The sequence below is a fragment of the Cucurbita pepo genome, chromosome 6, assembly GCF_057944985.1.
Source record: "Cucurbita pepo subsp. pepo isolate OVF chromosome 6, ASM5794498v1, whole genome shotgun sequence".
In the NCBI taxonomy this organism is placed as follows: Eukaryota; Viridiplantae; Streptophyta; class Magnoliopsida; order Cucurbitales; family Cucurbitaceae; genus Cucurbita; species Cucurbita pepo.
In genome coordinates, this window is record NC_141803.1 from 14,278,524 (window position 1) to 14,400,872 (window position 122,349).

General features: G+C 36.6%; 3 protein-coding genes, 1 long non-coding RNA gene, 6 other non-coding genes and 1 pseudogene across 14 annotated transcripts; 3 read left to right on the plus strand and 8 right to left on the minus strand.

Moving 5' to 3' along the window:
• Nucleotides 1–14,312: 14,312 nt before the first annotated feature.
• Nucleotides 14,313–15,108, minus strand: LOC111797574 (ethylene-responsive transcription factor ERF022 pseudogene; annotated as a pseudogene).
• An 11,351-nt stretch (nucleotides 15,109–26,459) lies between these two features.
• LOC111797080 (RNA-binding (RRM/RBD/RNP motifs) family protein) lies at nucleotides 26,460–31,992 on the minus strand. 5 transcript variants are annotated; one of them, XM_023679976.2, is made up of 6 exons: nucleotides 31,570–31,992; nucleotides 31,353–31,485; nucleotides 30,662–30,797; nucleotides 30,353–30,389; nucleotides 28,322–28,628; nucleotides 26,460–27,641 (listed from the first exon to the last, which is right to left on the minus strand). In XM_023679976.2, the coding sequence occupies exons 1-6, from the start codon at nucleotides 31,750–31,752 to the stop codon at nucleotides 27,601–27,603; spliced, it is 837 nt and encodes a 278-aa protein (XP_023535744.2). In that variant the 5' UTR covers nucleotides 31,753–31,992; the 3' UTR covers nucleotides 26,460–27,600. The 5 variants fall into 5 exon arrangements, with proteins under 5 accessions (XP_023535744.2, XP_086981083.1, XP_086981084.1 ...); XM_087124957.1 differs by having other exon boundaries at nucleotides 30,662–30,794; nucleotides 31,570–31,990; XM_087124958.1 differs by having other exon boundaries at nucleotides 26,460–27,661; nucleotides 31,570–31,990.
• A 9,187-nt stretch (nucleotides 31,993–41,179) lies between these two features.
• On the plus strand, nucleotides 41,180–41,261 carry TRNAS-GCU (transfer RNA serine (anticodon GCU)). The gene has a single exon. It is a non-coding gene; the product is annotated as a tRNA-Ser (tRNA).
• Nucleotides 41,262–50,633: 9,372 nt separating this feature from the next.
• Nucleotides 50,634–51,182, minus strand: LOC147792411 (uncharacterized). Its single transcript, XM_087124478.1, has one exon. It carries the CDS (start codon nucleotides 51,180–51,182, stop codon nucleotides 50,634–50,636), a length of 549 nt encoding a protein of 182 aa, XP_086980604.1.
• LOC147792412 (small nucleolar RNA Z247) lies at nucleotides 50,665–50,804 on the minus strand. The gene has a single exon (XR_015421564.1). It is a non-coding gene; the product is annotated as a small nucleolar RNA Z247 (small nucleolar RNA).
• Nucleotides 51,183–56,527: 5,345 nt separating the features above from the next.
• LOC111797792 (small nucleolar RNA Z247) lies at nucleotides 56,528–56,666 on the minus strand. Its single transcript, XR_002815617.2, has one exon. It is a non-coding gene; the product is annotated as a small nucleolar RNA Z247 (small nucleolar RNA).
• A 15,629-nt stretch (nucleotides 56,667–72,295) lies between these two features.
• LOC147792413 (uncharacterized) lies at nucleotides 72,296–72,652 on the minus strand. The gene has a single exon (XM_087124479.1). The coding sequence runs from the start codon at nucleotides 72,650–72,652 to the stop codon at nucleotides 72,296–72,298; it is 357 nt and encodes a 118-aa protein (XP_086980605.1).
• LOC111797785 (small nucleolar RNA Z247) lies at nucleotides 72,303–72,442 on the minus strand. Its single transcript, XR_002815610.2, has one exon. It is a non-coding gene; the product is annotated as a small nucleolar RNA Z247 (small nucleolar RNA).
• A 4,211-nt stretch (nucleotides 72,653–76,863) lies between the features above and the next one.
• LOC147792414 (uncharacterized) lies at nucleotides 76,864–78,773 on the plus strand. Its single transcript, XR_015421343.1, has 2 exons — nucleotides 76,864–77,254; nucleotides 77,372–78,773. It is a non-coding gene; the product is annotated as an uncharacterized LOC147792414 (long non-coding RNA).
• Nucleotides 78,774–84,735: 5,962 nt separating this feature from the next.
• On the plus strand, nucleotides 84,736–84,817 carry TRNAS-GCU (transfer RNA serine (anticodon GCU)). Its single transcript has one exon. It is a non-coding gene; the product is annotated as a tRNA-Ser (tRNA).
• A 6,237-nt stretch (nucleotides 84,818–91,054) lies between these two features.
• Nucleotides 91,055–91,193, minus strand: LOC111797791 (small nucleolar RNA Z247). The gene has a single exon (XR_002815616.2). It is a non-coding gene; the product is annotated as a small nucleolar RNA Z247 (small nucleolar RNA).
• Between the last annotated feature and the right edge of the window lie 31,156 nt (nucleotides 91,194–122,349).

Sequence of the window (122,349 nt, forward strand, 5' to 3'; positions counted from 1 at the left end):
CAATGGCAAACTCACTCTCTCTAATTTCTTTAATCTATTCTTCTTTGTTCGCCTTTTCTCAATCCTTGCCTCTGTTCACCAGTGGAAGATGGATTATAGACACTCGAACAAGAGATTGTATGAAGTTGAGTTCTGTCAATTTGGTATCGCATGCACAGTCCATGGTTGTTCAAGGACTGGACAAGCGTCCATTGAAAGAGTTGGCATCTGAGATCACTAGTCGCCAATTCAATTGTGTTCGATTAACTTGGTATGTTCGTATGTTTACTCGTTACGCATATGAGACTATTGGTGATGTTTTAGATGGTCTAGATATTGCCGATGAAAAGCACAACTCTAAGATATTGAAAGTGACTGCTACTAAGGCGTTCCAAACTGTTATTAATGGTTGTGGCGCCGAAGGGGTCATGGTTATTTTAGATAACCATATTAGTCAGCCGAGGTGGTGCTGCTCTCTCGATGATGGGAATGGTTTCTTTAGAGATCGCAATTTCAACCCTAGTGAATGGCTTCAAGGCTTGTCATTTGTTGCTGTGCAGTTCACTTGTAACCCACATGTGAGTTTTATGCATTTTTAATGGGTGTATTTTCACGATATTTATATCATATTCTAATTTCTCTTTTTCCTTTGTAAAGATGATAGGAATGAGTCTAAGAAACGAGCTTTGAGGGCCATTTACAAACAATGATGCTTGGTGTTATTACATGAGAAAAGGAAGCCTACTGATCCACAGAACAAGCCCAAATCTTCTTGTAATCATTTCTGGATTAAACTACGACAACGATTTAAGACACATAAAGAAAAGGCCACTAGGCTATACCTTACAGAACAAAGTAGCGTTGGAGGCACATCTCGACTCGTTTAGTGGGGATAACGAAAGAAAATTTGTGAAGAAGCCATTAAACATAATATGAAACGAAATTATGGAGAAGTTTGAACCGGAAGCTGGTTTCATGGTGGACATGGAGAATCCATATCCTTTGTTCCTTAGTGAATTTGAGTATGATCAATCGGGGGCAACGAGGCTGAGAATCGGTTCATGAGCTGCTTTTTGGCTCGAATTGCCGGGAAGGATATTGATTGGGGCTTGTGGGCGTTCCTAGGAAGTTATATGTACAGACGGTGTCATGAAGATCCCGATAAAAGTTTTGGTGTTATGGATCACTATTGGACTAAAGATAGTACCCCCAACACTTAAACAAGTGCTTCCACTTATCAAGAGGGTGAATCAAGGTTAATTTGTTGCTTCTCAATCTAACCCTGCATTATAACAAATCAAACCTTTATATATTTCTTTAGTTAGAATTTGAAACTAAATCTCTTTTCTTGCGGATCCAAATTCTGAAGCACCAACATCATACATAATGCTACATCCCGTATCAGGGAAATGTGTCAAATCCAAGGACAAAGGAGGAGTTGAACTCGGCGATTGTGCCACTCCGAACCAATGGAACCATAGTGGAGATGGAAGTCCGATGAAGTTGTCAAACGGGCAGGGTGGCTTCGAAAGCAATTGGACGGTGGCTTCGAAAGCAAATCTCTCCAATTGGCCAACAAAATTGGCGAAGACAATTTTTGCTTGGAGAAGGAATCTGATACTATAGTTGTTGTGAAGAAATGCATTTGCTTTAAAGACGAGGGAAGTTGCATGGATGATCCTCAAGCCCAATGGTTCAAACTTGTTCCAACAAATGTTGCTTAGTTTATTAATTAGTTTAAAATAGGAATTTAGAATTTGGTCCAATATACTAGTAGTTGTTGGAATTTGAATTTAGGGTTGGCATGAAAGTTTTGAAAATGTCGGAGTCATATTAGGGTTGTCGATTTTATGCTTAAATTTGTAGTTAAATGGTCAATAATTTTTTTCTATTATTTATTATATGTCCAATCTTTTATACGATATTATTGTTGGTATTATTTTTCATATATGTTTGTACGATAAATAAAATCGGTTATAATTAAGCACGAGCATGAATAGAATTAGAGATAAAATAGGGGCCAATTCAAAGTCGGGCATGTCATATATTTATTCTTCCCAGCACATAAGAAACTCACAATGTGTTGGTTTCCACGAGTTCAAACCATTGACTTTGGGTGTCTTGGAGGCAATTTGGAGCACCATCAGTGCAAATACACGAGTTTGTCATAATTTTTGAAGAATTAGAGCTTTCAACCTGCAAGCAAAGACTCTTCCCATCTTGAGTTATGGTGGCCAAATGAAGCTTAGTGTTTGAAATGACTCTCCAAGAACTCTGAGGGCCGAAGCAATCTGTTGAGAGAGATGGCATAAGGCCTTCTCCGCTTGTTTTTAAGCATAAACCAGTGCTTGACATCCTAATTGGAGTGCTATCATTGTCATGAGTCCATCGACTAGAGATGGAGCAATTACCCATGAAAATATCTTTGTTGTCATTTGAGACTTGGATGCATTGGCCACTTTGTGGATGATATATAACATACAGAACGATGCATTAGAATTTGGATATGTGCACCGTAAAGAAATGTCTTATACACTTGTTATAGATCCATATATTCAAAATCGTTAATATATTTATACTTACCTTGCAACATAGTCTGCAATAGTTGAAACTTCTGGACAAAGTTAGGATTTTTAATTTGAGTCCAATTGGAGTCGAGAACTCCAAAAGTTTCTGCCGGCCCTGCTTGACCTTCCCTATAATAGTAGCTACCTTGCCAAGTCCATAATGCCCAATCTAAATCTTCTTGTGCAAGATGAGCTGTGAAGCAAATCATGAACCGATTTTCTGCATCGTTAACCTCTCTCTCTCTCATACCCATATTCGCTGACAAACAAAGGAAATGGGTTTGGTCCTTCCCAAGGAAATGAGTTTGGTCCTTCCTAACAAATTCAGCATGGTCTACAAAGTCATTGAAAATATTTGCACAAATATTATTTAGTGGTTGGTTTATAAATTTACTCTCTCGATTTCCACTAATCGAAAACAAGTGCACTTCAAAAACTTGTTGTCTAAGGTGCTTACATCAAAGGGCTTCTCTTTTAAGGATCAAAGGTCATTATCAAAATTTAGGCCCGAAAATTCAAATTTCTGATCTCTTAGTGAATGGAACATATGTTTTATTTAAGTTGAGTTATGTTTGTATCAACAAAAATTAAAATAATATTAGTTCATTCCATAATCGATTTTCTATTATAGATAGGAGAAATTTCATCAATACATTTAATTAGTAGGGTTTTTGGGCGAATTTGGGTATAGAGAACTCTCCGGTTACCTGCTTCAATGATGAATTTATAACAAAAATGAACTAACCAAGATTACAATGAGCCAACGGCAAGATGCATGTGTCTTGAAGTGAGAGTTCAATGAGCTGATGGCAAGATGCATGCGTCTTGTAGTGAGTCCAATTCCTCTCTATCAACTATCAATGAGTCTTGGATTATTTTTTGGGTATCCAATTTTTATTATTTATCTTGAATTCAATATTGTTCTCATTTTGATGGTTTTTATTTCAAATTCGGTTTATGTTTTCAAATAAGTGTATTATGTCTAAGATTATAGATCAGGTGTAACAGATCTAAAGTTATGGATCAGACAGGTGTAACAGATCTAAATTATTGACCACAAATATGTAAGCCGGTTAAAAAGATATTTGAATTTTTTAAAGAAATTTAAATTTAAAGTTAGAAAGATAATAAAAAAAATAATAAATTAATTAAAAATGTGAAATTAAAAAGTGATAAAGGGATGAAATCCTTGCGATAAACTCTTAAAACAAAACCATATAATATCATTTGGGGAAAAAGAGAGTCATATAATATCATTTGGGGAAAAAGAGAGTTTTCATTGCATAATACATAATACAGTGAAACATACCAAACAAAAACAATAATACATAAATTATTTATTAAAAAATAAACCACCAATATCCCTCCCCGGACCATAATATTTTAATTATTTAATAATCTAAACCATAAATTCAAATTTTTAATTCAAAATTCGTTTAATTAATAAAAATACCTTCTTTCAAAATTACTTTTTAACTTTTTTATTCTAAAATTTTTTTAATAGTATTTTAAAAATATCTTTTAATTAAAAAAAATGTTATTAATACCCTTCAGTTTTTTTTTTAAAAAATACACCTAATGGTATAAAAAAAAATTCCATAAAAAAAAAAACTCATTGTAAGAGTATGTTGGAACTTTTTCGGATATTATTAAAAAACTATAGAAGTACTTAGAATTTAAAATTTAAGAGTTTCGACTAATTTACTTTATAATCGTGCATTAATAAACTTAAAATACAAAATATTTTATAAATTGAATTTGGAAAATTTTTAATTTTTAATTTCAATAACAAATTAAATTTTTTTAAAAAATAGTGAAAATTAAAAAGATTCCTCACATCAATCCACATTTATTTAAAGACCTTTTTTTTTTATGAATTAAATGAGCTTTTTTATTTTTTTTATTATTTTTTTTGTAAATTAAAATGGAATCTTTTTCTTTAATTTTTAACGATTCAGATTCTCTGCCATACACACATCAGTTTTTATTTTTCCGAAAAAATAAAAAATTAATACAAATATTTTTTTAAAATAAAAATTTAATGTAACATTTATTTTTTTTAAAAAAAAAAAAAACTAATATTACATCATATGTGACGGGGGAGTTTTGTATTTATCTTTTAGAACAATTAGAGCTGCTTTACCGATTTAACTAATGTCTATTTTTTGGAAATACAATGAATCAGAAAATATGACAGAGTTATTAACCACAATAATATATTTTAGGAGTGTAGGTTTAGATACTACCTCAAAATTTGGAAATACACGGTTTAGAAATAGGAGTGTAGGTAGAGCCATTTTGTTGTGCTAGATACACTTTACAAATTTGGCTTCAACCTACGAACTTTTACTTTCAATAAACATTCATCTCTTTAATAGACACGGTAACAACCTAAGCCTACTGCTTGTAAACGTAAGTTCATCGTGAGGTTGATAGCAATACGTAACAGGCTAAAGCGAACAATATCTGCTAGTGGTGGGTTTGGGTTGTTACAGACATTTTCTTATTAGATTCTACTATTTTCAAACTGTTATATATGTATGCATATAAGTGTTTTCTGTTATATATATTGAATTATCGTGATATTGTGCATACTTTAAAAATTATAATTTTTTAATGTTCCACCCTTTTGAGTTCATAGAAACTTAAGACAATTACCTATTTGTGTGCATGAGATTTATAATAATTACCTATTTATATGTATAAGGGTTATATTTGACGGTATATATTTTGACCTTCGGGTCAATTACCAATCAGTGTGCTTGAAAATTGTACCCACCTCTATGTGATATAGCCTTGTAACAAACATATATCCATGTTCATGATTGTACCATTGTGTTGTGTTTTGATAAAAACTGTTCTTCTGTGTTCTTTTGTGTTCATAGGAGTTGACTACTTTTTTTTTTTTTAACAATTTTGGGTCTCTTGATTTTGCAATATTTTTTCTATGTCTAACCTCAAATACAAGAAATCAATATTATTAATTTAAGTAAAAAAAAAAAAAATTATTCAATAAAAAAAAGTATTTGTGTAATTAAATAAATAAAAGTGGATTTTTTTATTTATTTCTCTTTACTTATCAAAAAAAGATAACGAAATAATTGACACGTTGAAATGAAAGTCGACATTGGATGAGCGAGACTATTCATTGTTAACGATAAAACCGTTTCGTTAACAAAAAAGTCGTTATCAGTTTCAAACAACGACAGTGACGCAGTGTCAATAATTCACATCAGTATATTATCAATCACGTCATTTCACCATCGAGTGAACCAATAATTTGTTGATGATTATTGAGAGGAATAGTCTCAAGTTGACTAATTAAGAGATTGTGTTGAGAGAGAAGTGGGAGTAGCAGTCGCAAGGGAGGCGCATAGGGAAGACGAAGAAGAAGAAAGGATGAAGTGTCAAACATGCAGAACGGAAGGGCCCAGGGGAAAAGTGAAAGGACGAGAGGGAAAAGCGCATGGAGTAAAGAGAGAGAGAATGGGAGAGTCAAAGATGTTAGTAACTAAGGGTATACATGGTCCGGATTGGGCCCGGTTAGGAGATTTTTTTGACCCAATCCAAAAGTTTGGGTTGGTTAGATGGGTAACCCAACCTGACCCAAAAATTTTCACAACCTAATTCTCTTTTTGGGTTGGGTCGGGTTGGGTTCTTTGGTTGCTAATTTTTTTTTAAGTTTTTTTAAATTTTTTTATTTATTCACCATTCATAATTATTCAATATAATCTTAGATAAAAAATATTAAAAGTTCACAACAAACCCAAATCAATTTATAATTATTAAAAAAAACAAATTCATTCATCGATAACAATAAAAGAGAGTAACATCTCAACATTATTTAACAAAAATTAGTTAATCTAATTAAAATACAAGGATAGATTATGAAATTAAAAAATGATGGAAAGAAATAGTTTAAATAAACAATACATAACAAAAAAAAATGTAAAGATAAATTATAAAATTAAAAAACAATATAAATGATTAATTTAAAGAAACTATATATACAATAAAAATACCTTCAAAATCATATTAAATAACCTATCATAAATCATATTTTTAAATTAAAATAAAACTTAAAAGTGTGATGTGTTAGTTTATTTCTATTATAAACAACGATGTATTTAAAATAGTGTTTATTCCTATTATAAACAATGTATTTAAAATAGTATAGAATGAATAAATATATATTATCATATTAAATAACCTATGATAATCAATGTTACTTATAATCTATTCTAAATTATGTTTTTAAATTAAAATAAAACTTAAAAAGTGTGATTTTTTAGTTTATTTCTATTATAAATAATGTATTTAAAAATGGTATAAAAGGAATAAATAGACATTTGTTAATTAAATATTGAGGTGAGGTAATTTTTTTTGTTAATTTATTTACCTTATAAATGATGTGGGCAAAAATAATAGAAAATATTGAGGTTATTAAGGTGAGGTAATTTTCCTATTATAAATAATGTATTTAAAAATGGTATAAAAGGAATTAATAGTTATTTAAAAATGGTATAAAAGGAATAAATGAATATTTGTTAATTAAACAAAATGAAATATTGAAGTGAGGCAATTTTAGATAATTTTTTTTTTGTTAATTTATTTACCTACCAAGTGGGCAAAAAATAATAGAAGTAAATTTTTTTGTTAATTTATTTACATTACAAATATGGGCAAAAAATAATAGAGGTAATTTTTTTTTGTTAATTTATTTACACTACAACTAATGTGGGTAAAAATAATAGAAGTATTTTTTTTTAATTTATTTACACTACAAATAATGTGGGCAAAAATAATAGAGGTAATTTTTTTTTGTTAATTTATTTACCCTATAAATAATGTAAAAATAATAAATAATAGGAAATATTGAGGTTATTGGGGGTGAGGTAAAGAATAAATAGATATGTGTTAATTTAACAAAATGAAATATTGAGGTGGGGTAATTTTAGGTTTTTTTTTTTTTTTTTTGTTTATTTACCCTACTAATAATGTGGGCAAAAATAAATAATAGAGGTAATAAATAGATATTTGTTAATTAAAGAAATAGTGAGGTGAGATAATTTAGGTAATTTTTTTTTTTTTGTTTATTTACACCATAAATAACATGGACAAAAATAAATAATAGAGATAATAAATAAGGTGAGATAATTTTAGGTAATTTTTTTTGTTTATTTACCTATAAATAATGTGGGCAAAAAAATAAATAATAGAGGTAATAAATAAATATTTGTCAATTAAATAAAATGAAATAAATAAATATTTGTAAATTAAACAAAATGAAATAAGATAATTTTAGGTAATTTTTTTTTTATTTATTTATACCATAAATAACATGGGCAAAAATAAATAATAGAGGTAATAAATAAGGTGAGATAATTTTAGGTAATTTTTTTTTGTTTATTTACCCATAAATAATGTGGGCAAAAAAATAAATAATAGAGGTAATAAATAAATATTTGTCAATTAAACAAAATGAAATAAATAAATATTTGTAAATTAAACAAAATGAAATAAGATAATTTTAGGTAATTTTTTTTTATTTATTTACCCATAAATAATGTGGGCAAAAATAAATAATAGATATTTTTTGTTTATTTATACCATAAATAATGTGGGCCAAAAATAAATAATAGAGGTAATAAATAAATATTTGTCAATTAAACAAAATGAAATAAATAAAAATTTGTTAACTAAACAAAATGAAATAAATAAATATTTGTTAATTAAACCAAATGAGATAAGGTAATTTTAATAAATAAATATTTGTTAATTTTAGGTTTTTTTGTTTTGTTTGTTTACCTATTTACCCTACTAATAATAGAGGTAATTTTTTAATTTATTTACCTTATAAATATTGAGGTGATTTTTTATATTTAGAATAGAATTCGGCTTGTGTCGAAACGAGCATAAAATATTTTAAAAAACCCAAATTGTTACTCTGATAAACCTTAATATGCAACAAAGTTCTCAATGTTATTTATAAGTTTATTTGGTTTCGGTCTAACCCAAGTTTTTTATCCTATGAATCGAAAACCGAATTGAGACACTCCGGGTCAAGAAAAAACAACCCAACCCAACTTCTATAATTCGGGTTGGGTTGGTCCAGGTTTTCGAGTTGTCGGGTTAGATGCACACCCCTATTAGTAACGCCTTCCTTTGCACACTGCCACAAAAAACACCATCTTCCTCAACCTTGGCCATCTTCTCTCTTCTTTTTCTTTGTCCCCATTAGACTTTTTTTTCAAAGTAAAAAAAAAAAATTATATTTATTATATTCATTTCACTTCATCTCTCATACTTTTTTTTTCTCTCTACAACCGTCTCCAAGTTCAAATTTAATTCTAAAAAATTTTTTAAATTAATAATTAATTAGATTAATCTAAAAAGATTGTATAACAATTAAAGGATAAAAAAAACTAACAGCTCAAGCTCACTCCAAACATATAATCATCTTTGTATTTTTTTTCTAGGGTTTCTCTGTAAAGTTTTGAAACGTACACACCTTCTATAAAAAAAACATTTTGTTTTCTTCTATAACTGATGTAGGTCTTACACTCATATAGGATGGAGAAGAGAAAATTTTGATATATATATATATATATATATATATATATATATATATATATATATATATATATAAAATAAAATTAATATTTTGAAGTTTTCCCTCACGTTTATCTCTATAGTTACTGTTTCCTCTTTTTTTGAAATTTTGTATGCGTGATTCCTCATTTTCTATTATGATTTTATAATTATTATTCTTTAAAAAAAAATATAATCTTTTAATTGGTATGATCCGGATATAATTTACTTAATTTTTTGTATTAAAATTATAGTTTTGGATTCGAAACAAGTTTCGAGACAAAACGACAAAAGACACTTTTCACTAATAAAGAAGAAAAACAAACATTAAATAAGTTTTGAGTAATAACAGAGAAACGGACACGTGACCGTATGATCAAAAACTCGAACCTTTGACGATTTAAGCTATAAAGTTATAGATAACGTAATCACTTTTCGTTATAAAAATAAAAATAACAAATAATATATTATTAATGAATTTAACACTAATCACTTAATTTACTAAATTTCCAAAATTCAAAAATCATGAATTTAAATATTATTTATTTGCTCAAAAGCCTAAAAGTATAAAGTATTATACCACGTATTAATTTTTTTAAAAAAAACCAAATTATATTCAGTAATTTTTCTTTTTCTTTTTTATTAAAAAAAATATATTTTTTTTAAATACATAATAAAAGAATTAGGGAATTTCAAAATTCAGTGCTATTTTTCTTTCATTTTTTCTTCTCTTTCTCTCTCTGGCTCTCTGAGCATTCAAAAAAAAAAAAAGTCAGCACATCAAGTTATTGAATATTTTAAATAAATTCGGAAATTCAAAACTCCCTAAAATTCTTAATAATAAACTAAAATCTTCCACGCCATTAGTTACAAATGCTTTTTTTTGACAAGCATTTGCCCCGGTAGGTAAGAACACATTCCAACCAATTTCCCAAAAATATAAATTTTGATAAAATTCGATCTAGTAACTAATCCCAACATTGACGTATCCAACAAACTCATATAAGGAAAAAATCTCAAATATCCTTGATAGTGAGACATATAATTGTCACTATAAATAAGAACCATGATTCCAACCGTCGTGATTAATATTCACATAATACAAGTGGATCGGTCAAGTAGCAACTCTTAAGAAAAAGCATTATTGATAGTCTAAGACCATACTATTGATAGATATAACTAATATTCATTTGATCAATAGATAGATAAACTGAAAAAATCATAACTATACTTAACAATAAAATACTCGGAAAAGACCACATACGTCGAAGGTTTTTGGTTGCGGTCAGAAAAAGTAGAAGTCTCACTCCTATTAAGATAGGAATTGGAAGTGAGATGAAAAAATTTAATATCTCTGATTCACCTGCTCTTATCTTTTTTCAAAAGGATCAATTAATAAAAAAATTTAATATCCAAAACTGTAATCGAAATTTCTTTTTCTAGTCTTAATTTAAATGAAAAGAATGAAATTATTTCATGTTTAAATTATAACATTTTCAAGTTATAAAATTTATTTATACTTTACTTGTTTTCTTTTATACTTGGTCTTGAAGTAGAAAACGTTTCATCGGTTCCTGTATAGCTTCTTTCAAAAGGGCTTCCACTTCAGGGGTGAATGTCTTGGTGGAAGATATTATTTTTTGAAACTGAGGTTTATTCGTTTTTATGTAAGTACGTAACTCAACGAAAAAGTTTCTTACTTGTTCAATTTCTAATGAATCAAGATAACCATTCGTTTCAGTATAAATAGTCATTATCTGTTCTTCTACTGTGAGAGGGGTTGATTGGGATTGCTTAAGCAACTCACGTAATCGTTGACCTCTTGCCAATTGATTTTGAGTAGATTTATCGAGATTAGAAACGAATTGCGCAAAGGCTTCTAATATGCTCCTAGGAAACACAAAGAACATTAAATCACTGTAATCATGGATATCAAGCAAAGTACATTAGGCCACATCATGCGAGAGTCTAACAGAGAATTTAAATCAATAAGAGTTGAAGTTGGTGTAGCAAAAGCCCTAAAACATACAATATAGCTAAACCATTTAAATATTCAAATTCCTAGGCCGAGCTACCCATTTTCATGCTCAAATTGGTCATAAAACATGCTAACAGTTCCAAGCACGTCATTCGATGTTTATTTACTGCTCTACACATGACCCATACGAGCAAATATGAACCCACCAGTAGGTTCGCACACATCTTGGGCCCATTTTCTGTTCGGGCTAGCATTTTTTTGATGCTACTACCAGACACCCAATAGGAATAGTGACCGTCGTAGCATTATGATAAACATAATGATAATTTTTATTTTTGTAATATACGTGTCCGTATCCATCCCAAAAGGGTTATTTCCCCGATGCATGTATCATACAAGGATGCATGAGGTCCCAACATTTTTTTTTTTTAACTATGTAAAACAACCCCTCCCATTTTCCTATAACATATCATTTTATAACATAGCCTTTAAAACATATCTATTGTGTGTCATTCATGCCATACATCGCATTATGTCATATCATGCACATAACATGTCTTTCAACATATCATATCATATCATGTACGTATCATTTCATCATTCATATCATAACATGTATCATACTAATCTTAAGTATAAAATAATATAAACTTAATCCTTAATAATTTAAACTTGACTCCATGCTGGCACAGAGCAAAAATGTATTCTTGGACAAAATGCTAGCATAGAGCAAAAATGTATTCTTGAATTGGCTTTGAACCATTCAAATGGGCGGATGAAATGAAGCAAGAGGCCAACTCCCTTGAGTTTGCAGCTTGTGGTAGAGAACGACAAACTTGAGGCTAGAAGAACAGAAGATTGGCATAGTTGCAAACACTCTTGAATTAGATAGCTTTCCCTTCTTTTTCATCTCCTTTATATACTACATGAGGTTCAACGTTAGTGATTACCCAACTTACAAAGTTCGCTTGCCCATAGTTTCACGATAATTGATAATTGATAATTGATAATTCTTGCCCATAGTTTCACGATAATTGATAATTGACTTTGATAAATTTGGCTTCTACACAATGATATACCACCATAAATTCGGAGGAAAGTAAATTAGTGGAAGAAAATTTGTTGGAAGAAAAAAAAATCTTGGGCATTTCATTGTAATTGTCTAGATTCAACTAACAAAAACGTGAAAAAAAAAATATTAAATAAAGAAAACCAAGTATTTTATCTAACACTAGAGATAGTCCTCTATTGAACATTACACTCGATTCACAATGTCGTGGGGGTCGTGCTCGCCCGAAAATAACAACCAACCTTTCATCTTCCCCCTCATTCTCTCTCTGTTACTCACATTATTTCTCTTACATGTGCGTTTCTGAAGGGTGGTTGAAGGTTGTTCGGTGTATCGTGAATGTCGAGGGAGCGTGGTAGGTTGAAGGTACAACACCAGAATTCTCGCACCTTTTCTGGCGACTGAGTTTTTCTTCGTAACTCTTACATTAAGGAAGTGGAAGAGATGGGGGAAGTGGAGGACATGAAAAAAAAATGGAGAAAGGAAATAGGGGAAAAGAAAAGAAATGATATAAATATATATACTTTTGACTATAACATTTGGTGTCAGCTTAGATCTAGCCCCTTGTATAATATAGGTGACACAAGGGAGGAAATTAAAATACTAATATAGGTGGCATACCATAAGCTCATAACTCTCATCATGATTGGTGAAATACCTCACCTCAATTTGTGGGATGCCCAACCATGATTAGTTGTGGGATGCCTCACCCTGGTTAGTCTGACGAGACGTCTCACTTTGATTGGTGGGATGCTACATATGATTTTGCAACCTAATTCGATAGCTACATGATTTCATATTGATTATGTGACCTAAATCAGTCTAGATAGGAATGTATATCTAATTCATGAATTCATAACTATGTATTATGTGTGGAAATGAACCTGAGCTTTCATTTAGAACTCATGCTCGGTAAACCAATCTTGTACGGAGTGAGGGATCACATGGATACATAGTGTCACAATCGCACTTTTGATGGCAGCGGACTTGTGATTGTGCGGCACTCACTTCCCAGCAACAAGTGAAATAAGCCAATTCGTTCTTGCGTCCCCTACGGCCAAATGACGTATGCTTGAGCCTTTGGTCCCGGTTTAAGAAGAAAGTTTTAGAAAATGGGGGTAGAGAGTTTTGAAAGCAAGATTTGAAAGATTGAAATTGGTGTTATATGTGATGCAAGCAAAAAAGCAACAACAATGGCTTACAACATATAACTATCGGGTAGAGAGAAGTTGACAACTAGTCATATCCTCCTATAGTATATTTTGAGGCATTTCATGTCTGGCAGACCTAGACATGATTTTTTCGAAACGTCATACTCCCTAGAAATACAAAAAAAAAAACATTACAACATGGAAAGACATAAAGGGTTTGGCTTGGCATGGACATGCGGCCACGAACAACACACCCTGAACGAGTATGATCGTGACACATAGCACGCAAGATGAGTTGACAACTTGGCTTAGAAAGAATAAACATTTTTATCATCCAATTTTTTTTTTAAAATAAACATTTCTTATTTATTAAATTTCAATTTAGTCTGAAAATTATTAATTTTATCAATGTGCTTTTGTAAAATTTTATTTTATTTAAAAATCAAATTTATTAAAAAACAAAAAAACTATTCCAAACCCGAGAAAAGTAATAACCAAAACTTGCCCCAACTCAATACTTAGAATTAAATTTAATCATTCGAATACAGTTGAGACACCAATATTAGTATCCATAACACATTTTTATCGTCAACTTAAGTATAGTTCAAGTAATAATATTAGTATTTATAACACATTTTTACCGTCCACTAGAACATAACTCAACTAGTAACTTATTTGATGAGCATAAAGGATAGAACCTCCAAATTAAATAAAAAATATTATTTTATTATAATTAACTTACCATCTATGTAAAAGTTGAATTAATCAAATTATCTATTCCATTAAAATTATGCAACAAACAACCATCTATGATAAGCCAATAAAAAGGAGAGTTAGTATTGTAATTCAATAAACTTGATTTATACGTGACTTAGTCTCTTCCCGTTTTATTAATGCTAGATGTACGGTTTTATTCACAATAGAAATTTAAAAAACTTCAAGTAATTTGATACAAAAAGAAACTCTTGCTCGAAAAATATTATGTTATTCATTCTGTTTCTTTCTATTGGTAATTCGTTTCGGTACAATAAGGGTTAACCATTTATTCCCTTTCTATGAATGACCACATTCATCCCAAAACGAATACAATTGATATAGCATTATCAAATGACTCAAATTACATGGCTAACTTAACCCACGAAATTTGTCGTTAGAAATTTAGAAATAGCCTGGTAATAACAAATTGTCTTCTTCGTCTGAGGCTGGTCCAAACCCAAGCCAAGCCAACCTCAATGGACTCAACAATGGCGCTTCCTTCATCTCCTCAAACATGGTCCGACTCAATCCGTTGCTCGCCCTTCGCTCTCCAAGCTCCATCTCTCTCATTTGCGCTGCTGCCTTTGCCGCTGCCGATTGAATATGTTCTCTCGAGCATGACTCCGGTTGTGGGAGCGAGCCAACAGAGTCAGGGAAGTTGAGCAAGGCAGAGGTGCCTCTCAAAAATACAGCTGCCGAGTCGTAGGCTCGTGCGGCCATCTCTGGGGAGGCGAATGATCCAAGCCACACTCGTGTCTTCTTCCCTGGTAACCGTATCTCAGATACATAGCGACCCCAACTCCGCTTTCGAACCCCTCGAAAGGGACTCGAAACCGAAACGTTAGATCCAAGTCGACGTTCGATAAGTTGTGGTTGAGTTTTAGTCATTGAGAGAAGAAAATGAAGAAGAAGCAAAAGGCAGGAGTAGTTGCATTGTAAGTTTAATATATTGAGAGTGATAACTTGAAGTGAGTGAGAATATAAATGGTGAGTATTGGAATGGAAATAAGTGGCCATTTTTTTGTTTTTATTTTTGCTTTTATGTTTTGACATTTTTTTTTTTTTTTTTTTTTTTTTGGTTATTTAATTTTTAGACTATATTTGGTAACTTAGATAATGAGAAAACGCTTTTAATAAATATAAAACTTTTTATGAGTTGTAGCCAAAATAAGGATTATATCAACACAGTTATCAACACGGTTACCTATTGACTTTCGTCTCATTCTTCCTTCTAGAGAGCTCAAGCAATTATATATTACGTAAGAGCTAAGTTTTACTATATAAATTCTTAAATTCATTTCAAAATCAAATTTAACTAATTTGATCGGAAGTTTATAGTCAATTGGATTTAAAAACCCTATTGAATCTTTGGAGATATACAAACGCTTAGATCACATATGCTAAAATAAAAAATTCAAGATGATTTTTTCTCGAATGATTGTAACTTTTGGGAATTTGACCTGACAACTTTATTGAAGAATTCAAAATTTGGATTCAGTACCTCATGACCCCACATCCTTTCTGACATGGTCAAGTTACCTATTCCTCACTTCTTAAGAGTGAAGATGTCACGACCCAATTTTCACGAGCCATCACCTAAGGTTGACTCGATGGTGTAAAAAGACAGACAAACTTTTCGCGAAATAAAACAAATAAAGTTCGTACATAAGTAGCTAAAATACAAAATAAGGAATGAACACAAAATATTTAAAACAAAAAAGGGATGAGGATGATGGGTGGGCTCGTCTATGGCACCTGTAATGATCCTAAATTTCTACATACTCAGAGTCGCTACTAACGTCTCATGCTCATCTCTTATGTGGAAAAATAATTCTTAAAAAAAAACTTCATCCATAGTATAAATGTCGAAAACATTTAAAACAACCTCTTCTCTGGAAAACATAGTCATAGTCTTACGTTTTTAAATATGAAATACTGAAATTTAGAGAACATAAAAACAAATGAAAAATAATTTAAAACGATGAAATGGAAAGCAACCTATTCTAACCTAAGACTAGGAATTTAAATATGAGTTTACCATATGCACGTGTCACAGTCTCTGCTCAAGATGCTGCCGTCCTCCGTACAGGTGCCCCTTGCCTTTACCTGAAAAATGATGTGGCACACGACCTAGTATTTCGAAGAATACTCCGTAAGTGGCCCCACTATAGGGGTCATGCAAATGCAAACACATGCAATCACGCCCTTGGGACCTAACTCTATTCTAGGGGTGGCCTCCAGTCTCGGACAAATTGGATATGTAGTACTTCCCTACACACGACTCACACATGTGAGTGTGAATCCCTAGGGGGCTCGCACACCCCTTGGACCCTCTTTGGTCAAGCTAATCTGTAGTGACGTCTGAAGGTCAGCAGAACCCCTTGGTGTCATGCTCCTCATGAACACCCTCATCATCATACTATGCACGTCTGCACTCATCGTCTCTAGAGAAGTATCCGTATGCTTATGAACATACAATATGCATGAGGTCCCTCTAAATTCTATCTTATCATCTCTTCTGACACAACCCTCTAGTTTCATCTCTTTGTTACACTAAGTAACACATGCTTGTTGGATATTTATATTAATATCATTTTCATGCTTCTAGGGTTGTGTCCTATGTCGGTCTATCGACATTATGCAATATGGCACTCATCATCATATAGCATGCTAAATATGGAAAACATCAACACATTAAGATAAATATCATGCAATCATCATACTCATCATATCGCCATAAAATGTATCAAGCATATCAAGTATGTCATATATCAAACTATATATTACACACATTATCAAGCATCATAACTCATACATCATCGTATACTAGTCTACGGCATCATACGATACAACTCATACATCATCATAACTCATACATCATAAATTATAACTCACACAATTTCTAGCTTATTCTATAATAAGGCCATTTACTTGGTTAACCTTAGCCAAAGTTCTATCTAGCTCCAAATTTGGTTGCTTTCATCCTTCGAATTCGTTCTCACTTATATCGAATCTTCACCTATTTTAAATATAAACTTAATTGATTCAATAAAAAAATGAATTTTTGGTTTTCATTGTTTCTATATTGTGTTCGGTAATAAAACTTAGATTAAAAAAATAAATGCATATTATTTCATGCTTTTCTTCCTCACTTGTCCTTTTTTCAAGTACTTTTCCGTCATCTTCAATCCATTCTCATTTTCCTTTCTTTCTTAAAAATAGTTATGCAATTTACAGAACACCTTACCTTAAGTTATTGTTATTTGATTTATAACTAAAATCTAAATAAGGTAACAAAATCAGATAAAAGAAAAAGGAAAGATTAAAGAATGGGAGAGGTATTTGAGGGAAGGAGCGGAGAGATTAAAGGAGAGTGGTCGGTTATTTTTTTCTCTTTATTTTATTTTATTATTATTTTTTTCTTTTTTACCGTTGTTACACCACTTGGAGTCTACTCTCAGCCTCAATCACCTCCTTGTTCAACTATAAAAAAATATTGAAAAGATGGATCGAGTATAAAGATTGAGTAAGTAGCCTACTTGTAGGTTCTTAATCATGTTCTTTTAGGTATGCTAGTGTACCACACTTATTCCTTGTTGTGTCCTTATCCTTCTCAAGTGGCACCTAACAGACTTAATTGTCTCGTCATTCTTAAGCTTGGGTTCCTTAGGGTACGGTTGTCTAGTAAACATGCTTGGGTATAGTAAACATGCTTTGACTTGATTCATGTCTTGAGGTAACACATTGACTACTTGAACATTAAAGGTTACCTAATACTTGATCGATCTTTAGGGTAGCACATTGATAACTTGAAAATCAAGCTACTTGAAACTTATTTCTTCTTTTGGACAGCATTTTGATCTCGGGTTATCTTAAAATTTATCTTGATGTAGCATCTTGGTTACTAAGAAAACCAAGATCTTGTTGGAGTTTATCTTATCTTCCGGTAACCACCTTATTACTTGAAAATTAAGGGTTATCCTAAAACCTGTCATGAGGTAACATCCTGGTTACTTGAAAATCAAGTGCTAACCATGAGCTCATCTTAGGTTAGGGTAATCTTGTGGTTGCTTGAAAACCAAGGGTTATCTTAAAACTTATCACAACGTATCATCCTAATTGTTACAAAAAAAAAAAAAATGAGGGATGAACCTAGAGTTCCTAAAAAAACTTAGGGTAACTTCCTGGTTGTTTGAAAGTCAAGGACTAACCCTACTACCTATAGCATACTCCAAATCTTGCCTGAACATATTTTTATCCAATTGGACACGCTTTAGAACTTGTTAGCCTTCTTTGTCTTCTATGAAAATGCTTCTTGGAGGTGCAAAAACTGAATAAGATAGGTTTCTCTTGACGAATTTGTGTGTGGGCTCGAATTAAATTTTCGATCTTCAACCTCCTTTCTTTAATGGCGACCAAATTAGGAAACTGTGTTTGACTCACCTTCAGTACTCTAACTCCTTCACCAAACTTGTGGATAATCTTATCTAAAAGGAGTAGAAGCAAGTTTGAAGTGTAGTGATGGATTATGGCTCTCAAATTTGGAAGAAAATCCTGAGTAGGAAATCCAAAATCTCAGAGGCTATAACCTATAATTAAAGCCTCAACTTAACTCGATTCTTAAAATGAAAGTTCCTACTTCAGACTGTATAGATGGAGTCTAAACCTTCATCCAAAATTATCATAAATTTGAGGTTGATTTTTATGGAGTTACGGCTGGAAATATCTCCAATCGGCAGGCAACCGACCTTCATTTTGAATATTGGGCGTTGAGTTCGATGAGTTGTGTCTTCTCTGGAACATACTCAGATTTGACAAGATCCAACGGGAAAAAATGAAGATACTACGAATTTTATATGGGACACTCGCCGATGCGTATCTAAGTTTCTAATTCGTGGTATTTTCGTAATTTCTTTGAAGTTCAAGGGTATTTTAGTAATTTTACATTTTAAAATATTTTATTGTTATTATTATTATTATTTTTTAATTCTAACCATTTTCTAACCATTCTAAAAATTCTTTACCTTTATTAGTCATTTTTTCTGTTGAGCATTTTTAAATTCCTTCGAAAGAACTAAAATACTAAAATTTCTTTTAGTCTCCATTCATTCATGTATCCTTAATTTACTCGGGTATCACATTGTTTGAGATTCGAATCACTCTACAAACAAGATAGATTATACCAAGTTATTCTAAGCATGTAACCTAATCTACATAGGCCGAAAGAAAACACAAATATTTTTTTTACAAACATACATAACTTTAATATAGCCTCAAAATGAAATTTTTGACCTTCTCGAGATATTTCAAAATATATTTTTTTTACAAACATACATAACTTTAATATAGCCTCAAAATGAAATTTTTGACCTTCTCGAGATATTTCAAAATTTGTAACCTTCTTCGTGATAATAATTAATTCTAATATAAATATAACCTAAAATATAAAAAAATTCTTATGATTATCCAATTAAAAAAAACGAATTATATCGTTTTTAGTGATTTCAATTTCCTAGTCAAATTGTTATAACTGTTAGACGAACACGACTCTCCACAATGGTATGATATTGTCCACTTTGAGCATAAGCTCTCATGGCTTTGCTTTGGGCTTCCCCAAAAGGCCTCATACCAATGGAGTTAGTATTCCTCACTTATAAACCCATGATCATTCCCTAAATTAGTCGATGTGGGACTTCCATCATCCAACACCTCCCCTCGAACAAAGTGCGCCTCCCCTTAATCGAGGCTCGACTCCTTTGGAGTCTTAGTCATTTTTGACTGCCTTCGAGGAGGGGCTTGGCTCCTTTTCTTTAGGAGTTCTTTGTTCGATATTTGAGGATTTGAGGATTTATCAATCTATTGGCACGACTAAGTTTAGGGCATGGCTCTGATACCATGTTAGACGAACACGACTCTCCACAATGGTATGATATTGTCCACTTTGAGCATAAGCTCTCATGGCTTTGCTTTGGGCTTCCCCAAAAGGCCTCATACCAATGGAGTTAGTATTCCTCACTTATAAACCCATGATCATTCCCTAAATTAGTCGATGTGGGACTTCCATCATCCAACAATAACAAGAATCTCAATAATTTGTTGTCATTTATGCCCTCAACATCTTTCCTTATAGACCTACTCATAGTTAGCATGTATCTCTCCGAGTCATACTTAATGTATCACATATGTCACCTCCATCCCAATTCTATATTTTTTATCAGCGAACCGGAAATAGTGCATAGATACTCTGAAATGCTGTGGTGCGAGGACGAGACCAGGTGACATACTTTGTAGTGCATAGATACTCTGAAAAGGTTTTGTTGTTATTATTATTATTATTATTATTATTTTATGTTTTTGGTTCACCTTCCGATATTTTATAACTTGAAAGACATATTTTTATTTAATGATTGGCGGAAGGTGAAGAAAATTTGTAACCTCGATGATAAAGGAGCCTACGACTCTAGATTTCTACTAACTTAAAGTCGCTACCGTCATCATAATGTACTCTCTTTGAAAACTTCATTATAAAATACTATGTTGTGTCATAAAGTCTAATAAATGAAATATCATTATCCTATGCTTGTGCCATGGTTTTTACTTGCAATGCGCCTTCATCCGTACAAAGGTGTCTGGTCTTTACCTGAAATAGAAATAACACGGATTGAGTATTTAAAGAAATAGTCAGTAAGTAACCCCACTATTTGGGTAGAATGCAAAAAACATGCAATTCGTGATTAGGGACCTATTGTTAAAACCATCATAGAGGTGACCTCTAGTCCGGACAAAATTGGATATGTAGTACTTTCCTACACACAATTCACTTGTGCAAGTGTGAGTCCCCATGCGGTTCGCACTCCCTTGGACCCACTATAGCCGGACGTTCGGAGGTTAGGAAACCTCTGGGTGTCATGCAAGGCATGATCATCATCATTATTATCATAGTGTATGTGTCCGTACTCATCATTATAAACTGGAAAGTAACCCACTATATATGGATACACAAAATCATCCTTATGACACAACTCTATACATTATTCACGCATTACACTAAGTAACATGCGTGCGTTGGCCTTCATAAGTTCATCGTCATTAACATCATTTAGGGTTGTGCCTTAGAAACCTCATCGTCATAATGTATTGGGACATTTAATACATGCACATGATCTTAATATGGAATAACGTCATATTAAGTCATTTCATCATCATGTTATCATGCATCATCATTATGTCATCATCTCATATCATATACATAGTCATATTATCATACAACATCATATAACATCATCATATAACATAATCACATTATCACATAACATAAACCATAAATGATACGTGCAAGGGCCACTGGGCACGTGTTATCGTACGTAAGATATTTTCACGTATTTTTTAGCGACTAATTTTTTTTAACCATTACATAAGCCCAGGTAAAAGACGGATGTAACGTAATAGTTGTCAAGTACTACTGATTCTCACTAAAGGCGTGACAATCTAGGAATATGAGATAAATTTTGTTTGAAATCTAAATTCCATAGTTTTATGTTTAGTAAATTTAACTTATTTTCTAGATATGCAATAATATAAAGAAAAAAAAATCTTCAACCTATCCAAATAGGTTAATCTTATAACGACCCTATTTTTTTATTAAAATTTTAACGATCAGTTTTAAAAAAATTGACGAAATTCAAGGAGGACGCGAGAATTCTCCACACAACCCTGAATCTCCATGACGCTCCCACCCCCTTTAGCCAACCCTCCACACGACCCTGAGTACCTGCAACAAAGAAACAAAAAGGAAAAAATCGAGAGGGAAAGAGAAAGGATTCAAAGTTTTTCGGCAAACTCAGTTTGACGAGGAAACGAGTGAGGATAACTTAAGGGATGGCGTACGAGAGGGAGAACACGACGGTGACACCAGATACATCACGTTTAGCTCGTAGTTCTCATCGTCGGACTTATTCGCTGCACAATAGTCGTGGGTTTCGAAATCAAATCGGGGGTGACGGATTTGCATCACAGATGAAGCCACGACCTTGAAATACCCTAAGGACGAATAAACCAACTAAGACGAAGAGGGAGGTGTCAGTTTTGATTGGAAAATGACGTCAAAGACAGACTAGTTAGGATCCTAACTCGAGAAGTGAAGGTTCTTCGCTCATAATAAATAGCTTTTATCAAAGTATTGTGGTAAAATCACCAAATAGGAGAAGGCACTTAGGAACACGAGGATGAAATGAGAGAGAAATACCCTAACAATTGTTCCAAGGTCAAATTACTTTTGACCACAAAAGTTCTTATTAGTGGGTATATGTAACGATAGTCATTAAAAAAAACAATCAGCTTCGGGGTCCGAGCCAAAATCCAAGCCTCAACTTCAGTAAGCATCCGACCCAAAAACTGTAGCCTTGGACCAAAATTGGCAGGTTTGGAAATGCACCCAATAGCCATAGCCCAAACAAAATTCTAGAAGCCAACAACCCAGCCCACTTCCTCAGCCCGTCACAGTACCATTTTGGGCCAAGGTTCACGGCCCAGATCAACAGAAGCACAGCCCACGAGTATCAAGGGCCCAACAGAAGCACAGCCACATCTCCTCCCCCACGTGTGGTGTGCGTGCCAATCGATCCGTAGCCGCAGCTCGTCTTCGGCTTACGTTCAAGGTGTGTTTTTTCTAGCTCAGGAGCTCCGACTGCTATCTAAATTAATTTTTCAATGCATTCAAATTTGGTGTAGTCATCTCATATAGGTTGATTAGGGCTTCAAAGAACAGACATTTCCTCCATACCCAGGGTGGGTCCATGAGCAACTAAAGTATCACTCAAAACTTCGAGACACCCCAAATGCTCATATAGTAGTAGAGACTAGGCCTAAACTTTCTAGAATTCGGAGTAAAGCAGGTAAATACCTACTAGTTTAAGGATGCAATGAGAGCTTGCAAGTAGGTTGCTTACTAAGTATTTTTATACTCTCCTCTTTCTTCTTTCTTTTGAGGTGTTCACAAACTATCGGTTGAGGTGGAGGATCATTCGAGACCCTAGAGTGACAAAGGGGGTCGTTTCAAAGTGTCAGTCCATCTTTGTATTCAAGTCTTTTGTATTACGTCTTGTAATTGTTTCCCCAACTCATTTCTTCGTTTACAATATTTTTTCTTCGGTTCTATTTACCCTTTTTTTTTTCTTAGGGCTTTTAATTTTGGTTTCTTCGTACAAGAACAACATATTAAAATTTCAAATGTGATACATTATATAGGATCGGTGTTTTCTTAACATGATTAGAAGAGGATTTAGTCTCTTATATGCATGTTCGAAAAACATGTGCATACGCTACCGATAATTTTATCCCTTGTTGCAATCAAGGATTTAGTTGCAAGCCTAGAAAACTAGTTTAATTACGATGAAACTCGTACAATACTTCAAACCTTTGGATAAGGAATTCATTATTGGTATTACCCATTACAAGATTGAGATCTCATTCCATCTCATCTAAGAGGGGATTGGTGGCTTATCGTCATATATCAATCCTTAATTTAGAGACATGTCGTTATGATCCCATATTTTTGTTATTAAGAATATCCTCTAAATGGTTCCTAATTCATGGTTCGAACATAAAAATAGTTTTATTGGTGTTTTACGTATTCATTATTCAAAACTCTAAAATTATATTGGTCTTTTCTAATATCGTTATTAGTAAAAATTGGCGGAATATATAAAATTAGGATTCAAATCTACGATTAAAAATATCATATAAAACAAACGTTAGATTATAGAAATACGAAATATCATACATTTCCATTTGATAATTAGATAACATGTCACTTTCGAAGCCTTTCAAAATCGACTCTTTTTCCTATATACTCAACCCTAGAACGAAAATCGTTTTCGCAATTATAATGAATTGATCTTGAAGCAATCATAGTGAATCATTATAAGGCATGGAAATGAGATAATGAAAATAAATGAAGTTGATAATAGCAAACTTTATTTACCTTCAATCAAACAATCTATCATCCTCCACAAATAGTCTAAATATTCTCTCCCAAAACCACAAATTTAAACATAATCTTACAAACTCTTACTCTTTCACTGCTATTATGATATAAACCAAAAAACATCAATCATACAATATACTTCAATGAAGATGTGAAGAAAATATTGTTGAAATTATTAAAAGATATTTCAATTTATGTCACGTTGAAAAAGAATGAAGTTTCATTGTTATAAATTTTGGGTGGATTACCATTTAGAATAATTTAGAGTTACTGTATTTCATTAATGTATTTTAAGACTTTTTATAACATATGAATGTTACTAACTCTTGAAATGTGTCGTGTACAGTTAAGAGTTTCATTTTGAGGTTATATAAAGGCATGTATGTTATATTTGTAAGAAGACTTGAAAAATATAGTAAAATGAGCATTTGTCCTCTCTTTCAGCCCATGACTAAGTTTCTTTGCAATTTTATGTAGTTTAGGTTGCATGTAGAATCATTCAAGCTCGACATGATCCATCTTGGTTGTGGAGTGATTCGAATCTCAAACAACTGTTCTTGCCTTCAGATATTTGATCAACAAGAATCATTCTAGCTACACATGATCAATCTTGCTTGTGGAGTGATTCGAATCTCAAACAAGTGTTCTTGCTTTCAGATATTTGATCAACAAGGTAATCTGAATCTTACTCTCCTTGGAGTGATTTCTTTATCATTTGGCATCAGAGCTCATTGGGTTGATTCCATATCATTTGGAACTATATTACAAAACCCACCCAAAAGAAAAATATCACCTCGTTGATTTCACTTTATGTTAAAATATTAGAGTCGGAGATGTTGGTTTTGAACCTTGATCGACCCACATCAAAATGAATAACCGAAGTAGAAAAAAAACTAACTTGAGAGGAGTCGAGAACATATTTGTAGTAAAGAACTTTAAGCACTAAATTTTTTAATTTCTTTTACGTGTATCTGATGAAAGAATCACTAATAAATTTTCTAAATTTGGTCGAGTATAAGTCAAGTTTAATGATTCACGGGTAGAACCACGGGAAACGGACAAGTGATAGTCAAATAATTAATGTTCTTAGAGGTCTGTCTAGAAGAAGAGGGTTACCTTTTTCACTTTTTATCTTTAAGGTGGGCCTCTAACTCTCAAAGTCAAAAAGGTCACAAATCACAACTGGTTGGATGTGTTTTTGGAACAATACGTGCTTCTAAAACAAAGAATCATATAATTTAATGGTTGTGTTTCATTTTCATTCCCTTCCCCATCAATAGAGCAAGACTCTAAGGGTCCAATTCAAGGACCCATGAAGGAACGGCTTGAACTAATTACAAGCAGGGTCAAATGTTCTGGCTAATTACTTCTCGAACAAAGTGCACCATAGAGCCTTTCCTGAGGTCTATGGAGCTCTCGAACAACCTCCCCCTTAATCGAGGCTTGACTCTTTCTTTAGAGCTCTCAAACGAAGTACACCATTTGTTCTGACACTTAAGTCACTTTTGACTACATTTTCGAGGCTCATAACTTCTTTGTTCGACATTTGAGAATTCTTGACATGGCTAAGTTAAGAGCATGACTCTAATACCATGTTAGAAACAACGACCCTCCACAATGGTATGATATTGTTCACTTTGAGGATAAGCTCTCATGACTTTACTTTTGGTTTCCTCAAAAGACCTCATACTAATGGAGATAGTCTTCTTTACTTATAAATCTATGATCAACCCCTGAATTAGCCGATATGGGACTCCTCCCCAACAATCCTCAACAATCCTCCTCTCGAACAAAGTACACCATAGACCCTCTCCTGAGGCCTATGGAGCTCTCGAATAGCCTCCCCCTTAATTGAGACTCAACTCCTTCTCTGGAGCCCTCGAACAAAAGTATATCCTTTGTTCGACACTTGAGTCACTTTGACTACACCTTCGAGGCTCACAACTTTTTTTGTTCGACATTTGAGGATTCTATTGACATGGCTAAGTTAAGAGCATGACTCTAATACCATGTTAGAAACTACGACCCTCCATAATGATATGATATTGTCCACTTTGAGCATAAGCTCTCATGACTTTACTTTTGGTTTCCCCAAAATACTTTATACCAATGGAGATAGCATTCCTTACTTATAAACCCACAATCAACCCCTTAATTAGCAGATGCAGATGCACGACTCTTCTCCCAACAATTCTCAACATAAAGAAGTCTCAAATTTGAGTTCTGAAGTTTCAAATTCAAAAGGAACTAAATTGAAGACTAAATTGTTCTAAACTCGAGAGTCTAGTCTTAAAAACGTTTTAGAATAAAGTATTTTGAAAGAAAAAACACATACTTTCAAACACCCAACATCAAATCAAATCAAGAAATCAAGAAATGGAGAGAAAGAAAGAAGCAATTCATATTGAGGTACGTAGGTTATTCTTCAAGCAACTAATGAAGAACCAAATCTTAGCCAGAAGTCTTGATATAAAGAAAGGATAATAGAGTATCTAATTACATTACAAACCATAAAAAGACATGAACAAAGGCTCTTCTTTTACAGACATAATCAATGAAAAACAGTGCTTCCAAGGTCCACCATCTCCATGACGAGAAAGCCCTTGAACACACATACACATTGGTGATTGGGATGGATGATAGAGAGGAGGGTAAAATGGGAATATTGAAAAGAGAAATGAAGTTGACCTAAGTCCTAACCATGGTTGGTTTAGGGTTAGTGAAAGAACAAGCCAAAGGGAACCCAAATATCTCCCAAGGGCTCACATGCAAAATGCTTATTTTGAGACCTCCAATATCCATTAATGGAGTCTCAAAATCATGGAATGCTTAATCCTATCCTAATTAACTCCTAATTATGGGACCTAAATGCAAAACCTTTACCAAAAATAAACATGGCTATAACTCCCATAAGTTAAAGCCACCATTGTTTGTGAAGTTTAATTACAAGAAATAACTAATAATGTGCTTTAAGAGTTGATTAATAAAAGGGTTTCATTACCATTCCCCAAACCCATGGGGAATATTTTGAAATGGGTTGGTTGATTAGACCAAGTTAATTAAATTGTAACGATAGCAACAAAAACGCTACATATTCTTAACCCTAACCCTAATCCTGATGAGTTCAGGAGCTATTCGCTGGTCTTCACAGAAGCAGCGTGTTGTGATTACTCCTAATTGAAATTTAATTACAATAATGAGAAAAATATTAGCTTTTTGAAATGGTTTTTTTTTTTCCTTTGGAAAAATGTTTTTTGGGTCTATCCTTGTAGCCTTCCTTAGGCTATCAAAGATTAAAACGTAGCTATGTGCATAATTAGCCAACTTAGGGCCAAGTCCCTTCATGGCCTATGAACCACTTTTGATAAAAAAAAAATAATGCATGATTTTGGTGAGGTTAGCTATGGTTGGTTGGCTCAACCCCGACGGAGGGCTGACCATTGGCCAAAAGAGTGGAAGAGAGAAAGAGATGGAACCATGGTTAGGGCTTGTGATTTTTCGTTTCGGAGGAAATTTGAGGACGTTTAGCGATGTGGGATTGGTGTAGGAAGAGCCATCGTCACGCCTGTGGAATAGCGAAAAACACTGTCAAAGATACAAAGATATTAGTGAGAATATTTGCTAAAACTACCCCACCTGAACGGTGGTGGAAATTCTCTATTTATAATCATCAAATAAATTACCGAGGAAATGGAAAGAAGGAGGGCAAATATGATAAAAGGTCAAATATGTAATTATGATAAACTATTTATCTTATCTTCTAGGTTTCGTTAGTAGAATATGTTCTCTTATTTTACCGTACTTCCGATCCCACTTTCTTGGACTTTCAATCATAGATTCCCATTTTCTTGGACTTTCGATCCCATCTATGATTCTCGAACTTTCAATCTCACTTTTGTTTCTCATTCTTAAAATGGTATCAGAGCATCATTTTTTACATGGTATCAAAGCATCATTCTTAACATGATATCAGAGTTTCTCATTTTTAACATGGTATTAGAGTAACATTCTTAACATGGTATCAGAGCATTATTCTTAACATGGGATCAGTGTATTAAGGTATTAGAGCTTTTCATTCTTAACATGGTATCAAAGCATCATTTTTAACATAAACTATACTGTAAGGCTAAATATCCTTAACAATTAGTTCATTTGATAACTATTTTATTTTTTTTATTTTTTATTTATGAAGATGAACATAATTGTTTTAAACTAATCGAACGAGACGAGAGCGGGGAGACGAACCTGATGGCAAAGTGGGGGGCGTGGGAGGCAGAGACATAGGAGGAGCGGCATAGTGCTGAGGGAACGTTGTTGGAGTTGAATTAAGGGCGGCGGAGTACTGCAACAGGTGGTGAGGGTACTGAACGCCATACCCCTGCTGCCCGGCACCGCCGGTGAAGCCATTAGCTCCGCCGCCGCTTCCTTCCCCGAATTGGAAATAAGGGTAGAATGCGGCTGCCGCCGCCGCTGCTCCACTCAATATGCCGCCGGGACCGGTGCCGTACATGGGGTACTGTGCAGTTGCTCCGCCGTACACATTGTAATAGCTCTGGAAATTAATTAAAAAACCCCTCATATAAATAATAATATAATAAAGGTCGGGTTGAATTATAATTTTTTTTACCGCTTAAGTTAAATTTTTTGAAACAAAAAATATTTGACGTTTTTTTACTAATTTTATTGATATATTGTTGCTTATAAATGTTTGATATTTTAAATTTATAAAAATTTAGTTATTAATGTAATGTGCTAGGAAAATAAACAAATTTTTTAAAATAATTTTAAAAAGTTCGTCAACCCAACCTCAACCCAACTTGGGGTTCGGTTGTAAGCTGTATTTAGGTTAATCGAGCCATCAATCTAACCAACCCAAATCCAAAAAAAAAAATCCAACTCAACACAACTCAGATCCCACATCATTGAGAAGTAGAACAGAACATTTTTTATAAGGGTGTGGAAACTCTTCTTAACAAATCCGTTTTAAAACTTTGAGGGAAAGTTCGGAAGGAAAATTCCAAAAAGAACAATATCTACTAGTAGTGGACTTGGACTGTTATAAATGACATCAGAACTAGACACGGGACAATATATCAGCGAGAAAGTTGAGGACACAAGGCGTGTGTAAACAAGGATACTGGAAACCTCGACTATTTTAATTTTAAAGTTTTTTTTTTTTTTTTAGTTTGAGTACATGATTACATGCATGAAAGAACGTGTAACAAAAACCGTAACAATAAAACCATAAAAAAAAAAAACGGTAAAAAAAGTGATTTACTGTTACAAAATAATAAATGTAGAAACAAAAACTGTCGGGTCAAACGACAAGAGAAGGAAGCACAGATTTGGTCTCTTTTAACTTTCACTTTTTCAACAGTTTGACCACCACGCAATGACACAGATTCTTCCACCCTAAGGAATATTAAAATTTTACCGTCCTTATTCAAAACCCTTTAAATTTATTTTGTTTCTTTTCTCTTCTTAAATATTTATTCCATTCCATTACTTCAACTATTCTTTGTGAATTTCATGATGGTTAAAGATTGTCGGGATGCAATCTCACATTGGCTAATTTAAGGAATTGTAATGGTTAAGCACACCGCTAGCAGATATTGTTCTCTTTGAGATTTTTTCTTTTGGGTTTTCCCTTTAAGGTTTTAAAAACGGGTTTGATAAGAAATGGTTTCTACACCCTTATAAAGGGTGTCTCGTTCTCCTCCTTAACCACTGTGGGATCTCACAATCCACCCCCTTCAAAACCCAACGTCCTCGCTGGCACTCATCCCCTTCTCCAATCAATGTGGGACCCATTCAATCCACCCCTCTTTGTGGCCAGCATTCTTGCTGACACATTGTCTATTGTCCACCCCCTTCGGAGCTCAACCTCCTCCCTGACACATCGCCCAGTGTCTGGCTCTGATACCATTTATAACGGCTCAAGCACACCTCTAGCAGATATTTTCCTCTTTGGGTTTTCCCTTTCGGGCTTCTCCTCAATGTTTTTAAAACGCGTCTGCTAGGGAAAGGTTTCCACACCCTTATAAAGGGTGTTTCGTTTCTCCTCCCCAATCAATGTGAGATCTCACAGGAATGATCATGGATTTATACGTAAGGAATATATCTCCATCGATACGAGGTTTTTAGAAAGTCCAAAGCAAACCCACGAGAGCTTAAGCTCAAAGTGGACAATATCATACGATCGTGGAGAGTCGTCATTCCTAACAATGATACTCAAAACTAAAAATAATCTGAAGAACAAGAAAGGTTTGTACGAACCGTGGGGTAAGCGTAGTCGGGCGAGTATGAAGAGTACCTAAACAAGCAACAATAATAACAATTACCCAATTATTCACAAATCCATGCAATCCCATGCATGCATTAATACAAAGGAATGGAAAGAACAAAAGGAAAGGAGAATTTAATGCATTACATGAATATAGGAAATGATATGAATTAAATTTAGAGTAATTATGAAGCAAAAATAAAAACTTTATTCTTAGTCATAAATTAAAGTGAATATATGAGTTGGCATGTCACGTTGTAGAGAGAGAAAAGGAGAGAGAGAGAGAGAGAGAGAAAGAGTACCCATAGAGATTGTAAGGGATCCCTTGGTGGATAGCATAATGAGGGAAAGTTGGTGTTGAATGAAAAGCTGAGCCAACATTCCCTCCAAATCCAGTCTGGAAAGAGCTCAATACCCTAAAGTTTCTTCCTCCTCCTCCTGTTAATTCCCATTTCTTTTTCTCTTTAAACACAAAATCAAACACTTAAACAAACATCTAAATGATCGTAAGTATACACGTTACTGTAACGATCTAAGCTCACCGCTAGCAGATATTATTTTTTTCGAGTTTACCCTCAAGGCTTTTAAAACGCGTCTACTAGAGAGAGGTTTCCAAACCCTTATCGAGAGTGTGAGATCTTATAGTAACAAACACTATCTCAGGCTTTCCCTTTCGGGCTTACACGCATCTGCTAGAGAGAGGTTTCCTTGTCCTTATAAGGGTGTTTAAAGTCACCGCTAGCAGGTACTGTTCTCTTTGGGCTTTTCCTTTCGGGCTTACCCTTAAGGTATTTAAAACGTGTCTGCTAGGGAGAGGTTTCCACACTCTAATAAAGGGTGTTTCGTTCTTCTCTCCAACCGATGTGGGATCTCACAGTAGCAAACATTATCTCGATAAAACTAAAAGTAAAGTCACGAGAGCTTTATATTCAAAGTAGACAATATCATGCAATATCAAAATCAATAGATCTGAGTATAGAAACGTGAATATACCGTGCTTAGGTGTGGAGGGTTTAGATCTCTGAACACCGAGAGAAGCAAGATTGCAATTGGCTCTCCGACCATCGATGACCGGCGCCGCATCGACACAAGCTCTCATGGCAGCGTCGGGTTCCCGGAAAGTAACCTAAAATCGAAAAAGGAAAAGAGTAAATGGAAGAAGAACATGAACAAGAACAACAAGATGGAGAAATTAGAAGAAGATGATTACAAATCCATAGCCTTTGGATCGTCCGGTGGCCTTGTCGGTAATAACAACAGCTTCCAAGATATCCCCAAATTGCTCAAAGTAATTCTTCATGGTGTCTTTTTGGGTCTCCCAAGCCAAGCCACCAACGAAAACCTTGGTGTAAGTGGTATCACCAAATTGGCTTGCTATGTTAGATGGAGTCATGATCTTCAACACCAAATTCTTCGATCTTCGAAACAAAAATTCTTCGATTTTCAAAACAAAAGTTGTTTGATCTTCAAAACCCAACAAAATCTTTCAAGTTTTTGTTTGTGAAGAGGAAGAGGAAGAAGAAGAAGAGAATTAGGTCAGAGATGAGAACAAAGGAGAAAGTGAAGGAAGGAGGGAAGGGAAAGCAAAACTTTGACAGCAACAAATTATAAATAAAAAATAAAATAAAATAAAATATATATTACTATAATTATTTTTGGGGTTAAAGGGAGGCAGGAAAGACCCTCTTATAATACGGACGTCAAATTATATAGAGAGAGGAGAGCCCACCAAGGAGGCAATGCCAAGAGGAGCAATACTATTTTTTTCTTCCTTTTTTTTTTTATATTTCTTTTAACTTTATTATATCAATTTAATATTAAAATATCGTCTCGACCCATTAGGGTTAACTCGGTATCTGGATGAGCTCATTAGAAGATGACTTATGCGGTAAATACCGAAATAAATATAGAAGATCAGATCAGATATGTAACGGCTCAAATTCATAGCTAGCAAATATTATCTCTTTGGGATTTCCCTCTAGATTTTTAAAACGCGTATGCTAGGGAGAGATTTTCACACCCTACCCTTATAAAGAATGTTTTGTTCTCCTCCCAATCGATGTGAGATATAGAAGATCAGATTAGATATGTAATGACCCAAATCCACAGCTAGTAGATATTGTTCTTTTTGGGATTTTCCTCTAGATTTTTAAAACGCATATGCTAGGGAGAGGTTTCCACACCCTTATAAAAAATGTTTCCTTCTCCCCAACTGATGTGGGATCTCACAATCCACCCCCCTTCGGACCTAGCGTTCTCGCTAGCATTCATTCCCTCCTTCTATTGATGTGGAACCCCCCAATCCACCTCTCTTCAGGGTCCAACATCCTTACTAGCACACTGCCTCGTGTCCACCTCCTTCGAGGCTTAACCTCCTCATTGGCACATCGCTCGGTGTCTGACTCTGATACCATTTGTAACAGTCTAAACCCATCGATAGAATATATTGTCCTCTTTGGACTTTGCCTCAAGGTTTCTAAAACGTGTCTACTAAAGAGAAGTTTTCACACCCTTATAAAAAAAATGCTTCGTTCTCCTCCCCAACTGATATGGGATCTCACAATCCACCTCCCTTCAGAGCCTAGTGTCATCGCTGGCATTCGTTCCCTTCTCCTATCAATATGGGACCCCGCAATCCACCTCTCTTTAGAGCCCAACGTCCTTGCTGGCACACCTCATGTCCAGTCTCTTCGGGACTCAGCCTCCTCGCTGACACATCGCTTGGTATCTATCTCTGACACCATTTGTAATGGCCTAAGCCCACTAATAGTAGACATTATCCTATTTGGGCTTTCCCTCAAGGATTTTAAAATGTGTCTACTAAAAAGAGATTTTCACACCCTTATAAAGAATGTTTCCTCCTCCCCAACAGATGTGCTATCTCACAAGATAGAATATGACTTATGTTGTAATTATTAGTCTATCTCACCAAGTTTTTTATCTTGAGAAAAACAAAATGTAATAATTTTCTATCTAGCGTTTTGTAATTTTTTTTAGTGTGAGTATTTGTTACAAAAGAGGTGCATTCTCCATTTATTTCCAATTTTTTTCAATTTATTAACCTTATTTATTTGATTAATAATTTGTTCTCAATAAGCAAAGAATAATATATACTTCTTGCTTTGAAAAAAATAAAATTGAGTTGAAATTTGTTAACGGTTATATTTTATGCGTTTTTTTTTTTATTATTTAATTTTGGGCAAAATCATAAATATGTAAGAAGGTGATATTAGGATATTTAGGGTTTAATTTAGAATAGGTAGGGAATTACACGCGCGATGAAGGGGCGCGTGAGGAATGGTGGGTATAATTGAGAAAGAAAGAGGGGAAGGGGTGCACGCGCCATGATGGACGTGGGTGTGTCAGAAGGGAGAGGGTGTATTATTATGTCCGTCATCGCTGTCCTTTCGACTATTTTAAGGGTGTGAGAAGACAGAGAATATGGAAATACCCCTGATTTTGGAGTTAATTACCGAAAATGCCATTTCATGGTCATAGCTTAGCTGTACACAGAATGGAGATATAGACAGCTTGGTGTCATAGATAGTGGGTGGTACGGAACCCAACGGAACGGGGAAGGGTGTTAAAAGAAACGGAACGGGATTCTAACGGGAGTTAAGTGACAAATTTAAATATTCTTTTTTTTTTTTATAATAATTTTAAAAAATAGTAGAATTAAAATGGGTTGTAACCCGACAAAAAAAAAAAAAAAAAAAGTCCAACCCACGAATGGACTGAAATTTTTCGATTTTTCAAAAATTCACACAATCCAATATTTATGGTTTAAGCAAGGAGAACAGTGCAAGGACAGTGTATCATCCAACACACCATATAACAAGACATAAGCAAGATAGAGACAACGAGTAGACAAAAGTGTCAAAGATGAACACGACTCTCCATAATGGTATGATATTGTGAACTTTGAGTATAAGCTCTCATGATTTTGTTTTAGGTTTCCCCTCGAACAAAGTAACACATTTTGTTCGATACTTTAGTCACTTTTTTACTATGTCTTCGAGGCTCACAATACTTTGTTCGACTGGCATAGCTAAGTTTAGGGCATGACTCTATTACCATGTTAAAAATCACGAATCTCCATAATGGTATGATATTATCCACTTTAAGTATAAGCTCTCATGTCTTTGCTTTGAGCTTCCCCAAAGCGCCTCAATCCAATGGAGATAGTATTCCTTGATTATAAATCCATGATCATTCCCTAAATTAGCGGATGTGAGACTTTCATCGAACAATATGAACCTCTTTAACCCTTATTTACTTTATATATATATATATATATATATATATATATATATATATATATATATATCATTCATCTATTAAATATTTGAGAGATATAAAACTATATAAGGTATAAATTTAAAATTTAATAAAATTATTAGATATTTTTTAAAGTTTAAATTTTTATTAAACCTAAAATTAAGGTTTTTTTATTATATTATATATTTGTATGAAATATCAACTTAAAGAAAAATGAAGGGTAAGTATTAAAAATATTCAATAAATTATAAGTAAGAAATATGTATCAACATAAAGAGCATAATCACGATGTCATGAAACGTGTACAATTTAAAAGCTTAGCATTATGATAGTGTTGCTAAATTGAAACAATTAATCATTCCAAAACTTTGATTATCCATTCAATGTTGGTATTAAGCAAGGTTTATGAGCTAATCCACTTTGACTCATGATAATGGTACCTCGTTCGCAGAAGAGGGTCGCTCCACCTGAATTATGACTCGATAACAATGTTTAATGTATTTTTAACCTAATCGATGATAGTAGTAGCAAATTTTTAGTGTCGAATACAACACAACGAAATACTTCTAAAACACAGATGAATATAGATATCATGAGCACGAGGTGCAGGATACTAGACCAAGAAACTCAAGCAACCATTTCCTTATAAGTTGATCGTTACAACTATATTATGAAAAAAGGAGTTATGTCCCTCATGTGTAGTTCGTCAGAAGGTGACATGTGAGTGGCACTTATCGAACCACATGAAGGCCAAGAAAGACAAGTGTTATGATACGACTATGGAGGATGTGCTTCATAAAACACACCAAAAAGAGTGTGCATGATTGCCAAGTTGAGGTATAAGCAAGTTCAAAGGTAATAATGGAGTCAAGGATGTCAACAACACGCTTAAAATGGAGCTAGATAGAGCATCAGGCCATAACCTAAAAAATCTAGGTTTCGGCGTGAGTTTTGACATGTGGTTGTTGAGTTAAGTCTAAATATGTGAAAGTTGAAAGCATGCCAAAATCTGTGTCATTCAGACACGAGACGAATGCTCCACGAGGCCGCATGATCATTTACCAAAATGATGTCTACTTCGGCAAAAAGGAAAATGTCTCAGAATGTAAGTGTGCCAATATTTAGATGGGACAGTCTACAACCATTGGATAATTGATGTTTATCGTGCTTATGTTGCCGTCTCGGAGACTGAAGAAGGTCTGACAGTGAGATAGGTTAAAAGTAGTGTGCAATTTTCATATTCATTTTGAAATACAATTGTTTCTAGTGGGTCAATCAACGTCCTATCCAAAGTTCAGATCTTCATTTGGACAATGTCGAGATAAAGTGAGGGAGAAAGTCATTGAGAATGATGACTAGTTTAAGTAGGAGAGAATGTCACGATCATACTAAGAAGAGAGTAGGTTGATTGAGAATGATGGCTAGTTTAAGTAGGAGAGAATGTCACGATCATACTAAGAAGAGAGTAGGTTGTGACTCCCATGTACAGTCACCTAGAAGGCGACATTGCAGGTTGACCATCGGGCCCCATGAGGATCGAGAAAGACAAATATCATGATCTGACCAAGAAGAACGACACATAATCCAACACAAAAAAATGATTGTACATGATTTCCTAGCTGAAGTATAAGCAGGTTTAAAGACAATGATGAAGTCAAGGATGTCAAAGAAAAGGGGCTGGGTAGGCCTTGGGCCATAACCTCAAAAATTGGAGTTTTAGAGTGATCTCGACATGCGTCTCTAGATTAAATCTGTTTATATAAAAGTTGAAAGCTCGAAAATTTTGATGTTATTTGGACACTTCACGAGACCGTATAACCATTTTCCAAAATGACATCTACTTTAGCCACAAGGAAAATGTCTCAAACGGTAGGATAGGAGAGACATGGTGTCAACTGTCTACCACTCTTGAGCCTTATAGCCTAAGTGAGCTATCCCATGTTATATGCATATGTCATGGTGTGGGTGATCGTTGCAAGACCAGTGTCTTGGATCTTCCTTTGGGAATGAATTTCAAGAATAGTGACTGACGCACGAGTGTGTTGATATTGCGCCTTGGCCCTTAAGTCAAAAGTTGGTATATAGGTCATTCTCTAGCATGATATTTAGAGTAACTTACATGGACACGAGATGGTTCATGCCTCAATAATATTCAAATGGATGAATGTTTGAGATGTCACAATTATAGAGTCAATTCTTAATAAACATGCTTGAGCGAACAACGAAAGTCAATGACATCTCGAGTCTCAAGATGACATCATTCGAAGAATCAGTTGAACCTAAGAGTTTTCAATTAATACCATACTGAGTCAATATGTCCCAATAAGTATTGTAATGTCCCAATAAGCTGGTTTGCATCAAGATAGGCATTATAATGCCTCGATTGGTCTCAATTACTAAAATCACCCAATAAGCTCCAATTTAATGTTTTAAGTTCATTTTGATCCAATGAAGAATCTAACACATCTCAATGAAGTTATGGATCAATGTAGAAGAGTGGGAGACATGTTACTGAGAACCAAGATGATAAGATGAGATGCAATGTTGCCTTCAAATAACCTTGACCTAGACCTAGTATAGATATAAGGTTGAGCTTTAGGACTAAGCCTAAATAGATTCAAGTCTGACTAAAGTTGCAATCAAATGAAAATACATATACAAGTGATGTGTATGACCATACATTTGTGCATGAGCTGTGTTTGTGCAACAAAGGAAAACCTCACCTAGGGTTAGACGAAGATGCAAAGCTAGGCAAGAAAACTTCACCTTACATTGAGACTGAAGTTTTCCTTAAGGTTGGTCAAGAGTAGTGTTTGGTAAGCGAAGGAGAATGTAACGGCCCAGATCCACTGCTAGCAAATATTGTCTTCTTTGGGGTTTTCTCTGTCGGGCTTCCCCTCAAGGAATTAAAACATGTTTGCTATAGGGTTCCACACCCCTTATAAATGGTGGTTTGTTCTCCTCTCCAACCAATGTGGGACATCACAATCCACCTCCCTTTGGGGCCTAGTGTCCTCGCTGGCACTCTTTTCTTCCTCCAATTGATGTGGGATCACCCCCAAATCCACCCCCCTTTGGGGCCCAGCGTCCTTACTGGCACACCGCCTCGTGTCTACCCCCCTTCGGGGAACAGCGAGCGATGTGGGACCGCCCTCAAATCCACCCCCCTTTGGGGCCCAACGTCCTTACTGGGACACCGCCTCGTGTCTACCCTCCTTCGGGGAACAGCGAGAAGGCTGGCACATCGTCTGGTGTCTGGCTTTGATACCATTTGTGACGGCCCAGATCCACCGCTAGCAAATATTGTCCTCTTTGGGCTTTCTGTTTCGGGCTTCCCCTCAAGGCTTTAAAACGCGTCTGCTAGGGGAAGGTTTCCACACCCCTTATAAATGGTGGTTTGTTCTCCTCCCCAACCAATGTGGGACATCATAGAGAATCTCGCCTAAGGTCTGATGAAATCACAAAGTCAGACGAGAAAGTATATTGGGGCTTGAGTTTTCCTTAAGACTAGTCATGATCGTGTTAGAATCATGACACCGCACGATTTGAAAAATATGACCGTGACAGATCACTTACGCATCTAGGGTGTTGAGGATTATTGGGAGGGTGTCCCACATTCGCTAATTTAGGAAATGGTCATAAGTTTATAAGTAAGAAATACATCTACATTGGTATGAAGTCTTTTGGAAAAGCCCAAAGCAAAGCCATGAGAGCTTAGGCTCATAGTGGACAATATCATACCATTGTGGAGAGTCGTGATTCCTAACATGGTTATCAGAGTCATGCCCTTAACTTAGCCATGTCAATATAATCCTCAAATGTCGAACAAAGAAGTTACAAGTCTCGAAGGTGTAATCAAAAGTGATTCAAGTGTCGAACAAAGAGTGTACTTTGTTCGAGAATTCCAGAGAAGGAGTCGAGTCTCGATTAAGGAGAGACTCTATAGTGTACTTTATTCGAGGAGAATGTAGCCTTTTAAAAAAGACTGAAGCAAAGCGACAATATCATACAATTGTGGAGAGTCATGATTCCTGTCTATAAAGCTATTCATATCCGCTAACCTTATTCAATTTGAAGGTATTCTTACATTTCATCATGTATTATATTATTTTCATCGTGCTTGCACTTTGCCAATGCATCAATATCATCAAGCAAGAGCATTTGATTTGCCTAATTAGTTTATTAGTATTGTAATCAGAATAAATCAAATTAATCATATATTTCTTTCCAAAATTAAATAATAATAATAATAATAATAATAAATATCATCAAAAATATTTATTTAACAATATTATAAGCTACCATCGTTTTCATTTTTGGATGAACAAATCAAAGTAATTGACTTTTAAGCTAATAACTTTTTTTATTATTATTTTAAAAAAAGTCTTAGATTTTTCTCAACGCTTTCTTTTTTATTCTTTTAGATAGAACGATAATACGACTCCGGATAGAAATATTTATTCGTAATATCCATGTAAAGTTTAAGCTATATACGAGTTATGGGTAATTTGAAAAAATAGCCTTACGAAGTTATTTTTGCAAAAATAATCCTAAAAAGGTAAAATGGACGTTTAATTCATGGGAAGTCTAGCTTTCAAAAACCGCTCGGATTATAAGCTAAATTTACAAAAGTAACCCTAAAAAGAGACCATTAACAAAAATAGCCCAAACACTTAAAGCTAGCAAGTTGGGTCATTAAATAAAATGAATTAGGGTCTAATTAAGATGATTTATGGATAATCATCAAATTATTAATTAAAAAATAAAATAAAACAATTAAGATAAATATCAAAATTTCCCCACTTGATTTTGGACAAATGGAGGATTTTTATTGGCTAAATTCAAATGCTAAGTTCTTCCTTAACCTACTTCAAACTATGTATTGAGAGATGTTTTATATATGTATAGCAGCTATCCGTCCACTGTCTACCGTTAGTAGATGTTGTCTTTTTTGGATTTATCTTCTCAGACTTTTCTTTAAGGTTCTTAAAACGTGTCGGTTAGTGAGAAGTTTCCATACCCTTATAAAAAATGTTTTGTTTTCCTCTCTGATCGATGTGAGATCTCACAACCCACCTCACTTCGAGGCCCGACATTCTTGTTGACATTCGTTCTCCTCTATAATCAAGCTAGGATCTCACAGTTACATAGCTAAGCGTAGCTTCGATCAACTCTAACAGAGCCCAATTTCACCTACAACCTTCGAAATACGTGAAGTATTGTAACCACGAACGGTAAGAAAATCTACTGAATCGACTAAAAAGGGTCATAAACTAATAACGATAAACTTGAATCAACTTTAAATTGAACCAAAACACACTAAACCAGAATGAACCAGCTTTAAACAAGCCTGAACCAAAGCTGGAAAAGTTGTATTAGACATGAACCAGAGTTGAATTGTGCTAGAGGCACTGAACCTCGTTGGACCTTGTCGCGCACAAGTGGACCTCACGCCTTTGCTTTGGGTTGAGCTGAGCATCAGGGCTAGGTTGCTAAGCTTGAATTTTTGGGCTTTGGGCTACTAGGCTAAACTTGAGTTGAGATTGGGCTAGACCTGAACTTAGTTGCTTTTGAACTATTTCTTCTTTACTCATTAACTCGAGGCCTTTGTACTTCTCCTTTGGTGAAGCTTTATAAGGGTAGCGAGCTCTCTTATAATGGCACACTATAATGGCACACGATGGTGGCGAACCTCCCTAACATCATGAACGAGTACCAGCCAGGACGTTGGACTCCGAAGGGGGTGGATTGTGTGATCTCATATCGATTGGGGAGGAGAACGAAGCATCTTTATAAGGGTGTGAAAATCTCTCCTTAAAATAAGCGTTTTAAAAACCTTAAATGGAAGCCAGAAAAGAAAAGTCAAAATAAAACAATATTGGCTAGTGATAGGCTTGGACCGTTACAAATTTAGAAAACAAAAAGAGATCATTATCAATGGCTGAATGAACGCGAATCAATAGAGTTTTCAATAAAAAAATTGCATCAATAACGAACAATAAATCTCAAATTGAACGAGGGAAACAAGTATGGACATGGACCTAAATCATGAATATAATTGCATGAATTTCAACTATTCACCAAAGTTCTTGCATTTTGGCATTGTATTGTATGTATGTTTATGTACTTTCTCTATCCTCTATAATTCTCTTATTACTTCAGAGTAGTGTATTGATGACTTCTTTTATAAATGTTGATTTTAGAACTTGAACAATGGAACTTCACTGTTTCATTGTGTAAGAATCCACTTTTCGAGACTTTGAATCACGAATTACAACATAGACTCGAGGGTAAAACGAGGATAAAATTATTCCTTTTTAAAATAGATGACTTATAAATTAAAAATATTAGAAATATAAATTTATATTAAGTATTTGAAACATATCATACGTGTCCATGGAAGTTATACAAATGTTTACAAATAAATACAGTATTCTAAAACGATATTAAAATACAAAACACGAACCATGGTATAGATCTAACAGCCTTTGCAATTGCACAACTCCTGCACACTTTTGCCATTAAATAATCCATCAAAAGTTGTTGCTTTGGCCGAGTGGTTAAGGCGTGTGCCTGCTAAGTACATGGGGTTTCCCCACGAGAGTTCGAATCTCTTAAGCAACGTTTTTGATTTTTAAAAGAAAGCAGTAAGGAAAATTCTTTAACAAACGTGTTTGACAAAGCAGCGATTGTGACACCGAGCCGCCTCTAGGATTCGACTCGCGTACAACTTAGCTCAGCTGCTTTCTCTTGTAGTCCGTTCGTGTAAGCTCGATGGTTCCTCTCATATTATTCAACTTGGATTACCTGTCTTGGACCCTATTTTAGGGTTTCAAACCCTTTCCTTCCATTATGGACCCTCTCGGAGCTAATTTTTACCTTATTGGGAGTGCTTAAGGTCAGTATACGAAATGTTTAGCCAATTTTAAATATTATGATAAAAAAGTTTTGATTAATTGATATTGTTAGGTGAATTAAGTCATTTAATATGTCTTAACACAATGTCGTGAGACTCGTTAGATGGAATTGAATTCTAAGAAGCGTGACCAGGCTAGCTACAAGAAGACTTAGTGACTCCAATTTAGGTGAAATTGGTCTTACTGTTGGCACCCTTTCGAGCTAAGTTGGATGACTTGAGTGATGTATGAATGACACGTACCCTATGACCCATTTATTTGTCATTTTCTGGTGTCATGATATGTTATGCTATGATTATGTGATGTTGTCATGATTACGTGATGATATAAGTATTATGTGATGTATGCACTTTTAGTATGTTATGCCATGTATGTGAATATACCATGTATATATTATGCCTATGAGATACATTTGAATCATGTGTGTTAACATTGAAAGTAATATCAGGTGTATGTATGTCTCATAGGAGAGTTATGTTATGAAAAGAATGAAAGTACTTTGTGCATGATATTCATACACTATATTTTGAACTATGAGACCTCATGCATGTTGTATGCTGCAAGCATGGATACTTCCCCAGCACGTTTTGTATGGCGTGTACACCAGGGTACATGTTAGGTTGAATGACACTATGTTCTCTATGGGTCACGACCTCACATATATATAGGATATGTGCACAATGAAGATTATATGTGTGGGCCTTGATCCACGGTAACAAACCAGGAAATCAGTAGAAGCAGCTCTAAGAATAGAAGCCCATGAAATCAAGAGATGCAACTCCAAGAATAGAAGAGGAGGAAATCAATAGACGCAACTCCAAGAAGACAAGGAAATCAGGAGACTTAGCTCCAAAGAATAGAAGATTCTCTTACTATGTATAAATATAACCTTCTACGTTTAACTCCCCCTTAATCTGGACGATGTAAGTACAAATTGCGCCAAAACTCCTAAAAGAAGGAGTTGGCAGTGGCTCTGTCATGATATTGACGAGCTGATCCTTGGAAGATATGAGCCGCACATCAAGCAAGCTAAGTCGATACTCATTCACGAATGAAGTGATAATCATCATCAACATGCTTCGTCTATCGATGAAAGATTGGATTGGCGGAAAAATAGGTGGCACTAATGTTGTCACACCACAGGCTACGCGCTCGCGCTTTCGAAATTTTGAGCTCACACAACAGGACTTGGATCCAGATTAATTCGACAATGGCATCAACAACCGCCTTGTATTCGGCCTCTGCACTAGAATGAGAAACTTGTTGAATTATGGAGTCTGCTCCCTGTATTTATAGCTTGGTCAATGGCTATATCCGGTAAAGCTATATTTGGTAAAGCCATATATGGTGAAGCTATATCCGGTAAAGCTATATATGGTACATAGCTATATATAGTAGATGGTTAAATCTGGTAAAGCTATATTTAGTAGACTGAACCATATATATATCCCGTCCAGTAAAGCTTTGAAATGTACTTTCTATTCTCTGTACTCTCTCTTGTTGTACATACCTGAAGTCATCAATAAAAAAAAAAATCCTTTTAGCCAGAGTTCTCCTTGCAATTCTCTCTATCCTTTTCTTTGTGATCATCTAGATCGAGCGTGTGCGTTGTTGTGCGATCCTAACAACTGGTATCAGAGCAAGGCAAAATTCACCACGATCTGTGAAGATGGAAAGTTCAAAGATTGGAATTGAGAAGTTCGATGGATCCGATTTCGGTTTCTGGAAGATGCAGATTGAAGATTATCTGTACCAGAAAGATCTTCACGAACCTCTGTTGGGGGTGAAGCCGGATACCATGACCACGGAACAGTGGAAGCTCAAGGATCGACAAGCCTTAGGGATGATCCGGTTGACGCTATCCAGAAACGTGGCGTTTAACATCATCAAGGAGAAGACAACGTCAGATCTGATGAAGGCGCTGTCAAATATGTATGAAAAACCGTCGGCTATGAACAAGGTGTATTTGATGCGTAGATTGTTCAATCTACAGATGTCTGAAGGTGGACGTGTTGCGGATCATATAAATGAATTCAATATGATCATAAGTCAACTGGGTTCGGTGGAAATTAATTTCGAAGATGAAATTAAAGCGTTGATTTTGATGTCATCCTTACCCGAGTCATGGGATACTGTTGTTGCCGCAATCAGCAGTTCCCGAGGATCTGATAAACTGAAGTTTGATGAAATTCGAGATGTAGTTCTCAGCGAAAGTATTCGCAAATGGGAAACTGGAGATTCATCAGGCAATGCTCTCAGTGTTGATCGAAGGGGAAGAAGCAAATCAAAGAGCTTAAACAAACATGGGCGTTCAAAATCAAAGAACCGGGGAAAATCTCCAAACAAACCCAACGTAACGTGTTGGAGCTGTGGGGGAAAAGGACACTTTCGGACAGATTGTACAAAGCTAAAGAAGAAGCAGAATCATAAATCTGAAGATGATGATGATTCTATATACACAATAGAAGATGCTGAGGACGTTTTAATCCTTAGTGTGGATAGCCCAGCTGAATCTTGGATTTTGAATTCAGGTGCATCGTTCCATTCGTCTCCAAGTAAGGAATTGTTTCGAAATTTCAAATCAGAAAATTTCGGGAAGGTGTATCTTGCCGACAATAAAACCTTGGAGATTGAAGGAAAGGGAGATGTCTCCATACAAACTCCAGCAGGAAATCAATGGACATTACAAGATGTCAGATACATTCCTGGTCTCAAGAAGAACCTGATCTCTATTGGTCAGTTGGATAGCACAGGCTATGCAGCAGAGTTTGGAAAGAGTTCCTGGAAGATTGTGAAGGGCGCCATGGTTGTTGCGCGTGGCACAAAATCCGGAACCTTATACACTACTGCAGAGTGTATAAACATGACTGCTGCTGCTGAGAGTGCTTCCAATTCAAGTCTATGGCACAATAGACTTGGACATATGAGCGTCAAAGGAATGAAGATGCTGACTGCGAAAGGAGCTTTAGAAGGCTTAAAATCTGTTGATATGGGTCTTTGTGAGAGCTGCGTTATGGGCAAACAGAAACGAGTTAGTTTCACAAAGGCTGCCAGAGAACCGAAGAAAGTGCGGTTGGAAATGGTCCATACAGACGTCTGGGGACCATCTCCAGTTTCATCACTTGGTGGATCAAGGTACTACGTCACCTTCATCGATGACTTCAGCAGGAAGGTATGGGTTTACTTTCTGAAACACAAGTCAGATGTGTTTACCACCTTCAAGAAGTGGAAAGCTAAAGTTGAAAATCAGACCGGCTTGAAGATCAAATGCCTGAGGTCTGACAATGGAGGAGAGTACAACAAATCAGAGTTTATAACATTTTGTGCAGCTGAGGGAATTAGATTAATAAGAACAATTCCCGGTAAGGCAAGACAAAATGGTATTGCAGAAAGGATGAACAGAACCTTGAATGAGCGAGCAAGAAGCATGAGGATTCATTCTGGATTGCCAAAGACATTCTGGGCTGATGCTGTGAACACAGCAGCATATTTGATTAATAGAGGGCCGTCAGTACCCTTGAAGTTCAAATTGCCCGAAGAAGTATGGACAGGAAAAGAACTCAAGTACTCTCACTTGAGAACCTTTGGCTGTACTGCGTATGTTCATGTTGATCCAGAGAAGAGAGATAAGCTTGATGCTAAGGCTGTGAAATGCTACTTCATAGGCTATGGCTCTGACACGTTCGGGTATAGGTTTTGGGATGAGAAAAATATGAAGATCCTAAGACACTGTGATGTGACCTTTGATGAAAATGTCATGTACAAGGACAGAGAGAAGATAAACTCTGAGACTACGAAGCAAGTGGGAGTTGAATTTGAGTGGCAAGAAAATTCACACAGTGATGGTACAACAGAAGCTCAAGAAACTCCTGATCCTATTGCTGAAGAACCAGACGTGGCTGATCCTATTGCTGAAGAACCAGACATGGAGCAAGTTGCACCTGAGCAGGTGTTGAGAAGATCATTCAGAACTACCAGAGCACCAGATAGATATTCAACCTCATTACATTATCTGTTGCTGACTGACGAAGGAGAACCAGAGTTCTTTGATGAGGCCCTACAAGTGGAAGATTCAACTAAGTGGGAGCAAGCCATGGATGATGAGATGAGCTCACTTGAAAGGAATAATACGTGGGTGCTGACTGAGTTGCCTACAGGAAAGAGAGCTCTGTTGAACAAATGGGTGTTCAAAATCAAGGTTGAACCAGATGGCAGAAGGAGGTTTAAGGCTCGGTTAGTAGTTAAAGGATATTCACAAAGAAAAGGCATTGAGTATGCTGAGATCTTTTCTCCAGTTGTGAAATTAACTACTATCCGAATTCTACTAAGTATTGTTGCATCGGAGAATTTGCACCTTGAGCAAATGGATGTAAAAACGGCATTTTTACATGGAGATCTAGATGAGGAGATCTATATGCAACAACCCGAAGGATTTGCAGCTCCAAGCAAGGAGCACATGGTGTGTAAGCTCAATAAGAGCTTGTATGGACTGAAACAAGCACCGAGACAATGGTACAAGAAGTTTGACTCCTTCATGAGCAAGAGTGGTTTCCACAGAAGTGAAAAGGATCAGTGTTGCTACCTCAAGAAATACACTGATTCTTATGTGTTTCTACTCCTGTATGTGGATGATATACTAATTGCTGGATCAAGTATGAGGGAGATAAACCACCTGAAGGCAAGCTTGTCTTCAGTATTTGAGATGAAAGATTTAGGTGCAGCGAAGCAGATCCTTGGGATGAGGATTTCTCGAGATAGATCTGCTGGCACATTAAATCTATCCCAAGATCAGTACATTGAGAAGGTGTTGTCCAAATTCAAGATGAATAATGCTAAACCCAGGACTACCCCCTTGGCAAATCATATTAAATTGTCAAAGGGGCAATCTCCCAAGACAGTTGAGGAACGTGAGCACATGGCATTAGTTTCGTACGCTTCTACAGTTGGTTGTTTGATGTATGCTATGGTCTGCATTAGACCTCATATAACACATGCAGTGGGAGTTGTTAGCAAGTACATGGCAAATCCAGGGAAGGAACATTGGGAAGTTGTGAAGTGGCTTCTGAGATATCTGAGAGGTACATCCAATACTACACTTTGTTATGGCAATGGCAAAGTAGTTCTGCAAGGTTTTGTGGATGCTGATCTGAGTGGAGATGTAGACTCCAGCAAGAGCACATCTGGGTATATCTACACTATAGATGGAACAGCAGTGAGTTGGATGTCCAAGCTTCAGAAATGCGTTGCTCTTTCATCTACTGAAGCTGAGTACGTGGCCATAGCTGAAGTTGGAAAGGAGATGATATGGATGACAGACTATCTAGAAGAATTAGGCCGGAAGCAGTGCAAGAAGATCCTTTATACAAATAGTCAGAGTGCCATACAGTTGGTGAAAAACCCAGTCTATCATTCAAGGACAAAACACATTAGAAGACGGTACCATTTCACTCGCAGGTTAGTGGAAGAAGGCGATATGTGTTTGGAGAAGATAGAGGGTGCAAAGAATCCAGCAGACATGTTGACAATATGTGTTGATGTTGGAAAATTAAAGCTATGCAAAGCCCTAATTGGTATGGTGTAGGATCAGTCTCCAAGTGGGAGAATTGTTGAGTTATGGAGTCTGCTCCCTGTATTTATAGCTTGGTCAATGGCTATATCCGGTAAAGCTATATTTGGTAAAGCCATATATGGTGAAGCTATATCCGGTAAAGCTATATATGGTACATAGCTATATATAGTAGATGGTTAAATCTGGTAAAGCTATATTTAGTAGACTGAACCATATATATATCCCGTCCAGTAAAGCTTTGAAATGTACTTTCTATTCTCTGTACTCTCTCTTGTTGTACATACCTGAAGTCATCAATAAAAAAAAAAATCCTTCTAGCCAGAGTTCTCCTTGCAATTCTCTCTATCCTTTTCTTTGTGATCATCTAGATCGAGCGTGTGCGTTGTTGTGCGATCCTAACAAAACTGTCGATTGTTTCCTTGAACTCCAGGAGATAAGTCTCCAGTGCTTCAACGGTTATTAGGATTCCCAACCCAATTAGCAACTGAGAAGGCACTAAACAAGTTAGTGCTGAACTTTGTAAAACACAAGCCTATATCAATAATGTTATGTAGATAACGGAGAATTCGTTTGATCGCCGCTCAATATACAGAAGTCGGGGAGGACATGACCTAGCACACTCTGTTAACATAGAAAGAGATATCAGGACGTGTCAGAGAAAAATATTGGAGAGCACCAACGACTCTCCGATAACGAGTAGTATCCTTAGACGAGAGCTTTTCACCAACATCCAATAACTTCTCATTAGGAAGCATAGGCGTGGCAAAACCTTTGGAGGTGAGCATGTTGGTTCTGGGCAATAAATCTTGAATGTATTTATGCTGTGTTAGAACAAGTCCATTGAAAGTATGGCAGACCTCAATCCCAACGAAATAACTCAAAATGTCAAGATGACCTGATGATAATAATGTCATCAATATAGATGAGGATATACATCCAAATGCCCGTCTTTTTTAAAATGAAAAGAGAGACATCAACCTTTGGAGGTGTAAAATCCAGTTATAATAGTTTGGAGCTAAGACGGGAAAACCAGGCAAACGGAGCTTGTTTGAGGCCATAACGCTACTTATCCAGCTTGCAGAGATAACCAGGATGTTGAGAATCCACAAATCTAAGGGGCTGCTTCATATAAACATCTTCATTAAGAAGGTCATGAAGAAAAGCATTCTGAATATCAATCTGCCAAATAGCCCAACCACGAGAAATAGAAGGCCATGAAGAAAAACATTCTAAATATCAATCTGTTTAATAACCCAACCACGAGAAACAACAAAGGATAATAAGAGTCGAATGGTAGTGAGCTTAACAACTGGACTGAAGATATATTCATAATCAATGTCATACTGTTGTTTAAATCCTTTAGCAACCAGACATGCTTTGTAGCGATCAATCGAGCCATCTGGTTTTTGCTTGAGTTTGAAAACTCATTTGCAATCAATAACGTTAAGACTAGTACGAAGAGGAACTAAGTGCCATGTCTTATTTTTGAGAAGTGCCTGAAATTCATCATTCATTGCCTAACGCTAGAGGGGATTCTCCATAGCAGTAATATGTGAAGTAGGTTTAGGGACAGAAGACCGAACCACATAATATGTCACTGTTCTATCTGTACGGACTTTGGGTTGCTTGATATTGTGCTTCAATCGAGTACCATTCGGATGAGAAGTAGGTGCAGGATCCACAGTTGAGGGAACAGTCGTACCAGTCGTTGCGAGGGGAGCAGTCGGTGCTATAGTAGTCGGTCGACCAGCGGCCGAGGACCCGACCAAGGGTTGCGCACTCCGAGATGAGCCAGGAGACTGGTCCCCTGGATCAAAGCCCAGAGAATTCAGGTGGGGCCCAAGCAATGTAGGAATATCATCTACTGGCGAAGGATCCGAGGTCCCAATCATTGGCAGAACAACCGCCGATTTGTGCGGCAGCGACGCGGAGGATTCCGATGGCAATCCCGAAGCTGATGTGGGCACCATATGTTTTGCATCCAAAGAGTTAGTAGGCACAAATATGTGCATATGATCATGCTCCAAATTAGTACTTATGTTTCCCAAATGCAAGGTGCGCAAATCAAGGGCATTGTGCGTCAGTTGCAAGGTTGGGGAAGAATTGGGTGGTGCTCTCTTGAACGAAAAAACATTCTCATCAAATATGACATCTCTAAAAATATAGAAACAAACAAAATCGGTGTCACAGTAGCCTAGAAAGACACATTGCTTGGATCGAGAAGAGATCTTTTGTTTGTTATCAGGGCGAAGATGAGACCAACAAGCACACTAAAAAACTTTTAATAAGGAGTAATTTGGTATTGATGGCATGAGTAGGAAGACGATTGATGAGATATGGGGTTGTAAGAAACACGTCATCCCAAAATTTTATAGGTACATCAGCATGAGCTAGAAGGGCAAGGCTAGTTTCAATAATATGATGGTGCTTGCGTTCAGTAGGCCTATTTTGTTGATGCGTGTGAGGGCAAGAAACACGATGAGAAATTCCAAGGGAACGAAAGAATTTGTTATGAATTTTTCTGATATTCTCCACCTCAATCAGACTGGACACACTTGATTTTAGTATCAAGGAGGTGCTCAACATGAGCTTGGAACTGCAAAAGTATATGAGGAGCTTCTGTACGGTCATGCATGAAATAGATCCAAAGAAATTTACTAAAATCATTAATGAAGCTGATATAATATTTAAAACCCCCACCAGATAGAGGTGCAGGACCCCAAACATTCGAAAAAATTAGTTCCAAAGGTGACAAAGACCGATGAAAAGAACTAGTGTATGGTAATTGATGACTTTTTTGCTAACTCACACGCATTACAAACTCGCAAAGGTTACTCACTAGCACACAAAACATTATTGAGACGCAAAATTGACTTCATTACTTGAGATGAAGGATGTCCAAGACGTGCATGCCATTGGGCGTGAGTAGTAGATCTGCTCACTAAGGCATTTTTGAGATCATCGACATAAAATAACTTGATAGGATAGAGACCAGACTCACACCTCCCGCCTAGAAGACTTTTCCTCGACCGTCGATCCTTAATAGAAAAATTCCAAGGATGGTATTCAAAGAATACGTCATTATCATGGAAAAATTTATGAACAAAAAGAATATGTTTGAAAATTTCAAGCACATGCAAAATATTACACAATGCAAGAGGACGAGCAACAGTATTAATTGAAGAATGACTAGTATGTAAAATCTGCAAACCTGATCCATTGCCGACTTGAATTTGTTCACCTCCATGATAGCGTTCATGCACAGCAAGACGATGCAGGTCACTAATGATATGACCAGTGACGCCTGTATCGCTGTATCAATTTGGATCAATCTTGCAGGAGGAAGTAGCAACAGATCTGGTAGGAAAGATGAGCAGAAGGGTCATGACGATCACCAACAGAACGAGAGGGTGCGCCGCCACGAGAAAGGCCATGACCACAATCCCCACGCCCACGATTCTTTTGCTGACCACCACAACCAACATAATTGACCGAAGATCCAGGATTTAACTAAAGTTCAGCCTTGTGTTGTAGTTGACGAGCTTCAAACGCCATTAGATGTGCAAACACATCATCAAGTGTGAGGGCTTCACTCTTGGTAGTCATCGAGGTGACAAAGGTATCATAGTCAGGGCCAAGACCGGCGAGGAGATACGCAATCATGTCATCATCCCGTAAGACAGAGTCGACGGTGGCTATCTCGGTGGCCAGCCCTTTGATCTTGCAAAAATAATCTGCAGCAGAAAAATTGTGTTTCTTGGACGTGGCGAGCTCAACACGGATATGAACAGTGCGAGCACTAGTTGACGACAAAAACATACGCTGTAAGGTATCCCCAGCCCCCTTGGACGTAGTAGCGGCAACCACATCGCGAAGAATCTCCTCAAACATGGAGGAGAGAAGGCCGTTAAGGACTTGTTGATCTTGATTATACCATCGATCATAGGCCGGATTAGAGACCAAGTTAGCACCAGCAGCGGTTGAGGAAGGGACCAACTTTACAAGTGCGGCAATGGTGTCATCAAGGTAGTCCATAAGCTTCATGTCCATAAGCTTCATACCCCGTAGGTAGGGGAGGAGTTGGACGAGCCATGTGATGAAATTGTTCGTGGTGAGACGGATTGTGACAGCATGGTGGAGAGAGATTGGGGCAAAGGTCGAAGCTATGGTAGATGAGATCGTGGTTGGGGAGGAGGAAGAAGATATGGTAGACATTGTTAATGAATAAATTTTGGCTTTGATACCATGTTAGGTTGTATGTATGTTTATGTAATTTCTTTATTCTCTCTATTCTCTATAATTCTTTTATTAATTCAGAGTAGTATATTGATGACTTCTCTTATAAATGTTGATTTCGGAACTTGAACAATGGAGCCTCACTGTCTCATTGTGTAAGAATCTACTTTTCAGGACTTCGAATCACGAATTACAACATAGACTTGAGGGTAAAACGAGGATAAAATTATTCCCTTTTAAAATAGATAACTTAGAAATTCAAAATATTAGAAATATAAATTTATATTAAGTATTTGAAACGTATCATACGTGTCCATGGAAGTTATACGAATGTTTACAAATAAATACAGTATTCTAAAATGATATTAAAATACAAAACACGAACAATGATATAGATCTACCAGCCTTTGCACCTGCACAACTCCTACATGCTTCAGCCATTAGATTATTCATCAAAAGTTGTTGCTTTGGCAGGAAACCGAAACCCTTCGCCCGTTAAGGCGTGTGCCTACTAAGTACATGGGGTTTCCCCGCAAGAGTTTGAATCTCTCAAGTAACGGTTTTTTGATTTTTATGCGATTGTGACACCGAGCCGCCTCTAGGATTCGACTCGTGTACAACTTAGCTGAGCTGCTTTCTCTTGTAGTCAGTTCGTGTAAGCTCGATGGTTCCTCTCGTATTATTCAACTTGGATTACCTGTCTTGGACCCTATTTTACTGTTTCAAACCCTTTCCTTCCATTATGTACCCTCTCGGAGCTAATTTTTTCGTTATTGAGAGTGCTTAAGGCCAGTATACGAAATGTTTAGCCAATTTTAAGTATTATGATAATTTTTTTTTATTAATTGATATTGTTAGGTGAATTAAGTCATTTAATATGTCTGAACACAATGCCGTGAGACTCGTTAGATGGAATTGAATTCTAAGAAGCGTGATCAGGCTAGTTGCAAGAAGACTTAGTGACTCCAATTTAAGTGAAATTGGTCTTACTGTTGGCACACTTTCGAGCTAAGTTGGATGACTTGAGTGATGTATGAATGACACGTACCCTATGACCCATTTATGTGTCATTTTCTGGTGTCATGGTATGTTATGCTATGATTATGAGATGTTGTCATGATTACATGATGATATAAGTATTATGTGATGTATGCACTTTTAGTATGTTATGCCATGTATGTGTATATACCATGTATATATTATGCCTATGAGATACCTTTGAACCATGTGTGTTAACATTGAAAGTAATATCAAGTATACGTATTTATGTTTAATAGGAGAGTTATGTTATGAAAAGAATGGAAGTATTTTGTGCATGATATTCATACACTATATTTTGAACTATGAGACCTATATATCATGCATGTTGTATGTTACAAGCATGGATACTTCCCCAGTATGTTTTGTATGGACGTGTACACCATGGTACATGTTAGGTTGAATGACATTGTGTCCTCTATGGATCACGATCTCATATATATATATATATATATATATATATATATATATATATATATATATATAGGAGATGTGTACCATGAAGATTATATGTGTGGGCCTTGATCCACGGTAACAAATCAGGAAATGAAGAGAAGCAACTCCAAGAATCCAAGAATAGAAGACAAGGAAATCAAGAGATGCAACTCCAAGAATAGAAGAATCTCTTACTATGTATAGATATAACCTTTTACTTTTAACTCCCTTCAATCTGGACGATGTACTACTAAGTTCAGATTGCGCCGAAAACTCCTAAAAGAAGGAGCTGGCAGTGGCTTTGTTATGATATTGGCGAGGTGATTCTTGGAAGATATGAGCTGCACATCAAGTTGATGAGTCGATACTCGTTCACGAATGAAGTGATAATCATCCTCAACATGCTTCGTCCATCGATGAAAAATTGGATTGGCGGACAAATAGGTGGCACTAATGTTGTCACACCACAAGCTAGGCACTCGCACATCCGAAATTTCGAGCTCACACAAGAGGACTTGGATCCAGATTAATTCGACAGTGGCATCAGCAACCGCCTTGTATTCGGCCTCCGCACTAGAACGAGAAACTGACGATTGTTTCCTTGAACTCTAGGAGATAAGGCTCTAGTGCTTCAACGGTTATTAGGATTCCCAACCCAATTAGCAACTGAGAAGGAACTAAGCAAGTCAGTGCTGAACTTTGTAAAACACAAGCCTATATCAATAATGTCATGTAGAAAACGGAGAATTCGTTTGATTGCCGCTCAATATACAGAAGTCGGGGAGGATATGAGCTAGCACACTCTGTTGACACAGAAGGAGATATCGGGACGTGTCAGAGAAAAATAATGGAGAGCACCAACGACACTTCGATAACGAGTAGTATCCTTAGACGAGAGCTTTTCACCAACATCCAATAACTTCTCATTAGGAAGCATAAGGGTGGGAAAACCTTTGGAGGTGAGCATATTGGTTATGGGCAATAAATCTTGAATGTTTTTATGCTGTGTCAGAACAAGTCCATTAAAAGTATGACAGATCTCAATCCCAAGGAAATAACTCAAAGTGCCAAGATGAGCTAATGATAATAATGTCATCAACATAGATGAGGATATACATCCAAATGCCCGTTTTTTTAAAAATGAAAAGAGAGACATCAACCTTTGGAGGTGTACAATCCAGTTGTAATAGTTTGGAGCTAAGGAGAGAAAACCAGGCACACGGAGCTTGTTTGAGGTGGTAAAGCTTGTTTGAGGAGGTTGCTTCATATAAAAATCTTCATTGAGAAGGCCATGAAAAAAAGCATTCTGAATATCAATCTGCCAAATAGCCAAACCACGAGAAATAGAAGTCCATGAAGAAAAGCATTCTAAATATCAATCTGTCGAATAGACCAACCACGAGAAACAACAAGAGATAATAAGAGCCGAATGGGAGTGGACTTAACAATTGGACTGAATGTATATTCCTAATTAATGCCATACTATTGTTTAAACCCTTTAGCAACCAGGCGTGCTTTGTAGCGATCAATAGAGCCATCTGACTTTTGCTTGAGTTTGAAAACTCATTTGCAATCAATAACATTAAGACTAGCAGGAGGAGGAACTAAGTGTCATGTCTTATTTTTTAGAAGTGCCTGAAATTCATCATTCATTGTCTGACGCCAGAGGGGATGCTCCATAGCAGTAATATGTGAAGTAGATTAAGAGACAGAAGACCAAACCAAAGAATATGTTACTATTCTATCTGTACGCACCTTGGGTTTCTTGATATTATGCTTCAATCGAGTACCCTACGGATGAACAGTAGGTGCAGGATCCAAAACTAAGGGGACAATCGTACCCGCCGTTGCGAGGGGAGCAGTCGGTCGACCAGCGGCCGAGGACCCGACCAAGGGTTACGCATTCCGAGATGAGCCAGGAGACTGGTCGCCAGGATCAAAGCCCAGAGAATTCGGGTGGGGCCCAAGCAATGCAGGAATATCATCTACTGGCGGAGGATCCGAGGTCCCAATCATTGGCAGAACAACCGCCGATTTGCACGGCAGCGACGCGGAGGATTGTGGCAGCAATCCCGAAGCTGATGTGAGCACCAGATTTTTGCATCCAAAGAGTTAGTAGGCACAAATATATGCATATGATCATGCTCCAAATTAGTACTTATGTTACCCAAATGCAAGGTGCGCAAATCAAGGTCATTGTGTGTCAGCTGCAAGGTTGGAGAAGAATTGGGTGGTGCTCTCTTGAACGAAAAAACATTCTCATCAAATATGACGTCTTTAGAAATATAGAAACAAATAAAATTTTGTTCACAGTAGACTAGAAAGACACATTCCTTGAATCGAAAAGAGAGCTTTTGTTTGTTATCACGGTGAAGATGGGACCAACAAGCACACTAAAAAACGTTTAATGAGTAATTTGGTGGGGTATGAAAAAGACGCTCTAGGGGACATTTGTTATCATCACACGAGTAGGAAGACGATTGATGAGATATGCGACTGTAAGAAACACGTCATCCCAAAATTTAATAGGTACATCAGCATGAGCTAGAAGGGCTAGGCTAGTTTCAATAATATGACTGTGCTTGCGTTCAGCAGACCTATTTTGTTGATGCATGTGAGAGCAAGAAACACGATGAGAAATTCCAAGGGAACGAAAGAATTTGTTATGAATTTTTCTGATTTTGTCCACCTCAATCAGACTGGACACACTTGATTTTAGTATCCAAGAGGTGCTCAACATGAGCTTGGAACGCAAAAGTATACGAGGAGCTTCTGTACGGTCATGCATGAAATAGATCCACAAAAATTTACTAAAATCATTAATGAAGCTGATATAATATTTAAAACCCGCAACAGATGGAGGTGTAGGACCCCAAACATTCGAAAAAATCAGTTCCAAAGGTGACAACGACCGATGAAAAGAACTAGTGTATGGTAATTGATGACTCTTTTGCTAACTCACACGCATTACAAACTGGCAAAGGTGACTCACTAGCACACAAAATATTGTTGAAATGCAAAATTGACCTCACTACTTGAGATGAAGGATGTCCAAGACGTGCATGCCATTGGGCGTTAGTAGTAGATCTGCTCACTAAGGCATTCTTGAGATCATCGACATCAGATAACTTGATAGGATAGAGACCAAACTCACACCTCCTGTCTAGAATACTTTTCCTCGACCGTTGATCTTTAATAGAAAAATTTCAAGGATGGTATTCAAAGAATACGTCATTATCACGGAAAAAATTATGAACGAAAAGAATATGTTTGAAAATTTTAGGCACATGCAAAATATTACACAATGCATGAGGACGAGCAACAGTATTAATTGAAGAATGACTAGTATGTAAAATTTGCAAACCTGATCCATTGCCGACTTGAACTTGTTCACCTCCATGATAGCGTTCACGCACAGCAAGACGATCCAGGTCACTAGTGATATGATCATTGGCGCCTGTATCGCTGTATCAATTTGGATTAATCTTGTGGAAGGAAGTAGCAACAGATCTGGTAGGAAAGACGAGCAGAAGGGTCACGACGATCACGAGCAGGACGAGAGGGTGCGCCGCCACGAGAAAGGCCATGACCACAATCCCCACGCCCACGGTTCTTCTGCTGACCACCACAACCAACATAATTGACCGAAGATCCAGGATTTAATTGAAGTTCAGCCTGGTGTTGTAGTTGACGAGCTTCAAATGCCATTAGATGTGCAAACACATCATCAAGCGTGAGGGCTTCACTCTTGGTAGTCATCGAGGTGACAAAAGTATCATAGTCAGGGCCAAGACCGGCAAGGAGATACGCGATCATGTCATCATCCTGCAAGGCAGAGTCGACGGCGGCCATCTCGGTGGCCAGCCCTTAGATCTTGTGAAAATAATCTACAGCAGACAAATTGCGTTTCTTGGACGTGCCGAGCTCAACACGGGTCTGAATAGTGTGAGCACGAGTTGACGACGAAAACATACGGTGTAAGGTATCCCCAGCCCCCTTGGACGTAGTAGCGGCCACCACATCGCGAAGAATCTCCTCAGACACTGAGGAGAGAAGGCCGCTAAGGACTTTTTGATCTTGATCATACCACCGATCATAGGCAGGATTAGAGACCAAGTCAGCACCAGCAGCGGTTGAGGAAGGGACCAGCTTGACAGGTGCGGCAATGGTGCCATCGAGGTAGCCCATAAGCTCCATACTCCGTAGGTAGGGGAGGAGTTGGACGCGCCATATGATGAAATTATTCTTGGTGAGACGGATTGTGACAGCATGGTGGAGAGAGATTGAGGCAAAGGTCGACGCTATAGTAGATGAGATCGTGTTGGAGATGGTGGTTGGGGAGGAGGAAGAAGATATGGTAGACATTGTTAATGAATAAACCTTGGCTCTGATACCATGTTAGGTTGAATGATGTTGTGTCCTCTATGGGTCACGACCTCACATATATAGGAGATGTGTACAATGAAGATCCCACATGATGGGGAGGAGAATGAAACATTCTTTATAAGAATGGGGAAACCTCACTCTAGCGGACGCATTTTAAAATCCTTGAGAGGAACCTCGAATGGGAAAGCCCAAAAGAAGACAATATATGTTAGGGTAAGCTTGGACCAAGAGATGATTCTCAGCATAGAAGTTACAAATTTAGAAAAAGAAAAGAGATCATTATCGTTACAAATTTAGAGAAAGAAAAGAAATCATTATAAGTGGCCTGAATGAACGAGAATCAATAGAGTTTTCAATAAAGAAATTGTGTCAATAACGACCTAAATCATGAATATAATTGCATGAATTTCGACTGATGACTTCTCTTATAAATGTTGATTCCGAAACTTGGACAATGGAGCCTCACTGTCTCATTGTGTAACAACCCACTTTTCGAGATTTCGAATCACGAATTACAACATAGACTCGAGGGTAAAATGAGGATAAAATTATTCCTTTTTAAAATAGATGACTCAGAAATTCAAAATATTTGAAATATAAATTTATATTAAGTATTTGAAACGTATCATACGTGTCCATGGAAGTTATACAGATGTTTACAAATAAATACAGTATTCTAAAATGATATTAAAATACAAAACACGAACAATGATATAGATCTACCAGCCTTTGCACCTGCACAACTTCTGCATGCTTCAGCCATTAAATTATTCATCAAAAGTTGTTGCTTTGGCCGTGTGGTTAAGGCGTGTGCCTGCTAAGTACATGGGATTTCCCCGTGAGAGTTTGAATCTCTCAGGCAATGGTTTTTTCTATTTTTTAAAAGGGTTAAAAGCAGTAATGGAAAATTCTTTAATAAACGTGTTTGATGAACTGCTTTATGAGTCTTGACTTATGCAATGCGATTGTGACACTGAGCTACCTCCAGGATCTGACTTGCGTGCAACTTAGCTGAGCTGTTTTCCCTTGTAATCGGTTCGTGTATGGTCGATGGTTCCTCTCGGATTATTCAACTTGGATTACTTGTCTTGGACCCTATTTTACTGTTTCAAACCCTTTCCTTCCATTATGGACCCTCTCGGAGATATTTTTTACGTTCTTGGGTGTGCTTACGGTCAGTATACGGAATGTTTAGCCAATTTATTTAAAGTATTATGATAAAAAACAGTTTGATTAATTCATGTCGTTAGGTGAATTAAGTCATTCAATATGTCTTAACACAATGTCATGATACTCTTTAGGTGGAATTGAATTCTAAGAAGCGTGATGAGGCTAGCACCAAGAAGATTTAGTGACTCCAGATTTAGTGACTCAATTTGTCTTACTGTTGGGACACTTTCGAGCTAGGTTGGATGACTTGAGTGATGTATGAATACCACGTACCCTATGACCCATTTATATGTCATTTTCTAGTGTTATGATATGTTATGCTATGATTATGTCATTTTGTCATGATTATATGATGATATGAGTATTATATTGATGCATTGAATTTTAGTATGTGATGCCATATATGTGAATATACCATGTATATATTATGCCTATGTACGTCTCATAGAAGAGTTAAGTTATGAAAAGAATGGAAGTACGTTGTGCATGATATTCATATACTATATTTTGAACTATGAGACCTCATGCATAAACATGGATACTTTCATGGATGTTAGGTTGAATGGCGTTGTGTCCTCTATGGGTCACGACCTCACACATATATATATATAGGATATGTGTACAATGAAGATTACATGTGTGGAGCTTGATCCACGGTAACAAACTAGGAAATAAGTAGATGCATCTCCAAGAATAGAAGACATCAGTAGATGCATCCCCAAGAATAGAAGACTAGGAAATCAGGAGAAGCAACTCCAAGAATAGAAGACAAGGAAATAAGCATAAGCAACTCCAAGAATAGAAGACAAGGAAATCAAGAGAAGCAACTCCAAGAATAGAAGATTATCCTACCATGTCTAGATATAACCTTCTACGTTTAACTCCCTCCTCAATCTGGACAACGTACTACTTGATGGTGTTAATATAACACATGCGGAAGCAATTTGGATCTTAGGCACTTTTAGAACATCAATTATTGTAAATAACTAGCATGTTTATAAGTATTAAAACTTAATGAGTTTAAATACTAACCTTTTGTAGTTCAAACTCCTTTTGCTTCACGAACCGATTTCGAACCACCACTAGTGTCTTCTCCACTATCCTCCGGCCTTAGAACGGGATTGTGGAATCCGGTGAGTGACTAAACTTGGGAGGGATTTTGTATATGTGAAAGAGAGTGTTTGTCTCAAGGTTTTTCATCAAGATGAAGAATCCCTTCCAAGTATCATGATCACTCTATTTAAAGAGTCAAGTTTGCATTTTCATGCAAACTTGAGATCACCAAATTTTGACACTTAAAATTCCACTCAAATGTTTGGGATTATGTGGCAAGCATGCATGTTTGAGTTAACCAAATTTTGACACTCAAAATTCCACTCAAACTTGTGGGGTTTATTTGGCAAACATGCAAGTTTGGTTAAACCAAATTTTGACACCTCAAAATTCCACTAACATGGATTTTTCCATTAGATGAAAGTCAACATTTTTACTTTCTTCATTTTAATTCAACAATTAATTTGAATAATGAATTTCAAATTAAAGTAACATTAAATGATTAATTAAACTATTTAATTAATATTTAATATTAATTCAAATGTCAATCCCAATCAATTCCGACACATAATTGATTAAGATATTTAAATCTTATTTAAATATCTCAGATTCTCTCTTTTCGTTTAATTCGTAAATAAAACAAAATTGCGGTTAAATATATCGTATATATGTAACGCATATTCCCTAATTTGAATTCGAACACTTCGAACTCACTCGTCACACTGTTCTATGGTTTAGTCCGATATGAGCTAGCAGAGGGACCTAATGGATCTATAGATCATGGGCTCCAACGATCCAAGATTAACCGATTAAACTCATTAACCTGGTTAACCAACATTCATTAACTACTAGGACACTCCACTATAGCCTAGTAGTTGCACTCCCCTCACTATAGATATATTTCTGTCCATCTGATATAACCATGATTAGTAAGTCGATCATTCACAGGTTGTTCGTAACTAGAGCTGGGTCAATTTACCGTTTTACCCCTGAAGTTACTTCTTGTTCCTTATGTCTCACTGATCCTCTAATGAACAATTGGTTTGTGGTCCAACCAGTAAACCGAATCCCTCTCAGACCAATGAGAGGGTGGGGCCCCTTGTTCAAGACCTGGAGTCAGTGCTTAAGGGAACTACCTTTCTTCTATCCCTAAAAGTGGGTAGGAGTGAATTCCGTCTTGCACCCCACGTCCCCAGCCATTCACCCAGTCTTACCCCTGAAATGGGAGGCCTGTTGAGTCGGCGAACTAGAGCCACTCTCACCCATGCAAATCTAAGGATAATTCCGAATAAACAGGAGTTCATGGTTAGCTCAGGATTAAAACCGAGTTACCTAGGTTATCGAATGAAAAGAAAATCAGTCTCAACAGTAAACGACTTTATAAAGTGAGAGTGGTTTTCTTCATGGTCCGATCTTATGCAATACTCATTGCATAGGACGCCCCCACTCACATGTCTCCACATGCACAATTTAGTGATCACATTGTTTATATCATATACAAAAGTGGGCTGCATCCATAGTGTCCCCAGAATAAGGTACTCAGCCTTATCCTTATACTATAGATCATTTTGACTATATACTTGAACTTGATCCACTCTTATGTCTCTACATATAGTTCAAGTAATCATACTATAGCTAGAGTGTTCTTAGTTTATTGGATTTAGATTAATGATCGTAAAGTTCACTTTATTCAATAACAATTTATTACTGAATAAACATCAATAATAACTTTATTGAAAATAGAATATATCTTTGTTTACAAACTATGAGTTTTAGGACATAAAATCCAACAAACTCCCACTTGGACTAAAACTCTAGTGGGGTTTTATAACGTTGAGTAGAGAGAAATACAATAAACTTGGGCATCACATACTCATGCCTTTTCTCCCACTTGCCCTAGATTACATAACTCGTAGTCCTAGACTCACTAGGTGCCCTTCAAACACTTTAGCCGTGAGGGGCTTTGTAAATGGATCAGCAATGTTGTGTTCTGAAGCTATCTGTGTGACGATCACATCTCCTCATTGCACAATTTCCCTTATGAGATGATATTTGCGCTCAATATGTTTTCCTCGCTTATGGCTTCTTGGTTCTTTTGAATTTGCAACTGCTCCACTGTTATCACAATAAAGAGTGACGGGAAGATGCATATTTGGAACGACTTTCAAATCAGTTAAGAACTTCCTAAGCCATACAGATTCTTTCGCTGCTTCACAAGCAGCAACATACTCAGCCTCCATGGTGGAATCAGCAATGCAACCTTGCTTTATGCTTCTCCATATTATTGCTCCTCCGTTCAGAGTGAAGACAGATCCTGATGTCGATTTTCTCGAATCTACATCGGTCTGAAAATCTGAGTCAGTGTACCCTGTAAGGATCAGATCCTTAGCACCGTACATTAGCATATAGTCCCTCGTTCTCCTAAGATACTTGAGGATATTCTTAATGGCAGTCCCATGAGCACGTCCCGGATTGGACTGATATCTGCTGACAATTCCCACAGCATAGCATATGTCGGGTCGGGTACATAGCATGGCATACATCAGACTACCGACCGCTGATGCATAGGGAATGTGTTTCATATCCTCAACTTCTTGAGGTGTCTTAGGACTTTGTTCCTTCGACAAATGAACTCCATGTCTGAAAGGTAATAATCCTTTGTTGGAGTCCTGCATCTTATATCGAATCAGCATTTTGTCGATGTACGATGCTTGAGACAATGCTAGTGTTTTGTTCTTGCGATTCCGAACAATTTAGATTCCAAGAACAAACTGAGCCTCTCCCAAATCTTTCATTTGGAATTGTGTCGCCAGCCAATGCTTAATTTCAGTCAGAATTCCCACATCATTTCCAATGAGTAGGATATCGTCAACGTACAACACCAGGAAAGCTACTATAGAGTTGACTATCCTTTTATAAACACAAGGTTCATCAACATTCTGTTTAAAGTCATAAGATTTGATCGCAGTATCAAACTTTATGTTCCAGGATCGAGATGCTTGCTTCAACCCATAAATGGATCTTTTAAGCTTGCAAACCCTTTGCTCGTGATCCTGTTCAATGAACCCCTCTAGTTGAGCCATATAGATACTCTCTTCAAGATTACCGTTTAGAAAAGCTGTCTTAACATCCATTTGCCAAATTTCATAATCATAAAATGTGGCAATAGACAAGAGTATTCTAATTGATTTAAGCATAGCAACAGGTGAGAAGGTTTCTTCATAGTCCACCCCCTCTATTTGGGTATAACCCTTTGCTACTAGTCGTGCTTTAAAGGTCTGTACCTTACCGGTTTGGTCTCGTTTCCTCTTATAGATCCATTTGCAACCAATAGGTTTTACCCCATCTGGTTGATCTACAAGTTCCCAGACTGAATTGAAGTACATTGACTCCATTTCAAGATTCATGGCTTTAATCCACTGATCTCTATCTACATCATTCATTGCCTGTTTATAGGACAATGGATCCTCAACGCCATCATCAAGTATGATGACTTGAGTTTCTATCAAACCCAAGTAACGATCGGGTTGAGTTATAACCCTCCCACTACGTCGAGGCATTCTCAACTTTTGAGAAGGATGTGATTGACAAGAAGTGTCAGCTCCATCAACAGCTCTAGTTGAAGGACCAGCTTGATCAACAACTCTTGTTGTTTTATCAGTAGCTTCTTTAGAAATCTCACTTAATACTAGTTTGCTACGAGGTTGATGATTTCTTACGTGGTCTTCCTCTAAGAATGTAGCGTTCGTTGATACAAACACTCTATTTTCTTGAGGATCATAAAACAAACCACCTTTCGTCTCTTTGGGGTATCCTACGAATAGACATAATTTTGAACGACGTTCTAATTTCTTGGGATTTTGCAACAACACATGTGCTGGACATCCCCAAATTCTGAAGTGACGTAAACTACCTTTACGCCCTTTCCATAACTCATAAGGTGTTTCTGAAACACTCTTAGTAGGAACCATGTTCAAAATGTATGTAGAAGTCTCCACTGCATATCCCCAAAACGGATCGGGTAATTGAGCGAAACTCATCATAGACCGAACCATGTCTAATAGAGTTCTATTTCTCCTTTCTGATACACCATTTTGTTGAGGCATACCAGGGGCTGAGAGTTGAGACCTTATTCCATGTTCTATCATATAGTCCTGAAATCTTAAATCCATGTACTCTCCTCCTCGATCTGATCGAAGTGTTTTAATAGTTTTACCTAATAGATTCTCAACCTCAGTCTTATACTCTCTGAATTTTTCAAGAGCTTCGGACTTGTGATGCATTAGGTAAAGATAGCCATACCTTGAATAATCATCAATAAAACTGATGAAATATTCATACCCTCCTCGTGCTTTGACATTCATTGGACCACAGAGATCTGTATGCATGAGTTCTAAGGTTTCTTTGGCTCTATAACCTTTTTCGGAAAATGATCGTTTAGTCATTTTACCCTCAAGACAAGACTCACATAGAGGTAAAGAATTGTATTCTAACTTATTTAGAAGTCCTCTTTTAACCAATCTCTCAATCCTATTGAGATTAATGTGGCCTAGTCTTAAGTGCCAAAGATAGGTATTAGGAGAAATCTTTTGTCGTTTATTTTGAGTTTCAGCTGTTTTAAACATCTCAGTATTTAAAATAGCTTTTGTTTTGCTCGGTTTTAACATATATAAGTTGTTTTCTAGTTTTGCAGAACAAATATGAATACCTCTTTTGCAAATGAACACTTCATTGATTTCAAAATATACTTTATACAACTGTTCTAATAAACAAGAGATGGATATTAGATTTCTTTTCATTCCAGGAACAAAAAGTACATTATCTAATATAATGAATCTATCTCCAAAAAACAACTTTAAATTTCCTACTGATCTTGCTGAGACAACCTCTCCTGTTCCAACCCTGAGTGTTATCTCGCCATCCGCAAGCATTCTCCAGGAGCTAGATTAGTCGCCCCTGAATCTAGTATCCAAGTTGAGTTGTCATACTCTACTAAACACATTTCTACAACGAGTAAATCATATTTACCTTGTTGTGTCTTTTCGGCTTTCTTCTCTGCAAGGTATTTTGGGCAGTTTCTCTTCCAGTGCCCGTTTTCGTTGCAATGGAAACATTTTCCTTTATTTGCTTTTTGAACCTTGTTCTTGCGGTTAGTAGGAATCTTATTTTTCCATTTTCCCTTCTTCTTCATCAAAACACTTTTAGAAGTTGAAGGTCCAGACTTATTTTTTGAGGACGATCCTCGTTGTAATTTCTTGGAGATAACAACATTTGCTTCTCCTGTTTGTCCCTTGTTTGTTAAGAGGGACTGATAAGTCTGTAGCTCATTGAGAAGAGCAGTCAAGTTATATTCTATTTTGTTCATAACCACATTGGTGCGGAACTGGAAGAAGCTCTTCGGAAGAGACATCATGATAAAACTGACTTGACTCTTCTCATCAATGACAGCTTCATTTTCTTCTGCCACATTGAAATGGACCATCATGTCCAGGACATGTTCTCTAACTGAGGTCCCTTCTTTCATACGGCAGTTGTAAATGTATTTTATGGCTTCATGTCTAAGGGAGAAGGACGGTTGTCCAAACATCCCTTTTAGAGATTCCATAATCTCTTTAGCAGTACCCATAACATCGTGTTTCTTAGCCAAAACATCAGATATGCTGGCTAGAATGTACACTCGGGCTTTGTCATTTGCCTTTATCCATCTGTCATATGCATCCCGAGCTGTTCGGTTTGCATTTGAGTTTGGGTTTGGAGGACACTCCTCAATTAAAACAAACTTTAAATCATCAATGAACAGTATTGTGTTTAGGTTTGATTTCCAAGTTGTGTAGTTGTCGCCGTTTAATTTCTCAGAAGCGAGTAATTGTACTATTGAGTTTGTCATGCTGTGATATAAAGAAAATTCTATTAGTGATTTGACTTAATCCTGTTTAATCCAATCAGTTTTAGCAAATGTAATAATGTACCCAAATCATTATTAATTTGCAACGATACTTTAGTGAGTTAGAGCAACTGCTACCGAGGGGCAGTCAATCACTCATTCACTAAACCAAGACATTCTTGACTTAAACACTAATTCCAGAATAACTCTTGTTCCTACAGTGTTTTAGTTATCGCTATTTCGGTCAAGAATATACTAACTCTTAGTAATTCTTCGCAAGTGTGACCCACCAATTTCAGACCTCAAAAATCGGTCCCAACAACGCTATCGAATGAAAAAGCCAAAGTTAGGAATGGACCTAAGAAATCCTATCCATTTCTGGAGTTTGCATTGTTCCGACTCCCATGTTACGACCCTCCGTGCTTAAGTATATTCCGGCTAATATACTTTTTCCTCCCACTAAGTATTTTAGATGGTTGGGTATACTCATTGCTTAAGTATATTCCGGCTAATTAAATATAACTTAAGTCTAGGTGATTTTTCTAAATCTTACATCACTTAAGCATGCTCATAAAACTGGGCTAACTAAGCTCAAGTACTGGTCCGATCTCCAGGTAGAAGGTGTTCCGTAAACCGTCAACTTAAGTACCTTCAGCCTTAGACAAGATCGTGCCAGGTGAGCTTTCTCGTAACCGCAATTTTATAAGACATCGACCCTTTTTAACTGTTAAAATTGATCGTGCTCGGTTCTTAACCCTTTGTGAGCATGCACTTATCTTTATTATAGATTTTAACGTCTACCTCATTTTATGACGTTGAAAATAACCTATAACATGCTTTATATAACAATTTATATAATCATCCATTCCATGCAATAATATAACAATTTATATCTATCACTCACGGAACCCTAAGACATGCATACTATTCATTATAACACTTATAACATACTTGGAATGCATGAAACATGCTTAGCCTATGGTGGGATTTTAAATCTATATGACATACTTTATGCATATACATTTTCTATTTAATTAAAACATACATTCATAATGCATAATTAATTAAACACACTAAAGTGGATTGGTTTTGGCATTTTAAAGCAAGCAATTAACTAAATTATTACATTAATAATTAAAAATAACTTGAGCCGCTCCCGAGGATCACGAACTGGACAAACCAACCCTTAAAAACGTTCAATCGGTCCCCAACGACAGAAAAAACACCCGAACCGCCTCTTCCATCTTCTTCGGTTCAACTTGCTTATCTCTTCCATTTTCGATCAATTACAACCTAAAATGGACTCTAATGACTCCATAAAAATTACAGACATTTCTTCATTCATTGAAGCCCATACACCTTAGGCTTATTACAATAATTGTATCAAATGGAAGCATAAAAAAAATGCCAAAACCAAAACCATCCACTTTAGCAACCACAAATTTCATGCATGAATTGGTACCCACCATGATCAAATTAATGTAAATAAAGTGCCTAAAACTTGCTCTGATACCAATTGATGGTGTTAATATAACACATGCGGAAGCAATTTGGATTTTAGGCACTTTTAGAACATCAATTATTGTAAATAACTAGCATGTTCATAAGTATTAAAACTTAATGAGTTTAAATACTAACCTTTTGTAGTTCAAACTCCTTTTGCTTCACGAACCGATTTCGAACCACCACTAGTGTCTTCTCCACTATCCTCCAGCCTTAGAACGAGATTGTGGAATCCGGTGAGTGACTAAACTTGGGAGGGATTTTGTATATGTGAAAGAGAGTGTTTGTCTCAAGGTTTTTCATCAAGATGAAGAATCCCTTCCAAGTATCATGATCACTCTATTTAAAGAGTCAAGTTTGCATGTTCATGCAAACTTGAGATCACCAAATTTTGACACTTAAAATTCCACTCAAATGTTTGGGATTATGTGGCAAGCATGCATGTTTGAGTTAACCAAATTTTGACACTCAAAATTCCACTCAAACCTGTGGGGTTTATTTGGCAAACATGCACGTTTGATTAAACCAAATTTTGACACCTCAAAATTCCACTAACGTGGATTTTTCCATTAGATGAAAGTCAACATTTTGACTTTCTTCATTTTAATTCAACAATTAATTTGAATAATGAATTTCAAATTAAAGTAACATTAAATGATTAATTAAACTATTTAATTAATATTTAATATTAATTGAAATGTCAATCCCAATCAATTCCGACACATAATTGATTAAGATATTTAAATCTTATTTAAATATCTCAGATTCTCTCTTTTCGTTTAATTCGTAAATAAAACAAAATTGCGGTTAAATATATCGTATATATGTAACGCATATTCCCTAATTTGAATTCGAACACTTCGAACTCACTCGTCACACTGTTCTATGGTTTAGTCCGATATGAGCTAGCAGAGGAACCTAATGAACCTATAGATCATGGGCTCCAACGATCCAAGATTAACCGATTAAACTCATTAACCTGGTTAACCAACATTCGTTAACTACTAGGACACTCCACTATAGCCTAGTAGTTGCACTCCCCTCACTATAGATATATTTCTGTCCATCTGATATAACCATGATTAGTAAGTCGATCCTTCACAGGTTGTTCGTAACTAGAGCTGGGTCAATTTACCGTTTTACCCCTGAAGTTACTTCTTGTTCCTTATGTCTCACTGATCCTCTAATGAACAATTGGTTTGTGGTCCAACCAGTAAACCGAATCCCTCTAAGGCCAATGAGAGGGTGGGGCCCCTTGTTCAAGACCTGGAGTCAGTGCTTAAGGGAACTACCTTTCTTCTATCCCTAAAAGTGGGTAGGAGTGAATTCCGTCTTGCACCCCACATTCCCAGCCATTCACCCAGTCTTACCCCTGAAATGGGAGGCCTGTTGAGTCGGCGAACTAGAGCCACTCTCACCCATGCAAATCTAAGGATAATTCCGAATAAACAAGAGTTCATGGTTAGCTCAGGATTAAAACCGAGTTACCTAGGTTATCGAATGAAAATAAAATCAGTCTCAACAGTAAACGACTTTATAAAGTGAGAGTGGTTTTCTTCATGGTCCGATCTTATGCAATACTCATTGCATAGGACGCCCCCACTCACATGTCTCCACATGCACAATTTAGTGATCACATTGTTTATATCATATACAAAAGTGGGCCGCATCCATAGTGTCCCCAGAATAAGGTACTCAGCCTTATCCTTATACTATAGATCATTTTGACTATATACTTGAACTTGATCCACTCTTATGTCTCTACATATAGTTCAAGTAATCATACTATAGCTAGAGTGTTCTTAGTTTATTGGATTTAGATTAATGATCGTAAAGTTCACTTTATTCAATAACAATTTATTACTGAATAAACATCAATAATAACTTTATTGAAAATAGAATATATCTTTGTTTACAAACTATGAGTTTTAGGACATAAAACCCAACACTACTATGTTCAGATTGCACCGAAAACTACCAAAAGAAGGACCTTACAGTGGCTTTGTCATGATATCGACGAGCTGATCCTTGGAAAATATGAGCCGCACATCAAGCTAATGAGTTGATACTCATTCACGAATGAAGTGATAATCAACCTCAACATGCTTTGTCCATCGATGAAAGATTGGATTGGCAGACAAATAGGTGGCACTAATGTTGTCACATCACAGGCTAGGCGCTTGCGCTTGCGAAATCTCGAGCTCATACAAGAGGACTTGGATCCAGATTAATTCGACAGTGGCATAAGCAACTGCCTTGTATTCGACCTCCTACTAGAATGAGAAACTGTCGATTGTTTCCTTGAACTCCAGGAGATAAGCCTCCAGTGCTTTGACGGTCATTAGGATTCTCATCCCAATCAGCATCCGAGAAGACACTAAGCAAATTAGTGCTGAACTTTGTAAAACACAAGCACATATCAATAGTATTATGTAGATAATAGAGAATTCGTTTGACCACCGCCCAATGTACAGAAGTCGAGGAAGACATGAACTAGCACACTCTGTTGACAATGAAGGAGATATCAGGACGTGTAAGAGAAAAATATTGGAGAGCACCAATGACACTCCGATAGTGAGTAGTATCCTTAGATGAGAGATTTTCACCACCATCCAATAACAACTTCTCACTAGGAAGCATAGGCGTGGGCACACCTTTGGAGGTGAGCATATTGATTCTGGAAAATAAATCTTGAACGTATTTATGTTGTGTTAGAACAAGTCCATTGGAAGTATGGTGAACCTCAATCCCAAGGAAATAACTCAAAGTGCCAAGATCTTTGACGACAAAATCTTCCCAAAGTTGTGTAAGAAGTTTCTTAGTAGCCATGGAAGATGAGCTGATGATAATAATGTCATCAATATAGATGAGGATATACATCCGAATGTCTGTCTTGTTAAAAATGAAAAGAGAGACATCAGCCTTTGGAGGTGTAAAATTCAGCTGTAATAGTTTAGAGATAAGGCAAGAAAACCAGGCACACAGAGCTTGTAGAGATAACTAGGATGTTGAGAATTCACAAATCTAGGGGCTCTTTCATATAAACATCTTCATTAAGAAGGCCATTTAGAAAAGCATTCTGAACATCAATCTGCCAAATATCCCAACCACGAGAAATAAAAGGCCATGAAGAAAAGCATTCTGAATATCAATCTGTCGAATATCCAACCATGAGAAACAACAAAAGATAATAAGAGTCGAATGGTAGTGGGCTTAATAACTAGACTGAAGATAATTCATAATCAATGTCATACTGCTGTTTAAACCCTTTAGCAACCAGACATGCTTTGTAGCGATCAATAGAGCTATCTGGCTTTTGCTTGAGTTTGAAAACTCATTTGCAATCAATAACGTTAAGACTAGCACGGGGAGGAACTAAGTGTCATGTCTTATTTTTTAGAAGTGCCTGAAATTAATCATTCATTGTCTGACGCTAGAGGGGATGCTTCATAGCAGTAATATGTGAAGTAGATTCAGAGACAGAAGACCGAACCACAAAATATGTTACTGTTCCATCTATATGCACCTTGGATTGCTTGATATTTTTCTTCACTCAAGTACCATTCGGATGAGAAGTAGGTGCAGGATCCACAGCTGAGGGGACAGTCGTACCAATCGTTGCGAGGGGAGCAATCGGTGCTACAACAGTTAGTCGACCAGTGGTCGAGGGCCCGACCAGGTGTTGCGCACTCCGAGGCGAGCCAGGAGACTAGTCCCCAGGAACAAAGCCTAGAGAATTTGGTTGCGGCCCAGGTGATGCGGGAATATCATCTGGTGGCGGAAGATATGAGGCCTCAATCATTGGCAGAACAACCGCTGATTCGTACGGTACCGACACGGAGGATTGCGGCGGCAATCCCGTAGCTGATGTGGGCACCGAATTTTCTGCATCTACAGAGTTAGTAGGCACAAATATATGCATATGATCATGTTCCAAATTAGTACTTCTGTTACCCAAAAGCAAGGTGCGCAAATCAAGGGCATTGTGCTTCGGCTGCAAGGTTGGGGAAGAACTGAGTGAGGCTCTCTTGAACGGAAAAACATTCTCATCAAAGATGACGTCTCTAGAAATATAGACACGACCAAAATCGATGTCAAGGTAGCCAAGAAAGACACATTCCTTGGACCGAAAAGAGAGCTTTTGTTTCTTATCCGGGCGAAAATGAGGCCAACAAGCACACTAGAAAAAACTTTTAATAAGGAGTAATTTGGTGGGGTATGAAAAAGACGCTCTAAGGGGCATTTGTTATCGATGACACGAGTTGGAAGACGATTGATCAGATATGTGGCTGTAAGAAACGCATCATCCCCAAATTTAATAGGTACATCAGTAAGAGCTAGAAGGGCTAGACCAGTTTCAACGATATGACGGTGCTTGCATTCAGCAGACTTTTTTTTTATATTCATGTGAGGGCAAGAAACATGATGACAAAGGAACGAAATAATTTGTTATGAATTTTCTTATATTATCCACCTCAATCAGACGGGACACACTTGATTTTAGTATCCAAAAGGTGCTCAACATGAGCTTGGAACTACAAAAGTATACGAGAAGTTTCTATACGATCATGCATCAAATTGATCCAGGAACATATGGAGGTGCAGGACCCCAAACATCCGAAAAATCAGTTCCAAAGGTGATGAAGACCAATGAAAAGAACTAGTAATTGATGACTTTTTTCTAATTGACACGCATTACAAACTGGCAAAGGTGACTCACTAGCATAAAATATTGCTGAGATGCAAAATTGACTTCACTACTTGAGATGAAGGATGTCCAAGACCTGCATGTCACTGGACGTGCATGTTATCGACATCAGATGGTTTGATAGGATAGAGACCAGACTCACACCTCCCGTCTAGAAGACTTTTCCTCGACCGTCGATCCTTAATAGAAAAATGCATAGGATGGTATTCAAAGAATACGTCATTATCACGAAAAAATTTATGAACAGAAAGAAGATGTTTGAAAATTTAAGGCACATGCAAAATATTACGCAATGCAAGAGGATGAGCAACAATATTAATTGAAGAATGACTAGTATGCAAAATCTGCAAACCTGCTCCATTACTGACTTGAAGTTGTTCACCTCCATGATAGCATTCATGCACAGTAAGATGATCCAGGTCACTAGTGATATGATCAGTGGCGCTTGTATCCCTATACCAAATTGGATCAATCTTATAGGAAGAAGTAGCCGCTAGTGCTACAGAAGGAGGTTCATCTTGATAGGACTCATCCATCTTATACCAGCAGCGAACGACAGTAATGCCCCACTTTGCCGTAGATCTGGCAGGAAGGACGAGCATAAGGGTCACGACGATCACCAGCAGGACGAGAGGGTGCACCGTCTCAAGAACGACCATGACCACAATCCCCACACCCACGACGCTTCTACTAATCACCACGGTCAACATAATAGGACGAAGATCCAGGATTTAACTGAAGATCAGCCTGGTGTTGTAATTAGTGAGCTTCAAACGCCATTAGATGTGCAAACACATCATCAAGCGTGAGGGCTTCACTCTTGGTAGTCATCGAGGTGACAAAGGGTTCATAGTCAGGGCCAAGACCAGTGAGGAGATACGCGATCATGTCATCATCTCGCAAGGCAGAGCCAGCGGCGACCAGCTCGGTGGCCAACCCTTTGATCTTGCAAAAATAATCTACAGCAGACAAATCGCCTTTCTTGAACGTGGCGAGTTCAACACGGATTTGAACAGTGCGAGCACGAGTTGACGACGAAAACATCCGCTGTAGGGTATCCCCCGCCCCTTTGGACGTAGTAGCGGCAACCACATCGGGAAGAATCTCCTCAGACATGGAGGAGAGAAGGCCGTTAAGACTTGTTCATCCCGATCATACCACCGATCATAGGCTGGATTAGAGACCAGGTCAGCACCAACAGCGGTTGAGGAAGAGACTAGCTTGATAGGTGCAGCAATGGTGCCATTGAGGTAGCCTATAAGCTTCATACACCGTAGGTAGGGGAGGAGCTGGACACGCCATATGATGAAATAATTCTTGGTGAGACGGATTGTGACAATATGGTGGAGAGAGATTGGGGCAAAGGTCGACGCTACGGTAGATGAGATCGTGTTGGAGATGGTGATCGGGGAGGAGTAAGAAGATATGGTAGACATTGTTAATGAATAAACCTTGGCTCTGATACCATGTTAGGTTGAACGATGCTTTGTCCTCCATGGGTCACGACCTCACATATATATAAGAGATGTGTACAATGAAGATTACATGCATGAGTCTTGATCCACGGTAACAAACTACGAAATTAGAAGACGCAGCTCCAAAAATACAAGATTCTCCTACTATGTCTAGATATAACCTTCTACGTTGAACACGACACACACTCCTTTCTTTCCATTGATTTCAAGCAACATGAGCTTGTGCTAGCTTGTAATTAGGTTTTGGGGATACACGAGCCCACTTAATGGGTTCATGTGGGCATGAGTGAATCGTATATATAGAAATACTACACATCCAATCATAATTGGACGAGAAAATAAAACTTAAGAAACAGTCACCAAAAGATAAATCTCATTATTAATCATGATTGCATATGATTGCATTTTCTGACCCAACAATAGGGGCTACTTCCCGACTATTTTCAAATACTCAAATCTTGTTTACTATTTTATCAAATAAAGGTAAGACGCTATGTATGGATGACGATGTCAGCTATGAGAGTCATACATATAAAGTTAGGTTAGTTGAATTTCTACCTTTAAATTTGTAACCCTTCTAATAGGATAGGACATTTGTTTTTCTTTTAAACTTGACAAGAGAGGTTGTACTTATGCTTTAATTTTTTGTTTTTTTTTTTTAGCTTGAAATGCATTTATGAACGCGTAAATCCACTACAATTTTTATAGTACATTGTTTTAAACGATTTTCCCCACTTAGTAGTCGAAACATGCATGTAATGACAACCTTATATTTTTAATGGAAAAATAGGGTCACTCTCACCAAAAAAAAGGATAAAATAGAGAATAAAAAAAGCATATCATTACTATATCAAATTTACATAACAAATTTTACGGATTTCGATGTAGAATAATGAAAAAGGTTGAGATTTTCAATCAAGGAAAGGCCGAAAAGATTTGATTTTTTATTTTAATATCGAAATGTAAATGATGAGAAAGTGAGTGTTGCAGGCAAAACACCAACCATAGCCATCACCAAATATCCATATTTGTTTTCCTTTTTTCCCACTATTCTTCTTTACATACCTTAAGTTGCCCACTTCACACTTCCCATCAATCCACCCCGTTACATGTCTATCACACCCTCTCATGTCTATCTCTCTTCAGGAAACTGGCACACCGTCTCGTGTCTACCCCCTCGAAAAACTGGCACACTGCCTTGTGTTTACCACTCTTCCCATAATCCACCCCCTTCGAGGCCAGGGCTCTTACTGACACACCACCTCGTGTCTACCCCCTTCGGGGAAGGGCCTCCTTGTTGGCATATCACCCAGTGTCTGCTCTGATACCATTTGTAACGGCCCAGACTCACCACTAACAGATAATGTCTTCTTTAGGATTTCTCTAAAAAATTTTAAAAAGCGGTCTGCTGGGGAGAAGTTTCCACACCGTTTCAAAAAGGTGTTTTGTTCTCCTCCGAACGGATGTGGATCTCACATTTTTTAACCAATGAAAACCTGTTTCAAAGTAATTTTGAATAGGATTTTTAACCATTTCAGTTACTCTCAACTATGTTTTCAATATTTTGTTTATTACTCATTTTAATTTGAAAAACTAAATTAATATATTAAAAATATTGTTTCGATTAATTTGGAGGTGAGATGAGGTTTGAATGAGATTTCTATTTGAATGAAGGAGGAGAAAAAACACCATTGGTGTAGAAACTTTCCCTTAGTACGTGTTTTAAAGCCCTGAGAGGAAGCCCAAAAGGGAAAGCCCAAAGAGGACAATATCTGCTGGCGGTGGGCTTGGGTTGTTACAAATGGTATCAGAGCTAGACACCGAACAATTTGTCAGCCTTCTCATTGTTCCCCGAAGGGGGTAGACACGAGGCGGTGTGCCAGTAAGGACGCTAGGCCCCAAACGGGGTGGATTTGGTGGTGGTCCCACATCGATTGGAGAAAGAAACGAGTGCCAGCGAGGACGCTGGGCCCCGAAGGGAGGTGGATTGTGATGTCCCAAATTGGTCGGGGAGGAGAACAAACCACCATTTATAAGTGTGTGGAAACCTTCCCCTAACATACGCATTTTTAAAGCCTTGAGGGGAAGCCCGAAAAGGAAGGCCCAAAGAGGACAATATCTGCTGGCGGTGGGTTTGGGTCGTTACAAATAAGGCCTCTATTTTATAGCACTCTGAGAACGCAAGTTTGATCAAGGATTACCAAAGAGAGGTAAATGACATAATCATAATAAATATTGGCGTAAGATATCGAGAATATATTAGGGTTATGAGTTTAACATATTCACCTTCTATGAATTATGAAAAGAAAGCAAAAGATAAAAGAATAGTAAGAAAGAAACAAAAGTTAAGATTATGTTTTGATTAACTTTGTATGTAATAATGAATAAATCTAATGTGTTTGGCTAACAAAATTAATCGCTTTTCAAATAGTTATATTGGTTAATAATCATTGTTTAATTGTCCGTTTAAATGTGATTATAAAAATACTTATTATTGATAAGAAAAAATCTTAAATAATGCTAAGCTTTAAAAGTTATGTGAAATTTAATTACTTTTATGCCCTTTTATCACATAAAATTCTACCTTCACACTTAAATTTCTATATACTATCAGTCGCTACTAACGTTTTATGCTCATCTCTTATGCAGAAGAATAACTCTGAAAAGAAAACTTCTTCTATAGTATAAATGTCGAAAATATTTAAAACATACTTTCTTTAGAAAACATAGTCATAGTCTTATGTGTTTAAATACGAAATATTGAAATTTAGAAAAAATAAAAAACAAATACAAAATAATTTAAAACCATAAAATGCAAAACAACTTTATTCTAACCTAAGACTTGGAAATATGAGTTATTCTCTTGCCTTTACTTAGAAAATGATGTAATACACGACCTAAGTATTTCAAGAATTAATGTATTTGATCAGCATTGAACTCAAGTATGAGTGTTTTAAATTAGAACAAAGTACCACTCTAACAAACCTATCATAAATTTAAACTTCTTAGTATATTTTATATATTTTTATTTGGCTCGGGTCAACTCGAGAATTTTGTCTCATAACTCGAAATCGAACCGAGTCAGTTCGAGTTCAGAAAAATGAACCCAAACCAACCCAAAAAGCTAATCTAACCCAACCCAACCCTTATAGTTCGGGTTGGGTTGGTCCGAGTTGTCGTGTTGTCGGGTTGAATCTACACCTCTAGTTCCCAAAATACACCTCAAACATATTGAGTAAAGACTAGACCATTAGACCTTGGACAGGCCCGGTAAAGGTTCAACCTCGATAGCCTTAGGCTTACTAATGGGTCAACTCAAGTATGCCATGGCCCTCGATAGGGTTAGCCCAAGTGGGCTTTGGCTGACCCCTTGGCTCACCTCATGGTCAGTATTATAGCCTTAGGTCGATCATGTTCATCCTTGTCCATCCTCTTGAGGGGTCGACCTTAAAAGCTTGGGCCGAACCCTCAACGAGTCAGCCTTTGTCGTTTGATTTGTCTAGCATGTCCTCCATAGTCGAGAATTTCTATGTGAGTACACCTTGCTCAACATGTCTAATAAATTTCAACCATGGTAGGCTTGCGAGCCTTACCATGAGGAGTGCATCATTTTGTACGATGCAGTCAATATGCATGTTTGTGGTTAAATTAGCCAGTTTGGGACATGCTCTTCCTAGCTGATGCAAGAGTATGCCAATGTTGGTTCTAGTAGTTTATCCGTTCAGTCTCGGGCCAGTTTGAGAGAAAGACACGAGAAGGTCCAAAGATGAGTGTAATAACCCGAAAATAATAAATAAATAAATTAAATAAAAATAAAAATAAATTAATTAATTAAAAAAAAAAAAGAAAGAAAAGAAAAGAAAAGAAAAAGACAGCAGCAGCTTGAAGCTGCTGCCATGGAGAACGGAAGAATGGACAGGTGGATTGAAGGGAAAAGAAAGAAAAAAGAGGAAGATGGAGGTGTGGGATGAAGAAGGGTGGTTTTATTTTGTGTTAGTGTTATGGATGGTAGTGGTGGTTGGGGTTGGCAAGGCAGACGAGGAAGCACCAAATATTATCGAAGAAACAGAGGAAGAGGGAAACAGAAAACAGAGAATGTTATAATCCGTGTTTTCCGGCAAAACCTTAAGGTTCTTTGGCGTTTGTTGTGACAATGTGCAAACCTGAGGATGAGGAGACGATTGTGAAGGCTTTTCAGCCATTGAAGCTCTGAACTAAGCTGATTTAAGCGGTTGTCGCAAAGGTAACGAAAAACCCATATCACCGAACCTTTAAATCGCCATATCTTGGTTCATATTGTATAATGAGTTATGAAATAGGGCTTGTTAGAATCGTAATAAGGAGATCTATAAATTTGTAGAAGGAATCAGGATGAAATTCGAATCGTAGAAGGAGGATATGGCTTCGGGATATAGTAGGTATTAACAGAAAAGATGGGAAAATTTCAGAAAACGCAAGGAAGAAGAAGGAGCGCGTGCACTACACGCAGGCGCGTGAGGGGCCGCGACTGGGTGTGCGACTGGGCGTGCTCCTGGCGCGTGGGACAGACACACCGAGGATGTGAGGGCGCGTGAGGGCGCGTGAAGCATCATTTTGGGTTCCCGGTTTGTCCCGTTCGATTTGTTTTGACCTGTTCTACCTAGATTGACCTATACTTACCTTGAAAATGGTGAAATATAGGTCTAATCGGAAGGAATTGTGTTGAAATACCCTATTAAATGTACAATCAAGAGAGAAAGGGATTCGAAACCAGGTAAGTAGCGTATCGACCTTTGAACTAGTTCTTAACTTGTTTTACAACATGTGAGTATGTTGTTTACCTGATTAAGAGCTTAATATGTTATGATGAGCTTTGATGATATTGATTGTTTATTGTATATTGTGACTGCTTGCCTGTGATGTAAGCATGATATAAATGATTGTCAGAATGTTCTATGTGTTGAACATGATACATGTATGAAAAAATGCAGTAACTGTGAGTATGTTATGCATGTTAATAGAAAGGTTATGACTCTAAGATATGCTTATTGGTTGTTGAGCTATGGCTTATTTATATGAGTATGATAGTCTACTAATTCTCGCGGAGTTCCTGGCCAACGCGCTGTGTGCTAAGTCAGGGAGCATGAGTACTCCTGACCGTTGGTATATGCGATAAACAGGCCGCCAGAGCAATTAGTAGACGGACCGTATTTGACCGAGAGCGAGTCTTACATACGAGTCCGAAAATTCTAGATAAGCATATCGAGAGAGAGTCAGTAACCTAGCTGGAGGTAGCTGAGATACCTCATTAATGAATAGATGACCCTAGTAAGAGAAGCTAGGAGTCAATGTCGAATAAAACTTAAAAACATTTGCTATGCTAAGCTGGAGGTAGCTGAGATACCTCATTAATGAACAGATGACCCTAGTAAGAGAAACTAGGAGTCAATGACGAATAAAATTTAAAAACACCTGGAAAGATTAGTTATGAATTCATGAAAGATAAAGTTGGCTACTTACTGGGTAATTTAATTACTCATCAAAATTATTTTTAACTTTTCTTTCCAGATTTAGTTGATGCAGGCCAACCGAGGACGAGGGCGAGACCAGCGGGCTAGGAACTATTTGGGAATCCATGTCTGTGTCTGTTTTGTGTACTTATGCTTTCGCTGTCAAGAATCTACTTCGGTTGTTTTAAGTTTAAATAGCACTCGTTTTAAATGTTTTACTTGATGTTTTTGGAAACATTTTTTTTGAAATTTATCATTGGTTGTCGGAGTTTATTATCGAGGTCAGTAGTAACTCCTGTGAATCGCGTTGACGATGAGCGGGTGTTACAATGAGATAGTCCATAAGCATTGGACAATTGATATTTATCGTGCTTATGTTGTGAGTCTTGAAAACCGAGAGAAGGTTTGTCAATGGGATAGTTGTAATTTTCATATTCATTTTAGAATAGGATTATTTCTAGCGGGTCAATCAGCATCCAATTCAAAGTTTAGATCGCCATCGGGATGATGTTGAGATAAAATGAGGGAGAAAGTCATTGAGGACGATGAGCAGTTTAAGTGGGTGAAAACGTTATGATTATACTAAGAAGAGAGTAGGTTGTGACCCCATGTACAGTCAGTCAGAAGGCGACATGTAGGTGGCATCCATTGAGCCACATGAGGGTTGAGAAAGACAAGTTTCATGATCCAACCAAAGAGGACGACGCATTCCAACACAACAAGAAGACTTAAAAGGCAATGATGAAGTTAAGGATGTTAAAGAAAAAAGGGTTGGATAGGGCCTTGACCCATAACTTCAAAAGTTGGTGTTTGGGCATGGTTTCAACATGGATCTCTAGAGTTAAGACAATTTATATAAAAGATGAAAGCAAAAAATAATAATAATAAATAAATAAATAATGTTATTTGGAGGGCATTTGACCAAATGAATCTACTTTAGTCAAAACGAAATGCCTCAAAATTGACTATAGGAGAGACATGGTGTCAACTCTCTACCACCCTTGAGTCTTATGGCCTAAGTGAGCTATCCCATGACACATGCGTATGTCATGGTATTGGTGGTCATTGCAAGACGAGTGTCTTGGATCTTCCTTTAAGAATAGATTTTCAAGAACACTGCGAGAAGACACGAGTGTGATGACATTGCGCCTTGGCCCTCGAGTCTGAAGTTGGTATATAAGGTAATTTTCTAGCACGATATGTAGAATAACTTAACATGGACACGAAAGGGTTCATGCCTCAATAATTTTCAAATGGATGGACGTTTGACATGTCTCAATCATATTGTCGATTCTTGATAAACATGTTCGAGTGAACAACGAAGGTTAATGACATCTTGAGTCTCGAGATAACACCCTTTAAAGCATCAGTTGGACTTGAGAGTGTTCAATTAGTACTATACTGAGTCAATATGTCCCGATAAGTATTGTAATGCCCCAATAAGCTTGTTTGCATCAATATGTCTCGATAAGCATTATAATGCCTGATTGGTGTCAAGTACTCAAATCACTCAATAAATCTCCAGTTGGGTGTCTTAAGTTCATTTTGATCCAAAAAGGATCTAACCACATCTCAATGAAGTTATGGATCGACGTAGAAGCGTGCGGGATGATAAGATGAGATGCAATATTACATTCAAATAACCTTGGCCTAGTATAGAGGTAAGGTTGAGCATTAGGACTAAGCCTAAACAGAGTCAACTCCGACTAGAGTTGCAACCGAATGAAAATACATATACATCTGATGTGTATGGCCAAACAAAGCTCAGTTTGTGCATGAGCTATGCTTGTGAGATGAAGAAGAACCTCACCGAAGATCTAACAAAGCCGCAAAGCTACACAAGAAAGTATATTGGGACTGAAGGTATCTTTAAGGTTGACCATGAGTTATGTTCGGTAAGCGAAGAAGAATCTCACCCAAGGTCTAACGAAATCACAAAGCCAGATGAGAAAATATAATGGGGCTTGAGTTTTTCTTAAGCCTAGTAATGATCGTGTTAGAATCACGACACCGACACCGACACCGCACGGTTTGAATAAGCTTAGGTATTCTTACATTTCATCATTTATTATATTGTTTTCATCGTGCTTGCAATATGGCATAAATCATATATTCCTTTCCAAAATTAAATAATAATAATAATAATAATAAATATCATCAATACTATTTATCAACAATATTAGAAGCTACCATCCTTTTAATTTTTGGATGAACAAATCAAAGTAATTGACTTTTAAGCTAATACCTTTTTTTATTATTTTTTTAAAAAAGTCTTCAATTTTTTTTCAACGGATAGAACGATAATACGGCTCCTAACAGAAATATTTATTTGTAACACCCATATAAAGTTTAAAGCTACATACGAGTTACGGGTAATTTGAAAAAATAGCCCTACAAAGATATTTTTAAAAAAATAATCCTAAAAAAGTAAAATGGACGTTAAATTCATGGGAAGTCTAGCTTTCAAAGACCACTCAGATTATAAGCTAAATTTACAAAAATAACCCTAAAAAGAGACCATTAACAAAAATAGCCCAAACGAGTAAATTGAATAGCTTTCCAAATATTTGGAAAGCTAGCAAGTTGGGTCAATAAATAAAATGAATTAGGAGCTAATTAAAATGATTTATGGATAATCATCAAATTATTAATTAAAAAATAGAATTAAAAAATTAAGATAAATATCAAAATTTGCCCACTTGATTGGACAAATGGAGGATTTTTATTGGTTAAATTCAAATGCCAAGTCCTTCCTTAACCTACTTCAAACTTTTATGTATTGAGAGATGTTTTGCACCAAACTTTCTAGGACATATATATATAGCAAAAGAATTAGTACGGCTACTGTAACAACCCAAGTCCAATGCCGACCAACTGTAACGCCCCTAATTTTCTCCACCCTAATTAGCGACGTTACCTTATACTCATCAAATCAATAGGACAAGAGTTCACATGGGACAGTCTCAATAACGAAAATGCATTCATCAATTTAAGCAGTTCATACCTAGGAAAACGATTGCGACAACCTAGCCTAGAAGTAATCAACAGAGAACTAGAGGAAACAATTCGCAAAACTAATAACCCAAAAGAACCCAACAGGCACCTACGACAGTACAAACTCTCCCCAAGATTTCCATGGCCCTTCGCATCATCCACCGTCACCCGTACATGGTAGCCTTGCCCTTTCCTGAAAATAGTAGTAGCACGTGGCTTGAGTATTATACTGCTAGTAGATATTGTCTTTTTTTTTATTTTATTTTTTTCGATTTTTTTCTCAAGGTTTTTAAAACGTGTCTGTTAATGTGATGTTTCCACACCCTTATAAAGAATGTTTGTTCTCCCCTCCAATCGATGTGGAATCTCATAACCCTCCTCCCTTCGGGACCCAGCGTTCTCACTCGCTTTCGTTCTCCTCTCTAATCGATATAAGATCTCACAATTACACAATAAATTAAATCCTATTTTGATATCTAAACCTTTAAAAATTTGTCTCATTTTAGTCCAAAAACTTTTAGATCGGAAGGAATGTTAGTTTGGACGAGTAGGCGGTGTCTATCATAAGGTCATCACTGTCCGCAAGTTCATTACAGTAAAAAAAAAAAAAAAAAAAAAAAAAAAAAAAAAAAAAAAAAAAAAAAAAAAAAAAAAAAAAAAAAAAAAAAAAAAAAAAAAATCCAACTTTAGTTTAGAATGAAATAGAGTGTGATAGTACTTTTCTTCACACTCCCACGCACATGCATGTGGACCCATTAGGCAAACTCTCTAATATACTCACTGACGTTTGACTATGGGTTTATGCACTCTCATGCAGCTAAAATTAATGGAAAAGAAAGGAATAGAAATAAAATATTGTAAATGTACGTGTCAGTATATGATTGGTTGTGAATGTATCTAGGAAATGGGGTAAGAGTTCACAGGAATAAGTACAAGTATACACTATCACAAGTAGCGAATAATGAGTAAATTATTGATTTTGCAGGGAGTTATGATGAATTTTTCCTTTATTAATTGGGATCTACACGTTAAACATAGGTGACATCAATAATGGGTCATGAGGTTGTTTAATGACGAAATATAAACTATAGTACTAAGAGTATGTTAATGCAGAACTAGCCATTATGCACAAATTTATACCGTTATGAAGATTGGACGGGGATATAACTTCAGCTACTTATTCGTATTAATAGCAAAATAGGGTTTCATATTGGCCTATTCTCTTATAAGAGTGCCGAGGTAGCTAACTCTTGCTTAACGCCCTAAAAATGTGTGTTGGTAAGCTTCTTTGAGTCATGTTCTTCTCACGATTGTTTCGATATCTCTATTGACTAATAAGACTTCTCAATCTTTACGCATTAAGTACGAATAATCTTTAAGAGATACAACTATTAATAACATGAAAGTAGCTTAACATCACATCCTCCTTTCCTCGGGTTTAGCTATAACGCATTGCAATATTCAATAAGTTCAATAAAACAATAAACGTCTCTCAAGTCAAACGGAAAAGATCGAAAATAAGTTAACACTTAAATAATATCTTCCTTGGCTCTAGTAAGGTTTCTCTTGCGTGAAGGTCTACACCTAATGAAGGTTACTCTCGTTCATGCCAACATTGGTTTCATCTAGGGGTGTACATTCAACCCGACAATCCGAAAACTCGGACCAAACCAACCGGACTATAAGGGTTAGGTTGGGTTGGATTAGCATTTCGGGTAGGGTCGGGTTCATTTTTCTGAACCCGAACTGAATCGGTTCGGTTTCGGGTACGTGGATAAGACCTTCAGGTTGGCCCGAGCTAAATAAAATATATAAATTATATTAAGAATCTTTTTACATTAATAGGTTTGCCAAAGTGGTACCTTAACCTCTCTAAAGACACTCACGCTTGAGTTTGATGCCAGGGATATTATTTTGTTTTTTTTATTGAATTTTCTTTTTTATGTGAATAATTATAGATCAAATTTGACAACTTGACAACCCAACCCGAAAATAGAGGGTTGGGTTGGGTTGTGAAAATTTTCAGATTCATGTATCAAACCATTAACCCAACCCAAGCCAGTAAGCATTCAACAATAAATCCACTTACATCCACGAGCTTAATCCAAATGTTTTAAACGCCCGTGAGCTAAGCATAGCTTAGATTAACTCTAACAAAGTCCAATTTCACCTACAACCTTTAAAACACGTGAAATATTATAACCACAAACGGTAAGAAAATCTACCGAATCGACAAAAAATGATCATAAACTAATAATAAACTTGAACCAAAACACACTAAACCAGAATGAACCAGCTTTATACAAGCCTGAACCGAAGCTGGAAAAGTTGTATTAGACATGAACCAGAGTTGAATTGTGCCCGAGGCATTGAACCTCGTTGGAGCTTGTGGCGCATAAGTGGACCTCACGCCTTTGCTTTGGGTTGAGTTGAGCATCAGGGTTAGGTTGATAAGCTTGAACGTTTGGGCTTTGGGCTACTAGGCTAAACTTGAGTTGAGGTTGGGCTAGACCAGAACTTAGTTGCTTTTGAACTATTTCTTCTTTACTCATTAACTCGAGGCCTTTGTGCTTCACCACAAGCACGGTAGCAAGATACGAGGTTGATTGGAGAGGAGAATGAAGTATTCTTTATAAGAGTGTGGAAACCTCTCCCTGGTAGATGCGTTTTAAAAACCTTGAGGAGAACCTCGAAAGGGAAAGTCCAGAGAAGACAATATCTGCTAGGGTAAGCTTGGACCATTACAAATTTAGAGAAAGAAAAGAGATCATTATCAGTGGCCTGAATGAACGAGAATCAATAGAGTTTTCAATAAAGAAATTGTGTCAATAACAACCTAAATCATGAATATAATTGCATGAATTTCGACTGATGACTTCTCTTATAAATGTTGATTCCGAAACTTGAACAATAGAGCCTCACTCTCTCGTTGTGTAAGAACCCATTTTTCGAGACTTCGAATCACGAATTACAACATAGACTCGAGGGTAAAATGAGGATACAATTATTCGTTTTTAAAATAGATAGACTTAGAAATTTAAAATATTAAAAATATAAATTTATATTAAGTGTTTGAAACATACCGTATGTTTCCATGGAAGTTATACAAATGTTTACAAATAAATACAGTATTCTAAAATGATATTAAAAATACAAAACACGAACAATGATATAGATCTAACAGCCTTTGCAACTGCACAACGCCTGCACACTTCTGCCATTAAATTATCCATTAAAAGTTGTTGCTTTGGCCGAGTGGTTAAGGTGTGTGCCTGCTAAGTACATGGGGTTTCCCCGTGAGAGTTTGAATCTCTCAGGCAATGGTTTTTTATTTTTAAAAAGGTTAATAAAAGCAGTAATGGAGAATTCTTTAACAAACGTGTTTGATGAACTGCTTTGTGAGTCTTGACTTATGCGATTGTGACACCGAGCAGCCTCTAGGATCCGACTCGCGTGCAACTTAGCTGAGCTGCTTTCCCTTGTAGTTGGTTCGTGTATGCTCGATGGTTCCTCTCAGATTATTCAACTTGGATTACCTATCTTGGACCCTATTTTACTGTTTCAAACCCTTTCCTTCCATTATGGACCCTCTTGGAGATATTTTTTACGTTATTGGATGTGCTTAAGGTCAGTATACGAAATCTTTAGCCAATTTAAAATATTATGATAAAAAATAGTTTGATTAATTGATGTCGTTAGGTGAATTAAGTTATTTAATATGTCTTAACATAACGTCGTGATACTCTTTACGTGGAATTGAATTCTAAAAAGCGTGATCAAGCTAGCACCAAGAAGATTTAGTGACTCCAGATTTAGTGACTCAATTTGTCTTACTGTTGGCACACTTTCGAGCTAGGTTGGATGACTTGAGTGATGTACGAATACCACGTACCCTATGACCCATTTATGTGTCATTTTCTAGTGTTATGATATGTTATGCTATGATTATGTGATGTTGTCATGATTATGTGATGATATGAGTATTATATTGATGCATTTAATTTTTGTATGTTATGCCATATAAGTGAATATACCATGTGTATATTATGCCTATGTACGTGTCATAGAAGAATTAAGTTATGAAAAGAATGGAAGTACTTTGTGCATGATATTCATATACTATATTTTGAACTATGAGACCTCATGCACAAACATGGATACTTTCCTGGTATGTTTTGTATGGACACATACACCATGGTACGATATGTTAGGTTGAATGACTCCATACACCATGCTACGATATGTTAGGTTGAATGACGTTGTGTCCTCTATGGGTCACGACCTCACATATATAGGAGATGTGTACAATGAAGATTACATGTGTGGACCTTGATCCACTGTAACAAACTAGGAAATCAGTAGAAGCATCTCCAAGAATAGAAGACCAGGAAACCAGGAGAAGCAACTCCAAGAATAGAAGACAAGGAAATCAGGAGACACCTCTAAGAATAGAAGATTATCCTATTATGTATAGATATAACCTTCTACCTTTAACTCCCTCCTCAATCCAGACGATGTACTGTTAAGTTCAGATTGCACCGAAAACTGCTAAAAGAAGGACCTAACAGTGGCTTTGTCATGATATTGACGAGCTGATCCTTGGAAAATATGAGCCGCACATCAAGCTGATGAGTCGATACTCGTTCACGAATGAAGTGATAATCAACCTCAACATGCTTTGTCTGTTGATGAAAGATTGGATTGGCGGACAAATAGGTGGCACTAATGTTGTCACATCATAGGCTAGGCGTGTTAAAATGTCATCACTAGCCCCAATAGGGTTAAGCCCAACCATTGTATGAGTAATTATATTTATGATTTAGGATTTTAGAAATAAATTGAGGAAAATGATTTAGGAATTTTTGGAATAAATTTAAGAAAATGATTTAGGTTGATGTCCGTGTAGATTCAGTGCTGATGTGCTTAAAGATTCAAGTGACACTAGTGTTGGCGAGCAAGAAGTGACTCAACCAAGCGAACTTAATGAAAATGAAATGACACCAACAACTCAGACATTCAGAAATAATTTTAAAGCCAAATCCAAGAGATATGAAGAAGCATCACAAAACTCAGCTTGGTAGAAAGCGATGGAGAAAGAAATTATAGCCTTGGAACTAAATCAAACTTGGGAATCAGTGCCAAGACCAAGAGATACCAAACTCATCTCTTGCAAGTGGGCTTACGAAATAATATGTCTCTCAGATGGATCAATCGAAAGATACAAGACTCAACCTGTAGCTCGAGGGTTTTGTCAACAATATAGACTAGACTATGATGAAATGTTTAGTCTAGTGGCGAAGATCACTATCGTACAGGTTCCTCCAGCACTTGTTAATAAAGATTGGAAATTTTGGCATATGGATCTGAAGAATATTGTCTTGCATGGAGAGTTGGACCAAGAGATCTACATGAACCAACCAAATGGATTCGAAAATGAAGTTGGAGTCATTATTTAGTATATGTGAAGTCTAAAGAAGCTTCATTTGGATGCGGCCCGACGGACCTTGAGATATGTCAAACGGTATCACGATACTCAAAGGTCAAGTATCGGAGAAACAGAGTACAAAGCAGTGACTGGAGCAGCTCAGGAAAGTATATTGTTGAAACTCTTGATGGAAGATTGGCATCAGAAATTGAGTATCCAATACCACTTCATTACAACAATCAATCTGCGATTCGCCTAGCAGAAAATTTGGTGTTTCATGCTAGAACAAAGCATGTGGAGGTATATTACCATTTCATTAGAGAGAAATTCTTGAAGGATGAAATCGAGATGCAGCAGATCAAGATAGATGATCAAGTGGTAGACTTGTTTACAAAAGGGTTGAATACTAACAAACATGAGAGTTTTCGCTGTCAGCTCAACATGGTGCAACGAATGAGGACTAGTGTTGAGGGGGAGTGTTAAAATGTCATCACTAGCCCTAATAGGGTCAACCCAACCATTGTATGAGTAATTATATTTATGATTTAGGATTTTAGGAATAAATTTAAAATGATTTAGGTATTTTAGAAGAAAGGTGGAGAAATTTTAGGAATAGATTGACTAACCTCTAATATAAATACCCTCCATCCTACTTCGTTCATTATCCCAAGAAATTCCAAGCAATACAAAGGAGTAGTTTCTACCAAGTGTCTTGTAAATCTCTTCTCCATTGTTCTTAATAAAGTGTGTGAGTGTTTCCCACATAGAGTTTTATTCAACAAGGCGCTTGCACTTGCTAAATCTCGAGCTCATACAAGAGGACTTGGATCCAGATTAATTCGACAGTGGCATCAGCAACTGCCTTGTATTCGACCTCCCACTAGAACAAGAAACTATCGATTGTTTCCTTGAACTCCAAGAGATAAGCCTCCAGTGCTTTGACGGTCATTAGAATTCTCATCTCAATCAGCATCCGAGAAGACACTAAACAAATCAGTGCTGAACTTTGTAAAACACAAGGCCATATCAATAGTATTATGTAGATAACAGAGAATTCGTTTGACCACTGCCCAATGTACAGAAGTCGAGGAAGACATGAACTAGCACACTCGGTTGACAATGAAGGAGATATCAGGATGTGTAAGAGAAAAATATTGGAGAGCACCAACGACACTCCGCTAGCGAGTAGTATCCTTAGATGAGAGATTTTCACCACCATCCAATAACAACTTCTTACTAGGAAGCATAGGCGTGGGCACACCTTTGGAGGTGAGCATATTGATTCTGGGAAATAAATCTTGAACGTATTTATGTTGTGTTAGAACAAGTCCATTGGAAGTATGGCGAACCTCAATCACAAGGAAATAACTCAAAGTTCCAAGATCTTTGACGACAAATCTTCCCAAAGTTGTGTAAGAAGTTTCATAGTAGCCATAGAAGATGAGCTGATGATAATAATGTCATCAATATAGATGAGGATATACATCCGAATGTTTGTCTTGTTAAAAATGAAAAGAGAGACATCGACCTTTGGAAGTGTAAAATTCAGTTGTAATAGTTTGGAGCTAAGGCGAGAAAACCAGGCACACAGAGCTTGTTTGAGGTCATGAAGCGACTTATCCAGCTTGCAGAGATAACTAGGATATTGAGAATCCACAAATCTAGGGGGCTGCTTCATATAAACATCTTCAGTAGGAAGGCCAGGAAGAAAAGCATTCTAAATATCAATTTGCCAAATAGCCCAACCACGAGAAATAGAAGGTCATGAAAAAAAACATTCTGAATATCAATCTGTTTAATAGCCCAACCACGAGAAACAACAAAAGATAATAAGAGTCGAATGGTATTGAGCTTAACAACTAGACTGAAGATATATTCATAATCAATGTCATACTGCTGTTTAAACCCTTTAGCAACCAGACATGTTTGTAGCGATCAATAGAGCCATATGGTTTTTGCTTGAGTTTGAAAACTCATTTGCAATCAATAACGTTAAGACTAGTACGAAGAGGAACTAAGTGTCATGTCTTATTTTTGAGAAGTGCCTGAAATTCATCATTCATTACCTAACGCCAAAGGGGATGCTCCATAGCAGTAATATGTGAAGTAGGTTTAGGGACAGAAGACCGAACCATAGAATATGTTACTGTTCCATCTATATGCACCTTCGATTGTTTGATATTGTTCTTCAATCAAGTACCATTCGGATGAGAAGTAGGTGCAGGATCCACAGTTGAGGGGACGGTCGTACTAGACGTTGCGAGGGGAGCAGTCGGTGCTACAGTAGTCGGTCGACTAGTGGCCGAGGACCCGACCGGGTGTTGCGCACTCCGAGGCGAGCCAGGAGACCAGTCCCCAGGATCAAAGCCTAGAGAATCTAGGTGGGGCCTAGGTGATGCGGGAATATCATCTGCTGGCGGAGGATCCAAGGCCCCAATCATTGGCAGAACAACCGCCGATTCGCGTGGCAACGACGCAGAGGATTGCAGCGGCAATCCCGTAGCTGATGTGGGCACTGGATTTTCTGCATCTAGAGAGTTAGTAGGCACAAATATATGCATATGATTATGCTCCAAATTAGTACTTCTGTTACCCAAATGCAAGGTGCGCAAATCAAGGGCATTGTTCTTCGGCTGCAAGGTTGGGGAAGAACTGAGTGAGGCTCTCTTGAACGAAAAAACATTCTCATCAAATATGACGTCTCTAGAAATATAGACACGATCAAAATTGGTGTCAAGGTAGCCAAGATAGACACTTTCCTTTGACCGGAAAGAGAGCTTTTGTTTCTTATCAAGGCGAAGACGAGGCCAACAAGCACACTAAAAAATATTTTATAAGGAGTAATTTGGTGGGGTATGAAAAAGACGCTCTAAGGGGCATTCTTTTATCGATGACAGGAGTAGGAAGACGATTAATGAGATATGTGGCTGTAAGAAACGCGTCATCCCAAAATTTAATAGGTACATTAGTAAGAGCTAGAAGGGTTAGGCCAGTTTCAACAATATGATAGTGCTTGCATTCATTAGATTTATTTATTTTTTATTTATTTTTTTTTTTTTATGCATGTGAGGGCAAGAAACACAATGACAAATTCCAAGGGAATGAAATAATTTGTTATGAATTTTCTTATATTATCCACCCCAATCAGACTGGACACACTTGATTTTAGTATCCAGCAGGTGCTCAACATGAGCTTGAAACTACAAAAGTATACGAGGAGCTTCTGTACGATCATGCATCATATTGATTCACGAACATATGGAGGTGCAAGACCACAAACATCCGAAAAATCAGTTCCAAAGGTGACGAAGACCGATGAAAAGAACTAGTAATTGATGACTTTTTTCTAACTCACACGCATTACAAACTGGCAAAGGTGACTCACTAGCACATGAAATATTATTGAGATGCAAAATTGACTTCACTACTTGAGATGAAGGATGTCCAAGACGTGCATGTCATTGGACGTGCATATCATCGACATCAAATGGTTTGATAGGATAGAGACCAGACTCACACCTCTCGTCTAGAAGACTTTTCCTCGACCGTCGATCCTTAATAGCCAAGGATGGTATTCAAAGAATATGTCCTAATCACTGGAAAAATTTGTGAACAAAAAGAAGATGTTTGGAAATTTAAGGCACATGCAAAATATTATGCAATGCAAGAGGACGAGCAACAATATTAATTGAAGAATAACTAGTATGCAAAATCCGCAAACCTGCTCCATTACTGACTTGAAGTTATTCACCTCCATGATAGCATTCACGCATAGTAAGATGATCCAGATCACTGGTGATATGATTAGTGGCGCTTGTATCCCTATACCAAATTGGATCAATCTTGTAGGAGGAAGTAGCCGCTAGTGCTACACAAGGAGATTCATCTTGATAGGGCTCATCCATTCTATACCAGCAGCGAACGACAGTATGCCCCACTTTGCCGCAGATCTGGCAGGAAGGACGAGCATAAGGGTCACGACGATCACCAGCAGGACAAGAGGGTGCGCCGCCTCAAGAACGGCCATGACCACAATCCCCATGCCCATGACTCTTCTGCTAACCACCACGATCAACATAATAGGCCGAAAATCAAGGATTTAACTGAAGATCAGCCTGGTGTTGTAGTTAGCGAGCTTCAAACACCATTAGATGTGCAAACACATCATCAAGCGTGAGGGCTTCACTCTTGGTAGTCATCGAGGTGACAAAGGGATCATAGTCAGGGCCAAAACCTGCGAGGAGATACGCGATCATGTCATCATCCCACAAGGCAGAGCCGGCGGCGACCAACTCGGTGGCCAACCCTTTGATCTTGCAAAAATAATCTATAGCAGACAAATCGCCTTTCTTGAACGTGGCGAGCTCAACACGGATTTGAATAGTGCGAGCACGAGTTGACGACAAAAACATCCGCTGCAGGGTATCCCCCGCCCCCTTGGACGTAGTGGCGGCAACCACATCGTGAAGAATCTCCTCAAACATGGAGGAGAGAAGGTCGTTAAGGACTTGTTCATCCTAATCATACCACCGATCATAGGCTAGATTAAAGATCAGGTCAGCACCAACAGCGGTTGAGGAAGGGACCAGCTTGATAGGTGCAGCAATGGTGCCATCGAGGTAGCCTATAAGCTTCATACTCCGTAGGTAGGGGAGGAGCTGAACATGCCATATGATGAAATAATTCTTGGTGAGACGGATTGTGAAAACATGGTGGAGAGAGATTGGGGCAAAGGTCCACGCTACGGTAGATGAGATCGTGTTGGAGATGGTGATCGGGGAGGAGGAAGAAGATATGGTAGACATTGTTAATGAATAAACCTTGGCTCTGATACCATGTTAGGTTGAACGACGCTGTGTCCTCTATGGGTCATGACCTCACATATATATATATAGGAGATGTGTACAATTAAGATTACATACATGAGTCTTGATCCACGGTAACAAACCACGAAATTAGGAGACGCAGCTCCAAGAATAGAAGATTCTCCTACTATGTCTAGATATAACCTTCTACGTTGAACACGACACACACTCCTTTCTTTCCATTGATTTCAAGCAGCATGAGCATGTGCTAGCTTGTAATTAGGCTTAGGGGATACGCGATCCCACTTAGTGGGTTCATGTGGGCATGAGTGAATCGTATATATAAAAATACTACACATCCCACCATAATTGGACAAGAAAGTAAAACTTAAGAAACAGTCATAAAAGATAAATCTCATTATTAATCATGCTTGCATTTTCTGACCTAACCAGGGGCTACTTCCTGACTATTTTTAAATACTCAAATCATGTTTACTATTTTATCAAATAAACATCAGCTATGAAAGTCATCAAATAAAGTTAGGTTAGTTGAATTTCTACCTTCAAATTTGTAATCCTGGTAATAGGTAGGACATTTGTTTTGCTTTTAAATTTGACAAGAGAGGTTGTATATTTTTTTTCTTTTTACCTTCAAATGCATTTATGAACGCGTAAGTCCATTGCAACGTTTATAGTACATTGTTTTAAACGATTTTTTCACTTAATAGCCAAAACATGCATGTAATATTGACCTTATTTTTTTAGTACAAAAATAGAGTCGTTGCACTAGTGAACGTTTCAATGAGATTCATTCTCGTGAAGTTTTGACCATGTGTTTGAACAAAAATGATAAAATAGAGAGTAAAAAAATACCTATCATTACTGTATCAAATTTACATAAAAAATTTTACGAATTTCGATGTAGAATAATGAAAAAGGTTGAGATTTTCAATCAAGAAAAGGCCGAAAAGATTTGATTCAAAATGGCTTACTTTTATGGAATCTGCAAACAATTTTCATTGTTTTCGTTAGAGATTTGAAATGGCACACCGCCTCGTGTCTACCCCCTTCGAGGAACTGGCACACCGCCTTGTGTTTACTCCCCTTCCCATCAATCCTCCCCCTTCGGGACCCAAGGTCCTTACTGACACACCGCCTCGTGTCTACCCCCTTCGAGAAAGGACCTCCTCGTTGACACATCACCCGGTATCTAGCTTTGATACCATTTGTAACGGCCCAAACCCACCGCTAACAGATATTGTCTTCTTTGGGTTTCCGGTTTTGAGTTTTCTCTCAAAGTTTTTAAAATGCGTCTGCTAGGGAGAAGTTTCCACACCCTTTGTAAACATAAGAGTGTTTTGTTCTCCTCCCAACCGAGGTAGGATCTCACATTTTTTAACGAATGAAAACCTATTTCAAAGTAATTTTGAATACAATTTTTAACCATTTCAATTACTCTCAAATATGTTTTCAATATTTTGTTTATAACTCATTTTAATTTGAAAAACTAAATTAATATATTAAAAAAAATGAAGTTACTTACCTACTAAAATTATTAATTAATTAATTAGTTGACAATTATTAATTAATTAGCTCACAATTAACTAGGACTAATTAACATAATTTAGTAAAAAGTTGATTTCTAAATACATATGGATTAGTTATAATCAATTAATTATTTAATTTTAATTGCCCATTCGTTGATAATATATAATAAATTTAAAATATAATTAATTATTTCAAATTAAATTTATAATTAATATTAATAACTATCAATAATTAAATGTACTATTATAATAATTATTTTATATATGTTATATAAATTCATTGCTAATCTTTTTTACTATGTAACTATATATATATAAGTATTTGATTTTTAAATAAATTCTTTAATTTTATTATTTATAATTAAAATTTTATATAATTTTATTAAATTTATTTATATGAGGATAATTATTAAAATTGATTACTAATTAAAATAAAAAATCTTAACTTTTAATGCATATAAAAATTTTAATTAATTAAAAGTTATAATTTTATTTATTTATATAAAATTTTGATAGAATTGTGATGTGACACCAAAACTCAAATTTTATCATATTTTTTTATTAATAAATATATTAATAAATATCTACCTAAGATCAAGTATTGTGATGTCCCACATTGGTTGGGGAGGAGAACAAATTACCTTTATAAGGGCCTGGAAACCTTCACCTAGCAGACGCATTTTAAAGCCTTGAGGAGAAGCCCGAATGGGAAAGTCCAAAGAGGACAATATCTGCTAGCGGTGGATCTGGGTCGTTACAAATGGTATCAGAGCCTTCTCGCTGTCCCCCAAAGGGGGGTAGACACGAGGCGGTGTGCCAGTAAGGACGCTGGGCCCCAAAGGGGGGTGGATTTGGTAGTGGTCTCACATCGATTGGAGAAAGGAACGAGTGCCAGCGAGGACGCTAGGCCCCGAAGTTGGGTGAATTGTACCAACATTGGTTGGGGAGGAGAACAAATCACCTTTATCATCACCCACCGGATTTGGTAGTGGTCCCACATCGATTGGAGAAAGGAACGAGTGCCAGCGAGGACGCTAGGCCCCGAAGTGGGGTGAATTGTACCAACATTGGTTGGGGAGGAGAACAAATCACCTTTATCATCATCCACCCTTTATAAGGGTGTGGAAACCTTCCCCTAGCTCTCAAAGAGCACAATATATATAATTTTGTAAAAGGTAATTTAAATCCAATCCATTATTATTGCCTCGAAATTAAATGGTTTTTTTTCTACGACACAAAATGTTAAGTTAACCGACCTTTTTCATTTTCGAGTCCAACTTCTCACTTTCTCAATCAAACAGATGTAGTACGACATTTTTTTTTTTTGTTGATATATTTCTAATGAAAGAGCAATTTTTTACCTCGACTAAATACGAATTACTGAAATTTAGAAAAAATAAAAATAAATATAAAATAATTTAAAACGATGAAATGCAAAACAACTTATTCTAACGTAAGAATAGAAATTTAAATATGAGTCTACTCTAATTTTTTACCTCGACTAAATACGAATTACTGAAATTTAGAAAAAATAAAAATAAATATAAAATAATTTAAAACGATGAAATGCAAAACAACTTATTCTAACGTAAGAATAAAAATTTAAATATGAGTCTACTCTATTCACGTGCTATAGTCTTTGTTCGTGATGTGTCGTCCTCCATACATGTGTGCTTTGCCTTCACTTAAAAAATGATGTGACACATGGTCTGAATACTTGAAAGAATATTTCGTTAGCTCCCCTAATATATTTTTTTTTCTATTATATGTTTGAATTTTAAAACTTTTTGAAATTTAAATTTTTGAAATTAACATAAAATTTATAATTTTATTATTTCTACAAACCATCTTATCATATTTTTCATTTTTTTTTTAATTTTATTTAATTTGAAATATTTGAGCTTACCTTAATTAAAATTAGGATTTGGTAGCAAGATTCTGTCCAAAATCCTAGATTTCAACCGACAAAATCATTTGTCCCGGAGCATTCTCCACTACTTTTAAACCCTGTTTTTAGAGAATACATCAAACATGTTTATTCTCTCTCTTTTATTTCTTTTTATAGATTTTGATATTTTTGTCCTTTTGTCCACTTCAATTTTACTTCTTTTCTCACAAGTTTTTTTATTTTTATTATAATCTTCGAAGACAAGACGCTTTTATACGGACGATGACTTCACAGTGGTGGCCAAAGTAGTAAAGCTAGGGTAGACACGTTCATGTTATTTGTAGCACTTAGGTTAGCGAAAGACCTTGTTTTACTTACACTTCACGTTCTTTGTTTTCCACTGTATTTATTTGAACAATTTTTATTATGAACATACAAGTCCACGACATTGTTTTGAAATGTTTTAAAAGATTTTTTCGCGTTACGTAATTAAGTCATGTCTGTAGTAGCAACTTTATTTGAGTTATAAAAATAAAGTCATTATAATTGATATAAGAGTTTAAAGTTATAGATTTCATAGATTAGCCTATCGGTAGGTTAAGAATGTTTCTATGATCCTACAGTAGAGTATCGTCACCGTTAGGTATGCCCTATGAAAGATAATAAACGATTATATTAATGTTGTAGGTTGTTGATCTATGTGTATGTAATGCAATGTTATGTATGGTATATTTGTATGCTGCAAATTGTGGACTACGTGATGTATTAATGAATTCAGAACTTGTTTAAACTTAGCGGGATTTGTATTGTGATAGGCTTCTTAGTACTAGTATACGCATGAGGACTTGCTAAGGAAAGTTAGGTTTTTAGTCAAGGGTCTCGAAACATGGTTAAATGATGCAACATATACCATATAGATTAAAAGAAAGATGTAGCCATGTATACTAGTAAGTGAATGACCGGGTACACAACAATTCCTTATATGTTGCTATAAATATTGAAGGTGGTTGTGTCGAAGGAAAATTTTAGCTGCAGCGTATGTGAATATAACACTTAAGTGTTAGTATGAATATGACAAATAGTGTTATGGACTTACCAATGGAAAACTTACGAGCTAACCTCATGAAAGTTCAAATATTGTATACTTGAACTGACTTGTGAATGTCATGTCATCCCTCAAGTGAACTAGCCATGATATCTTGCTAATTTGATCCTATTTCAGGCCGATTCTTACGGACTTCCTCTTGGTTAAAAATAAAAAATAAAACGTCGTCAATCAATAATTTGAGGACAATGACATTAGTCTCTGCTAAGTACCAAACTGATTAGACACACTTTCACTACCCACATGCCCTGTGATCCTTGCACGTATCATATGTATGAATGATATGTTACACTATGTTATGTCATATTATGTTATGCTACATTATGTCACGCTATGCTATGCTATGCCACGATAAGTTTTGTGATGCCATGATTAGTTATGCTATGTATAAAAGCTATGTTATAACGTTATCATGTCATGCTATAAAAAAATTCACCTTCTATATGTTACAGAATGAACAAGAAATATGTATGTATAATTCACACATTTAATATGTTATAGATAAATGGAGACTTGTCTTGCACTATACATTATACCATGATTAAAAGTTATGGGGACTTCATGCATACTTATGTGTCATGTGCATTGAGATACTTTCCCGTTATGATGAGTACGGATGAGTATATTACGACTGATGATTCGTGATGTTTATGTTTACCATGATGTCATGCAGACCTTTTACCTCCGTGGTGTTGGACACAACCCATTAACGAGTGCTAGATCGACGAGTTAGGCCTAGTGGGTGTGTGAGCCCGCTTGGTGGGCCCATGCTTGTATGCAAGGGCCATGTGAAGAGCAAAGGTATACATCCAACTTTTCCTAGATTGGAAAGCTACCTAAGGCCATGTTATGATGTTTTTAAATGATAGGTACCTCTATGTTTCAAGTGTTTGCATTTCCCAATATAAGTCATGTGCTACTGATACATGTTAGGTAAAGGTAAAACATGCTTGTACAAATGACAGTGGCATTGCAATTGAGGGAATGAAACGTTTTGTCTTTCTATAGCCTTAGGTTAAATAGGGCATTGAATTATTTTTCCTTTTCGTTTCAAATGCTACACTATTTATTTTTTCGCTTTACCGTTTTCTTGGTGTTGCTTATAAGGTTTTCCTTCAAATGTTTACGTCCATGGAATCATTTGAAATTATTTTAAATGAATACTTAACATGCATGAACCCTATGAGGTTTATACCAGGGTCGTGCCTCGAGGATTTTGAGATATGATGATGATGATGATGAGAGACTAGCAAAAACAACTAACTAGAAGACTTAGAGTACTCAAGTAGTAGAATGAGAGAACCTAGGGTGTAGCTTAGGAAGATGCCTATACGAGGGAAACGAATCCCCAGAAGAGAATAAGATACCGAACACATGAACAAGATCAATAAGACTTAATAACGAAATACAAACTACCAACATGCTGCTTACTAAGTATATTTTATGTACTCGTCCTTGCTACTTCAACTTTCTTTTGAGATAGAGCTTGACGTAGCGGTCCAGGCAGAGGCACACATGGACTGTTGGCTATAAAGAGTTCCATCACACTTAAGTCCGAAGTCCTTTGTACTTTACCTTTAAATTTTGTATTTCATGTACTTTAAGTAGTTTGATCTTTGTAAAATCAAAATTTTCATTACTATTTTAATCAAATTTCAAAGTGCATGTCTAAATGCTTTAAATTGTATGCATTTTTCTTCTTTCTACGTCAGTGAGTAGCGGTCTATGACTTAAGTCCCTCGAAAAGCGGGTCGGAGCGGGAGCCATAAAGTTTATTACTTAATTAGTTTCAAATCGACCTTTTTAATTTTGTGTTTGATTTATTAAAAAACTTTAACGAACACAATTTAAACGTTTGAAATTTATTAGACATGTTCGAACCAGGTGGATTCACATAGAAATCCAAGTCGAGAATGGAGGGTATGCTAAACAAATCAAACGACAAAGGCTGACTCGTTGAGGGTTCGATCCAAGCTCTTATGGTCGACCCCTCAAGAGGATGGCCAATGACAAACATGGTCGACCCAAGGCCATAACACTGACCATGAGCTTACCAAATAGCAACATCTATTTATCTACTAACCCCATCGAGGGCCTAGGATATGAAGGCTGACACCTCAAGGGGTCAGCCATGGCACACTTGAGTTGACCCATTAGTAAGCCTAAGGTTATCAAGGTTGACCATTTAAGGGTCAAGGTCTAATGGTCTAGTCTGAGGAGTATTTTGGGAACCATTCTCCTCGTGGCTACCCAATTTTAAAACTCCTGTAAACACAACGTTAATATGTTACCATTTTCGTTTGTTATTTTTTATTGATTTTTTTTATGTGAATAATTATAGATCGATTTGTATTTGTTTGTGAACTTTCAATATATTTTATCTAAGATGGTATCCGAATAATTATAAATTGTGAATAAATAAAACTTATTATTATTATTTTTTTTTTTTTGACAATTGACAACCCAACTCGAAAATAGAGAGTTGGATTGGGTTGGGTTGTGAAATTTTTTTAGTTGGGTTGGATTACCAATCCAACTAACTCGTACTTTCAAAAAAAATCCTTTAACCAACTTGGACGATGTACACCCTTGTTCAAACCATTCTACTAGTGGCTACCGAGTTTTCAAACTCCTGACCTAGGCCCAAGCCAAGGGCTAGATGAGGCCTATCTCAAGAGAAGGGTAGCTATTGTAGATGAATTTAGCCAAGTGGGCTTAACTAGAAATCCAAGTCGTGAACGTAGGGTAGCTCAAGCAAATTTGATAGTGAAAGCCTAGTAGGTAGCTCACTTGGGAGACTACCTCACAAGGGGTCAACCAAAGGCCAATTGGGGTTGCTCTAAAGCCACGAAGGTCGACTTTGTTGGATGTGGCCTACGATAAAAAAAAATCGATACAAATAAGTGAAGCAGAAAGAACTATTTGAGGTGAGAGGTTCATAAGAACCGTAAACACTATGTTTTTCAATTTTTTGTTGTTGTTATGAATAAAACGTACATCTGAAGACTATTTATAGGAGAGAAAACGCTCAAGTTAGTAACTTCTAACTTGAGTGAGGTGTGTCCTCAAAACCTTTCGAGCTTTAGTGACTCCTCTCAACATAGATTCAAAGGAGACATGAATTGGATCGACCCAATTTAAAGAAACTAATTTGAGTTCCAAATCGTCAATTAATTGTTTGAGAGAAGATTGAAAGTTGAAGCGTGGAGACCATAGTTTGATAAGGTTAGATTTATGCTCTAAAAACTTTGTACTTGTTATTTAATTTGCAGTCTAATATTGTGAATTCCATGAAAAATTTAAAATTATTAGTATGATCTTGAACAATATGTAGTTGACGTACGAGAGAATCATGTACAAGTAATAACCTAAATGGTTTATAGTTTATGGATAATGTTGGGTGTCACAATCGCGGTTTCTAGGTAGCGGATTTGGCGATTGTGCGGCACCCACTCTCAGCACCGAGTGGGTCTAGCCTACTTTGAGTTACGTTGCCTGCGGTCAGGCAACGTGAATACAAACCTCGGGTCTCAATTTCAAGAGAAGATTTTAGAAAGTGGGGAAGAGAGGGTTTGGAAAAAAAGTTTTGAAAGCAAGAGAGAGAAATTGAGATTGGTGTTATATGAGAATGTAGCAAAAGGCAACAACAACGGCTCACTGCATATAACTATCGGGTAGGGAGAAGTTGACAACTAGTCGTATCCCCTTATAGTACATTTTGAGGCATTTCATGTCTACCAGGCGTAACCATGACATCGCCGAAACGTCATACTCTTAAAGAAAACAAGAAAGAAATAATACAACATGAAAGCGGTAAAAGAAAGCAATAAAGAAAGCAATAAAGTAGTATAAGGCAAAGGTTTCGGCGTGTTACGGGCATGCGGCCATGAGCGACATGCCTTAGACAAGCATGACCGTGACACTTATTGCCTTATTCTAGTTATAATATTGATAAGGCCTACCTTGTAATTGTTACAAATGATTTGATTCAAATAAATATACAACAAGTTTGTATAAGACTAGATCACGAAATTTTTAATCTCTTTTTACAAATTCGTTGATTAACAAGATTAATATTTTACAATATAATCATATGCGACTTGATTTTAATCCTTAACGAGATAAAAATTCCTACTTATAGGGTTTTTGATTTATATGAGCGAGAATGACTTTTGTAAACGATTTAATATGCCTACCACTATGAGGACTTAATTAAATATGAAGTTAAAACATAATTTCACGAGATGAAATTCACTTCTTCACGGATCAATAGTTCTTATAAATACTAAATTTGAAACTCGCTCATACAGAATTTAGTTATGGTTCGATCATAAACAAAATGTTTATTAGAGAATTAATGAAACTTAGGGTGAAAGATATATTTACAGGGTAAAACCGACTTTTGACCAAATTGTAATTACGAATAACTTGTAAATAATCGACTTATAATATCAATGGACACAACTTGATCTGTAGTGCATAACAGTGTAACCCTGAAGTGACTTACAAAAAATTACAACTTCCATCGGTTCCACTAGATCAACTAGGTAATATTTTCATAAAAGGGGTCTTAATAAGGAAACTTTTCATGTGATAATGAACATTTTAATAGGGTTTAAATTATTGTAGGTTATCAAATGATATCAATCTTCCACATAATTGGTATATCAGATACACTAATCATGAAAATATTGACAATTTTACATAAGATAACTTTGTTGACCGAACTTTTTTAATCAAACAAAAATTGATGGCCCTCATAAAGCCTAGCTAGCTAGGTATCTATTGTTTAAAACTTTTACCCCATTGAAAGAATCAAGTCTAGATTTCACTAGTTGAAACAAATATTATATGCCCATTTCAGAAACATGATAAAGTTTTCTTTGAATGAGTTAAAAAAATATAATGGTGTAGGCACAATTTTAATATACTTTATTGGGTATATTATTTACCCGTTGTTTTCACCATTTCGGTCTATTTTTGTGAGATCCTACTTGAGTTGGAGAGGAGAACGAAACATTTTTTATAAGGGTATGAAAACCTCTCCCTGGTAGATGCGTTTTTAAAAATCTTGAGGGAAAACTCGGAAAGAAAATCCCAAAGAAAACAATATCTGCTAGTGGTGGGTTTGGACAGTTACAAATGATATCAGAGCGATGTGCCAGCGAGGATATTTAGCCTTGAAAGGGGGTGGACAAGAGGCGGTTTGCCAACAAGGACACTGAACCCCCAAAAGGGAGTGGATTGGGGATACCCACGTTGATTGGAGAAGGAAACGAGTGCCAGCGAAGACACTGGGCCATGAAAGGGAGAGGATTGGGGGCCCCACATTGATTGGAGAAGGAAATAAGTTGGGCCCCGAAGGGAGGTGGATTGTGAAATCCCACATCGGTTGGAGAGGAGAATGAAACATTTTTTATAAGGGGATGGAATGAAAACCTCTCCCTAGAAAATGCGTTTTAAAAACATTAAGGCGAATCTAAAAAATGAAAGCATAAAGAGAACAATATCTGCTAGGAGTAGGCTCGAGAACAATCAGAATTATAAAGTACAAATGATACTCAAGAAAAGATTGGAAGGGACGTCAGGGGAAGACAAAGAAGGTTTGAATGAAGTGATAATGAGAATTATAAAGTTGTCTCTTGATGAATGTGGCTAGTCTCTTAACAAATGAGATAAGTATAGTTGATTTCATGCAAGTGTTTATGAACGGATATGAGAAAAAAAAGTATGTAGTTCTTAGAGATTTGTGATGCTTATCTAGCTCAAGAGATTCATACAAAATGTAGTAGTAAAAAATCAGAGTAAGTTTCGAATTACCTTGTTGATCGAATATCTCAAGGCAAGAACATTGTTTGAGACTCGAATCACTCCATAAGCAATATCGATCATGTCTAGCTTGAATGATTCTTGTTGATCAAATATCTCAATGCAAGAACACTTGTTTGAGATCGAATCATTCCACAAGCAAGATTGATCATGTCGAACTTGAATGATTCTACGTGCAACCTAAACTACATAGAATTGCAAAGAAATTTAATCATTGGCTAAAGAAAGCACAAATGCTCCTCTTACTATATTTTCAAATCTCCTTGCAAATACAACATACATGACTTTATATAGTCTCAGAATGAAACTATTAAAAGCATTCCAAGAGTTATAACATTCATACTTAATGGACACAATTAACCATTATGTAATTGTGACTTAAGTAACAAAAAAGTCTTAAATATATTAATGAAATACAATAACTCTAAATTACTCTAAATTGTAATCCACCCAAAATTTATAACATGAAACTTCATTCTTCTTCAAGGTGGCATGAATTGAAATATCTTTTGATAATTTCAACAATATTTTCTTCACATCTTCATTGAAGTATATTATATGATTGATGTATTTTGGTTCATATCAGTATAGTTGATTTCATGCAAGTGTTTATGAACGGATATGAGAAAAAAATCTATGTAGTTCTTAGAGATTGTGATGCAACTATCTAGCTCAAGAGATTCATACAAAATGTAGTAGTAAAGAATCTACCATAGGAACCGTTTTACTAGTGAATAAGGATACAGGTAAAGTCGATTCTTAGTAGTAGTAAAAAAAAACAAAAAGGTAGAATAATAAAAATAGGGAGGTAGAGTGTTGTTACTTTAATAAGAAAGGTCGTGTAACAAAAAAAATAAAAATAAATAAAGAGGCTACTTAGTGTATGATCCTTTAGTTTGTGTTTAGAGTCATGCATATTGGAGTGGACATTCATTAAAACGGGTACTAGATCTAGTCACTCGTGATCACCAAAATAATGTTAGAATATCATCACTAGTCTGGTTAAGCTCAACAATTATATGAGACCCATCGTTTATGTATTTTAGAAAATTTAGGTATTGTTAGAATAAATATACTACATTCTTTAAAAAAAACGATTTAGGTATTTTAGGAATAAAGATACTAGATATTTTAGTAAAATGATTTTCGTATTTTAAGAATAAAGATAGGTTAAAATATCATCACTAGCCCAACAAGGCAAACCCAATAATTGTATGAGACAATTGTAGGTGCATTTCAAGAAAATGATTTATCCATTTGATTTATAAAGATACCTAGATATTTTATGAAAATGATCGAGATATTTTAACAATAAAGGTTATTAATTATTTTAGGAAAATTAGTTAGGTATTTTAAGAATAAATGGTTAGATATTTAGGAATAAATTATCTAGCCTCTTCTATAACTCCCCGTCCACCCTCCCAATATTTTCATCCTACGAAATACAAAGCACATGGTGTAGTAGTATTATACAGAGTGTCTTGTAATCTCTTTTCGATTTGCGGTAATAAAGATTGGGAATGTTTCCTACAAAAAGTTGTGTTCAGCAATATGGTATCAGAGCGAGGATAGTGTACGTTTTCTGATCTCTTAGAATTCTTAGTATGCTCTGTCATTTCAGCTTTGTCTGATCTTCCACATCAGAAACAATTTCTTGAGATGTTTAGTGAGTGAGTTTCTTTGTGTTGTGACTAGTTCGTGACTCTACAAGTTTTATGTAAAAAAAAACTTGTTTGGTATTACTAAGGTGTTGCCAACACGATGAGTGATTTCCAAATCGGTGGAGAAATTAAGAAACTCAATGACAACAACTACAACACGTGAGCGACATGCATGATGTCCTATTTACAAGAACAGAACCTTTGGAAGGTCGTTGGTAGGAGTGAAACTACCCCGCTAGAGAAGGATTCTAACGGCACCTTGCACAAATGGAGAAACAAAGCACACAAAATAATGTTTGCCTTGAAGACCACAATTGAAGAAGAGATGTTAGAGCATAATTGAGATGATAAGACACTGAAAGAAGCATGAGACACGTTCGTGAAGCTGTTCTCATAGAAGAACGATACGAGGCTACAACTTATGGAGAATGAGCTATTATCAATTTCACAACGTGACAAGATGATTGCTCAGTAATTCCACAAAGTCAAGTCAGTTTTCTGGGAGATTACTAAACTAGACCCGAAGTCCGCCATTGGAGAAGTTCAAATGAAGAGGATCATTATTCACGGACTGCAATCAGGATATAGAAGTTTCGTTATTGATGTACAAGAATGACTTGCTCATCCATCACCTATAGCGTTTGAAAATTTATTAGCTAGTCAAGAAGTCACGGCTAAACAAATAGGAGACATCACGTTAAAGGGTGAAGAAGAAGCACTCTACACAAGTGAAAGTTGAAGCAACAATAAGTCGTCACCTATAGCTTTTGAAAATTTATTAGCTAGTCAAGAAGTCACGGCTAAACAAATAGGAGACATCACGTTAAAGGGTGAAGAAGAAGCACTCTACACAAGTGAAAGTTGAAGCAACAATAAGTCGTCTACCAAACGTGGATACAAAAATAGTGACAAAGGAAGAAGCCACCAAATAATTTCACAGCTGGGGAGAGCTCAGAAGAACGACAACAAGAGCTTTCGAGGAAAGGGATTTGAAGGTATTTGCTACAATTGCGGGAAGAAGGGCCACATGTCCAAAGATTGTTGGTCCAAGAAAAAATCAGTCGAAAGCAATGTAAATTCCTCCAACATGGAGATGGAGGAGGAATGGGATGCAGAGGTAGTATATGCAATAGAAGAAGACAAGCTAGCACTCATGACGATGATGAGAGAGCATATTGATTATGAGAATGACTGAATCGTTAATTCAGGATGCTTAAACCACATGACTAACGATCAGAGAAAACTGCAAGACAAGAAAGAGTATAAAGGAAGTCGTATGGTATGCACAGCAAATAAGACACATTTGTGAATTGCTTAGATTGACAATACAACAATCATGTCTGACAATAGATTTGATATAGTGTCACTACATAATGTTTATCATATCCGGGTATAAAAAAGAACTTTTTGTCAGTGTCACAACTAATAACATCAGAAAACTACGTCTTGTTTGAGCTAGAAGATGTGAAGGTCTATGAAGATGTTAAGATAATAGGAAAGCCAACAATGGAAGGGCGAAGACTGGATTCCGTCTATGTCCTATCTACAGAATTTGCCTATGTTGACAAGACGTGGAAGAATGAGATAACAGATTTATGACATGCAAGATTGGGACATGTTGGCTACCACAAGTTGAAGCTGATTATGGAGAAATTCATGCTCAAAGGTCTACCTCAACTTGAAGTCAAAACAGACGTTGATTGCACTGGATGTCAATATGGTAAAACTCATCAATTACCATACAAAGAGTCAAATTTCAAAACAAAGAAACCATTAGATTTAAGTCACTTTGATTTGTTCAGTCCAGTCAAACAAGCATCGATCAACGAAATGTGGTATATGGTGACGTTCATAAAGAAAGAATCGACATCTTGTAGAAATCTGTCAAAACATGTTACACGCAAAGAATGTTCCAGGAAGATTTTGGGTTGAAGCTCTGCGAACTGCTGCCCATGTGATCAACAAACTTCCCCAACCAAGGCTAGGGTTCGTCTCATCATTTGAGATACTATGGGACATGAAACCTACAGTTAACAACTTTCGAGTATTTGGTTGTGTCTGCTATGTAATTATGTCTAGCCATTTATATAGGAAGTTTGACAAGAAAACAGTCAAGTGTATATTTGTTGGATATGACAATCAAAGGAAAGGATGGAAGTGTTGTGATCCAACAAATGGAAAATACTATACTCAGGAGATATAGTTATTGATGAAGCATCTTCATGATGGTCCTCGAAGAAGAAAGTTTTACCAGATTCAAACAACATTGAAGTCATTCTACAACAGAAGATGGTGGAGCAAACTACACACACTCAGCCAAATGTTGATGCGCCTAAAGATCCAAGTGACATTGATGTTGATAAGCAAAAAGTGACTCAATCAAGCGAATCTGATGAAAAAGAAACAACACATCAACGACTTAGGCGATAAAAAAGAATTCGAAAGTCAAATATTAAGTACGCCAATGCAGTTATTGTAGAAGATGGAGTTAATGAGCCAGAGACATATGAAGAAGCATCACAAAACTCAGTTTGGCAGAATGCGATAAAGGAAGAAATTATAGCCCTAGAGCATAATCAAACTTGGGAACTAGTGCCAAAACTAGGAGATGTCAAACTTATCTCTTGCAAGTGGGTCTACAAAATAAAGCGTCGACTGTATGGATCAATGGAGAGATACAAGGCTCGACTCGTAGCTCGAGGGTTTTCTCAACAATGGACTAGACTATGATTGAAAACTGTGGCAGATGGATGTGAAGAATGCTTTCTTGCATTGAGTGTTAGACAGGGAGATCTATCAACTATAGGGTTTTGAGAGTGCAACTAATCCTAATCATGTATGCAAGCTTAGAAAAGCTCTTTATGGACTAAAGCAAGCACCGAGAGCTTGGTATGGTAAGATTGTTGAATTTCTTACCCAGAGTGGTTATTCTGTTGCACATGCAGACTTGTAACACCCCAAAAATGAAGGAAAGCCACCTATGCAAGACCCAAAGGACCCAAGAAGGAAATTATGAGGATTAAGCAAGGAAAAGGGTCTTAGTAAGTCATTTCTATACCCTAAGAAGTAATCTTAAGGACTTAAGACCTTTGGAGAAGGATTGGGAATGAAAGCGTAAGCGAAAAGGGCGAAAATGTCATTCTTTCTAATTATCGAGGATCTTCTTAGATTTTTAATTCCTTATCCAGACGAAATTGCAAGATGGTCAAGAAGAAAAATGATGAACAAGGGATGAAGAATTCTTAGGAAAATTATGGATTATTCGAGAAAATAACAATAAAATATTCAAAAAGTGGCAAATTACAAAAATACCCTTGAAGTTAAAGATAATTACGTATTTTCCATTAGGCTAAAAAATCAGACCCTTCACAGGGCCTTTTGCACAAAATCCTTCGAATCTCAACTCCCAGCCATTGGATCTCCTCCAAACTTGGATATATTCTAGACACTCACGGATCATCACATCCAACGGCTAGGATTCAAAACCAAAGTCAGTGAAGCTCTGATCGGAGTAGATATTTCCGACAAATTTTTCAGAAAATCTAACTGACAACACGACGATTCTGGAGCTCCCAATCTCGGTTTAAGTTCCCCTATAAATTCTGAAGTTGGGGCAAACGTTTGGAACAAGAATCGAGCAAGGTCGAGCACCCAGTCGCTGGCAATAAGTGTTTAGATTTTGGGTCCTACTCTCGGGTTTCTTCTAAATTCAAGAGCAATTCTCAACCATTCCTCTTCAAACTTGTTCCTATAACTTCTAAACAAGATTACCCACAAATTCTATGAAGGAAACAAGTGTTGAAAGTGCCTAGAAACCATTCCCCCAATCCGATCTGCCATTAAAGAGCTTCAAGGAAAACTCAAAATTCCAATCCGTGGATACACAAGAATTCGCTGATCAAGGGCGATGCCAATAATTTTTTACACCTCCAAGAAATTTTTCCATAGAAGACCACGAAGAGAAATAACCTCAGTAACGTGCCCAATTGAAGAAAATCCATTTCGGGTTCAAATTGGGGGTAAGTTTCGAATTTCTATCTACGGCCTCTTTTCCTTCAAATTAAGGATTCCTTTAGATTCATAGGAAGAAATCGAGTAACTTTGTTGAAGGAATCGAGAGCTAAAACGTCGTAGAACAAGATACCGAAGAGATAAAAAATTGGAGGTGTTGGGTAACTTGCAGACCGAGAGTGGTTTCTCAAAATTAAGATCCCACACTCAAAGTCGTTCCTCCAAACCAATTCCTTAAGCTTGAGAAGAGAATCAGGAAGAAGGTCCATGAAGAAACCGAGCCCTCAAAACCTCTAGAATCGGCTACCCAATAAGAAATCCTTTGTTTTTACTCCGGCGAGAAATCATATTTTTGACGAACTTTGGAAGCAAATATCTTAGGCTACGATTCATGAAAAGGTATGAAATCAATCCCTAGCTCTTCCTTGTAACACCCTCTTTAAGTTTCATGAAGGAATCGAGGGGAGAAACGATGTGATAGGAGCTGGGGAGGGCGAGTTTCAAACGGCGGCGCGAACGATCGCGCGCGTCTTCTTCCCGTCTGGAGGAAGAAGATGATGACGTGGCCGGTTCAGTTGAACCGATCATGTCAACCCAAAACTCGACCTTTCCTTGGTTTTTCTCAATTTTAACCCTCTTCTAGACTGGTTCTCATAAAAAAAAACTCTATGGTTCCAGAAACTAGACACAATAAGGAGTCTGTGAAAAGAAAGTTGAGGTAATTCGGGTACCGGAAGCTCAAGAACAGAGGTCTTAAACGTCGACAACAAGGTAAGTAGCCACCTTGGATTTTTTGTTAAGAAATACTTGTAGGAATCTCTTGAATTTCCACATGAACCCTAAACCAAGTATGAGCTAAGGATACATGAAAGAAAAGCCCTAGGAACCGTGAGTTAAGGCCTTGAACCGAACAAATTTCTTGGAAATTAGGTAACGCTAAAATAACCTACTAGATGAACTCCGCTGCTTATGAAATTTTAGTGCTGAGCATATTTTAGCATGTTGAGGTTATATATGATGTTTGGTGGTCATTGGATAAGGATAAGTCTGTAAACTATGAAATGGTGCAAAATGACCATAATGCCCCTAAGGAAGACTACCTACGGTTCATGACCAAGACGACCTCAAAATGCCATGAACCTCTGTAGTAAATCTTATTTATGATGTTTGATGATTTGGTGAAGCCTGAAAGCCATTGGAACACGTTAAGTAACAGAACCAAGAATTAGGGTAAAATGACAAAAATGCCCCTAGGACTACTTATGAGATTTCAAGGTCAATACGTGCTCCGAGTGATTTTCTACTTCTTATAAGGTCGATTATGAAGGACATGAAGATAAGTTTGAGGTTTCAAGTTGATTGGAGTAAATTTGGAACCTAAACAAAGTTAGAACCCAAGAAACATCTAAAGGAAACACCACAAGAATCAAGACTCTTCTAGAACCCTCTAAAGAACTCCCTAGGAATCTATGACCTTCTAGAACAAATCACGCTAAGATGGTTTCATATGGTTACAAATACAAGTTACAACTTATGCCTCAAGGAATTAAGAACCTTAGAAACTTACAAGATTAAGAACCAAGAACAACAATACACAAGTTTTACAACTACCCAAGTAAGAAGAATGCTAGGTACCACTCAAGGACGAAGGACCAAGGTCCCCAAGCTTAGAAACTCAGGAATGCTAGGTAGTACTCTAGTCATGTCCAAAGTGATCCATGACCTCCCACCAAGCGGTGCCCAAGAATTTCTCTTCTAGGTGGGATGCCCTGCACCATGTTTCCTTTGCAGGATGTCATGCCTCAAGTTTCCCTCACCTAAGAGATGCCCCACTGACTTGTAGGATGCCATGTTCAAGTATGCACCGAGCAAGTGATCTTTATGGTCTATCAAGGGGAGTAGTCTAAGGTCTCAGAGGAACACGAATAGAGTAAGTTACCTTAGCCACGAATCAAGAACCTCCTAAGACCTCCCACAGTATAGCATGCTCATGACTTAGACTATGCTGCTTGGAAGGCATGAAGCCTTGAGCGTAGGTAAGCAGACTGTATTATAGGGCAAGCCCTTGATGCACTATTAAGACTACATCGCTTGGAACGTAAGAAGCCTTGGATGTAGGTTTTCAGACTATGCCGCTTGGAATGCATGAAGCCTTGGGCATAGGTTAAGTAGACTGTATTATAGGGCAAGCCCTTGATGCAGTATTAAGACTACTTCGCTTGGAATGTAAGAAGCCTTGGATGTAGGTTTTCAGACTATGCCGCTTGGAACGCATGAAGCCTTGGACATAGGTTAAGCAGACCGTATCGAAGGGCAAGCCCTAAGATGTGGTAAGACTACGTCACTTGGAATGCATGAAGTTTTGGACGTAGGTTAAGGTTGTGTCGCTTGGAACGCATGAAGCCTTGGACACAGGATTGTCAGGTGTATGTCTAGTGTCGTAAATCCTAGGGAGAGTGTTTTGGAGAATGAATCAAGAATAGAACAAGAACCTCGAAAGTAGCAAGAACAAGAGAAAGATCAAGGACTAGAACATGGATCAAGATCCTAGTTCTAAGGACAAGGACCAAGAACAAAGAACCATAGTACTAAGTCCCTTAAAGAAAAACTAAGGTTTTAGAATCCAAGGACCAAGGTTTTCAGGATAGATCAAGATAAGAACCCCAAGTCAAGAACAAAAACTAGAGGGCCTGAGTACTTACAACAATAACAAGAACAAGGACAAGAACAAGAACAAGGACAAGAACAAGAACAAGACAAGAACAAATAATGTGGTACCCTAGCATATCAAGAACACGATTAAGAGCCTACAAGTAGGCTATTTACTGAGTCTTGTACTCATTCATTATTCTCCATTTCTTTTAGGTGATAAGGAGCTTGTTGAGGTCGGGAGCAGACTTTGGAGCAAGTGCCATAGACAAACCTCACCCATCGTCTTAAACCCTTTAGTTTTAAAGTGTTTTGTGTCCGTTCCTTGTTTTGTATTTTAACTATAATTTTGTATTTTAAATTAGTAATGTCCGTGCACTATTTTATTATAATTTAAATTATGTTTTACATTTTAATGGTTTTATGTAGCGAGAAAAGAAAAAAAAAGTTTACCCGTCTTTTAGAGCCATCGCGTCAGCCCGGTCCTTACAAGACTAAAGCTTGTTCATCAAAGAAAGAGAAGGAAAATTTACAATTGTGTTGGTCTATTTGGACCATTCATTATCATCGAAGATGATTTTTTTTTTTTTATCAAACGAGAGAAAATTTATCAGTACGATATCATCTGAAAGAGCTAGGAAAGTTGATCGCATATATGAATGATTGTTCCTCTGCCAAAAGAAGTATACAAGAGATATGCTTAAGAAGTTCAACATGTTGGAGTGCAAGCAAGTTTCAACATCGATGGAGATAAACGCCAAGATTTGTGCACATGAAGGCAAAGAGTTGAACGATGAAACGACATGCCGACAACTAGTAGGTAGTCTTATCTACATAACTTCAACTTGGTCTGATATTTCTTATGCAATTGGAGTCATGACATAAATGCAAAGTCCAAAAAAGCCTAATTTGAATGCGACTCGATGGATCTTGAGATAAGTCAAAGGTACAATTGACTATGGTCTTTTGTACAAAAGAAGCAAAAACTGCAAGCTAGTTGGATACTGTGATGCTGACTATGCAGGAGACCACGATACTCGAAGATCAACCACTAGGTATGTGTTTAAGTTTGGTTCGGGAAAATTTTCTTGGTGTAGCAAAAGACAACCAATAGTATCATTGTCAACTATAGAAGCAGAGTATAGAGCAGTGGCTGGAGCAGCTCAGGAAAATACGTGGCTGTAACTCTTGATGGAAGTTTTGCATCAGAAAATTGACTATCCAATACCACTTCATTGTGACAACCAATATGTGATTTGCATAGCACAAAATCCTGTGTTTCATGCTAGAAAAAAGCATGTGGAGGTGCATTATCATTTCATTAGAGAGAAATTTCTGAAGGAAGAAATCAAGATGCAACAAATCAAGACATACGACCAAGTGACAGACTTGTTTACAAAAGGGTCGAATACTGCAAACATGAAAGTTTTTGCTGTCAGCTTAACATGGTGCATCGAATGAAGACTAGTGTTGAGGGGAGTGTTAAAATATCATCAATAACCCAATAAGGTCAAGCCAAATAACCGTATGAGTCAATTGTTTGTGCATTTTAGGAAAATGATTTATGTCTTTCAATAATAAAGATACCTATATATTTTATGAAAATGATTGAGGTATTTTAGGGAGGAAGATACATAATTATTTTAAGAAAATTTGTTAGGTATTTTAGGGAATAAATTGTTAGATATTTTAGGAATAAATGGTCTAGCATCTGCTATAAATACTCGTCTACCCGCTATAAATCGTTAGATATTTTAGGAATAAATATCTTCTCCATTTATGTTAATATAGAGAGAGAGTATTTTCCACAAAAAGTTTTATTCAACAAGATACATAAGTATTTTAGGAAAAGAATTAAGGTATTTTAGGAATAAATTGTTTAGTCTCTACGATAAATACCCTCCAATCTACCATTGTTTTCATCCCAATAAATGAAAAGCATAGACCACAGTAATTTCTACAAAGTATCTTGTAATCTCTTCTCCATAAATCTTAATAAAGAGTGCGAGTGTTTCCCACAAACATTTGTGTTCAACATTCTGGTATCAGAGCGAGGTTGGTGTAACGCTGTCTGATCTTCCACATCAAAAATGATTTCTTGAGATTATTGGTGAGTGAGTTTCTCTATGTTGTGAGTAGTCCATGACTCTGCAAGTTTTGTGTCAAAAAGGCTTCTTTGGTATTACTTAGATCTTACCAGATGAGTGATTTTCAAATTGTTTGAGGAATTAAGAAACTCAATAACAACAACTACAATACGTGGGCAACATGCATATTTACAAGGACATGACCTTTGGAAGATCATTGGCGGGAGTGAAACTACGCCGTCAAAGGAGGATTCTAACGGCGCCTTGCGCAAATGGAGAATCAAAGGAGGCAAAACAATGTTTGCCTTGAAAATCACAATCAAAGAAGAGATGTTAAAGCACATTTGAAATGACACTACACCAAAAAAAAGCATAGAACACGTTCGTGATGCTTTTCTGAAAGAAGAACGATACAAGACACTAAAAGAAGCATTAGACATGATCATTATCCATGGATTGCAACCCGAATATAGAAGTTTCGTTATTGCTGTATAAGGATGGCCCGCTCAACCATCTCTTGTAGAGTTTGAAAATTTGTTAGCCAGTCAAGAAGCCATGACTGAACAAATGGATGACATCACATTAAAGGGTGAAGAAGAAGCACTGTACACAAGTGAAAGTCAGAGCAACAATAAGCCGTCTACCAAACGTTGACACAAAATAGTGACAAAGGACGAAGTCAACAAGGAATTGCAAGATATTTGAAGGTATTGGCTACAATTGTGTGAAGATGAGCCACATGTACAGGGATTTTTGGTCCAAGTAAAAGTCTGTCGAAAGCAATGTGGCATCCTCCAATATGCAGATGGATGAGGAATGAGATGTAGAGGCAATATGTGTCATAGAAGAAGATGAACTAGCGCTCGTGACAAAGATGAGAGAACATATTGATTACGAGGATGACTAGATCATTGATTCAAGATGCTTAAACCACATGACTGACAATCAGAGTGACACAAGGGAAGCAGGGTGACCCTCAGACAAAGAAGTATTATCAGACTTGGACAACATTGAAGAAATTCTACCATAAAAAATAGGGGAGCAAATTGTACACATTTGTTGAAGTGTTGGGTACATAACTAACACTAATACTTGTGAGCAAGAAGTGACTCAATCACGTGAACTCGGTGAAAAGAAAATGACACCTCAACAACTTAGACAGTCAGAAAGATTTCAAAAGCCTAATTTAGAGTATGTCAGTGCAGTTATTGTAGAATCAGATACATATGAAGAACCATCACAAAACTCGACTTGGCAGAAAGCGGTGAAGGAAGAAATATAGCCCTAGAGAAAAATCAAACTTGGAAACTAGTGCCAAGACTAGGAGATGTCAAATCCATCTTTTGCATGTGTATTTCCAAAATAAAGTGTACCTCGTATGGATCAATCGTGAGATACGTTGTTTGTCATGGTCATGCTTGTCCAAGGTGTGTCGTCTGTAGTCACATGTCGGATGTCCTGGGCATGCTTGTCCTAGATGTGTTGTCTATGATCACATGCCCGTTCCAAACCTCTTTCACTTTCTTTCATGTTAGATATGCCTTTTGTTAAGGATATTTAGTAATAAATTAGAGTTTACTATATATATCATATTTGATATTTTATTATAAGGCAAATATCTAGATATTTGCCTTCTTACCATAGGTATCTTTCCATTTATTGTTATTTTCGTTTATTATTCTTTTCATATCCTTGTAATTTATTTGATTATAAATAAAGATAACTTTCACACTTAGGTGTGATGGATTAAACAAACATTCTCATGGTATTAGAGTCCTTTCGGTTTCACAATCCGATCCCTTATTTTCAATGGCTTCTAAATCTGCTACTCATCTTCTTTTCCACCACCCCTGGTGGCTTTGACGCCGTAGGGGCAGTCTCCATGGCTGCCGCAAGCGGAGCTAATTGATTACTCTTTGGCTCCACCCTTTTGACCTCCAAATCACCCTCCGCCATACTCTGTACATATAACCTCACCTTCTCCAACACAATCAATTTTCCCTTAGCCAACATAGTCTCTTTCATTTTCTTTCCAATCTTCCCTTCATCCTTCACAAAAACCTTAACCTAAACCTATTGACCTTCTGAGATTTACCTTTGGAATCTGGGCGCCGCACTGGCCTCTTGCCAACCAAGTCGCCACTGCCCCTCTCGCCAAAATTAGTTCCTTCACCCAACGTGACGACCCTACCAGCTTCAACATTGTCTTTGTCCCTTGCTCTAGGTTTCCCCCTTCTACTTCTTGGATTAGAAATATTATCACTAGAGCCAAGGCAACATCATCGCTGAGCGACGATCCCTCTTCATGGGTTAGACATATTCTCGCCAAAGCCAAGGCAGCATCGCCTCTAAGCGACGATCCCTCTGCAGTTTTCGATGGTCAAGAAAGTGTTTCTCTACGCCTCCTCTGAACCAGGTTGTTGACATCTTCACAAAAAGTGTTTCTCAACCTCTCTTTGAATTTTTCAGATTCAAGCTTCACATTTGTTCAAATCCGACGCTTAGCTTGCGGTGGAGTGTTAAGGATATTTAGTAATTGATGGTGTTAATATAACACATGCGGAAGCAATTTGGATCTTAGGCACTTTTAGAACATCAATTATAGTAAATAACTAGCATGTTCATAAGTATTAAAACTTAATGAGTTTGAATACTAACCTTTTGTAGTTCAAACTCCTTTTTCCTCACGAACCGGTTTCGAACCACCACTAGAGTCTTCTCCACTATCCTCCGGCCTTAGAACGGGATTGTGGAATCTAGTGAGTGACTAAACTTGGGAGAGATTTTGTATATATGAAGAGAGTGTTTGTGAGAGGTTTTTCTCAAGGTTTTTCACAAAGAAGAAGAAGACCTTCCATGTACCATGATCACTCTATTTAAAGAGTCATGTTTGCATATTCATGCAAATTTGAGATCACCAAATTTTGACACTCAAAATTCCACTCACACTTGTGGGCTTTATTTGGCAAGCATGCAAGTTTGGTTAAACCAAATTTCAACAATTAATTTGAAGAATTAATTTCAAATTAAAGTAACATTAAATGATTAATTAAACTATTTAATTAATATTTAATATTAATTCAAATGCCAATCTCAATCAATTCCGACACATAATTGATTAAGATATTTAAATCTTATTTAAATATTTCAGATTCTCTCTTTTTGTTTAATTCGTAAATAAAACAAAAATGTTGTTTAATATATCGTATATATGTAGCGCATATTCCCTAATTTAAATTCGAACACTTCGAACTCACTTGTCGCACTGTTCTATGGTTTAGTCCGATATGAGCTAGCAGAGGGACCTAATGGACCTATAGATCATGGGCTCCAACGATCCAAGATTAATCGGTTAAACTCATTAACCTGGTTAACCAACATTCGTTAACTACTAGGACACTCCACTATAGCCTAGTAGTTGCACTCCCCTCACTATAAATATATTTCTGTCCATTTGATATAACCATGATTAGTAAGTCGATCCTTCACAGGTTGTTCGTAACTAGAGCTGGGTCAATTTACCGTTTTACCCATGAATTTACTTCTTGTTCCTTATGTCTCATTGATCCTCTAATGAACAATTGGTTTGTGGTCCAACCAGTAAACCGAATCCCTCTCAGGCCAATGAGAGGGTGGGGCCCCTTGTTCAAGACCTAGAGTCAGTGCTTAAGGGAACTTCCTCTCTTCTATCCCTAAAAGTGGGTAGGAGTGAATTCCATCTTGCACCCCACGTCCCCAGCCATTCACCCAGTCTTACCCCTGAAATGGGAGGCCTATTGAGTCGGCGAACTAGAGCCACTCTCACCCATGCAAATCTAAGGATAATTCCGAATAAACAGGAGTTCATGGTTAGCTCAGGATTAAAATCGAGTTACCTAGGTTATCGAATGAAAAGAAAATCAGTCTCAACAGTAAACGACATTATAAAGTGAGAGTGGTTTTCTTCATGGTCCGATCTTATGCAATACTCATTGCATAGGACGCCCCCACTCACATGTCTCCAAATGTACAATTTAGTGATCATATTGTTTATATCATAACAAAAGTGGGCCGTGTTCATAGTGTCTCCAAGATAAGGTACTCAGCCTTATCCTTATACTATAGATCATTTTGACTATATACTTGAACTTGATCCACTCTTATGTCTCTACATATAGTTCAAGGAATCATACTATAGCTAGAGTGTTCTTAGTTTATTGGATTTAGATTAATGATCGTAAAGTTCACTTTATTCAATAACAATCTTTACTGAATAAACAACAATAATAACTTTATTGAAAATATAATATGTTTTTGTTTACAAACTATGAGTTTTAGGACATAAAACCCAACAGTAATAAATTAGAGTTTACCATGTATATCATATTTGATATTTTATTATAAGGCAAATATCTCGATACTTGCCTCCTTACCATAGGTATCTTCCCATTTATTGTTATTTCTGTTTATTACTCTTTCCATATTCTTGTAATTTATTTGATTATAAATAAAGATAACTTTCACACATTTAGATGTGGTGGATTAAACAAACATTCTCACCTTTACTAGTATTTTTGTGTCAATACCGGGGTGTATGACTGGTCACCAAAATCATATCTACACTTGCAAGGGCTAAATTGCCCAAAAATGTCCTTATAATATTGCTTTATTTACTATTGTTTTCAACGTATTTTCTCGCTCACATTAACTAAAATATTTTTCTAAAATGTGAACCGAGGTTCGAGCATATGCCGATATTGTCCATGAAGTCTGAATTTCACATGATTCCCTTATTCACTGTGTTAGGACAAGTGTCGCACAATTGTTGTCACACTTTCGCAAGATTGCAATTGTGACAATGTTCAAATTTATTACAAATACGAAAATGGGTTCGGGATACAAATATAAAATAAAATACAAAAGATTCAAAATACAAAATTGGACTGACGCTCCAAAACGACCCCCTCTGTGATCGCGCAGCTTTCAAACCTTCTTCCACCTCGATTGAAAACTAGCGAGCCCTTGAAAAAGAATTAGGAAAGAGGTGAGTATAAAAGTATGAGTAAATAACTTACTTGTAGACTCTCATCGCATCCAATTTTTAGTAGGTTAAACGAGTTTTTCTCCTCAGCTTGGAGTTTCTTTGTACTTCAAAATGTTGAAAAATGTTAAAGCTTATTCATTACACTTTCCATTTTCTAGTATTAGTTGCGGCGATAGTTGAATTGGAAGAGTATCAGATTGGAGATCATGTGTTTGATCTACATTGTGTGCATATGAATTCTGAACTCATTATCACACTTCATATCTTAATTTCCATGCCAACTTTTGTTGTTCCATGGACATGGTGACGTAAAATATGCCTATCACATTGATGAAATTCTTGAATCAGACTTTATTGACAACACCATGATCTGAGGCTAATCATGTTAGTTTCAAAGGAATGTTAACCCTAATCATTACATTTTGCATTTCTTATTACAAGTTGCGGGTATAGTTTAGTTGGAAAAATGTTAGATTGAAGATTTAAAGTTCACGTGTTTGATCCATATTAAATGCACAGGAACCCTTTTATGCACAATTCATCTTTTTTAAGTATTTTTTGATGTACCCATGAAGATCACATACATAATTTATGGTGAGCGTTAGACTAAAGATATAAATGTCATTTGTTCAATTCACGTTCACTATACATGAAATTAACACAGTCCATATCAAAATTTTCCCGTGTCAACACATTTCTGCAAAACAGAGTTATAGCCTCGCCTCTTGTTGTATCCAGAGGACATATTGAAGTAAAATATGCACATCACCTTGATGGAATTCTTGAATCAAATGTGTTTATCGGCGACACCCGATCAAAGGCTAAAATATGCACATCCCCTTGATAGAATTTTTGAATCAAGTATGTTTATCGGCGACACAAGATCAGAGGCTACTCATGATAGAGTTTCCAAGAAATATTACATTTTCCATTTACTATTACAAGTTGTTGGAATTGCTTAGTTGGGAGAGTGTCAAATTGAAGATTGGAAGGTTATGTATTTTTTTATCCATGTTCATTGCACATGTACTCTTTTTATGTAATTCATGATTCATTAAAGAATCTCTAGACCGATTGACACACTACATAACATAATTTCCATGCCAACTCAGAGTTATAACCTTTTGTTGTACCCGTCACCTATATAATTTATGGTTCATATTTTTAAGAGAGTGTCAGACTGAAGATCTCAAAGTTTATGTACCAACCACGTTCACAGCACATGAACTCTACCTATGCATAATTTATGGTTCATCTATTTGAAGAATCTCTATACCCATTTACACACTTCATATAAAAAAAAAATTTGTCGATCCAAGTTCACCTGAACTCTCTTTATGCATAATTTTTGGTTCATCATTTTGAAAAATCTCTATACTCATTAATTTATTTCATATCAAAATTTTTGTGCCAACACATTTCTGCAAAAGAGAGTATTAACCTTGCAAAAGAAAGTTATAGCATTTTGTTGTTCCCACAGACATTGTGACATGTCCATCACCTTGACGAGAGTCTAGAATCAAACGTGTTTATCGACAACACCATGAATAGAGGCTACTCATGATAGAGTTTCAAGGAAAGTTAAGCCTAGTTGTTACATTTTCAATTTTCTATCAAAAGTTGTGTGGGATAGTTTAGTTGGGAGAGAATGCGATGAATATCTGCCGGTCACATATTCGATCTACGTTCGCGCAAAACGAACTTTCTTTGTGCATAATTCATTATTCATATTTTTAAAGATCTATAAAAGAGAGTTATAGTATTTTGTTGTACCCACGAACATAGTGACGTAAAATATGTCCATCACCTTGACGAGAGACCTAAATCAAATGTGTTTATCAACAACACCAGGACCAGTGGCTACTCATGATAGAGTTTCCAACGAATGTTAAGCCTAGTTATTATACTTTCCATTTTTTCTCACTAATTGCGGGACAACTTAGTTGGAAGAGTGTCAAACTGAAGATTTGAAGGTCACATGTTTGATCCATGTTCACCATCAACTCTCTTTATGCATAATTCATAATTCATCATTTTAAATGTCTACAAAAGAGAGTTATAGTTTTTTTTTTTTTTTTTTTTTTTTTTTTTTTTTTACATAATTTATGGTTCAACTTTTTTTTAAGGATCTTCAAACCAATTAACACACTTCATACTAGAATTTTCATGCCAATTCATTTCTACAGAAGAGAATTATAGTATTTTGTTATACCCACGAACATAGTGATATAAAATATGCCCATCACCTTGACGAGAGTCCAAAATCAAACGTATTTATCGGTAACACCATGAATAGAGACTACTCATGATAGAGTTTCCAATGAATGTTAAGCCTGGTCATTACATTTTCAATTTTTTATCACAATTTGCAGGGATAGCTTAATTGGGAGAGCGTCAGACTGAAAATCTGAAGGTCATGTGTTTTTTATCCACGTTCACTGCAATAAATTCTCTTTATACATAATTCATGATTGATCTTTTTAAAGATCTACAAAATAGAGTTATAGTATTTCGTTGTAGCAACAACAGAGCTACTGGTGATAGAGTTTCCAAGGAATGTTAAGCCTGGAAATTAGGAATGTTAAGCCTCAAAATTACATTTTTCATTTTTAGACTGACAATCAAAATTTCACGTGTTTGATCCAAATTCCAGAATCAAACATGCTTATCTGTAATACCATTGTAACGATTCAAGTTTCTGGAATAAAATCAAACTATTTCAGAAAAAGGATTCGAGTGGAAGTAAGATATAGGTGTCAGAATATGTGAAGGTGTCGCGCGTCGTCGAAATCGGAGCAGGACAGCCGCGTCGTTGACGACGCAACGACGAGTTAGGGTTTCGCGTGATTGCGGGTTAGGAAGACGATGAAGCGGGGCGGGTAACCCTCCTCACACTCAGCCTCCAGTTCGGCCCAAATAGTAACCGGCCATGTTTCCATCGGCAGCCCAACTCCATAGACGCACGTCCAAAGAACCTGGCGACTCCGCACGTGTACGTCGGCTCGGCTCCGTCAATTCTCGCGGCTCGGCTTGGCGACTTAGTTGGCCAGCTTGACAGCTTGGCTTATTGGCTCGATATCACTATAATATATCGATTCCAAGGTTTTTGGCCCTTCCAAAACCGTTTTTGCCCTTAGTTTCACCATCGGAGGTCAGCATGGTTCCTAACTATCAAAGACAAATTGTGTTGGGAGTTTATTTGATAAATAGCATGAAATTTAGCTAGGGTATGTTATGAAAGGTTCCTAAGTTTTTATGTGGTTATTATAGGACGTATTTAACCGTTGGAATTAGCTTGTTGTGATTGATTTCGGCCAAGGTCATTGAGGTAAGTGACCTTCCTATTGGAGTTAGCTTACTACGTGCTATATGATGGTGCGTGCCTTGTGGCCTCTGCATGTACCATATTTTATGTGATATGACTTTGATGTATGGATTGTGTGACTGTTTAAGCTAATCTGCTAGTATTATATGCCATAAAAATGTTAATCGATGTCATGGATACACGTAGTATTATTGAGTCATGTCATGAAAGGTTTATGGAACTGGAATGTATTTTCATGTTATATAATATGTCATGTAATGTAAATTATGTGATATGTGTCATGTAATGTAAGTTATGTGATATGCCATGTAATGTAAGAAACGTATATGTGATGTTATCAATGCTTATGTAATGTCATGTTAAGTATGTTAAGGGACCTCATGCATTTATGTATGTCACTTGCATCGGGATTCTTCTCCTTTATGATACAAAAGAATGAATTACAATATTTATGTTCGCCATGATATCATGCGGGCCCTTTTCTATTCTGTGGTGTCCAGCGACGTGTAACACGTTGAGCCCGGCCAAGCCAGACCTAGGGGGTATTTATACGAGCCCGCCTGGTGGGTCCATGTACGCGTACATGGGCCGTGTGTGAAGGAGTACCACACATCCAACTCTACCCGGAATAGAAAAACGCCCAAGGCCATGTAAAGTTTATAAAAAGTTGAGTCCAGCTCATATGTTGCATGTGTTTGCATTTCTAACCCCAACAGTGGGGTGACTTACTGAGTATTTCATAAAATACTCAAGCCACGTGCTACCTACATTTTTCAGGTAAAGGCAAGGCGTCGATGTACACTTGACAGTGGAGCTGAGGACACCATGGAAGTTGGAGAGGGGATATTTTTAGGAGTTTACGTTTATTTGACTATTTTAAGCTAAAGCATTGAATATTGTTTTATTTAGGTCTATTTTCAATTCAATTAGGGAAGGTTTTATTTTCGGAGATGGTTTGTTTTTGGATTTATGAATCCTTATGAAAGACTTTGATGTGTTTTCTAAAGTTATTTATGATGAGCTTCCACGTAATGAATTATGTATGCATGGGTGACGTCACTAATTAGATTTAGAAAATTATGGGTGTTACAACCATGAACCGAGGCTACGCATGATAGAGTTTCCAAGAAATGTTAAGACTAGTAATTACACTTTTAATTTTCTATAACAAGTTGTGGAGATAACTTAGTTGGGAAAGATGATCTGATGGTCATGTGTTTGATCCACGTTCATTGTAATGAACTCTCTTTATGCATAATTCATGATTCATCTTTTTAAAGATCTAAAAAAGAGAGTTATAGCCTTCTTTTGTTGTACCAACGAACATAGTGATGTAAAATATGCAATGAACATAGGGATGTAAAATATGCCCATCACTTTGACGAGAGTCCAGAATCAATATCACAAGGAACAGAGGCTACTCATATCACAAGGAACATACGCTGCTCATGATAGAGTTTCCCAAGAGGCTACTCATATCACAAGGAACATACGCTACTC

Coding starts and splice junctions, on each gene's coding strand:
- LOC111797080 (XM_023679974.2), bottom strand. CDS start 31,752: ATGACTCCATCTAACATAGCAAGCCAATTTGGTGATACCACTTACACC. Junction 31,486..31,569: donor GATCCAAAGGCTATGGATTT/GTAATCATCTTC, acceptor TTTCGATTTTAG/GTTACTTTCCGGGAACCCGA. Junction 30,822..31,352: donor ACCCTCCACACCTAAGCACG/GTATATTCACGT, acceptor TTGTGTTTAAAG/AGAAAAAGAAATGGGAATTA.
- LOC147792411 (XM_087124478.1), bottom strand. CDS start 51,182: ATGAAGCTTATGGACATGAAGCTTATGGACTACCTTGATGACACCATT.
- LOC147792413 (XM_087124479.1), bottom strand. CDS start 72,652: ATGTCTGAGGAGATTCTTCCCGATGTGGTTGCCGCTACTACGTCCAAA.